This window comes from Octopus sinensis, unplaced genomic scaffold (genome assembly GCF_006345805.1).
Source record: "Octopus sinensis unplaced genomic scaffold, ASM634580v1 Contig12425, whole genome shotgun sequence".
Taxonomy (NCBI): Eukaryota; Metazoa; Mollusca; class Cephalopoda; order Octopoda; family Octopodidae; genus Octopus; species Octopus sinensis.
In genome coordinates, this window is record NW_021832601.1 from 1,188 (window position 1) to 145,366 (window position 144,179).

The 144,179-nt window shown below is 33.6% G+C and overlaps 14 protein-coding genes, 5 long non-coding RNA genes and 1 pseudogene across 19 annotated transcripts in view; 10 read left to right on the forward strand and 10 right to left on the reverse strand.

The window, feature by feature from the left end:
• The first annotated feature begins 6,857 nt into the window (after positions 1-6,857).
• Positions 6,858-12,110, forward strand: LOC115229310 (protocadherin gamma-A1-like). Its single transcript, XM_029799681.1, has 3 exons — positions 6,858-6,926; positions 9,477-10,104; positions 10,861-12,110. The coding sequence occupies exons 1-3, from the start codon at positions 6,858-6,860 to the stop codon at positions 12,108-12,110; spliced, it is 1,947 nt and encodes a 648-aa protein (XP_029655541.1).
• A 7,412-nt stretch (positions 12,111-19,522) lies between these two features.
• Positions 19,523-20,173, forward strand: LOC115229311. Its single transcript, XM_029799682.1, has one exon. It carries the CDS (start codon positions 19,523-19,525, stop codon positions 20,171-20,173), a length of 651 nt encoding a protein of 216 aa, XP_029655542.1.
• A 4,445-nt stretch (positions 20,174-24,618) lies between these two features.
• On the reverse strand, positions 24,619-40,907 carry LOC115229312 (protein FAM214A-like). The gene is made up of 11 exons (XM_029799683.1): positions 40,838-40,907; positions 40,240-40,455; positions 40,162-40,209; positions 40,042-40,131; positions 39,882-40,011; positions 39,665-39,773; positions 39,450-39,611; positions 39,360-39,419; positions 39,147-39,325; positions 37,722-37,731; positions 24,619-24,783 (listed from the first exon to the last, which is right to left on the reverse strand). The coding sequence occupies exons 1-11, from the start codon at positions 40,905-40,907 to the stop codon at positions 24,619-24,621; spliced, it is 1,239 nt and encodes a 412-aa protein (XP_029655543.1).
• A 5,753-nt stretch (positions 40,908-46,660) lies between these two features.
• On the forward strand, positions 46,661-47,832 carry LOC115229313 (lipoyl synthase, mitochondrial-like). Its single transcript, XM_029799684.1, is given in 4 exon segments — positions 46,661-47,008; positions 47,044-47,282; positions 47,318-47,441; positions 47,443-47,832. Coding segments are annotated over 4 exon segments (1,101 nt in total).
• A 3,864-nt stretch (positions 47,833-51,696) lies between these two features.
• On the reverse strand, positions 51,697-52,370 carry LOC115229314. The gene is made up of 2 exons (XM_029799685.1): positions 52,133-52,370; positions 51,697-52,070 (listed from the first exon to the last, which is right to left on the reverse strand). Exons 1-2 carry the CDS (start codon positions 52,368-52,370, stop codon positions 51,727-51,729), a joined length of 582 nt encoding a protein of 193 aa, XP_029655545.1. The 3' UTR covers positions 51,697-51,726.
• Positions 52,371-56,745: 4,375 nt separating this feature from the next.
• On the reverse strand, positions 56,746-58,266 carry LOC115229315 (lon protease homolog, mitochondrial-like). Its single transcript, XM_029799686.1, has 3 exons — positions 57,903-58,266; positions 56,992-57,285; positions 56,746-56,957 (listed from the first exon to the last, which is right to left on the reverse strand). Exons 1-3 carry the CDS (start codon positions 58,264-58,266, stop codon positions 56,746-56,748), a joined length of 870 nt encoding a protein of 289 aa, XP_029655546.1.
• Positions 58,267-63,748: 5,482 nt separating this feature from the next.
• Positions 63,749-63,985, forward strand: LOC115229307. Its single transcript, XR_003883317.1, has 3 exons — positions 63,749-63,790; positions 63,825-63,890; positions 63,923-63,985. It is a non-coding gene; the product is annotated as an uncharacterized LOC115229307 (long non-coding RNA).
• A 5,893-nt stretch (positions 63,986-69,878) lies between these two features.
• On the reverse strand, positions 69,879-74,016 carry LOC115229317 (calmodulin-beta-like). Its single transcript, XM_036499169.1, has 5 exons — positions 73,780-74,016; positions 72,169-72,179; positions 70,389-70,419; positions 70,208-70,351; positions 69,879-70,177 (listed from the first exon to the last, which is right to left on the reverse strand). The coding sequence occupies exons 1-5, from the start codon at positions 73,985-73,987 to the stop codon at positions 69,879-69,881; spliced, it is 693 nt and encodes a 230-aa protein (XP_036355062.1). The 5' UTR covers positions 73,988-74,016.
• Positions 74,017-75,730: 1,714 nt separating this feature from the next.
• On the forward strand, positions 75,731-75,947 carry LOC115229309. The gene is made up of 2 exons (XR_003883318.1): positions 75,731-75,795; positions 75,829-75,947. It is a non-coding gene; the product is annotated as an uncharacterized LOC115229309 (long non-coding RNA).
• A 12,121-nt stretch (positions 75,948-88,068) lies between these two features.
• Positions 88,069-89,104, forward strand: LOC115229306. Its single transcript, XR_003883316.2, has 5 exons — positions 88,069-88,119; positions 88,150-88,256; positions 88,288-88,511; positions 88,544-88,863; positions 88,930-89,104. It is a non-coding gene; the product is annotated as an uncharacterized LOC115229306 (long non-coding RNA).
• Positions 89,105-90,795: 1,691 nt separating this feature from the next.
• LOC118761341 lies at positions 90,796-91,267 on the reverse strand. The gene is made up of 2 exons (XM_036499170.1): positions 91,212-91,267; positions 90,796-91,181 (listed from the first exon to the last, which is right to left on the reverse strand). Exons 1-2 carry the CDS (start codon positions 91,240-91,242, stop codon positions 90,796-90,798), a joined length of 417 nt encoding a protein of 138 aa, XP_036355063.1. The 5' UTR covers positions 91,243-91,267.
• Positions 91,268-96,233: 4,966 nt separating this feature from the next.
• On the forward strand, positions 96,234-96,998 carry LOC115229318 (zinc finger BED domain-containing protein 5-like). Its single transcript, XM_029799688.1, has 2 exons — positions 96,234-96,657; positions 96,751-96,998. The coding sequence occupies exons 1-2, from the start codon at positions 96,234-96,236 to the stop codon at positions 96,996-96,998; spliced, it is 672 nt and encodes a 223-aa protein (XP_029655548.1).
• A 4,941-nt stretch (positions 96,999-101,939) lies between these two features.
• Positions 101,940-102,992, reverse strand: LOC115229319 (general transcription factor II-I repeat domain-containing protein 2-like). The gene has a single exon (XM_029799690.1). It carries the CDS (start codon positions 102,990-102,992, stop codon positions 101,940-101,942), a length of 1,053 nt encoding a protein of 350 aa, XP_029655550.1.
• A 4,163-nt stretch (positions 102,993-107,155) lies between these two features.
• On the reverse strand, positions 107,156-108,978 carry LOC115229320 (annotated as a pseudogene).
• A 10,463-nt stretch (positions 108,979-119,441) lies between these two features.
• LOC115229324 lies at positions 119,442-120,477 on the forward strand. The gene is made up of 5 exons (XR_003883319.2): positions 119,442-119,492; positions 119,523-119,629; positions 119,661-119,884; positions 119,917-120,236; positions 120,303-120,477. It is a non-coding gene; the product is annotated as an uncharacterized LOC115229324 (long non-coding RNA).
• Positions 120,478-122,174: 1,697 nt separating this feature from the next.
• On the reverse strand, positions 122,175-122,646 carry LOC118761342. The gene is made up of 2 exons (XM_036499171.1): positions 122,591-122,646; positions 122,175-122,560 (listed from the first exon to the last, which is right to left on the reverse strand). Exons 1-2 carry the CDS (start codon positions 122,619-122,621, stop codon positions 122,175-122,177), a joined length of 417 nt encoding a protein of 138 aa, XP_036355064.1. The 5' UTR covers positions 122,622-122,646.
• Positions 122,647-127,611: 4,965 nt separating this feature from the next.
• Positions 127,612-128,376, forward strand: LOC115229321 (zinc finger BED domain-containing protein 5-like). The gene is made up of 2 exons (XM_029799692.1): positions 127,612-128,035; positions 128,129-128,376. Exons 1-2 carry the CDS (start codon positions 127,612-127,614, stop codon positions 128,374-128,376), a joined length of 672 nt encoding a protein of 223 aa, XP_029655552.1.
• Positions 128,377-133,317: 4,941 nt separating this feature from the next.
• LOC115229322 (general transcription factor II-I repeat domain-containing protein 2-like) lies at positions 133,318-134,370 on the reverse strand. Its single transcript, XM_029799693.1, has one exon. It carries the CDS (start codon positions 134,368-134,370, stop codon positions 133,318-133,320), a length of 1,053 nt encoding a protein of 350 aa, XP_029655553.1.
• Positions 134,371-141,044: 6,674 nt separating this feature from the next.
• On the forward strand, positions 141,045-142,080 carry LOC115229325. Its single transcript, XR_003883320.2, has 5 exons — positions 141,045-141,095; positions 141,126-141,232; positions 141,264-141,487; positions 141,520-141,839; positions 141,906-142,080. It is a non-coding gene; the product is annotated as an uncharacterized LOC115229325 (long non-coding RNA).
• Positions 142,081-143,777: 1,697 nt separating this feature from the next.
• LOC118761344 overlaps positions 143,778-144,179 on the reverse strand; it is a 472-nt gene continuing 70 nt past the window's right edge. The window contains exon 2 of the mRNA XM_036499172.1: positions 143,778-144,163. Coding sequence (XP_036355065.1) covers positions 143,778-144,163 — 386 coding nt within the window. The remainder of the gene's footprint in view (positions 144,164-144,179) is intronic.

Consider the following 144,179-nt stretch of genomic DNA (forward strand, 5'->3'; position numbering starts at 1 on the left):
GTCTCCTGAGCGTTTCTTGCTAGAAATAGTCAAGTACGCTAGAAGAGCGGCATTATTGTAATTGTAGTTCAGCAAATTCAAAAAAGGCATCGGCTTCAGATCATCCATAAACAATTAATTATTTGTTGAAAAAGTCATTCTGAATGTACATTGCCAAGTTCGGATATTTTGAATTCAATATTTACTCGAAGGTTATATTACAAGAATATTTTTCATTTTATTATTATTTACTCGGACTATCTAAATATGCCAGCTTGATTTTTCGATGGATCTGAAAATGATATCGACATTCGGGCATCCGTGAAGACAAGACAGTTGCGTATTGAAACGCGATTTATAAAAAAATTATTGAAGAAAAATTTATACGAATTAGAAATCTAGCAATCACATAGGTAAACTCAGTTTGAAAGATCAAAAATCCTAAGAATCATACAGAAAAAATATATCTGGCAACTAATGTACATTTTATCTCTCGAAAGTACAGACAGCATTAGAAATACATAAGAATTGACATTCAAGAAACTAAATGAGATTCCAATTGTAAATCTGTTAAAGAAAACTGAAAAGAAACCATTACATTCAATTCTATATCAGTGTCTGGAAAATACTGACGTGAATTGGGTCAAAATTCCAGGGTAACCAATAAACAAAAATAACTCATCTTTAAACAAAAAAATTTTCTGTTTACTTCGAGATCGCAACCTGTTTTTCGAATATGGAGGAAAATAATTCAATTATTGTAACTGAACAAAAAAGAGAGTTTACCACCACAGCTACAAGATGTAGCAGAATGTTTAATAGTTCTTATCTCAGAAGACATAAAGAAATTGTTAAATGCTTACATTTGCATTTGTATAGGAAGTATGAAATTAGGAAGAACAAAAAGCCAAAAATCAACTTAGTTCAATCTGTTCTAGAGAATGAGCTTGTCGAAATAAAGGTCAGTACAGCAATCAGAATGTTGTGAAAATACATAAACATGACCTGTTAGAAAGTGAATCAAATATTACTTGTGGTGGAAGGTAAGAATAATCCCATTCGTATCTAAATAAGAGCTAATTCCTCAAATTACTAAAAAAAGCTATCTAGGCTTCTTTAGAATTGAAAAGGCAACCAAGGCATTTATCCAGCCAGCGTGCTTCAGAAAAAATTGGAGAGCATGAAGTGTAGGAAAAACATTGACTTTTTAATGCGTTCTTATGAAGAGAAAGCTAACATAAATCCAACTCTTGATTGCTCTAGGAGGAGAATGCCGTACACAAAATAGACTTAAACTAATTAATTAATTTAATAGACAAAGATGCCAAAACTGCTGAACCATATTTACAAAGATTATCTAAATAATAGTTTATTTGACTTAAAGATTCATTCTATTTAGTAAATAAGTATTTCTTGTTTGAAAATTTATTAAAAATAAAATTTTAATATCACCTTTTTTGTGGTCGATATATATACAAATTGGTATTAAATTTCTACTAGCTATATATTTTTGATAGAATATACCGAATGTGGCATCTTCTAGTAAGAATAGTCAGTAAATATGGTCCAGCAGTTTTGACACCACTTTTAATACCAATTGCTACCGTCGGATACTATTTAGAGTGGTCAATAAGAGGTTCTACTGAAGAGGAACAGTTAACTGTCAAAGAAGAACGTGAGGAACGTCTAATATCGACTATCACTGCTGAAAGCCCACATATGCCCCGTTCCTTCAATCCTCCAAAGAAATTTTCAAGTCTTAGGATAAATGACCCCTCTTTACTGTACAGTCAAAACCGATCTGAATAAAATTTTATTTTTTTGATTAATATGATTTATTTAATTTTAGAATAACACAGGAAAACTACACATGCAAAATAAGGTTTTTCTGCTACCTCCAAAGTTAGCCAAATAGGATAGGATGACAAAATTTTTGTGTTTTGTAATTGTATAATATCATTTTCAGCATATACTGTATTTTTCACAGCATTGGTTCTACGAAAAGAATTAGGAAAAGAATTTTGGAATACGACTGTTGAGGTAGTTCAAGAGGAATTTTTTAAGAAATCACACAACATGTCAAAAATAGCATCTAATATGCCGCGAATTAAGTTGGCGACCAAGATGACCTACATAGTTCGACACTAATTACTGGGACCATCTTTGCACTATAAAATTTACTGTAAAGAGCTGAAGAGTGTTGTTGATGCACATGCTGTAATGAATTTTTCCGAGTATGGAAGAAAATTGGATTTGTTGCCAAAGGAATTTCATGAAAGATTCAATGATTTCTTGTTTTTTGAACTCGAATTTTCATTATTCACAGCACCTTTTGCCTTCGATGCTAACAATGCAGATAGAAATTTACAAATGGAATTGTTGGCGATCTAATCGGATTCTATACTAAAGATATTTGGAAGTTGGAATACCTGCTTTCTCTACGGATCTTCTTGGAAAGCATAAAAACTTTTGAAATTTTGCTACTAAAATAATTGCTATGTCTGGTTCAATATGTATGCACTATTGTCGCAAAATTTTCCGCTTTGACTCTGATCATTTTCGTAGCACTTTTGATGTAGACTTCTGGTTTGTTGAACTCTCAGACCTGAATCACACCTGGGGCTTTTTCTACTCAAGAACTATCTCTTTATTCCGAAATTTTGCATGTTACGAAAATAAAATTACCGATTGAAAAAAAATAAAAAAAATAAAAAAGTCAACAATTGAAGACGCTAATTTTAAAACTGCAATCAACTGGTCAATATATTATTAATTCACTGTTTAAAAGTAAATATAATTCCTTTGCTACCCGTTATTTTTAAAATTCATTAATTTTAGAATATAAGATCACCAATACCTTAGAGCAGAGGTTTCCAAATGGGGAGGCGCGCCTCCCTAGGGAGGCGTTGACTCGTGTCAAGGGAGGCGCGAAAAGTATTTCAGAAACATTTTTTAGAAAATTATATCTATGTAAAAAACGTGACTATATTCCGATAATAAGAGTTATTAATTTAAAAATTATATTGAAGCAAACAAAGACATATTTGCTGAACATTTGGATTGTTTGTTGAAGCATTTTGCTCACTATTTTAAAGATCTCGACTGTAAAATGTTCGAATGGATACAGAATCCATTTATTGATGAAGAAGATAATCAATTTGCATTGACAACTTTTGAAAAAGAAAAATTGATAGAATTGTCATGCGATACATTATTGAAACAAAAATTTGAGAGAGAACCGCTAATTTCTTTTTGGTTGAATGTAAGAACGGAATATGAAATTTTGTCGAATAAAGCAATGAAAGTTTTGTTGCCATTTGCTACTTCATATTTATGCGAAACTGGATTTTCTGCACTAGCTGCAATTAAATCTAAATATCGAACTCGTTTAGTAGTGACTAATGAGCTAAGAGTAGCACTCTCTGCGATGACACCAAGATTTGAAAAACTTTGCGCCAAGATGGAAAAAAAATTATCTCATTAACTTTTTGTTTTAAAAAATTGTTTTTGATAAAATAATAATTGTATTATATTATGGAATATAAAGGGAGGCGCAAGATTGTACTTTTTCTCTAAGGGAGGCGCGTAAAAAAAAGCTTGGAAACCTCTGGTCTAGTCTTTTGGCAAAGGCGTAAAACGCTTTTTTCTAGTTCATAAAAGTTGTCCATATCTATTTCATTTGTTAGCTGTTAGTAAGAAACTGGCGTATCCATCTGCATGCACCCATAGCTTCCGAACTGATTATTTTCACGAGTATGAAATCTTTATCATCCCCATCGTCTTCACAAGAAATATCTCTTGACATTAAACATATTTCATCATCGGACATGATTCCGATACATTCGTCGTCCTCCCAGCCTTACAAAAACAGTTGTAAATTGTTGTTATTTTGACTTCTCTCCAAACCATTTTGAGCATGTGTAGTGCATCCAAGAGAGTGATAGAATTCACAACGGATTTGGTACAGGCATCGTCTGAATCAATTATGGCAGTCACTCGTTGTAAAAATCCCAATCTGTAGTTGTGCTTTAGACTTTTTATAATCCCCATATCACATGGGTGAATGCATGCGGATGTGTTTGGTAAGACAATTGATAAATTTTCACCAGCATCTTTCGGATGCGCAGCACAAATGTCAAGGACCATGGCTATATTTCTTTTTCGTACTTTCATTTTCTTGTTAACACATGATAACCGGTTTTTAAAAATGCGTGATGTCATCCATGCATTCTATAATTCTAGTGAAATTGACGTGATACCTTATTGGCAACGTAGTTAACTGGAAGTGTTTTGATACATTTGAAGCATCTAGGATTCTTTCTTTTCCCAATGACCATCAATGGGTGATTGTCCGAACCCGTCATGTTGCAGGATACCATTACTATCACTCTATCCTTTATTTTTTTACTTCCAACGGTATTTCATTGTTAAATGAGAGTGTCCCGTCGGGTAAACCTCGGAATATGAGTCTTGTTTCATCACAATTATAAATGTTTTCCGGTGTAATTTTTGAGAAGGTGTAAAATCACGACGTAACGAAAATGACATGTGGAGTAGTAATTCAATTTTAAACAAAAATTTTTATAAGAAAAAATAGTAAATGTTCCCAATGAGAGTATGAGATAAACCGATATGTAATTAACCGATATTTTTTGAATGGAAAGCATATAAATTATGATTTTAAACATAAATTTATGCTATTAACCGATTTATGCAATTAACCGATTTCTATTTAAGAAATAAAATAGATAATTTATTTTTTATTAATAAAGGCCTGAAATGAGATCAATTAACAATTAATTTAGATATCTGTTTCGAAGTACATTAAATCCTAAATATAAAAAACTATAAAAATACGATCAAGAAAATAGCAGATAGCATAATCATTTTAAGGTTAGCATCTATATTTTTCAAAACTGGAAATTAAAGTATCAATAACTACATCGAACTCCAAATGAATCCGCACATGTGAAATATTCATTTATAAATCCACTCCATTTTTTGTAAATTTCAGCTACAACTTCTTCGTCACTGTTTTTAATCTTATAAAGAAAATAAACAAAATTTATAAAACTGGGAAAATCAAATCTTTTCTGGAAAATAATTGAATTTGACAAATCGGTCCTGTAATTGTATAAAGTAGGTCTTTTTCACTGTTAAGAACTTCGAAATATGGGCTTAGGCAACTTTTGCTATTCATTGTTTGGAAAAAGAACAAACCCTTGAACGACATATCCTATAATTTCATCACTTCTATTTTTAACGACAATTTCGGCACTACAGCATGGAATTCCACCACAACAAGGAAAGCACATACATTTGAGCTTTCTTTTGAAACTAAATATGAGCTAATAGTAATGGCAAAATAATTCCTCTTCGTTTAAATCATAAAAGTTCATTTTTAGGGAACGTGCACTCCCCAAACACAACCTCATAAAAAGTCCAGATTCTAAAATTAATTTTAAACAGTTTTAACCCTCTTTAACATTAAGAAATGGCTGATTCATAATATTGTAAATAATATATTTATTTTTGGCTTCATAAGAAAACACTTTGAATAAATTTATATATTTCAATATTTACAAATTTCAGTGAGTTTAACTTTCTGTTGGATAATCAGTTGATCAATATCATTTAGATATTTAAGAGCTGATTGGGGTACGATCTCTGAAAAAATTAGATCACTGTGAATATACTATCCATAGTAATTATAGGTCAATCTATATGTTTTATTTATATTTTGAAAATATACAGTTTTAAATAAAAGTTCTAATATTTTTTGAAAAAATGTATCATTCTCCTAACAAAATTAAGGCGACGACATAATAAAAAAGTCAACAATTGAAGACGCTAATTTTAAAACTGCAATCAACTAATCAGTATATTATTAATTCACCGTTTAAAAGTAAACATAATTCCTTTGCCACAACTAGATAACAAGTGTATATCCAGGAAATTGTATTTATGAAAATTTTGTCAAATTTACCATATCTATCTGGTTACGCTCTCTTGGAGCTTTTGCTTTAATGTTTATTAAAGGAATATGTCCTTTTAACTTCGAGCACAGGCCACACATTCAGGCCAAAATATAGATCAATAAGTCAAAAGTGTTGGGTCAAAATGACGCTCGACATTAAATATGTCAATAATTTAATTTTTTCAAAAAGTTGTTTCAGTTTGCAAATATCAACCTTTTAGAGCCAGAATCATTCATTATTATTTTTTTTCACCTTTGAAAGCTTTGGCACAGACTTTTTGGATGCTTAGTGTTTTCTTGCATACATTTTTTTGTCAGCATTATCCGAATACTCTTTTTCGATCGTCCAATTGGAGTTTTTAAATAATCTACAAAGGGATGGCTTCTCATCTTTAACATTGTAGACCTCTGAGAAGGAGCAATCCTGCGCCTCTCGTTGACTAAATATCCACAAATGAGTTTCGGTCCTGCACTATAAATTGTTTTGCTAACCTGGAAGTTGTTTTCATACTTTAGCTTTCATGAGGACTTGATAGTGTCCACTTCAAATTCACTCAACACTTGAATAACATAGACTTAGATTGATTTATTGTCTGCGAGAGCGATGATGATTCTCTAGGCTACTTTCGGAGAAAGTGATCCTTTTCCTGATATCGTAAGTTAAGGTCGTCTTAAGGAATCCGGCGAACCCCGAAGTTTCAAATGCGACAGAGGCAGAGAGCCAATGGACCGCAAGAGTTTGGTATTTGTTGGTTTTCACGTGGTCCGCCTTGTGTTGTAGGTATACGACAGACCAGACTATATTCGAATTTAAGAACATCCGTACAGGTGGCACCCCACAACAGTGATCGGCCTTCGAGACTTAGAAGATTGCCATTCTGTTCGGTCTCTCGCACTCACCATGGTCGAGGTCGGCTGGGTCGAGGATATAGGGGAACTCCGCAAGTTGGACTACGCGGAAAATACGCAGGTATTTCGTTCTCTTTAACTATTCGGCCTGAGCACTGGCTGCAAGTTTTGGGTAGCGTCGTCACCGAAAAAGAGTCGACGCAGGTGGCGTCCAAAACCAGAGACTTGCCTTCCCTGAAAGCAAAGATCGTCATCCCGTCAGGAATCTTACCGTCGCTCCGGAAAAGCCCAACAGGCTCTAGAGTGGAAGGGAAACCAGCCGACATGACAAAGAATAATCCGAAGACGAAATTAAATGATCATCAAAATTCATTCCACATACGTCTTCTTTAAAATCCAATTTTTTCAAATTTTTTTAATTCGAAAGTTATTTCAAGAAAGTAATAGTTACGTCAACTAGAAGTTAACAAAGCCATCCATTCAGAGTGGACCTTGCCGACATTATCGACGTTGCGTTGCCTCTCACGATGGCAACAGAGATCAACTTGAGAAACCACCGGCTCTCACGTGAGTCGTGACTTTTTAATGTGGCTAAGCGTCCAAGCTTCTTTAGAAAGCCTCTCATTGGTTTGATTGGTTTAGAAGCCTCTCATATTTATCCTCGCAGATTGTCCTGTAACGGTCTTTCTGCTCAGGCATTGTCACCCTCGAATGCTCCATCTCTGTGATTTCAGATGATTCTGTTTGGAGTTGGAGAATCATCCTGATCAGCAGTCGGCTGGAGTCCAAAGAGGATAGGTATGCGGGGCAAGATAAATCTTTCGGTGAAGGGATTCCCAGTCCGTCCAGGTTTACGGGTAGGGTCGCTTAGTCCCACCCTTGGTCATCAAATTTCACATCGGTGATGCGTTTTTTGAGTAATTGAATGATATTGTTAATATATCTTGGCCTTGAGAGGAAAATTTATAAATTAGTTTTCTGCCAAAACTTGTTTTGTGAAAAATTAACTGAATAATCGTAAAAATCGCAGAAACAAACTATTCAATATGAATTTTAGCTAAATTATCTAATTAGTAGTCAAAATAGTCCGTAATTTTCATTCTTTGCTTGGAAGAAGAGTTAGTCACAAACTTTCTTTCATTTTTTCTCAAGGTTTTTGTTCAGCTGAGTATCCTTATGGCATGCCAGCTCAACAAGTTGTTTGGGGGGCAGAGGCCTACTCTTTAATGCATGTTTTCATTCCATGTCTTTGTTCAATGACCATACTTTCCGGAGTCCTCTTTAGCACATCCGACTAGACGTATGTCCTCTTTCCTTCTTCAATGGATAACTTTTCCTTGTGACTTTTAAAAAACTTTGAGACAACTCCATTTCATGTCAAGACTATAGCAATAATGTGTGTACAATAAATCTAATCAATTATAGTCAAATCAATTACAAATCGAAATATTTTTTTGTTGATTCGACATGATTTTATTACATTCTGCTCTATTAACAAAGTGTTTATAAAATTGTCAGATAAAATCTGGTATTAAATATGGAGATCTTATTTTTTTAATTATTGATCGTATCATACTTTTGCGGATACTTCTTCGCCCGTTATAGCTTTAGAAAATGAATATATGGTATTTTTTAATTTGGATTTATTAAAGAAATCATGAAATTTTCTATTTAATAGCCAGCATTACCTCTGACTAAGAACGGATCCTTAAAAAATTTAAGTATAGTCATTGAAATAACTTTAAAAGGTCGCTGAATTTTTTAATAATTGTTATTTATGTCAATTAACATAGCTTATATTTTCGATCGAATGTTGGAGTTATCATTTCTATAAGTAGTTATATCATAAATCATTAATTAAATTAAGTCAGTGTGATTTTAGATCGTATCTCCGCTACTTAAACGTGAAATTACTAAATGAGAGTTTTTTGAACAGTCTGAAAATAGGTCAATTATGTCTTTATGACGGCTAACAATACTTGATTAATAAGAAATATAATTAATCTTTGGCTGTCTATAAATTAATGATATATTAAAACAAATTATAATTATAATAAAACTCGAAATATTTATTATTTAAGCAATTTTTTACCATAAATTATATGTTAATTATTTTTCCTGCTGTAAAATTGCAAGAGGTATTAATTATATTTTAACTACAATTTGTTTCTATTTATAATAATTAGGACATTAAGCTGTTGCTATAAAATAAATTTTTACACTATAAATTTATAAATAATTTAATCTCAACCTAATATTTCAAACAACAAAAAAATTTCAAAAGTATATCATAAATATTTTCCCAATATTGCCTTGTTTATCACGACTCGAAATATAATTGGTTGCCGCATCGATTACTTACTTATATATGCTATTTCTTACTAAGATCCGTGATAATATAATTTTAGTAAGAAATGGTTAGATTAATTTTTATTCGCTGAAATTAGTTATTATTGACTCTAGGAATTATTTTTGTTGGTATTCGATTCCAATCTATTTTAATTCAAAATCACTAGACAGCAATTTGATGTCCAAGTAGTACTCAAAATGATTAATCTGTTGCAATTTAAATTATTTTTCTATAATTATTGTTATATCACGTATTTTAGACTGCACTTTTTAGAAAATGATTGTTTTCTTTATTTTGATTATTATATGTCATTCTCCAAAGTCTCGATTTACTATTTATGAAGAAAAACCTCCTGGATCTTATGTTGGACAAATTTCTTTAAATTATCCCGACAATCACCATATTCCTTATCAACGAACAACTTATTCCCTAATGGAAAAAGCAGAATTTTTCCCATTTTCCATAGATATGAACACTGGAAAAATTTATACCAAAACAAAATTTGATTATGAAACTTTTTGTAAATCAGGATCAAACCTATGTGTGATTAAATCATTTGTTTTTGTTGAATCTACGAATGTTTCAAAAATAGTTCCAATTGAATTGATAATCCAAGATGTCAACGAATACTCACCTGATTTTGGAATAAAAGAAGTTGAAAAATCTATTGTAGAATGTTCCCCCATTGGATCTCGTGTCGTTCTCCCTTTAGCAGTCGATTTGGATGGAAGTTCTCAATACTGTATTAATGACTACAAACTTCTCGCAGATGAAAATTTTCCTTTTAAATTAAAAATAACTCGAAGCCAAAGTCAGATTTCAAGAATTTATCTTGAACTGTTCGAGCCTCTGAATTTAAATAAGTTCAATAAATATTTTGGTTATGTCATTGCTCAGGATGGCGGGAACAAAACAGGAAAATTGAAAATTAAGATTTCAATATTTGATTGTGATTCACATAAACCAGTTTTTAGAAACTCACAAAAAAATGTGCATGTTTATGAAAATCTATCCATTGGATCAAAAATATCAGAATTCAACGCCTCAAATTTGTATGAAATAAAAAAAGTACCGATTTTTTATGAACAAAATTTTTTAAAAAACAGTGTTACTGCAAAAGAGCATCTAGGAATTGATGAAAACAGCGGAATTATATATCTTAGAAAATCTTTAGATTTTGAAGAGGTAAAATTCTTCCAATTTTTTATTATTGCTTATCATGCAAACAATAAATTCGTTTATTCTGAGGCTATTCTCAATTTATTCGTTCACAACTGTAATGACAACAGGCCTCAAATCGAAATTCAAGGAAAAATAAATAATGGTCTATTGTCATTAAATGAAAATACTCCAGTTGGAACAATTATTGCAAAAATTACGGTTTCTGATCTTGATGAAGAAGATATTTTTAATCTGACTTGTAATTACAGTGGTCCGGACTTTATTTCACTCAATAAAATCAAAGACCAAATTAATGTGTTTTATTTAAAAACAGAACAAAGAATTGATTACGAAAAACAACATTTTTTATCTTGTGTGATTATATGTTCAGATAACAACATAATTCAGCCATTAGAAACACTCAAAAACGTTTCAATTGCCATAATAGACGAAAATGATAATCCTCCAAAATTTGAAAAACAGTTATATTATTCTGAAATTTTTGAAAATTCACCTCCAAATACTTACATCTTATCCGTCAAAGCAACCGATGAGGATTCTGACCAACACGCTAAAATAACATACAAAATATATAATGAACTGTTTTACATTTCGGAAGCTGGCGATATTTTTACAACCTCCTTTTTGGACCACGAAACGCATCCAGATATTGAGTTGATTGTTTATGCATACGATATGAGTCATGATTTCCTATCTGACTCAGTAATGGTAAAGATAAAGGTTTTAGACGTTAATGATAATAATCCTGTTTTCCCATATACCAAAAATTATTTTCATTTATCGGAAAATATGCCAGATGGTACTTTTGTAGGAAATGTGGTTGCATTTGATGTTGATTCTTCTTGTGATATTTTGAATTATTATATTGAGCCAGCTGATGTTCCATTCAGAATTGATTCTCATAATGGATTTATTTATTCAACTGAAATTTTGGATTCGGAAAAGATTTCAAAATATCAATTTAAAGTTGTCGCAACCGATTGTGGACCAAATATTTTAAGTGCAAGTACCGATGTTGTTATTTTCATTGACGACGTTGAAGACAATCCAACAGTTCTTAAAATTTATGGAAATGGAAACAACATTATACATGAATCATTTATTGCTGATATTTGCACAGATAAAACAACAATTGCGACTGCAATTCTCGAAGACAAAGATTTGTCTCAAAAGTTATATGCTACATACACCCTAAGTACGGATAGTCCCATGTTCACTATAAATAAACACACTGGAAAGATTAGGATTGAAAAAAAATTGAACAAGTACAACAATTCGATTTCTAAAATAACGATCTTTGCACATGACCAGGGAATTTTGTTTGAAAAATCTTTTAAAGTAATGATTAAAATAAATGAAACATGCTATAATATTAACTGTGAGAACGAAACCAATAAAAATTTCATAAAAGCTTATCCGCATTTATATGGATGCCTGGGTGTTATTTTTTGTGGAATCATTGTCATTTTGATAATATACAATAAACGAAGAAACACAATGAAATTACTTCCAAAACATAAACCACACGATAATCGAGAAATTGCATCAGAATTTTCTCCATTTCGCTGGTCTAATCCATCCCCGCTCTCCTACGATTTTTTGAAAGAAAATTCTATAATTCAAGACGAATTAAACAGCAATTATTCATTAGTTGACAACATAAAATTAATTTCCCATGACGATTCGTGCAAATTATGTGATTTGATACGGCTGAATTCAAATTATGTTTTTATCAATTGTCATTGTAATCATGAATCGAACTCTAAGCGTTGATAATCAAAATATATGAAATATGTCTGATCAAATGAAAAAATAATGATAGTTTATTGATTTTCATAATTAATAAAAATTCTGACTATTAGTTGACCAATATTTGCAGGATAGAAACGATGTCACCATTGAAAAAGTAAGGCGATGACCGTTGGTTTATGCACCAGTCTAAAAGTCTGTGCCATCTCATGTGTAATGGCATGGAATGAACTGGTCACCAAATACCAAAAGGGTCATTTGAGATAAATCTTTACAGGCTTATATTTATTTAGCCCCATTCCCCCTGAATTGAGAGAGAATACGGCTCGATGAAAACCGACAGACCTCTTAGGGTTACACCACAAGTCAAGAATAAAGTTAATCTTGTATGATTTTCTTATGGCGGAAAGTTTTTTGGATTCCAGGAGAGATGTGTTACTGTATATAGTCCATCAAGGCAGATTGGACATGTCGGATCGACATCCTTTTTCAGTTTTTTATGGTAGTTGAGAAGTGAAGGATGGTGAAACCTTGCAAGTTCAACCCGATTTCTACGGCTGAGATCCTTTTCAGCTGTGTTTATTTTTGGAGGGGGATTGTTGATGATATTGTTTACAGTTAGTGCGTTCAGGTAGGACTTCGTTAGTAGTTGTTTTATGTCCAATGGTTTTTTGTTATTAAATGAGTTTAGGATACGACAGTAAAGTCCTGGCGTGTTTTCAATGTTCCTACGGGGTTGGTATTGTAGTGAGATTACGACTTGGATGGTTTTTGATCATATTCGCGATTTACTGATGCATATGGTCGGTCGGACTAGACTTCCTAAAACTCGTAATGATTCTGGGTTATATGCAGTCAACTGTTCTAAAGAAAAGTCTGGAGAGTATCTCGTTTTTTGCTCGGCGATCCATTACTTTCCTGACACTTAGACAGCAAAATGCGCTCGACTAAAAGTATATATTAGTTGATCAATAGACTATTAATAAACTCCAAGTGAGAATTAATTAAATTATTTATTTTATTTAGCGTCACTTTATAATAATTAAAAAAAATTAAGATCCGAAAGACAATAAAAATAGATACCAAATTCCCACGGTTGTTTATAGAAAGACTTAAAAACGACAGAAAAAACTAACGGATAAATGTTAACATTGCTCTTTTATATGGGATCCAAGCCCGGGTCTCTACGAAGATACACGATCATCTCTACACCTGCTGTTTGTTCTAAAGGGTTACACATGAAATCTTTCACGCTAATTTTGAGCTGGTTGGATAATGCTTTGAGTAGGATAAATTATCTGTAAAAAAAATTTATTAAAATCAAACAAAAATAAACTGACAATTAATTAAAAATAACCTGCTAATGGAATTAAGTCGATTTATCCTATTTTTATCAATTTTTTGATTGAATAAATTTTACCAAAAGTCGGTAAAACAGACATCACCAATTTTTTAATCATTAGCGTATTTTATTGAATTCTACATTTTTTAGGTTTTTTGCAATTAAAAACAAGTACATTTTTAAAATCAATTAATTCTATTATGAGGGAAAAGGGCACCTGCGGTTGCATGATGGAGTGTGGATTGCCGCGAACTACAGCTATTCCGATTTGCTGGAAAAATCATGACACTTCCGAGGCTCCCAACGTCGCATAGTAGCTTTTCCTCAGACTTCTTTGATGAAAGATTTGTTAGAGAATAAGTTACCCCAGATGTTTCCACAGCGATGGGGATAAAACGATACTGTTGTCCAAGATTAGCATATTAGGCAATCAAGCAAACAGCCGAAGATGCGATGTGGAATACACGATGTTTGTTTTTTAGGTGTCAACATACGTTGAATCCCAAACCAGAGATGAGATTTCCCGCAGGAGTAAGGAAAGGTGGTCATCCCATCGGGTCTGTTCCCATTTCCACGGAGCATTATCTTGTGTAAGAGACCCACTGGCTCTAGCACTGAGGAGAAGCCTCAAGATAACATTGTTGAGAGCGGAGTCTCGAGGAACTCGCCCAGCACTTCGTTTGCAAGAGAGTGGGTGGACATCTTTGACGTCAACCGTTTTTCCACATCTGCAACAATGTTGTTCGCAGATGTCAAGTCCGAGTTTCAGTTCGGTACAGATGCGCATGCAGTCATCCTTTAATAATGCTTTGAGGTCAGCAATTGACATGGTACAGCTCCATAGCATAAACAGGCGAGGCGATGTTGGTCGACTCATTGCAAAGTTGTCTGAGGTGGATTTTCAACGTAAATTGTCCAAGCTCCGTAGATATGATGTTTGGAGTGGGAATTTTAATCCTGATTACTTCCACAGCATACATCCATCTTCAAAAAGCTTGTCCAAAGAAGATTCTGGGATTTATGTGGAATCTCTAAAGATACCCATTGGCAGGATGGGTGAGAGGACAGAAAGGTCGGGAAGGCAAAGTCCAGAGAAAATCTCAGGCCAGCTCCGCCATAATTAAGCGGTAGTTTACATTAAGTCTACCAATCACAATCTCAACGTATTATCGATAGAATGCAATGTTTCATCTTGTATATAGCAGAACAAGCATCTCAGTAAGTATAATAATTTGATGACGTGGATGCAATTTTTGAGGAAGAAAAGACCGTGTAAAAGTCAAGTAGAGAGAGGCGTTCAGAAAACGTGACATTTCGGCACACTTAGCTCGAAGGCAGTTTTGCAATTCGAACTCCCCGAAAGGACACCCGATTAAATAAACATCATTGAGGTGTGTTTGTTTTGTGCCTGCCAAGATTTCCGAAATATTCTCTATTACTAAGCCAAAGTCGAGACTAAGATATTTATGATCTCAGTTTTTTTGGTGTTGACTATCAGCTCCATTTTTGCCTGAGCAGGAACTTTAAATAACTTATCCAAGGCGACATCAACAAAGCCCCTAATAGTGGCATCGTCGAGGTACCAGAGATTGAAAGGTGTCTTAATAATACGAGCCAGCTTGTCGATCGACATATCAAATAGTAAAAGTCCAAGAGGGTCCACTTGTTGGACTCCAGTCCGGAAACGGACAATGTGTTTGTCAAAGAGAAGCGAACTTTCAGACCCGTAAGCAAGATGAGCCAGTCTCATGATCTCAGGCGTACGCCGTGAGACGATTCCAACAAACAGCCCCTCCTCAGACTGTTCAACGCGTTTAAGATATCTAACTTCACGGAGAAGGTATTTGGGGAATGCCTTGTGTCAGGTGAAAAAAAGTCCCTGTCGCGTGGACAGCGGCTTCACATCCTTTGGAAACAGCAACTCCCAGTTGAGCTGAAGATAATTTAGCAGCAACACGGGGACAGACTCTTCTGGCTGCAATTTTGCATGCGAGCCTATCAAAAACCTCATCATCAAGGATATTCTTGATATGTTAGATTTTTAGATGAAAGGTTCTTGGAAGACCTAACCATTTTTTAGCTTGTACTCTATTATTTGCTAATTTGAATACTTTAAAATCTGTTAGGATTTTTTACAATTCATCTGTATTTTGCTAGTTTGAAGTTAGTGCGTAAACACATAATACCATTTTATTATTAAAATTTAGAAATTCGCTCCAAAATCTAAAATTTGATAAAAACAGTAATCTGGGTTTTGTAACCATCGACTAATGACATTGAAGAATTCAATAATTTGTCAATAAATCAACTGCTAGTTTTTTTCAATTTAAAAAAACGTTAGTTTTCTTATTTAATATTGTACTTTATGTAAAGAATATCAAAGCTACTTTAAAAATAAATTATAACTAAAGTACAAAATTTAGTACGAACATTGGAGTATTTAAGTAAATTTTCGATCAAATAATAAATTATGTGTTTATTCGCCATATTCATTTGTGTTTTTGTTTTTAAAAGTTACCAGTCTCCAATATCATCGGATGATGCGGCAAATCAGATAGTCGGAAAATTAATTATTAATTTTATAGGTAGAACATGAAATTATATTTCCTAATTTAAACCCACTTAGTATTTATTAATTTTTCTATTGTTAGAGTCAGAATTTATCTTCAGACAAGGACCTCAAAGTAAGATAGAAAAACACAATTTCTATTTAGACGACCGCTTTTATGAAGATAATTATAGTGAAAATAATCATGTACGGTGATGAAAGTTACATGATTTTTATACTAAATCGATTCATCCTTTATTAATAAAAAAACTAATTAACTATTTTTTTTACAATTAACGCTGAAATTGGCAAATACAGTAGTTATTAACTAACTAAATTCCCGGCCTCGTAAATGGAAACACAGTTTCCACGTACTATAGCCAAGGAAATCCTTTCGAGAAGCCACTTGGACTCGCGTGGGTCTCCCCGTTTATGGGAAATCATGTGGCCAAGCTTTTTCAGAAAGGAAAGAGACTTTTCGCCGATGACGCCGGAAGTCTCGACGGCGATGGGAGTGAACAGATACCGTTCAGAGAGCTCCTTGTCGCGATGTCGTGTCTTATTTTGAAATGGCGATATCGTGTCTGACTTTTCAGAAAACAAAATATAGAAATAGACTACGGGTACAAGATGATATAAGATTAGCTTTGTCAAACATAGATCCTGAAATAAGTAGAATTATTCTGAACAAACAAGAGCAGAAATCTCACTGAATTACTGCTAAATTGTCTGTTATTTTGGTAATTTTCGTGTTATTTTCATACAATAAATAGTCGAACATGTCTAACCTAAAAATTTTATTTTATTTTAGGTGATCCCCGCAAAATTTTATAGAGCAAAAGTGGTCCCCAGTCTAAAAAAGGTTGAGAACCTCTGATATGGATTATATTAATTTTGTTTAATTAAAAAGTATATTATTAGGGCAACCAAAAAATTGCACTTTTTAATAAAAAAAATTGCAAAAATGAATTTTAAAAATTGTAAAAAATTGCAAAAATAATTTTTTTTAATTGTAAACATTACATTATGCAAAAAATTAACGAAATTATTTATTGTAATAGGAAATCAAATATTCCTGAACATTTTCAGGTTTAAAGTTCCTCTCTTTACTAAGAATTTTCGTCAAAAGAGATATTGCCCTTTCGATAGATGCTGAACTTGCGCTACATTTTCTGAGATGTGAATAAACTTCTGGCGATAGATTCTTATTTGAGAATTCAAGAATACTTAGTATTCCTGATTTCTCAAGCTTTTTTGATATATAGGATTTTATGTCGCATGGATCTGATGTAAAGTCTAGGGTGTTTAGATCACCATAAGCTGTTGCAATGGAGTAATCAAGCAATTCAGTATTTGAAATCATTTCAATTAATCCCAAATAATTTGAACTGATTTGGGTTAAGCTTGGAAACAACGTAGGATTATTCACTGATTTTTTTGCCTAAAATAATTAAAAACTAAAACATTTTGTATTAAAACTCCATCTCCTTCAAATTCAGATACGATTTTAATAATTTCTGGAAGATTCTGGGAGTAATATTTTGCTGCTTTTAGCCAGCTTCCCCATCTTGTAACCACAACTTCGGGTGGATTTCCGATTCGTGAAAACATCTCCAAACGTCTCTTGTTTTTGACTGTGGCAGCCTTTATAGACGAAATCAATTCATCAACATCTGCGAAGTATGCCTTAATCTTTAGAGCACAGTTGTGCAATAAATGTGACACGCAAGTCACGTGGAAAAGATTTTGGTATATCAATTTCATTGATGCCCCAGCTAAAATTAAATGTATTTATATATACCACTGGTCATATATCTCGCCCCATCTGTAACGAATAATATAAAATTTTCACGTTCAATAGAAAATTTCTTTATTACTTGTCCACCTCAACACAAATTGTTGAAGTAGTAGGCGGATAATATAGATTGGTACACGATACTAAATGAAGATTTTTTGGAGTGGAGATTTTCCCAATCAAAGTAATTAAAAAACGAGTTCCATTGATTTGGGCTTCATCACAAACAAAAAAAACACATTCCCCACTATTGAATAACTTAAAAAAAACAACAGTAAATGAGTCTGAATGGTATTAATTTATATTTTGATATTTCTTAACATTTAACCTGCAAGATGATTCAGATGGCAAAGGATATGTTTCCTGCTCAAAAAGCCGTATGAGGGAAGGATGTCTGATTTTATAAATTGGTATGTTTGCCTCCAAAAACGCTTGTTTACTTTGATCCCCCAATCCTTCGAGTATCCGTTATCGCCGAAAGAAATGTTTGTGAACTCTGAGATGAATTTGTCCATTCTATAAATTTAAATTCAAAGAAAACTGTGTGCTTTTAAATGTTTTTTTGAAGAACGGTGCGCATCAACAAAAAATTTTGTGTCACACCGTACAACAGTTGAGCAATTGGAGCAAAATAAATTCCCTTCACTGTCAATAACAAACTCGGGGAATTTCTTTGCATAAAATGAAATTTTCTGTGACACTGTCCTTTTACCCATTACAACAAACACTAAAACACGTTTTAATAATCTTTTACTTATAATTATATTATTTTTTAATAAAAAAATTTTTTTTTTAATTTAAAAAATTGCAAAAAATTGTAAAATGACTACAAAAAATTGCAAAAAATTGCAAATTTAAATCGAATAAAAATATAATTAAAATTAATGTCTATTCATTACTTTATTATTTATCGAATTTTAATTAAATTATATTTAATTGCAAAAAATTGCAATTGGTTGCCCTATATATTATCAATTTTTTCAGATAGACTAGCTCGCTCTTCCTTTCGAGGCGCTGGCAGTCACTGGCGATGTTGTAGACACATTTATTTGGTGATAAATCTTTTTTATTCTTTTGTCCGGTTCAAGCGTCCTTTCCCACGGTTCAACTCTGTTTCTATAAAAACCAATCGTGCTCTCAATGGTTTTCTTTACAATAAGTGATTGAATGTATGCATGCGTTCTCTCACTGATGTTAAGCGAACGTCCTGTCCAAATTTTTGATTTAAAAGCCTGATGATATTAATTTTATTATTTAAAATTTTATAATTATATATTTGATTTAATAACGATCAAACTTTTTAATCGTTGTGGTTGTTCTAATAAATTTAATCTAAACATGGGTCTCATTAATAAAATAAAAAATCGAAAACTGTTCAAAGGTGAAGGACACAAACTTTCCGACGATCCAAAAATCCCTACAAGACCTCCCTCTCAAACATCATCTGGAGTTCAGAATTTGGAAAAAAAACATCAAGGAATTGAATTTTACTTTAAGTAATTTACCTTTGATAAAAAATAAGATGTCCTGCTGTTTGTGACGAATCTTATAAATATGAAGAATTAATTGGAAAAATAACTGACTTCGTAACAAAAACATACGAAAACGAACCATTTATACGAAAATTAGTTCAAATAATTCTTCAAAGACGTAACTGTTCATTGCTCCAGACAACCTTTTCAACAATTCTCTCAAATATAATCAAAGATCCTGAAAATGATAAATTCAGAACTCTAAGAGCAAATAACCGTATGGTGGTTCAAGGAATCGGCGATTTTCCTCATGGATTTGAACTTTTGGAACTTGTCGGCTTCGAATTTGATGAAGAAACTTTAATTTACAATCTGCCCCCATCAATTGACATTCAAAAAATCGAAAATCTTCAAACAGCAATGTCGACTAGTTTCGAGCTATATCGACCTTCAATTGATAGGGATTTGAAGGTTTATAGACCAGATTTTCAACTTGTTCAAACAACGGATCAAGCGGAAGTAACAACTTCTGATATCCGAGCAATGTATGCTTCTCGTCAAAAGCAACTAGAACAAATGGATACTTTGGTTTCTTCCAGTTTTTGGAAAAAAGACAAGACATATAAATATAGCAGAGTTCGTTTTATTTTACCAGACGAATGGCGTATTGAGTCCTCTTTTGAGTCTGTTGAAAGCTTAAGAACAGTTGCTAGTGTTTTGAGTGAACATGTGAACGATCAATGTAATGATGAATTTACATTCACGATTGGAAATCGGAGTATTTGTCCCGATATTTTTGATAAATCAATTTTGGAACTTGATTTGGGACAAGCTATTGCAATGAGAGTTCATTTTAGTTTGGATCGTGTGTCCTCGTTGGGGGAAGGTTTCCAATACTTAAAATCTCAGTCTATCGAGAGATTCTCTTAAAAATTCAATTAATTTATTCTTGTTTAACCTCAAATCTTAAAACTTGTTTTAATTGTTAGTAATGCCTGAATCTCTAATTTTTGTTCCTTAATGTCGGGTTTTGCAATGCGATTCATGAATCTCAACTCTTTTGATCATTTTCTTTTAATCAAAGAATTGACAGAATAGCTAGTATTAACATCAGTCTGTGATATCTCGATTTATTAATCATAAATGGTTTATTCCAACAATCTCCTGCATCACCAGCTCTGTTCAATTAATTTAGTCACTATTGTGACCTCCCTATGTCAATGACTGTCAAATCATCTTTTATGCAGATGATATCATTCAGTCGCAAAGAACTACCAGCCTGCAATACAGATAGTAAACAAATGACGCACAAACTTTCCAATTGAATTTCCCAATAATATCTTGACCTATGACGTTTGCCTCGCAGGAAACGGTTCATCTCCTACATGTCTGTAATCACATTTATTTGAACCAAGAACAGCGCCAAAGCCATAAAACAAAATTAGTTCGGTGATTACAACAATCTTACAACTAAACTATCGAGATTAAACTTTTAAATGCCTTTCTTAGTTCATGCACGGAATACAACAACCCTGGTTTAGCACTATATACAAACAATATGTCGAGCCCTCCATTGTTCTGGTTGCGGTGCATGAATATCACATCTGACCACAAAAAATCTAAAAAATCTCGAATCTACAGCGGAAGGCTGCAAAGTCTATCTTCAGTTTCACTGAACAGCTTATAGGGCCAACTGCTTTATAAACGCTTGTAGAGACGACGGGTTCATGTTAAAACATGCTGGCCCAGACTCTTGGATCCTTATCCAATCAGAAGAGCGTCGGATGCCTACCTGAACACAGATAGAAAATGAGTAAATTAATTTGAAATGTTTGGACCACTTACTAATCACTTATACTTATTTTTAAAATAATTTATGATTCTTTAAATAACATTAAAATAATATCTATACATTTTTTATTTATAATCTTGTTATGGTTAAGTTTATTTGTGAAACAGGTGAAGTAATGGTCCATTAAAATAATTAGACGAAATTTGTATTCAAGAGTCTGATATTGATTTTGTTTGGATTTTTCATGAAGATAAATTTTCTTCCGATCTGAAGAACTGTATGTCATATTATTAATTAAATTAGTTTTGGAAAATATTTAAAATAACTAATTTTCACTATTTATTTTTTAAATGATTATTGAAAAACAGATAAAATTGAACACAGATTTGAAACTGATTACTAAAGACTTTCTCTGAGTATTACTAGAACTAAATTTCATCTCACTAGTCTCCAAGTCGAATAAACGATTTCTTTTATTTCTCTAAGTTAGTTACCTACGATTTTGCTAAAATGCAAGAGAGTGGAAGAAACTAGGAGCGTACAGCTAAGGCGGGTTTCCAAAAGTCTCAAAATTAAAGAGGAAGAACGACTGAAACATATTAGAACAGGTAAAAAGGTCTTCAGGGTATTCTCAGGAGTAGTAGTGGCTTTTAAAGAAAGCCGTGATAACCATTACGGGGTTTGGAGGCTTGAATCTAAAGCACTCTGTTTAGAATAAGGACATGTTTATTGACTCTTAAAGCCTGGAAGGATATACATCTTATAAGATTGTTTTCGTTATTAGTTGTGTTATGATATTATATTTTAATAGTATGGAATGAATATGTCCAAGTTGAGTTTTCTTAGTTCAGAAATATGTTGAATTCTTTCCTTTTCAATTAAATTCTTCAACGCGATTTTTCTTGCCTAAAATTAAATTAAAGGTCGATAAACAATGGTTTCAACATTGTTGCAAATCATCACTTCGTTTGAAATTAAAGCTTTTTTTGCTTTCTTTCGAGCATTTTTGGCTTTAATTTGACTATTTTCGTCCCATCTAGCATTGAACAGCTCTAAAACCATACAAAAGTAAAACTGACCAGGTGATTCCATTTGAGTATACTGCTAAGCAATATGTTTTTCTAAAAATTATCTCTAAAATTCGACTAAGTTATTAATTAAGTTATTATTTCTGTCAATTTAAATCGTTGGTAATCTTTTTCTTTTCAAAAGGAGAGGTTGAATAGTTCCCTTCATTTCTTATCTAAATTGCATGTTTAATCATCATATCTCCTTTAACTTTTATTTGAATGTCCTCAGTGCATTTAAGTTCCGCAAGCTGAGGAGTAGCAGAGACGTGCTAATCATCAAATATTTCCACCCAATGTCTACGCTTAATCATCATGTTGGTGAGATTCTTTTTCAGCAAAACTGATTAGATTTAAATCATTGTTGACTTCTCATATAATTCTTAAAACGTTTTGAAACACTTTATCATAACCCCCAAGATAATATTTACTTACAATAGTTCGAGAAGCGAAATCTCATTAGCATGAGATCATATTTATGACATTGATCAACTTGCTTTATACGATCTTATGAAGTAATACCCACTTTAATTAAGGTAATTTCATTTTTAATCTTTTGAAAAAGGTCTAGTTTGTTGAACTGGACCTTCTCCAGGAGACTCATTTCGTCCTAATTTAAAATGCTGTATTTCCAGGAGTTTAATTCTGTGAACTGAATTGAATGCTCTGGACATGTCAATTACGAGTATTTTATTGTAGATATCAAGTGTCAATAATAAACCCTTGTCATTGTTTTTTTTGTTTTTGAGTTTGTGAAGTAATACCCGCAGTCAGATGATTGATGCTGTTAAAGATAATTGATGCGAATTGTACAGAAGACTACTTTTTATTCCATACATTCTTAAAACAATCATACTGGATTTTTAACTTATAAAACTAAATTCAAGACAACTTTATACACACAAATATTTATCATAATAATATTTAATAAGCAATTTACTAGAGGGATCCCCATTACTTTTGAGTATTCTTGTCAAATTATAAGCAGCAGTTGCACTCAAATCAAATGAACTCTATAATTGAAATCCACAATAATACATCCACAACAGGGGACATTTCCAAACACCGTTCATAATAATAGATGGCGACATTATTCAACTTAAGCTGATGCATTGCTCGTCCAATATTATAATAAACCTCTTGACACTCGCCACGTAAACTTTTATACGAATTGAAAAACGCCATCATCTTTATGAATAGTGATATAAAAAAATAACTGTGACATAGAAATGATGTCTATCTTCATTAGATTTGTATGATATTATCCCTAAAAGACAGACTGCCAGCAAAAAATGAATAAGCGGACTTTCTGGAAGTTTTGGAAGTACCTCGATCAAATCAACTAAACATAAATCACTTAATAGTAATACGGTAGGCAAATTTATATTTTCCAGTGGTGATTGCGTAATTCGCTGTCATTATATGAAGCGGGAGGACACGTCGGAAAGACTAAATCTAACAAGTTGGTATAAACCCTATTTCGTTTTCGAAGGCAGAAAAGATCAAAACGACGCAGCATACATTGGAGAGACATACGACTGAAGAAATTCCAAACAAATATATGACTCGGAAACTAGCTTACAGAAATATAAGATACAGAAATTAGAAGTAAACGAAGAAAACTAAATGCTTTGGACCAATCCTCAGTCATTGTGTATGACAATGTCGCCATGTATATTAACTTCTATAAATGCAGGTATTTTCGGGCTTACAAATCGAATAGATGGTTTTTTGTTCATTGTTGGAATAAGTGATCCAAAACAGGCAAATTTCGACAATCTCTGGTAGAACTTGGCATCGTAAAGATATTGTGCCACCTTTAATAAACACACAAAGAAAACCCTCGAAAACAGTTCCCAAACTTCTTTTAAGTGTGAAGGCTTCTTTCTTAACAAAACTTCACTTCCACAAATCTTCCTTGCATCTTCTCCCTTCAGAAGTCGATAACGAGGAAATTTCGGAGTGATTAAACATTCTAAAAATACATAATGTTTAAATATCTGAAAATATGAATAATAAAACAAGGAAAAGATATAAAATCAAATAGAAATGCCAGCTAGGCCTTATCCCACGATAAGCCATGTCAATTAACAATATTAAATAGGTGAAAAACTTACTCTTAATAAAAATAAGATTCTGATATGGCCAAAGATGAGAATAGAGACATTTTCTCAAAGCATGGTAACAGTTCTCATAATCTTGATTATCGCAGTATTCTCTAGCTTGTCTCAACAACATTTCACAAATCTAAATTCATAGATGCAACAACCTCAAATGTCAGTTGTTCTCCAGTATCCCTCAGTGCTAATATAATATTAACAAATATAATACCAAATCTCACCGACTCGATGGCTTTTTCAGAAAAACCCAATCGCTCCTGAACGGCGGATAAAGCCATACTTATTTCAGCTGAAAATTGTTTAAGTTCCAAGGCAGTTTCGAAGGAATAAACAGCTTTTTGAAGTTTATTAAGAGCAGCACATGAAGCACCCAATTTATACCACAAATCAGGCTATTTAATCATTAATTATAAAATATACCGTGTTTGAGTGTTCAGTGACTACATCAAGAACTCGTTCTGCTAGAACATAACTCTCATCATCGAATAATGCTGAAGCCACTAACTCATACAAGTCGTGATATGTCTTTACTTCACATTTTAACAGCTCCTCCACCAATATCTATAAGAAATCAGGTCAATGATACAAACTGTGGAAACAGATGAACAAAATATTCCACATAACCCGACTATAACTTTTGCAATTATATCAATATAAACTGGAGAAGTAGGGAAAATACTAAAATAATTAATTATTTATCAAACAAATAAAACTTGATTACTTTTTTGTCAGCCCACTCAACATGAAGTCCATAGTGGTTAGCTGCTACCTGTTAAAACTAGAAAAGGAACAAAACCTCGATTATAGAGTTATATTTTCTGGTCAAAATTAGCAAATCAAGAAGAGTATTGACATCTTTTGCAGTAACCAAATCAGGCCTGAAACGGAGAGCCATCATAAAAACATCGGCTGCCTTACCACTGATATCCGAAGTATGAAAATACTAACATTTAACACGACCAATATACTTCGGCCAATTCATGGAATAGTTCACTATATTTTTCGTCATCATCTTCAAAACAGTGAAGCAAGGAACGATAACAGTCGATTAAACGACGACGATTGCCAATTTTCTTGAGAAATTCAAATCTCTCCAACTGTAATTCTTTGTTATCCGGACATAAACGAAGGACTGGGTTATAGTAATGAAATTCCAACTATTATTATAGCATCGTGTGAGCTTGTGGTAATCATTAGCAGCCAACTCTGCACACTTAATCCATAAATCCAAGTCATTTTTGGTTATTATAGCCGATAAATAATACCACTGAGTAGAGTAATAAACAAAATGTTTAACTTTTAAAGTGTTTTCTTTATCTGAGGCTCGATGGCTGATTTGTGCCATAATTTTGTATGCCAAACCAGAAGAACAAGGAGCTGTTATAAAGATGATTCAATACCAATTCTAATTGCCTGCATTGCAAATTTTGAAGCTTCGGCATAATCGCACGAATTAAATGACAATTCTGCTCTTTCCATGAGACCACGGGTAAAAGATTCGCTGTCTCTTTTAATCTATTTCGAATAAAAAAATATCCAATAACCCTCCGTGCTCTCTTTCCGAACTCTGAAAATTAAAATTAGTGAGGCTACGTTTAGAGAAGAGGTTTTGATTGGATTCTGACTCGTGTACCAAATCTCCGTATTGATCGAATAATAGCGAATCCTCTGAAAAAATTGATCATTAAAAAAATTTTGACCTTCTATTAAAATATTGAAAATATCATCTGGATGCATATCGAGAAGAGATTCATCGGAGGGTTCACCACAGTCATTCATTTACAACCAAATTATATTTTTTATTAATTAATAAATACTCATTAAAACCAAAATTAACTTTTAATTAAATAAATAAGTATTATTGAATCACCTGGAGATGATCAGAACCAGCACCTATACGCTACGTGTAAATATGAATGGTTGATGATTACTATAAGGAATGCTCGATGGGGACTACTTGGACATATTTTAGAGTTAGAGTAAGGACATTGCAAGTTGATAAAACAGATTTCACGAAGTGTATCTTTAGTTTCTTAGTTTTGAAATTATGTCTTACTCCTTTGAGATAGTGAGGACTTAACCCGGAGAAAAGTAGTATCGACGGCCGCGTGGAAAAGGCTGAAAACGGATTGGGTGGCTAATAGACCGGCAAAGATCGGGCTCCGTTTGCGGCTCTGCAATGCTTTTTTAAACCGGTCTTGTTATAACTTCTGCTGGGTTTTAAAAACTAAAAGCTTTAACTACTTCTACCAAATGCAACTGCGAATAATATGAGGGGTACAATTGCCGACAAGGATCAACAATAAGGATGTGATGGAGGCCCCATGGAGACTGTTCGGACATGTTGACCACTTTTACATGTTCTTAGAAGATAGTGATATACATATTGAAAAGTTCTGCTTATGAAGCAACTGAGGCCTCCTTAGAAGTAATGACATACTTTTTTGACTTAGATAACCTTAGGTTAGTATCCATCATTGTCAGACCAGGCAGTTTATGTGCTCTTACTAGTTTATGTGCTCTGACATATTTATGTGAATCTGCATTTTCGCTATACACTGCGACTAAAACAAAATACGGGAATCGATTAGAGGCGTCGGTTGACACAAGAGTCCAACTCTCAAGTTTAACTCCTGATAAAACGACTTTGTAAATGAGTTGATATTTTTTTGGTAAAAAGTTTTTAACAAATATTTATTTAAAATATTATGTGACATGGGCGGCTGGATACGCATGGGCAACCGGTTACATTTTTTGACCTTGTGATGTCAATTATTAATCATTGAATAACTTCAAAGAATAATGCATTTTAACAAAAAAATTAAAATTAATCATTTTTTTAGTCTTGCCATTGGTACCGTCCATATCTCTCCTTTAGCATATTTTATCTATTAAATAAAAATGATTGATTTACCTCGACTCGATTATTTGATAAAATGTTAATTATTTCAGCCGTCGGATAGAATGGAGACTCGAATTATCCACCGCAACGAAGGTTTGTTCCATAATCTTTTTTAACTCGAACCTATCTATAATTATTTATCTAAACTTTATCTCCGACACTAATTCGTATTACTATTGTGTACATTCATTTTTCTATTCATTGCCTTAACAGTCTATTTTGGGGCACCTAGTGCAGTTTCCCAGATGTTTTCTAATATAACGAAAACACTAATTTTTGTTAATTTAAAACCAAAAGATGTTTATTCTTAATTTCATTTACAATTTAGTCTTTTCTTGTCGAAATAATCCGTTATTTTCGCTCCGATTGGTACTTTTAATAATCGATCTGTCAATTAACGATCCAAAACGACCTTGTCAATGAATTTTTATCATATTATCGGGTTCTCTGAAGCCTCAAACCTTCACATATCAAAATTACATACTCCAAAACAACAGAACACGTTATTATAGTTATTATCAAAAATTATAACTAAAAAATATGATATTAATGCCCCATAACGTTTATCTATAAAGAATAAACACTCCTAATTTCATTGCAAACCCGAGTGCCTAACCAATAAGTTACTGTAGTAGCTGAGTTTCCATTTGAGTCTAAATTTGAACAAATCTCTGAATTTTCAAATTGATTTTTAATATTTTCTAAAACATAATTTTATAATTATAACCTGCAACATTACGACTGAAAACTTTTTTAGATCTACAAGATCTAGCTGAAACCTTTCATTCGGAGAAGAAGCAAAAATATGATGATTCATATCACCAACCTACATTAAAAATTACAAAGAATTAAAACTTTCAATGGACAGGCAAATTTACATACTTCACAATTCCGAATGACTTTTCTGATTACGTCATTTTTAACAATGAAGTATCTTTGTCGACACTCATACTCAATCTTGTTTACTCCTCCGTGTGAATATTCGTGTAGAGATTTAGCTACATGCTCCATTTCAGTTTCATTGTCCAAAGTAATGACGAGCTTTGGATCGTCAGATTTGAGATACAATCTGCGCATTAATCGTAAATATAGAGTACCTTTCATTGATTATTGTAAAATTCTCGATCTTTTTTATAAGTCTATATTTTGCTTGCCTAGAAAAATCTTCTGGGAATTTATTTTCCAAAGCATCTTTTAAAATTCGATACTCTGAAGAATCTTTGACATAACCCCTATATGAAGCCATTACAAGAAACAAATCTAGCACGCTAAAAATTTTCCAATAAGTTTAAATTTACCAACATTTAAAAAAATAACTTTTTTAAATTATTTAAGTACATGAACAAAAACTAATTTAAATCAATACAAGGCATAGTTAAACTTTATAATTGGCCCATAAAAAATATTAGTTGTGATAATCAAAGGATTGAACGGTATCTGTTCACTCCCATCGCCGTCGAGACTTCCGGCGTCATCGGCGAAAAGTCTCTTTCCTTTCTAAAAAAGCTTGGCCGCATGATCTCCCATAAACGGGGAGACCCACGCGAGTCCAAGTGGCTTTTCGAAAGGATTTCCTTGGCCATAGTACGTGGAAACTGTGTTTCCATTTACGATGCCGGGAATTTAGTTAGTTAATAACTATTTGTTAATTACATATAACTTTTACCAAAAAAAAAATCAAAGGATTTAATTTTGACATCTACAAGGTCAAAAAAATGTAACCGGTTGCCCATGCGTAACGCGTTGCCCATGTCACATAGTATTTAGGGGTGCAGAGGATAAAGTTTAGATTTTTAGGGGTGTCGAGAAAGAAAAGGTTTGGGAAACCTTGCAATATAGGTTTGACTGCACTTTAAAATCTGCTAACTGCACTATCAAGTGGTATTTTGAAATCTGCTAATCAGACATGAAAACTGGTCGAATCCGCTGTATAAACTGGATACCCTTTAACCCTACTCGCATATTAATAATTTATTTTAGATGAATGTTTTTTTATTTAAATAGGTACTTTAAAATTTGCTAATTACACTGTCGAGGTGGACTATGATAATAGTCTTAATGTTGATTAATTGTTGGCATTTGTTTTGAAAGTGAAAATCCAAGGATGAATTGAATTTCTTTGCCACCAATAATTGGGTGCACACTATTGGGAGTATTCTTGCTGTCGTTTTTATTAACATGTTGAAAATAATTCTTTAATTTTTTTCCTATAAAGTTTTAATGTATCTCATAATAAGAGTCGTGGACATTCACGTTGTTTATTTTAACCAAAATACAGAAAATATTATCAAAAACCTCATCATCAAGGATATTCTTGATATGTTAGATTTTTAGGTGAAAGGTTCTTGGAAGACCTAACCATTTTTTAGCTTGTACTTTATTATTTGCTAATTTGAATACTTTAAAATCTGTTAGGATTTTTTACAATTCATCTGTACTTTGCTAGTTTGAAGTTAGTGCGTAAACACATCATACCATTTTATTATTAAAATTTAGAAATTCGCTCCAAAATCTAAAATTTGATAAAAACAGTAATCTGGGTTTTGTAACCATCGACTAATGACATTGAAGAATTCAATAATTAGTCAATAAATCAACTGCTAGTTTTTTTCAATTTAAAAAAACGTTAGTTTTTTTATTTAATATTGTACTTTATGTAAAGAATATCAAAGCTACTTTAAAAATAAATTATAACTAAAGTACAAAATTTAGTACGAACATTGGAGTATTTAAGTAAATTTGCGATCAAATAATAAATTATGTGTTTATTTGCCATATTCATTTGTGTTTTTGTTTTTAAAAGCTACCAGTCTCCAATATCATCGGATGATGCGTCAAATCAGATAGTCGGAAAATTAATTATTAATTTTATAGGTAGAACATGAAATTATATTTCCTAATTTAAACCCACTTAGTATTTATTAATTTTTCTATTGTTAGAGTCAGAATTTATCTTCAGACAAGGACCTCAAAGTAAGATAGAGAAACACAATTTCTATTTAGACGACCGCTTTTATGAAGATAATTATAATGAAAATAATCATGTACAATGATGAAAGTTACATGATTTTTATACTAAACCGATTCATCCTTTATTAATAAAAAAACTAATTAACTATTTATTGCCTAACTAAGTATTAAGTCTTCGGAGTGAACAAGTGATGACACTCCATAAATGTTCTTCCCTTCTTATTCCTCTTTCTGCTCAAACAACACAGAGTGAATAGATTTGTTTGAAATTTTTTTAATAGATATTATGTATGGGTCTTTATTAGAGACTTGTTGATTACTCGCAGCTTTCAGAAAATCCGCTATTATCTTTGACCATATGGCGGAGAATCGAGGATGCTCAACTAAGAGCGTAAAGAATAACCGAAAGTTAGGCACATAGTGACAAATGTTTTAGACTGGCTTCTATGGAATATCTGATTAATCTGAATTCCAGAACCGATTAGCCGCTCGGTGCGATCTTGTGTAGACTTATGGGAAGATCACCGTGCGAAAATGAGGTCGCTTGTGAAATGCATCGGGATCACGTGACTAATTTGTTTAGTTTCTATCGTGATCTTGGTGACTAAATAAAATTAATTAGGAGAATTTCTAAAGGTTGATCATGTTTAGATTTTGAAGTATCTCTCTAGATAAAAATTAGATAATTAATTTATTTAACTGTTTATTTCAAATACATATTTATCGTTTTAAGTAGCGAGAACATACAGTGGGGCAAATAAGTCATGGCACACCTATCATTTTTTTTAATTCAATATATTTTTACAAAAATAACTTTTTCGATTTAGTTCATCATGCTACACAATAAAATCTTGCATTCTTTTGAACCCATTTCGTGCTAATTATATTCATGAATTTCAAATAAATATAATTGTTTTTGCTTCATATTTAGAAAAATGTCAAATTTGATGTGTAAAAAAGTGATGACACTATCAAAAAATATGGATTTTTTTGACAATAAGATACAAATGATTATCTTTTGGTGCCTTGTTTTTTCTTTGAAATAATTGATTCTTAGTTCTATTAATATAATTGATTAGTAGATTCCGATTAGTATAAATATACTTTTATTTTTCGCCTTTTATTAAAATTATCTCGTCGATAAGGAAAGAGCATTCTTTGGACCTAAAACAACGAGTTGTAACTGCCCACCAAAACGGTAAAAGTTATGGAGAGATTTCTAAATTGTTGATATTACCAAAAAGTACTGTTCGAAATATTATTACTCGATGGAAGCAACGCGGAACTGTTATTAATAAACCAGGATCGGGTGCTCCAAAAAAGATATCTCTGCGTTTTTCTTCATTAATGAAAAGATTAGTTACTTCAAACCCAAAAATAACTCGAAAAGAATTTGCCGATAATTTAAAAATCACAGGAACGTCAGTGTCCCTTCGTACAATCACTTCTACACTACGCAAAGAAGGTATCAATAAGCGAAGGCCCCGTCGAGTTCCGTTATTAAAGAAAATACACCTTTCAGCGCGAATCCAATATGCAAAAAATCTTTTGAACAAAGAAAATGAATTCATAAACAATATTTTGTGGTCGGACGAATCAAAAATACAACTTTTCGGACTGAACTACACGCTTTCAATTTGGCGCAAATCAAATCAGGCGTATATCCCAAAATGCACCATACCTACCGTAAAGCACGGGGGAGGTAGTATCATGTTGTGGGGCTGTTTTTCATCAACAGGTGTTGGTGAACTATTTGTAATTGATGGAATAATGAATTCTCTTAAATATTGCGAAATTTTGGAAAAATGTCTTTTACCTTCGGTCGCGAACTTAAATTTGACACAACATTGGGCATTCCAGCATGACAACGATCCTAAGCACAAGTCAAAAGTAACCGTTAAATGGTTAGAAAAAAACAAAATAAATGTTTTGGAATGGCCAAGTCAATCGCCAGACCTGAATCCCATCGAAAACTTATGGAAAATATTAAAAATAAAAGTTGGCTTAAGAAAACCAAAAAATATCCAGGAATTAAAAACAATTTGCTACGAAGAATGGAAAAATATTTCTAAAGTAGAATGTCAAAAACTAATTTTTTCTTACAAAAAACGATTGGAAGCAGTTCTGCTAGCAAAAGGGAATGCAACTAAATATTAATTGGATTTCGTGCCATTACTTTTTCCCTCAAAAAATTGATTTTAAAAATAAATCGTTAATTAGTGCACTATTAATAATTCCCTTTAAGATAGTTTTTTTAATAATTTATCTAAAAAGTTCTATATTACTAATTTATTTTTTAAAGTAATGTATTTAATAATTTTTTTGCAAAGAATTGTTAAATTTAGTCAAAATTTGCAAAGGTGCCATGACTTTTTTGCCCCACTGTAGTTATTAACTAACTAAATTCCCGGCCTCGTAAATGGAAACACAGTTTCCACGTACTATAGCCAAGGAAATCCTTTCGAGAAGCCACTTGGACTCGCGTAGGTCTCCCCGTTTATGGGAAATCATGTGGCCAAGCTTTTTCAGAAAGGAAAGAGACTTTTCGCCGATGACGCCGGAAGTCTCGACGGCGATGGGAGTGAACAGATACCGTTCAGAGAGCTCCTTGTACTTTCCAATCTTCTCGGTTTTGCGAGAGACTGAGCCAGCCTCGACAGCTGAGAAGGAAGGTTAAGCTCCGAGAAAGTGTCTGAATACGTCGCATCCCATAACAGAGACTTGCCGAACTCAAATGGGAAAGTAGATAGGCCGTCGGGTCTTTTTCCGTCTCCCCTCGCAAGCCCAACGGGTTCGAGGATTGATGGAATTCCAGCGGCCGTGAGCCCCCTCTGAATAACGTCGTTAAGTGCTGCATGGCGTGGTGCGCGCCCTGCACTGCGACGACAGGAAAGGGGATGTAGACCAAAACGGTCAATGACAGCACCACAACGACATTTGTTAACTATTTATTGCCTAACTAAGTATTAAGTCTTCGGAGTGAACAAGTGATGACACTCCATAAATGTTCTTCCCTTCTTATTCCTCTTTCTGCTCAAACAACACAGAGTGAATATATTTGTTTGAAATTTTTTTAATAGATACAGTAAACTCTCTAGAATCTGCCAATTCTTATATTTGCCAATTCTGAAATTCGCCATTTTTTATCGATTCTTTCTACTTTTCAATGATATTTGCCAATTCTGAAATTTGCCACAATTTTTGAAAATTCTCTTTATTAATTAAAAAAATTTTTTTAATTGAAAAAAATAAAAAGAATTTAAAGCAAGCATGGTCCGCACTGTTCCTGTTGGAAGCTACTCTAGACTTACAATTGCTCAAAAAGTGGAAATATTGCGTTACAAAGAAAGTAATAAGTCTGCTTCATGTCAGACGATTTGCAGCAGATTTTCTACAATCTTTAAAAAGACAATCTCAAGAAGACAGACAATCTTTATTGAAAATAGATTAATTTTGTTATTAATGGATAATTGCCCATCCCATTGACCGCTTCTTTATTTGGAAAATATTAAAATAATGTTTATTCCAAAATACAGTACAGGGCTTATTCAGCCAATGGATCTGGGCATTATAAAAACGTTCAAAGTACATTTTACACGACACAAATTACTTTATTTAACGGATATATTGGAATGTGAGAAATAGTCAGTCTATGAATCGTATAAAAAGTTAACTCTTAGAGATACTGTATTGTTTGTAAAAATGGCATGGGAAGATGTGAAATCTCAAACGATTTCAAACTTTTTCAAACGTCTAAAATGTACAGAATGTGAACCACAACTTCTTAACATAAATATACCAGCTGACATTATAAGCAAAACAGATATTTATGATCCAACAAAAGTCCCGTACGACTCCAGTTTGCTTAGAGATTTCTTAGTGCTTCACGTACAAATTCTCTAAGAATTGTATCAATCGGCTCCACATCTTGAGTTTTAGCCAGTTGTTTCCGCAGACATGAGGGAATCTCTTTAAGAGAGACGGCAGTCCATTAGTCGATTTAGCCAGATCTCTTTTCCTTTGCTCTCCATACTACTGAGTCGATTGAAAATCTTCCAAAATTGAGGATTTTTCTTATTCAATTTTGAGCATTAATTCTTCTAAGCGGAGTTTGAATGTTTTCTTGTGAAATCATTTATTTCTGTTTTCATAAGAACTTTTTCCAGAATAAAAGTGGAGTCCAAGGGGTCAAAACATTGTTTTAACTTTTTTTCAAGGTTCCCCTTCCTTTTTATAAGCTTTCCTAGAGATTCATCCAGTCGGATTAGTTTTTCCGGGACATATCATACCCGATGAAGTGGTCTTTACAAATCGTAGTCTATTTTCGCACGCATAAAGAATGAGGTAGGTGATCGCTGCCGATGTTTACCTCTATCTGTGGTATGTTGGATTGGTAAATGACACCAGCCAAGACGAGGAAAACTACTATCCGGTCTTTTCCGTGATAAGAGAAATAGTTTGTTTCTTGTGAAGTCAAGACACTGAAGCTGCATTTCTCCGATAATCCGAGGAGTATCCGATTGTCCCTAATTGTATTTTTGCATTCATATGAGATCTGTTTTGCGTTAAGGTCACCTATTAGAATTTATCTGTAATGATTTGCGAAGAAGTCTTTTATAAGTTTACAATAATTCTTCATTTCTTTGAAGTAAAGACCTCCCACACGCATTCATCCAAGTGAAGTTACGATTTCCAAAGTCATAAGTTCACCCAAATTTTCTTCTAAGATTTTTATATCCCTCAGTTTATATTATATAGATGTCCCAGTACCAGCCACAGCGTCCGGTCGTCACGGGATGCCGGTTAATCGAAATTCATCGATTCTGTGATGTTGATTTTCCTTAACCATCGTTTTATTTACAATCAATAAATCCATGTTTACAGAGTTAACCAGGTAAGTTAGCTCCGTAGCCCGTTTTCAAATTGACCGAGCGTTAAGCTTAAAAGCGCTCATTTCGTGGAGTTTTGGCGACTGTTCTCCATAACGAGCGTCACCAGTTCAAGTAAATTTTTAAGTTTTCTTAGTCGTCGTTTTCGATTTTAAATGGATCATTTACAATTCCGCCTTTAGCTGTTCAACTGCACTTGTCCTTTCCCTGTCCGGTATGTTAGATAGTTGGTATCCAGAGATTGACTTTAGTGTGTCCGAGGTTCATAGATGTTGCTGCTTCTTTAGGCAGATTTTTAAAATCGGTTGTGTTCACGCCTGTTCTACCTTTAATTTTGGGTTTTGTGTTGATATAGATGGCGTCGTAGTTTTCCACGTGTTTGACCCGGGTTCATAGATGCCGTCTGTCTAAACCTCCTCGGCCACGAGTTTTGCATTTTTGGTAAAGTTCCTTTTTTCGAACTGTTTGCATACTCTCTTTTCCTGTTTCTGTGTTGTAGCTTTTTTCCTTTTTCTTTGATGCAGAAGCCGTGTCAACTTTGTTCTATGATCTGGGGTCTTCAGAGCTATCCTCTTTTGGGGAAGTTCCTTGGCGATTGGGCATCCGTCGTAATTGGCCATGTGCGCGGAGGATTCACAGTTTATGCACCTGGTGAAGTACTTCCAAGACATTAGACATTCCAAACGGATGTGTGGCCCTTCACCGATGAGAAATCTCGCTTTTTCTTTACAAAACCGTGAGATATGTCCAAAGCGCTGGCAGCGGAAACATTGGGTGTCTGGTAACTTGTACCAGCTACATAAAATTTCGTGGAAACCGATTTTCAAGCCCATTCGCACGAGGGGGCTGCTTCCAGTCATAATTAACGTGTCAACTCTGATTTCGACTCTCTGGATCGACATGATTGATACACCGAATGTCCTTTTAATTTCTTGCTTCGTTTTATTTCATACATTCAACATAACTGAAGATGGATACACTTAACCACAGCATCTTACTATATCGCGTGGCTAGGTAGTCGACAGTCTGCTTGTTTTTTTGCAATGAACGCATTGTGATTCCGTTTACAAAGAACAAATTCCTATCCTGCAAAAGACGGTACAATGCTTCGCTCCGTGGACCATTGTTCCCTTTCGATAGCCATTGCGAAGAAGTAGATAGGTCGACATTTGATTCCTTCATACATTTAAACATCACCGAGTGTATTGATTTACAGCTGAGTTGGTTATGCAAAAGTTTTCTTTGAGGGTCCTTGAGTAAATCAATGTTCACATTTTCCCCGCAGACAGCTGCATATTTAAAAGCAAAAAATTCTGCGATTGTGGCTAAGTGCCATTTTCTTGTTTTTATTACTCGCAAAGTACCCGACCGCCTCAGACAAATAATCGACTGTTTTAACAATAATTAGTTAATGTTTGCTTTGAAATAATTGATTATTTTATTTTTATTTGTTGAAAATGATTGAAATTGATTTCAGCAACATGGTCTCACCTTCGGCTCGTTTCATTCTCGGATCGTGACATTATATTCGAGCTTATTTAATATACTAACTTGCTTAGGTTAAATTACATCAAACAATATTTTATCCATTTCTTCATTGTTTACTTTCCAGAATTATTTGTGAAATTTCTACAACAACCTGACAGAAGACTTGCCCTCCTCATAAAAGTTTTAAACAATAGTTCATTTTCCCTTTGAAACGCTTTAATACTTTAAACAAGTTTAAGCTGAGTTTTTCGTAAATTTCAAAGACATTGTTTTAACAGTTTTACCGAAACTAGAATGTCCAGAGTATAATTAATTTCATGATTAATTTATTTCTAAAAAGAATAGGTTTGATTGATTTAATACTAATTAGGATAGCTTTCTTAATATAATTTTGACGTATTTCGCAATATTCATGATTTCAAGATGCCCAAGTGCGAATATCAATTCTAAGGATACTTGACAATTATTGAAACGAAAAATCCAAAAAATACAATTTTATCACTCGTTTTAGAGACGATTGGGCATTTTGATTTATTTTTACAACAAATATTCAATTCTAGTTGTTGATTAGGTTAAACGTTGAAAATCACGGCTTAATATCACCAAGTGTTTATTTCCTAAAATTATCGAAATAATATTTGACTATTTACGGGAAAAATTTCCTGTAATCACAGTAGATTTCTTGCAAACTATTTGAAAATGACTTTAGAAACTATTCATAAGTTATGCATCGTATATGGTCATATTGTTCAGTCGTACGTCATCGAAGTTGTTTCCTAATAAAGACTTAAATTTAAATATTTTTTGAAGTTTTATTTAAAATAATATTAGCAATTGTGGTGGGATTTCTTATTCTTTAAAATTAAAAACTCAGTTAAATTAACCGATAAAATATTAATAATATCAATCTGTTTTTAAAAATGAATGTCTAAATTCCTGAGCTGCAATTAACGAGGTAGCATCGACTTCAAGTGTGGAAAACCGATTCTTTAATGGGAGTTCAGTAATTTTGTCACATTTTGGGCAACGAATTGTCCAAAAATTAGCAGAAAGTTGTCTTAGTAAACAGTATTTGCATATTGTATGGTTGCAAGATTTAAGAATTTTCGGAATTCTCTTGCTCTCGTCGAATAATATTTGACAAGAAAAGCAATGACTTTTTGTTTTCAGTATTTCCTTTTTCTTTGGATTAAATATACTTTCGTATGTAGGAGGGAATTGAGTAGAATTAGAATCCGGGAGATCCATACCTGACCACATCTATAAAAAAAATTTATTAGATTTAGTTTATAGTTACTATAATGAATATTTCTAAAAAATAAATATTTCTAATTAACCAAATTAATTTAAAATATACGTAAAAATTATTTTATAAACTAGAATTTGATGACTCATAAAATAATCCATTTTTTGTTAATTACCATGACAACAAAACTATTTAACCTAAAGACAAATAGACGTTAATTGTATATAACTTTAGCTAGACTATTTAATTTAGATTCTCAGTCCCGATTATTAGAAATCTCTCTTCTTCTTTCAGGAGAAGAGTTTGCAACCAGTTCCATCCACACTCTCCATCTCCCGGTCAGATGGATTTTCTATTTGTCCCATATCTTTCACCGCGTGTCACGGCAGCATGCCACTTCTGCAAGCTGGTAAGCAGCAGAGGTGTATTCTTCGGCAGATACTCTCACTCCGTGTCTGTGTTCAACTACCATGCTTTCTAGAGTCCTTTTTAGAACAACAAATTGAATATAAGTTCTTGTGGCTTTTTCAATCGATTATTTGTCCATATAGTTTTTGAAGTATCTCGAAACAACGCCATCCCACGTCAAGACAACCGGGATAATCTTAGCCTTTGCATCATAAAGTATCGAGAGTTCGTTTGCGAGCTAATCATATTTATGAAATTTCTTGGTTTCAAACTAGTTAATAATATGAAAGACAAAAATAATCTTTATTAGAACGGCGAAAAAAACTCGAAGAATTGTTAAATTGTCTTGGAATCAACTAAAAGTTTAAACTTTTATTTTTTAACTTAAATTCATTTTTTAATTTAAAGGCATTAAAATTTATGTAAACGAGTCAATTTTAACGTCATGCATAAAATTTATTTATTACTCATAATATTTTTTAATAAATACCTTCCTTCAATTTGTTTAATTTCATTTACAATAAGTACCAGTGCAGCAATCTAGAGAGTGGCGAACCAGTGAGTTCAATCGGCACCCGAGAACGTTATTAATTGTTGTCCAAGTCAATAATCCAAATATTTTAGTGTATGGTGAAGGTAGGTATTGCACATTTCAATCGTTTGCAGAATTCACATAATTCTCTTTTAAAAATTGCACTGACTGGATTAAATATGAAAGTCTAAAATATAAGTGTAATGTGATTTAACAATCTTTTAAGTTTTTTACCATTTGTGTATTAAAAAAACAAATTTTGAAAAAAATGAGTGAAAAAAAATTTGAAAAGTTTTATTAAAGTTTTGATTTTTAAGAAGCAGAAGGATCATGTGGGATCTCTAATTCTGTAATCATCTCATAGGCAATTTTATCAGACTTCAATTCTAGCGGTTGAAAGGGGAAAATCACACGAAAATCACTATAGATAAACTTTTGATTTAAAGAATCACTTTTCACACTAATTATAGTTAGTTTAAAAATAAATACTTAAGGTGAAGGCAATATTGAAGATAGCCCAGATGTTGGCTCATATCGACACCTTCCACAGGAATTGGTGCGTATATTAATTTTTGTCGTATATAAGTCGTTTCGTTAGGTGGCATGGAAGTCAAATTATATTCAATCAAAAATATTTTTTTAACTTTTTTATTAGGTTGAAACAAAATCTAAAATAAGAATTACAGGAATCGTCAATCTAACCAATTGCAGCTTCCCCTTAGAAGGAATTCGATATTCGACGTTTTGAAGATCTATAAAACCCTATCAAAATGATTAAAATAACAAATAGACCAAATAAGGACACAATTCGGGAGTATTCAAAGAATTGTCGAAATAAAACGAAAGTAAGGAAAACGTTTCTTTTTTATGATATGATTTTCGATAAGAGTAGAAGTCAATGGTGTAGTCGGCAACGTAGCCAACTGGACGAATTTCACCCACAAGTAAATCATCCTTGAATAAATAAGTCCAGCATGAAAAAGTATTATTTAGTTAATATAATATACCAAATAAGTATTTGGTTTATTTCTGTCCACGTTCAATAGACTACGTGTGAGGTTAGTGCTTGGGGCTATATTTTGGAAATTTGCGTTTGCCCTGAGTCGTTGCAGGTGCCTAAAATATACGATGTTAGTGGCCAAACATTGTAAGAACGCTTGAACTTATTTTGGAAGGGTTAAATTTAAATCTATCAAAATTACGAGTTCTCTATAAAATAAGCACGATAAAAATACATTTTCAGGTTCAGATGGTGCATTCCTGCATGTAATAACAAAGGGTGACTTCGGAACAAAAATACTTGTTTTCAATCTAGGTTCATCGATTTCCATTTTTTGATGGGTTGGCGTTTTTTCTTTTCATTTGTCAATTTAAATAATGAAACCTGATTCAGAATGTGCTTTATCACATAGTTGAATATTTCCTGAAATACTTGAAAATTCTTCTGTGGGATAATTCGTATCTCTAGATATTTCTGCAACAGATTAAAAATGTATACTCTAACCAATTAAAGTAGGCAACTTTTCAGACTGAGATGTAAAGTCCAACAGTTCTAAAGAAACTGTTGATTCTTCGTATTTACCTGCTAATACATAGTGCATTCCTTTTTTAATATCATCAGATTTGCGAATTTGTTCGGATTCTTGTTTCTCATCCTGTATTTCATTTGATTCTTCAAATGGAGAAACACTCGATTCTGAATTTGACCTATCTCTAGATTTTCTTTTAGACGCTGGTGATTCTACAGACTCAGTTGACCTTGATCGTCTCAATGTTTTATCTTCAGCAATATTCGAGTCTGTAAAATACTCCCATGAATGTTACCAGATATACAGAAATTGAGTATATATAATTTAGATTCCTTTTCGAGGGAAGTTGATACACTGGTTGTATAAAAAAATTGGTCTTCTGTATTTTTAAAGTTAAAATTAAGAGGAAGCCATTCGACGCTCAAAAATAGACCCTCCATGTCACGTCTCCAAGAACATGACGGAAACTGAAGATTTTTAGGCTTGTTTATGAAATTTAAAGTTTTTGTAGTATTAATCGAAATGGACACTTTTGGCAAAAGACGATTTGTTCGAATAAATTTTGACACTTCCCCATCATCCAAATAGCTGTGAAAGAATTTATTCATTCTCTCCCATTTGTTTTGACTATAAAATAATTTTTTCGTTTACAGTTGGAAATCTGTGATTTGATTAAACGTCCATCTTTCAATAAGAAATGTTTCTTTGTCATAATTTTCATCTTGAGGGTCTTCTTTATAAGCATTTACTTTGCATTCGAAATATATGTCGATATAAATTGTGGGAATAATGTTTTGTGGAAAAAATATCATTTCTCCAATAAAATCATTTCTCTGACATTCCTGTCAAATCATAAACTATAAATTATACAATATCTAAATCGATTTCAGCGAATGTGTAAAAAGCAGGAAGTTTGCAATTTAAAGGACTTGTTCTTTTCAAATAAATTCTATCGAAGATATTTGCAAAGGATATGCATAAAGAATGGATTCTTGACTTATATTTGACTGTATCCAAGATCTGAGATTTACTAGGTTTCATGTCAATTATGAAACTAAATTCGTTATTTATTGTGATTAGCTTAACGGGTTTATGTAATAGGTGTAATAGACTAAATCTTAATAATAAAATGGTATGGTGTGTGTCTGTCTGTCTGTCTGTCTGTCTGTCTGTCTGTCTGTGTGTGCACACCAACTTCAAATTGGCAATACGATGTCCTCGACTTACATGATGAGGTCCTTAAAACCTTCCCCCCCAAAAAAAATTAAAAAAAAATTTTCTGCATTTTGGTTAAAATGAACAACTACAATGTCCTAGACTTACATGATGAAGTCCTTAAAACCTTCCCCCCAAAAAAATTAAAAAAATTTTCTGCATTTTGGTTAAAATGAACAACTACAATGTCCTCGACTTACATGATGAAGTCTTAAAACCTTCCCCCCAAAAAAAATTAAAAAATTTTCTGCATTTTGGTTAAAATGAACAACTACAATGTCCTCGACTTACATGATGAAGTCCTTAAAACCTTCCCCCCAAAAAAAATTAAAAAAAAATTTTCTGCTTTGGTTAAAATGAACAACTACAATGTCCTCGACTTACATGATGAAGTCCTTAAAACCTTCCCCCCAAAAAAAATTAAAAAAAAATTTCTGCATTTTGGTTAAAATGAAAAACTACAATGTCCTCAACTTACATGATGAAGTCCTTAAAACCTTCCCTCCAAAAAAAATTAAAAAAAAATTTCTGCATTTTGGTTAAAATGAACAACTACAATGTCCTCGACTTACATGATGAAGTCCTTAAAACCTTCCCCCCAAAAAAAATAAAAAAAAAAAAAAAATTTTCTGCATTTTGGTTAAAATGAACAACTACAATGTCCTCAACTTACATGATGAAGTCCTTAAAACCTTCCCCCCAAAAAAATTAAAAAAAAATTTCTGCATTTTGGTTAAAATGAACAACTACAATGTCCTCGACTTACATGATGAAGTCCTTAAAACCTTCCCCCCAAAAAAAATTAAAAAAAAATTTTCTGCATTTTGGTTAAAATGAACAACTACAATGTCCTCAACTTACATGATGAAGTCCTTAAAACCTTCCCCCCAAAAAAAATTAAAAAAAAATTTTCTGCATTTTGGTTAAAATGAACAACTACAAGTCCTCGACTTACATGATGAAGTCCTTAAAACCTTTCCCCCAAAAAATCAAAAAATTATTTTCTGCATTTTGATTAAAATGAACAACTCGAATGTCCTCGACATTCATGATGAGGTCCATTAACCTTCAAGGCAAAAATCTCACGTATTAAGAATCTTGATGAAAACGACAGCGAGAATATTAACAATGATGAACTCCCAATTATTCGCGATAAAGAAATTCAATTCATCCTATGTTTTTCTCTTTAAAATTAAATGCATATATCATTATCGACCATGAATCAAAATTAAAGCTATTATCATATTTGACTTTGACAGAATGTGCAATCACAGATTGCACGACTTTGAATAGAGTGTGCAATTAACAGATTTTGAAAAACCACTTTGATAGTTGAAACCACATTAGCACAATCATTAACACAATTTACCACCAATTGACGCACGACCTTGAATAGAGTGTGCAATTAACAGATTTTGAAAAACACTTTGATAGTTGAAACCACATTAGCACAAACATTAACACAATTTACCACCAATGACAGCGCAATCAGAAGAATTTGCGTAAAAATATTAACTATTTACTTGAGTTTTTCGTAAAGATAGAATTTATTTTCGGTATGCCTTTTTTCCTAAACTTTTTTATTATTCAAAAATAATTTTTTAAATAGATAACCGAAGGAGGAAAACGAAGCTGAAGAAAAAACGGTCAGCTTAATAAGGTAATTAATTAAATCTTTTTGTGGTGTGTCGTTTTTTGTGTGTCGCTTTCTTGCCTGCCGCATTTCCGCCTGCCGCATCTCCCCTGCCCCATTTCCGCCAGTAAAAAAAAAAAAGAAAAAAAAAGGAAATTACAAAGGAAAAATGAAAAAATTAAATATAAAAAAAAAAAACCACAAAAAATGAAAAAAAAGTGTGTGCAATGACAATAAACAAGGCCCAGGGACAGTCATTAAAGGTAGTTGGGTTATTTTAGAGAGTGAGTGCTTTTTACATGGACAGCTGTATGTGGGATGCTCGAGGGTAGGCAGAAGAGAAAATTTATTCATATATGCCAAGGAAGGACGGACGACAAACATCGTTTATCAACAGGCGATAGAATAGGGTTACATTAAACCAGGTAGTTTTATACATCTACATAAACTTATAGTGTTTGATGAAACAGGCCCTCCGCAGGAGCTAGGTCGCGGTGAGCGAAGCGAGCTGCCGAGCTAGTTACTAATAAAATAATTTTGTATCTAAATCTGCTTATTTTTTCTATATAAAAATGGAATTAAATTTATTGAAAAACTGCAAAAAAAGGAAAACTGAAAGCGGGCTATTCCTATAGATATTCAAAAAAAACTTTAGTCCTGTCAACAAAAAATTCTTTTAATTATGCCTGTCAAAGTTAATCTCACAATAGCATTCCCCAAGGTCCATGAGTTACAAAACGTGGGTCTGAAATCATTACTAGATATTTTAAACTCCCACCGACCACCGCCACTAAAGCTCAAAAATTGTTACTAGTAGATCCAGGCGATCTAATAGCCTTCGAAAAATCGCAATTTTATGAAAAACGTTGAGGTGTCTAACAGACAAAATTGTCCATAGTGCGGCACAAGCAACGAGAGGATTATGACTTTCTTATTGTCGTGGATGTGCTAATAATGATAATTCGATAAAATTTTGTTGATGCCTCGCTATCTTTCAAAACTGTTTAAGAGTATGATGATATAGTTAAAATATTCGAAGAGCTGGGATCACTTGAATATCTGAACAAAAAATACAAATTAACTCAAAAGTCGAAGAATTTTACTTTCATTACGAGACGGCTATATCTTAAATACTCGTGTGGATACCACAAAATTGTCATTTCTGCAGACAATCATGAGGACATACAATTACTGACTACAAAAATTCACCAACTGATTCATTGCGGACACACAACACGTTAACTTAGTTATAACCATGAAATAAATCAAAAAAATAAATAAGTAATTGGAAGTCAGTTAGAATTAATTTGAAGTAAATTGGGTTTTCTTCAGTTAAATTTGTAATAAGTACATTTAGAATTGTTTTTATGTATTATAAAATTATTTAATCTTAATATATTGATTGATTTAAAAATTTCTATTAGGCGGATAACCGTTGGAGGTATATACTCCAAGAGGTTGAAAGACTATTCGAAGATTTTCAAAAATTTTCTAGAAGAAAATAAAAATCCAATTCTTGCTAGAGACCTAAATGCGAAGCATTCTGCATATAGCGGCGTAAAATCAAATCAGAATGGAAATTGTTTATCTGAGATTAAAAAATCTTTAAATTTTAACGTCTGAAGAGCATAACCACTTTCAGCAGAAAAGTGGTGATCGATTAGGATTGTTTACTGTTCCAAATGCCATAAGTGGTTTGTGTGACCGGCCTTATGTTGAAAATGTTGTGGGGGTGACCATCTTTCTAACTCGACAATAAAATTTCTATCATTCTGACACAGCCCCCGTCAAGGAATCCCTGCAAAACACAAATACGTTTACCTCGGCGAATTATATCAAAAGCTCTCGAAAGAAATGAATTAAAATTACGAAAATAAAGACCTTCCAGGTAGATAAAAAACAGGATCTGTGATAATGAATTGCCTGTCGATTGCCAATGTGTGCTTTGAATTTTCGAAAGTACTCCGAGCCAACCCACACTTCCAATTCCGTGTTTGTGTGAAGGACACGTATCATTCTCAAGCTGCCCTCGTCCAACAATGTTCCTAATAGCTAAATAAGATTTCCTCTGCGAACAGTTTCAAACGCTCTAAATAGATCTATTCCCAGTATGGAAACTCCCTTTCTGTACTTCTGTATCATGAGACACACCCATCTGTGTTTTTAGAAAGACAAGAATGTGTCTGCGATAGAGATATTCTGTGAAGAACAATCAACAAAAGTAGTTTTATGTCTGAAATTTTCTACCGCTCCAACCTGCTTCTCTAGATTCTATATAGGAATTAAGACTCCTTGTCCAAGTAAAACGTCTATGTGCGTCGTAGATATCCCGTTTAGTATGTCGCATAACTGATAAGTGAGTGAGCTTGGCGACTATTTTAAAAGTTCTCCATTAATGCCATCAATACCCGGACTTCTACCATTATTCAATTTCCGGTAATTAAAACAATTAGACATCTAGGATCCCCAACAAACTGAGGTATGTGCTCATTGTCATTTATAAAGAGGAATTCAAACTATACAGCAATTTTTTCTGCCATTTTTTATCAAACATTCTTTTTCCATAGTCATCATGTAAAATTAACTCTTTGGGTCTGTCCATTCTGTTTAGCAATCGAATAGATCGGAATATTTCTGGATTATAATTGAGCTGTTCGACTTCTTCAACGTACTGATCAAGCAATCTTCGATGAAGCAGGCGTGCTCTACTCTTTATATCCCGTAGAATGGTGTTCCTCTTATATTTTAGTTTTATGTTTATATCTATACGTTTTCTATTCTCTATACAAAGTCTAAGATTTTTAAAGTATAGAGATCATCAGGTAGATATTCTATTTTGACACAAATGTGTCGACTTTCTTACTAAATTTATTCCGCGTAGCATTGTTTGCGTGTAAGTTTTCTACTGCCAGTCTTCCAGAGAAGTGTTTTTTGTTTTTTTAATCACATTCTGACTCTAATAAAGTTTAAATCAAGAGACAACAGTTTTGTGGTATCTCGATAGAAGTGTGCCACAGTAAGACCGTGAGTCCATCAGGATTCATTTAAGATTACTTCTACAGAGGATTTAATCAATTTGATTGTAAGTAGATACAACATCCCCATTCTGGTTCTGTCTTTGTCTCACCAGATTGTTACTAGAAAATGCAGACAATCTAGAAAGCTTTCAAGAAATTGCAATCTTAAGAAAAGCGTGAAGGTGTCTAACAGACAAAATCGGCCAGGTTGTGGCAAAAGCGATGAGAGAATTATGACTTTCTTATTGTCGCGGATGTGGTAATAATAAATAACAAATTAAGATTTCTAGATAAAGGCAAACTATTGAAGATAGACGTAAAGATTCTTTGAGGGCGTCTATATTTTAAACAGAAAGACTAAATGAGGCGATGGGAGACGAAGTTGGCGGATAAAGGTTTTTTAGGATACACTTTCTGCAGGTTGAGTCTTGTTATGCTTCAGTTTATCTTTGTTGGTTTAAATAAAAATATTTTATTTAAAATAAATAAATTAAATTTAATTATTACACTCTCGGTGTGTGAGATTTTCAATTTTAATTTGTATCTTATTAAATTAACGAGCTTCTTTTATTTTATTAAAATTCTGTTTCAAATTTCAGTTTATTAGAAATGAAACATTTCCGGTACATTTCAGTACTAAAAATTTCATCAACCTTGTCTTTAAAAAGTGTACCTCAAGGACCAGATTTATCGTTTTTTCTTAAGACTGCTAAAGAAGAACATAAATTCGCAAAAATTGAAACCAGAACAGGACATCGGTTTAAATATGATCCCTATTTTACTAGACTACGTCTTCCTTCTTGGCTGCAAACTAAAATTCCTACTGGTAAAGATTACTCAAAGATGAAAATGTCTTTAAAATCAGAAAAACTCAGTACAGTTTGCCAGGAAGCCCGTTGTCCAAATATAGAAGACTGTTGGGGCTCAAAAAGTGGAATCTCCACAGCCACAATTATGGTATTTTGTATATTTTTATTCACTCTTTCACAAAGATAATGGGTTCGGAATGCACACGTGCCTGTCGTTTCTGTTCAATAAAAACAAACCGAAATCCTCCTCCACTAGACGAATTGGAACCAATAAAAACAGCCAAATCAATTATGAGTTGGGGTGTCGATTATGTTGTAATTACGTCCGTTGACCGAGATGGTATATTACACTTATGTTATATAGACCTTCATGATTATGGAAGTTCTCACTTTGTAAAAACGATCAAAGAGATTAAAAGATTGTTTGAACTTTTGAATGTTTTAAATTCACTAGAAGTGACAATAAAGTGTTTGTCGAATGTCTTGTCCCAGATTTTGGTGGAAATTACGATTGTATCAATCAAGTTGCAAATTCTGGTCTCGAGGTTTTTGCCCACAATATCGAAACCGTCCCTGAATTACAACAGTCTGATTTACTTTTCCATTTCTAGCTCAGTGCGAGATCCACGTGCTAACTTTTCTCAATCTTTAGCCGTTCTAAAACTTGCAAAACAATTTCGTCCGTCATTAATTACTAAGACTTCAATAATGCTCGGACTGGGGGAGAGTGATCAACAGGTTATGAATACTTTGGAAGGTAAATATATTTTTGGCAACAAAATAGAACTAAGACTAGCTTCTGTTGACTGTCTCACTTTTGGACAATACATGCAGCCTACGAAAAGACATTTAAAAGTGAAAGAATACGTGACTCCAGAAAAATTCAACTATTGGAAAGAGATTGGCGATAAATTTGGGTTTTTATATACAGCAAGTGGGCCGCTTGTTCGATCATCTTACAAAGCTGGTTGATTTAGAATTATAATATAGAACAGGTGAATATTACATTAAAAATATATTAAAAAATTCTATATAAAAACTTTTTAAATAAAATCACAACTTTTTGGAAACGTAGATCTTATATTTTTTACAAGATCATTTATACTTTAAAAATGCTAAAATAAAAAAAATATTTGTTTGAGATCCCAGAATGACACGTTATAACTAAAGAAATCCAACTAATATAATATTTACGGACACAGTTTCTTTTATTTCAAATTTCTTTCTAGTTACAAGGGTTTATTCTTCTAGTTTATAATTGAAGAGCGTTTATAATTTTTTAGTAACAAAATCTCCCAATTAATAAAAATATCAAAATTTTCCATTAAAACAGAATTCCGCCATAATAATTTCAATATTTCCATCTATAGATGCAATCAAATAATTGTTAGAAGAACTATCCACCCCACACACAACACTTTCCGAATTTTGGGAAACGTATGAGCTTAAAATGCCAGCCTTATTAATATGCCGACATTTCCCATACTGTAAAAAATTTAAAAATATGCCAAACATTATAAACAACCGAAGACCTATCAAAGTAGGTAAAAAGTGACTGCGTCCCACAAAGTGAAAACATTTGAGGCGAAGGTAAAATTTGAGGAAAAGTTTTCGGAATCAAATCTCCAAAAAGCACTTCTGTTGCCAACTCTCCTAGATCGATAATATCAACCACACTATTTTGGTCAATAACGTGGAGCTATAAATAATAAAACATAAATCCACACCATTCCATCATGACTGGTACAATATAAGACGTTCTTTTCGGGAGAAGTAATTGTCAATATTGGTGTTGAAGAGAGTCGTGTTTGTGAATGCTGCTGTTTCTTATTATCTCTGATATCTTAGCATTATTGCTAAATATATAGACCATAAGAATGTAAAACTCCATCGGAGGAACCCACATAAAGAACAAACGGAGATTCTGGCTCGAATAAGAGGGCAACTGGTCCTTCGTAATCTAAATAAAATGATCTCTATAACTTGATTAAAAATAAAAACTGTTGATTTAAACACATTTGTGTCATAAATGAAAATCTTATCACGTCCAACTATTTTGCTGTGCACTGCAAACTGTGCCCCATCTGAATCTCCCACAACGTTAAGGACGCTAAGGTATTAAATGAGTCCCTCCCCACAAACCTGCACGGCTGTTTGTCAACCCGCACATTTTTTGTATATTCTTTACACCCGACATCAAACAGTCGTAATTGTCCTTCAAGAGAGCCAATTGCTACCTATCCAAGCTACCTTCCATAATGAATACAAGAGACTCAGTAGTTCCAATCCACTCCACGGATGTTATAACAGATTTTGACGTCAGTGTTTGAATTGTTTGGTTGCTGTCAAAATTTGGGTGCCATATTCTTAACAGTAATAAAAAGATAATAACCGGGCTATCCCTTCATCGTCAAAACTCGCCACCAAAGTTCCGTTTCGGTTAAACTTTGCTTGTATTACTCGAGAATTATGTCCAGTATAATTAATCTTTAAATTAAAAAAACGCTATTTAGAATACTTTTTTAAGTATCCTTGATTCGTTTTGAATTTGATGCTCATTTAGTTCATCTGATAGAGGAGTATTCTATTTAAGAATAATTAAATAAACTAAAACCTCGACTTGGTCGTCTTCAACATAATTAAAATAATTTTCGACCATCAAATCGTCTTCTTCATCGTTAGATACATTTAGAACCTAATCTCGTGTATTATAAAAATTTACATACAGAATTTGTATTTAACGTCTGCTCTGGGACCGAAGTGACTCCAAGGCGAGATTCGTTTACTAATCTGACAAGAGATGGAGGTGATAGGTTCTTGAAGACGAAAACAAGGAAATTATAAAGGGACAGGGTTGTCGCTTCCTGCCACTGACGGGTAAAATAAGTGGAAAATATTTTAACATTTTCTGGATTTTTGGTGTACGGAAGGACTAAAAATATACAGGATCACATAAACCAAGCCAATTTACCCAATCTGGGTTATCAGAAATGATTTGTTGATTTTTTTCAAAAAATTCCCCAATTTTTGTTAATTGTCTGGCAGAAGAAGCTCTGATGAGATATAGTCGGAGAATTGACGTATGGAGATGTTTAATGGTCTTTTCGTGGAGTTCCATAAATTGGCAGAAAAAATGACTTTGAAGGAAATCCCAGTAAGACTCGAGGGCTTTCAAATCAAAGTTCGCAATTAAATTCAGAAAATGATCGAGGATCAGCTTAGGCTGAAAATAAAACTATTTAAATTTAACGTGCATCTGTTTTTTAGGACTGCTAAGTTCATTTGCCAACATTTTTGACGTTAATATAAATCCTCTATAAACTAAATATTCGTTGACCATGTTGTCTAGTTCAGATATTAGATTGGGAGGTATTCCTGTATTTTTCATTTCACAACAATGAACTAAATAAAGTCATAAACAGCTAACAAAAATAAATGTTAATGTTATTATACATTCACATAGTAATATTTATGAATATTAATTTAATTAATTTTTATAAAATATAATAAAATCAGTATTTTACAAAATCCTCACCTAATTTTATTTGTAAGAACTAGTTTGTCGAACCTCATCAACTTTGTTTCTTTCCTTTGTTTTGAACATCCTGAGTTGTTTGAATTTTCGTAGGTATAAGGTTTAACGTTATGCAAGCACAGTGCCGGAAGGTTTCTACAGCATATCGTGGAGATGGGAAACGCCATGACAGATGACCATCTTTCTTTTCAAGTGGGGTATGGACGTAATCGGCACAGAAATCTACGCGCCTACTTTTCTAAACAGCTTAGCATTACTCCAGGATACTTCTCTTCCAGGACAGAAGTTTCGATGATTAAAAAATATAATTATTTCCGGCATATTTTCTTTTTTGCTCCCCCTACCTTTAAGACCAGTTGTGTCAAGTACGTTATTTTAGAGATCTGGACAAGGATTTTCTCCAAGACCTTTGACCGCCGCGAAAAAACCTGGCTTTTTAAACGAATTTATTTTGCCAACATCAAAGGCAATTGCAAAAAATCTTTTGTCAAAACAATTTAGCTCATTTTTAAAAATATAGCCTTCAAAGTTGTCAAGATTTTCTTTATTTCGACAGGACTAATTATTAATTTCTATAACCAGTGTAACCAATCTATCTTCCATTAATCTCAATTAATCTATCTCTCGAATTTGAGCTACCCGGTCTATACTAGTTTTACAATAACAGGTTATATATGTCAGAATCAAATTGTTTCAGTGAATTCTAGTCTAAAAATGATAAAAATTAACATTGTCGGCAGTTCTGAATTCGATTTAAATTGCTCGAAATTTCCAGAATGTGATTTTATGGTTAAGTCAGCAAAATCTAGGGAAAATATATTGATTAAATAAATAGTCAGAAAAATCATATATTCTGAAACTTGGCTGACACTATAACATGTTATATTAATTTAAGAATTTTATAAATTTAAGAATCATGTTAAAGAACTTAATTTAACCAAATTTAAGGAATTTAATAGAATTTTTTCTCGCCGTACAGCTGGGTGATCGAGAGCCTGTTCATGGACTTATCATATGAGGACATCTGATGGAACGGATCTCCGGATGAGATGTTAAGCTTCCTAGCGTTTGATCAGCCGCACTACAATAAAACGAAACTTTAAAAGAAGAGTAACTAATGGTCGTCCTACCTTGGAATTAATTAAAAATAATTAACTCTCTTGCTTTCTCTTCTTTTACAAAATTTTGTGGCTAGCAAAGTGCAACCTTAGGCACTTACGTGCTTATAACAAAGCGGAAGTGCTATTTACATTACATTATCTCCAATTCATACACCACAGAATAAATTAAGCAACCGAACATATAAAGAAACAAAGACTAAGAATAAGGTATCATTTCTTCATATTATTTAATAAAAATTTCGACTTTTCAGATATTTCTTTATTCAATGTATTTATGACCTCAAGCTTTTTTTTGAATTCACGAACTAAATTTCTTATATAATCAGCAGTATCTTTCAGAATCTTATCCTTACTACGTTTATTTTCATTCAAAGTTGGGACAATATCTGAAAGTTTTTGAAAACAGACGCCCATATTTATTCTCCTTTCTTTCTCTTTCACATTTTGTTTTTTTCGAAAATTTGAAAATTTGCTAAATGTAGAACGTACACTTCGATTTAATTCTTTGTTTATTTCAGTGTTATCCTGCATGTTTGGTGACAATGCTACATTATCTAAATATTATATAATACAAATTATATTAAAATTTAACGGTTGAATAAAATTAATTGAATACCGCTATTCAGATCAACGGGGTGTGCAGAAACGTTTTCTTCAAGAACATGATTACTAATAGAAGCTTCTTGTTGGGTATTCTCAAAATTAGGAATTAAATAGGAATTATCAAATATATCTTCAAAATCTTGTATAGAATATTCAGGCCACTCATAGTCGTATTTGTTATAATCTATACTATTTATATGTGAGTTATCCCGATCAGATTCCGAGTTATCAAAGATATTGTGCTCCGACATTCAAAACGAACCTTACTTACAAATAAAAACTGCCCCAAGCGTACATTATTTCTTTTAAATAAAGTTACGTTTCTAATTTCTTTAGTTTATTCATTTCAAAAGAAACAAATTATCAGTTTCTCTTCGCTGAATATATTTATTTATACAAGTGAGAGATGATTACATAATCGAATTATGAAATATTCACAAATTATACCTGAATACGTCTCTTTCACTTTAAAAATAAATTATTTTCCAGACAGAATATATAACCCGAGGCTTTAAAGAGTATATAACCACAGCAGAATTTATATGTAGGAATTGATCGGATTTGTTGTCCTCGATTAAAAATTAAATGTTTAAAATCGCCTAAAATTAATATTTGAACACTATTTAGGTTAATACTTGAATCATATTAAAGTTGATATCTGGTAGGATTATCAAAATAATTAGAGGAATAAACATGTATTCCGAAAATTATAATTCAAGAATCACTAGAGTCGAAAATGACATCAACATTTCAAGATTTATTTTTCAAAAAATTCATTCGAATCATTTCATAAATTCGGTAAGTCATTCAAAATCGTTTTACTTCGTAACGGAAAAATACAAGAACTTTAAGATCTCAAGTGCGATAAACGTCTAGGTCTCTCGTCAAGAAAATTGGCTTCCCTGTCTCAAAGAGAAAACCGATTTGTGAGAAACATGTGGGTTTTTCAAAGATCTCTTTGGCAATTTACATTGTTTTTCCTAGACCTTTAATTCGATATATTATAATTAATGTGACCGGTTGAATACGAGCCCAGGTTGAATACGAGCCGTTAAAAAAATCGTCAATATTTTTTTAATGAAAAAATTAATCAATTAATTAATTTATACCTTTATAATGATTTGTAATTTTAATAATTCTAAATTTTTCACAAATTTTTGTTTTCTTAACGGTTTACGTCAGATAGAATAGTAATAGATTGTGGAAAATCCCAGAAAAAACTCAATGTGCTCCGAGCTATTGCGGGGACTTCATTTGGGCAGGATAAGGAAAGTCTAACAACTGTATACAAGCAGTTTATTAGAACAACTATGAACTACGCCATCCCTGCTTGGGGTTCCTGCTTATCTAATACAAACCTTGAAAAACTTCAGAGAACTCAAAACTCAGCATTACGAATTATTACCGGCTGTCTAAAAACGACACCTACCGACCACCTACATTGGGAATCGAAAATCCTTCCAATCAGTGACCATTTTGAAATGCTCGGGCTGCAATTCCTTGACAAATGCCGAACCCTAAATCACCCTGGCTACTTCCTCTGGCACTCCACTAACAACAGGAGAATAGTTCCGACCCTCGCGGACAAAGTCCGCAAGCTTATACGATCCCCTCCGGACATTAACCAGAAGGGGATTCACGACCTGGTGGCTACGAGGGCAATCAGATGTCTTGGAATAAACAAGCTTCTGGGACGCCTTCCGCCGCCAATTAATAAGATCGAATCCTCCCTCTCAAGAGAAGCCCGAGTGAACTTGGCTCGTCTCCGCTGTGGCCACCATACTGGCCTACACGATTATCGCATAAAAATCGGTCTTGGTGAAATAACCCCTTCCTATTCCCTCAACGACCTTTTCTCCTGTCCAGGCCCGCCTTCTACTTCCTCGGAACACCGGATCACGATCGGGGATCTTTGGGAGCGTCCGACATTGGCCCTAACGTTCTTGTTAGCCACCGGCTTCCTTCAATTGAAGGGGCCGGGGGTAAATAAATAAATAAATAGATTTTTCCTCACGTTAGTTTTTTTTTGTTATGAGGGTTGTCCGTTTCAATCTGTTACAAAAGCAAGAAATTATAACCTATCTGAAATATCAAATTATACCATCCAATTTGCTAAAGGAGATGCGAAATTTTATAAGAACTGCATCCTTATTCAGATTAACAGAATGATATTTCCTTTTTTAACATCGGCGATCGAGTTGTCAGGAGGGTGTATCTTGACAATAATAAAAAAACACGGAAAAGTGCCTTAAATGAGCACATTGATACATTCACATATTATGTTAGAGGAGTATCTGCAACAGGAATTGTTGATCTCGAGGCAGAAGATGGTACTGTGATACAAGAAAATAGCAGAGACTTAGCGAGGCTAGAATAGCTTAATCAAAATTTAATTCAATAAAATTTATATTTTCAAAAATAAAAATGATGTAGGGAATAATTTGACTAGTTTAAAGCAAACTTGTACACTAGTTTATGTACTAAGATTTTCTTACAAATTAATTTAAATAAGATTATTTAAGTGATAACAGGAACAAAGATCTTGTTAAATTATTTCCGAATATGATGAAGAAAAGTTGTTCAGCAATTTTTTTCTGTTTAATCAAAATTCAATCAATTCTTTTGTCAGATGGCTCGGATCGCTGATCTGTGTACATGAACGACACTCGCAAGACCCAATGGCTGTTTCAGCGTCTCTCATTGGGGGCTGCGTGGCCTCTTTCCTTCTCCTTTTTATACATACTTTCCGCTTATCAATGAAATGTATATTATCAAAAATTAAAATGATGTAAATTATAATTTGCTAATATTGTGAATAATTTGACTAATTTAAAGCAAACTTGGTTTAGATATAAAACTTCATTTTTTAAAAGATTAAAGGTTCAATCATTAGTACGCCCCGTTTGCTGTTTTGTCAATTGGCTTTTTTTATCGGTATATTGACTATCGATTTTTTTAACGGCTCGTATTCAACCGTATCTCATTTTCGACCGGTCACAATTAATAATTTAAGCACACAAATCAATGAAATAAGATTTTCAATATCTAGATATTTCTAAGTTTGATTAACCTTTATTAAATAGCAACGAAGAAAATATTGCATATCAGATTTTAAATCTAAACCTATGCATCCGAGCAAGTTATTATTGTGAAATTAAGAATTTATAAATAATTGAATTTGTTTAGAATTCAACATTTTTATTTATTTTAACAAATTCCAAGACGTCAGAGATACAGAGGCCTTCCACTCCTAATCTGCTCCAAAAAATCGGATCACGGATGGAAAAGTTACTGGCGACTCATCTGAGCATTGATATCTGACCAACAGGTTTCCCAGGCTATTCGCCAATAACCAAACTAATTAAATAACCCTTTTATTATATAGATTAGAATCCAATAGGAATTAAATTTTTAAATACAAAGCAACAAACAGAAAAATAAGTAGATGAGTAAAAGGAAGTAAGTTGATAAAGCTAGTAAGAATTTAATATTAAAGGATTATTTACTATACAGCATTTTTACAAAATCTAAAAATAACCAAAATAATAAACCATCAACATTTAAACGTCCATCCTTATTAATATCGTTTTCAGTAATCAACACGTCTATTTCCTCGTCAGTAATATCTATCCCAATATCGTTTAGTAAATCTTTCAGTTCAACTTTATTGATGAATCCGTTTCCATTTGTGTCGAATTGAGAGAAAGCGTTTTGAATTGAAAACTGTTTACTCGTAAATATAAAAAAACTGAATAGAGTAAATAAACGCATTATTTTTTGATCAGCAATATACTTAAATACTCGAATGTTTGTACTAAACTATGTCCTTATGTTTTCATAGTTTTTCTTAAAGTAAGTTTGACCTCTAATTTATTTGGTCTATTTCTTTTAAAAAATAAATTAACACTCCTTATCTCATCAAACGTGGCAAACATGTGAAATAACTCTCTAATCACGCACATCCCAAAGCCCGGAAAACAAATAAGTGATTTTTCTTCTTGCGTCCGGTCAAAAGTACCAAAAAACTTATGATAATGTTAATTTTCCATGCTCTACAATTTCCGTATTTTCCAACATGGCTTTAGATCTGGCCGTCTTAAAGACAAATTTTGGATCTGTCTTTCAAAAAATTACTTTCTTGATGCTCATTGATATGTGAAAAGTCTTTGACCCAACCATGATTAGTATTTGTGCACTAATGATTGTACTGTAAAAATGAAACAAAATTATCAAGGAATAGAAAAATATTAGGCAAATTTAATCTATGAATTACTAGATTGGAAAATGATGTCATAAATCTGAGAGTAATCATTCACGAAATGTATTCGAATGTCAGACTTAATAGAGTCGGGAAGTTGTTCAAAATCGCTTTGATTCCCCAAAGGCAAAATGATTTCATTTATTCCAATACGACGTGCCTACCAAATAAAACATAATTTTTAACCGCCAAAACTTTCTCTTTAATACCACCAACCGGTAAGACACACCCGGTCAGCGACAGCTCGCCAGTCATGGCCACAGATTGCTTAACAGGCTTTCCCATAGCAGCTGATAACATTGCAGTAGCAAGTGTACACCCAGCTGAAGGACCATCCTTAGGAGTAGCACCCTTAAAAATTAAAGCACTTAAATAACCTCTGGAACATGTAAGTGTATTCTTCCCTTATTTAATACCAAAAAATCATTATCAGGATATTTTCTCTTCAAGAACGACTGTGATACTGTCAAAGCAATTTCTGAACTCTCTTTCATAACATCTCCCAAATTGCCGGTGAGTAGCAACTGACCTGAGCCTCCTTCTGGTCGTGGTCGGCATTCGACATACAAAACAGCTCCGCCTATTTATATTAAGCTTAGCATAAGCAAATCAACCAACTGCGGTCCATGCTAATCCAGTTGTAACTCCAACTGGGGTCTTTTTCCCATAAAAAGTATTTTCTGGATATTTAACTGGACCGATCAAGTCAGCAAGTCGCTCGGGAGTTAAATTCTTTTCATTAACAGGATTCAGAATAGAATTCAAGGCAGCTTTACGATAAATCCGTTCAATGAGATGATTCAGGTTCCGTACCCCACTTTCTCGAGTATAAAACCTAATGAGAGTCTGTAACACAGATTTCTCAATAGTTAATTGGTCCAACACAAGTCCAGTATTCTCGCTAATCACTGGAATTAAATGATTCTGAAAATTATAAGATATTAAAAACGAGAGCAATATTTATTTTTTCATCATCAGTGTAACCACTGAGAGAAATAAGATCCATTCTATCACGGAGTGGAGGAGGGATTGTTGATATGTCATTAGCAGTACAAATAAAGAGCAGCTTCAAATGTCAGCAAAATAAAAAACTTTACTCAAATCAATTGGTACATCCATGTAGTGGTCCATGAATGAGTTGTTTTGCTGAGGATCCAAGACCTCGAGTAAGGCTGAAGCGGGATCCCCCTGATACCCTTTCCCAACTTTGTCAATCTAATTACTTGAGAATATAACATTTCACCTCGTCGATCAAAACCACCGGATTTTGCGAATTTGCTTTTTTAAGACACTGAACTAGCTTTCCAGGCATAGCACCAACATATGTTCTACGATGTCCCTTTATTTCTGCGACATCAGTCAATCCCCCCACGGAAAAGCGGTAATACTACACGTGTCTATAATCACGAAAAACCTCTCGATTTAAAGCACGGGCAATAGACCAACCAATACTTGTTTTACCAACTCCCGGAGGTCCATGAAAACAGAGGATTTTACCATGAGTCGATTTTTTTAGAATACTCACAGCTATAAACTCCTAAACAATTACTGGAAGGTTGAACTACCAAAATACGATCTTTGGCCTCAGTCATTCCATAATGATCGTGATCAAGGATCTCTCGGGCTTTGACCAAGTCCAGAGAATCCTCCGTGTACCTTCCCCACGGAATTGACGTCAACCAATCCAAGTAATTTCGAGTCACAGAAAATTCAGCAGAAGAACTCTCCAAGTTCGACAACTTTGCAAGTTCTTGTTCAATAACTTCCATTATTGTGACAGGCACTGTCAAGCTTGCTAGCCTTTGACGGAATTTCTCTGAAACACTGTCTTTGTCGTCTTTGAGAATTCCCAATTCTCGTTTAATAGCTTTGAGTTGTTCGTTAAGCATGTAAGTCCTGTTCTGTTCCTTAACTTTCTCCTCCACCTCGTTCCTTATTTTCTGCTGGAGTTGTGCGACTGCCAACTCATTCTTTAAAAGTTCGAGCGTTAATCTCAAACGTTTGGGAATCTACAGAAATCTTCAGTTTGTCACTTACATTTGTTTCCTCGAGAACTTTTTGTAGTTCAGGGCTTTCGGCATTAACCAGCGCTGCACCAATATCGCTCACGTACATGGGGTCCTGCAAGGAACGCTCCATTTTGAAACCTCCTTGCAATAATTGAGACACTGCCTCTCTGAAATAATTAAATTTGGACGACCTAACCGGTAGATTGGGTTAAGCTGTGATATTTCACGCACAGTCTGGACTATCTCTTCCATCATTGCTTTTATTTCGATTGTTTTTTCAAAATCTTCGTGTAGTAGGTTTTCAGTTTTTAGCATCAAAATGTCCTTTTGGTTGTCCTCGGATTTTAGAGGGTCTTGATTCGTAGATTTTTTGATACGCTTAGTAATCTTTGGTTTCTCTCCATTAATGATAGAAGATGCGTCTTCAGGAAGAACTTGCAAAAGTTTGATTCTATAAAAAATATTAAATTTATATTATTTTATATGTAAGGATATAATTTAATCTGTAATAAATATTTAAATTATACCGTCGGTGTGACACTACGAATATTCTTAAGGAAGATCCCACTTCGTGACATTCAACAATATTACAAAAGGACCCCACGGAGTAAATATCTTCTAAGGTAACCTGCTTTCCGGAGAAACTTATATATTTAACATTAATATCAACTCATCTTCTTTGAACATGAAGACACCGACATAAGGTAGGTTTAGGCTGATTTTCCTCCGTATGAGATCAATTAATTTCTTATCTGAAATCTGATTGTTAAAATCTCAAAAATACGTCAATTATTCGAACAAAGCCGGGAAACATTGGACTTTTTCGAACAGTCACTAAAGGGACGATTGGAAAATCTTCAGGTATTTTTGTCGAGGTTAGTCCACCGTTAGGAGATTTTGAGTCGTCGCTGGAATTTTTTTTACTCTTGTTGGCAGTATTTCCATCAGAACTTAGGAAATGTTGCGATGGTCGGATAAGTGATTGACGAATTGGTAAAAGTGCTGGGCGAGTATATCGAGTCAGTAAATTCCTCTTTGTGGTCACAATCCGACATAAAGCTGAAAAACGTTTAAACATTTGTTATTCTGTCCCACGTTCCACGATAAGTTTAGCACTTTTAAAATTATTAAATTTAAAATATTGCTTTTTGTGATATTAAATAAAATAATATTGTAGAAAATAGCGTTAACTTTATTCCAACAATTTCAGGCATGTCTCTAATTAAGCGGTTCTCAACTGTAGTCTCCAGAAAATTTTTAGTGGTCCCCCAGAATTTTCAAAACCTAAAAATATATTAAAGTTAAAACTGATTGTGTAATTAAGTATAAACCCAAAACATTGAAATTCACCTAATTCGACTAGCCTTAACCACAATTGTTAAACTTCTCAGTCCTAAATTTCAAATCGATCGATTACGCAATAAAACACTTCAACAATTGCATAATCGCTGCAGACCGAAAATACATTCCTAAAGGATTCATCCTCGGGCAAAACCACTTTTCACAAAGGAGATCATTGACCTCATAAAAGAGAGACGGGCAATAAAGAGGAATGGCGTCCGGGACTCCAACTCGGGTTCCATATTATCAAGTATTAACGGGATAATCACTGACCACATTCTACAAAACAAAAGAGCCAGGTGGAAAGAGTTTGTATCTAGACTGGATCATCGTACCAACCCAACTGAATTTTGAAACGCATTGAAATCTATTTCTTCCGGACAGATCTTACACACTTCCATTCACGAATCTGGGATAAATAACGCCTCCGCTCGAAGTCATTTCGAGAACAAGCGGACAGCTCATCTGTCAGATCAACATGGACAGATCAAATCGTGTATATATATTAAATCCCCCTCCGTCACCAAACGTCTCTCCGATCAAGATAGACTGGTTGGACATACGTGCCCTAATCTTGGACGCTTAGAATTTGCCGGCAAAAGACCTAGACGGAATATGGATTCATCATCTAAAAAACCTTGGGCCGAATGGACTTCGAGTCATCACGGACATCTTTCAAACTTCATTGAACGTTGGATATGTCCTCATGTTATGGGAACAATCAACTATAATCCCAACACTCAAGCCGAAAAAGGATCCTCGGGACCCAGGTTCTTTCCGGCCCATCTCTCTGCTTTGTGTCGCTTCGAAAGTTTTGGAGAGATTCATTTTGAAACACATATATCCGCACATCAACCTGTCTAGATCCTAACATGGTTTCCACCCATCTTACTTCACCTCTACGCACCTAACAAAACTAACGGACTTCATTGCGGATAGTTTTAACAACAAAAAGCCACCACTTCGCACAATTCTGGTTTCGATCTACATCGCAAAAGCCTTCGACAAGACTTCCCGTCATTTTCTTTCAAATAAGATTACAGCGACGAGCATTCCTCCAATAATTCAAAAATGGCTCAAGTCGTTCATATCCGGCAGACTGGGTCGCACTTTGTTCATGTCGAGGACGTCGCACGCGCGATACTTACCGAATGGAGTTCCGCAAGGATCGGCCCTCTCCCCGGCCTTGTTTAACTTCCACCTGAGCAGTTTACCTGAGCTGGAAGAAACTTTGATCCTGTTTTATGCTGATGATTTGATCTTGGCGGCTCGGGACAAGAACATTTCAACTGCTTCCACACGCCTACAAACTCATCTGAATTTATTGGAGTCTTGGGTTGTAACAAACCACCTCTCACCCTCTCTCTCCAAGTCCAGTGTTACGTTGTTCACCAGTGACCGTCGCCAGCTAGATCAGCATTCAGAGCTGAAAATCTTTGGAGAACGCCTCCCCATCTCAAAAACTCCGAAAATCCTGACATTTCTTCCTAATCGTCGAACCTGGCTATTGGTCTTCTCCTCCGGACCATCTATGCCTATTGCTTCGAGAAGCTTTCTCCGGACCGGGCCTTCAGTGGGCATTATGGACTTATGGAAGCGCCCAGCACTCGCTGCTGAGCGCCTGAGGACAGCCGGCCTTCTTCAAGCTAGAGAGGTCGGGGTAACTAAATAACAATTGCTAAAGTGTGATTGATCTTGTTGTGCCATTTTATCCAGTCCAAACAATTGTTTTTTTTCTCAATTATCCATGGCCGTTTGTTCTGTATGTAAAATATTCAGTCCGCATTTTTTCATCTCTCCCGTGTGGGGTTTTCTAAGGTTTGCTCTTTTTTAATTCATAACTGGAAGTGCCAAGGATGTCTTGTGCCTTCCATTAACCTTTGTTCAGTCGCTGCGATTACTTCTTCCTAGTGCTTATTAGAAGTGATTATGGAAGACTTCTCGAGGTTAAAATCTGAATTTGCGAAAATTAGGCTTTCGTTAAATGGCGATAAATGTGAAGTAGTAGGACTTTCGGGGCCACTAACAATTCAGAGTAATGCTTTTAGGTCTTTACGGAGAAGATTGACGACCAGATTTTGTGATTTTTGGTTTTCCTATTTGTGACAGCAAAAAAGATTTTGGATCTGTGCATTCGAATCCGTCATTTTGAGTCTCATTTGGGGTTATTCTTACTCAAAAACTTTCTTTACATCCTTCGGCTGACCTATTTGCTCTGCACATCTTTTTATTGTTTACATCAAAAACTTCTGGCTTTGGATGACGGTGTTGTTTTGTCTTTACACTTCCTTTTGAACATCATATTTACTAAGGTTTGATATTCTCGTGCTGCGCTCCCACTTTGCCTTGGGGTATTGGGGTTCTTTCTTGTGCAGATCTTGCCTTGCTATCTCTTCTCATCCGCTTCTGGAAATTTCTTTTGCTCTGTTTTTATAAATTTACCCGAACTCGGCGAGTTTATTGAATACCTTGTTGCTGTTCACGCCTGGAGATAGCTCGGACTTGACCTTCCAGAAAATCCTTCCATGCAAATCGTTGTTCACATGAATATTTTAAAGTTGAAAGAACGAAGTTCAATTTCAGAATCGTCATGTGATATCTTAAAGCAATTAATTAAACTCTTTCTCGCCTCAGAACCTGCTGATGTCCGCATCCGCCCCTGGATCTATTGTCACGACCGCGGAATGCAAAAAGATGCGGAAGTACTCCTCACTTACGGAGAAGTTCCAATTCCTTCCATTCGCGGTTGGGACTTACGGTTCTTTGGGCGGTAAGGTAATCAGCTTCGTTCAGGAGATCGGCTCCCGCATATCTGCTATCACAGGCGACGCCCGCGAATCAAGATGGTTTTTCGAGCGGATATCCCTTGCGATAGTACGCTCCAATCCTTTCTCGATCGCGTTGGCTACCCGTCCATGAAGCTTTCAACACTTTACCGAATTCTTTTTTCGTAATAAACTAATCACCCCATTAATTAAACCGATCAATCAAAGTAAATGCAGGATAAGCATCCAATTGAACGAGTCAACTGACATTTCTAATGTCTGTCAGCAGGTGTCCTATGTTTGCCTTTTTGATCATGTAAATATTTTCGATGAATTTGTATTTTGTTTGGAGATGGATCGACACATTCGTAGAGAGGACATCTTTAATATTTTTGACAATTTTATGAAGACGAATAAAATGATGCGCCTGCGATGATTGGTCATCAATCTGGATTTGTTACTCGTATTAAGAATTTACTTTCTGATATTGTTGCAAGAGATTGTGTATTGAACAAATATGCACTTTGTTCAAAAACTATGTGTTCGCCGTTAAGAGAAACACTATTGTAAAAGTAATTAACTATATTCGATCTCGCGTACTTAATCATCGAATCTTCCGAACTTTTTATGAAGAATTGGAAACTAATTATTTTATACAACTTTATCATTCTGAAATCAGATGGATTTCAAAGGGAAAATTCTTTCTAGAATCTGTGAACTTTCTCCTGAAGATGTTTAACGCGCCCTGAAGAGGCCAAAAATTGTGTGCTAATAGCAAAAAAAATGTTTATTTTATTTAAGGTGGTCCCTACAAAATTTTTGAATGCAAAAGTGGTCCCCAGTCTAAAAAAGGTTGAGAACAGCTACTGTAATTCATATCCAGCTTTACGAGTCAACACAAAATTGAATCTGATGGTTCAAGTCTGAAAATTAAAGGAATTGTAAATTTGCTATCTGAATTGTTCTTTGTATAGTCTGGCTTAAATTGAGATGTTAGCGGTACTAGCCTGTTTTGTGACTAAGAGAAAACTTTCTCTCTGATTTGGTCATTGAAACTATAGAAAAGGCATTTGAGTTTTCCTAGTTATTTGACTGTCAAGTATTTGAAAGAGTAATTTTTAGATAAGATAATTTTCAAAACAGAAAAAACCTTGCCGCTTATTAAAAAATCATCTAGTTTTAAAATCGCGTTTAATCAAATTTGTTGATAATTTTAATAAATATATTATTGTTTAATTTGTTTTATAAATTAAAAAAGGTTTTTAACTATATTCTTGTGGAACCTAATGTCTAAATCGGTTTTTATGGCTAATGACAAACTTTATAATATAGCTTATTACCACAACCAGTAGAATATCTTACAATCACCTCATGAAATTAAGCAGTAAGCTTTTTGTGGTAAACATTTGCTTTCTACTTATAAATCTTAGCATCGGGATACACCAGAAAATAACTCCAAAACCCACTTTGCATTTACACCTGCTAATGTAAAAGTACTATTAAAATTCTAATTGATGCAGTTAGCTGAGGCCCTTATGAAGAATTATCCTAAAGGGTTTGAAAGAGGTGCTTTGATACCTCTACTAGATTTGGCACAACGACAGAACGGTTAATTGAATATTTTATTTAAATATCATTAACATAAATATCATTTATTATCAGGCGGATGGCTCCCATTGGCAGCAATGAACAAAGTAGCAAAACTTCTAAATATTGCACCCATGCGTGTTTATGAGGTCGCTACGTTCTATACAATGTTCAACCGGTTACTTGCTATTTTATATTCTTATTTAGAGAGCCGACTGGGAAGTACAGAATACAAGTCTGCACTACCACACCGTGTATGTTGGCAAATTCTGGAAATATCGTGGACTGTATTACAAGAAAGTTGGGGATATCCGTCGGTGAGACCACAGAGGATAAAATGTTTACGGTCACCGAGGTCGAATGCCTTGGAGCTTGTGTGAACGGTCCCATGATTCAAATCAACGACGACTACTATGTTTAGGGTTGTTTTTATTTTCCAGGAGGATTTGAATGTCAGCGACATGGAAATGATCATTGATGAGTTGAGGGCAGGTCGTAAGGTACACCCTGGACCAATGTAATTTTCGGAAATTTCTTTATTTTAGGAGTGGACAGGGTTGGCGATGTTCGTGTGAGCCAAAGGGTGGACTCACATCACTTACAAGTGAACCTAATTCTCCTGGATTTGGGCTGCAGCCTGCTCTAAAATAATATTGACTATTTATTATTCAATATTAACTCTTGTTATTCGCAGTAGTTTATTAGGCTTTGTAGCTATCAAAAAGACGTCTCCGAAGTAAATTTTTCTTCAAAACTGACAGAAATTGGTATTCCGTCTTTCTTATTTAAAATAATCTTTTTGTGTTAAAACTTGAAAGATTACTAACAAAACATTATTTTTGATAAATAAACGTAATATATCTTTAAGAAAAATTGATTATTTTAAAGTATGGAAGGGAAAAACAATTAGGATTCGCCAGTGGCTGCACCGCGGATAGCAAACTAGTTGTCTCGCAAGATTGTTATAGATTTTCTCTGATACAGGTAGGTGGTTTCTCGATATTCAATGGTCTTCTTTATTATCGACAGAAATCGCGATCGAAATTTATATTGTGTAACCCAAAGGAGCTTTTCGTGGATGACCGAAAGTCACTTTGCTCACGGTTCTAAATGAAGATCTATCTGGAATAAATAAAAAAAACTCAAAAATGGCGAAGACCTGTGCTCTTTAAGAGTAATTGTTAAAAACAGCAAAGCCTTGAAGAGGTTACGTAGAAAACACGAAAAACTTAATTAATTTACGATTTTCCGGGGGTACTTAATAATAATCCATAATTTAGGTTAAATGTTCACATTTCATTTAGTTCTCGATTATGATTATGGCCTTGATTTTTAAATTTTCATTAATTTAAATGACTCCAAACTCTGAAACTAAAAAAATAATTATTGAATCAATGTGAATTAACTAACAGACTATCTTTTTTATGAAGATACTCAACGGTTATTCATCTGATTTCTACTCTCCTCTCAACAACCGAACTCGCCATTTCGCGAACGTAAATGAAGATCTATCGCGCTTTTCCGATTGATATGCGACACAAATTATTTCTTCAATTGGAGTTCTGATTGCAGGTTTCTACTTGTCGAGAATACTTTCATTGGTTTTCTTTAGTACTGACAATTAAATATGCCCTAATTTGTACATCAATCGATAATTGTCGCCTCAGTACCGGCCGAATACCCAGACATTCCGCCTTGAATACTCCTGTAGCCGGTTGGGTTAGACCGTGGTGACAGAAAACGTCCCGATAAGTCCACGCTATTCCCGTTCAAGGGGAGACTCGCTCTCGTTTAGGACGTCACCTGTGTCGACTCGTTTTCCTCGTCATCTCTCATCGACTCTCCCTCCCAACTTGGCTCAGCCTCCGCACATGCCGAAACGAAAAAAATCGCAAAGTACGCCTCATTGGAGAACACCTGCCTTTTCGTCCCCCTGGGTTTCGAGACGAGTGGGATAATCGGCCCAAAAGCCCTGGAGTTCCGTTCGGAGATTGGTTTGATGATCTCAAAAAAGAGTCACGAGAGTCTTGAGTCTAGCTGGCTTTTTAAGCGCATTTCGCTCGCAATATTGCGCGTAAACTGCCTGTCTATTCGCTCGTCCTCTCAATCAAAGAATTAACGACTGTTTATTAGAAAAATACTGACTATTGTTTTTGACCAATAAAATTTCACGATAACAAGTCATACTTGTGTAGCCTTTCCACTTTAGTTTGCGTGAGTGCTTCCTTGTGACGTGATTTTAACTTTGATAATCACGATCTCATTTTTCACTCTGCCGTTACGAAAATATTTATTTTATTGTGTTGCAATTCAGTCATCTAAAAACATCATTGTGTCTTCTTTTGACATTCTGTTACATCGTGTGGGCAAATTATTAACTGATTTCTTGGCCTTGTTGCAATGAAGGTGACACGTTTATTCTTTTGCATCAAAAAATGAATTTCTATCCTGAAGCAAACAATACACGGCTTCAGATCATTAGCTGTTATTTCCTTTTTTACGACAATAAGAAAATTCAAAAATATCAACATTTTCATATTTGTAACTGTTAAAAAGGAGAGAATGGAGCGATTTTGTGCGATTGATTCAAAAGGAAACTTTTCCTGCGGTTTTCTTGGATATCAACTTGAGCTGGATTAAATTTATACTTTAAAATAGGAATTCAGTGATCATGGTCATGTGTTCAAGACCAGAAAGATTCCATTCTTTCTGATAAAAATATCAGATTTTCTTTCTAAAAATCATTAATAAATTGAAACAACACATTTTCGCTGTTTATGAAAATTGAAGTAAGACCCCATTCCCTTCTTGTCCGTGTTCATGATTAAGAACCATTCTCCAAGTTTATCCGGTGCAATCTCCAATAGTCTGAGTAGGGCGGATTTGTCAGTGGACACAAAGTCGACGTCGTCAGCGTAAATCACTTCAGTTATTGACTTGTCATATAGACCTCTCAGCTCTCGTAAAGCAGCCTCAAGGTAGATCACAAATAACAGAGGCGAGAAATGACTGGGCGGAGATTTTCTACTGGACCAAGAGGTTTGTTCGGCTTTTGAATAGGGATGAGAACTCCAGAGCCCAGCGGGAGTGAGTCATTTGTAGCAAACATATCGTTGAGGATGTTCGTGATGTTGCATAGAAGAGATTCGGGCCCGTATTTCAGCAGCTCCGCATTAATGTTGTCCGGTCCCGCAGCTCGGTTATTCTTGAGCCTGCTAACAGGCTTTGTAACTTCCCTCAAGGAGATTGTATTTTTCAGTCGTCGTGTTGGGCCAGAGAAAGGCGAGATTTGTTCGGTGTTAGCGTTAAATCGTTGTTCAAAATAGTCCGCAATGACTCCCACCTGTTCTCCCGGGTCAGATATTTGAACCCCATTACTGGTTTGGAGTCGAAGTTTGGGGCAGTTTTTTTTCCTCTTAAGCAACCGTAAAGCCATAAACGTGCGTGCATTATCTTTGAGGGTTTCCAGTTCTCCAAGACGGGACTGACGTGGTCGATGTATCACGCTCGGATACCCAAACTATGGAAAAATGAAGACTTTCGAAGAAGTTGCTCTAAAATCTGTCATGAAAGATTGGCTACGATATTGCCCCGGGAACCCATCACTACGCTCTAGAATCTACAACGCTTTTGTCAAACCGGTACTATTGTACAACTCATCTACATGGGGCATCTCTGACACCGAACTAAAGAATCTTGACTTGTTTCACAGAAAACAGCTTCGCGTCCTAAATGGTCTGCATTGGCCTAAGAAAATTAACAACTCATCGCTCTACAAACTCAGTAACTCGGTGCCAGTCAGCCAGGACATCATAGATACATCACAGATGGCCGCTGGAGGCTCTTCGGACACGTCCTGAGAATGGACCCGTCCTCACCTGCTTACCAAGCCATGGAAGAGTACTTTCTCTCGGATAGCCCAAAGTTTCGCGGACGTCCCCGCACAACACTGCCGGTTGCGCTGGAACACGATCTGAAACACGTGGGCAAAACTTTGAAAAAATGCGAGGACTTGGACGAACTGCGATGGCTTGCACAAAACCGCAGAGGATGGCAAACGATGGTTAAGAAGATTGTATCGTGTGTGGCACGTGTGGGAATATAACTCTTTCCTTTCCTTGTTTATGTTCCTACGGGAAGTGCTAATAATAATAATACCCCATTCCCAATTTAGTTCGACTAAGATGCAGTCGTTCCTAGTTAGTCGGTTTCAGATAAATTTTATATTCTGATATACACGTAGAATTTCGGATTAATATTTTCAAACTCCTTTGGCTCAATATTAGCCAATTTAATAACTCACATTCGTTCATGCGATAACAGATATTCACAGAATTGAGTGTTGTATGTACCAAGCTCACAATCTTCTTCCTCAAACTCTCTGCGATAATCTTCAAAACGTCATATTTCATTACATATCCATCTAAAAATTTTACGCTGTTTATGAATTCTGGATTGGTAGCCGACTTTTCATGGCTTCTCTTGAAAACAAAAACACCAAAATATTTATTCTATTCCATCATGTTAATCATTTTATCTTCTTTTTCCAAAAGTATTTTCAGATCATGGATAAAAAAACAAGTGGTTGGTTAAATTCGTTTCCTTTGATTGGTTGTTTTGACAAAAACAATTTTGGAAATTTGTTAAAAAAATTTACTTAACGAACTATAACTCTATCTGCTAATTAACATAACTCTATCTGCTAATTAAACTCTTCACAAAGTTTGTTACTTAGGTTAAAAGGCCTGAAAAAGGTAACACGTGAAACAGAAAATCATGATCAATTGAATCATATGCTTTTTTAACGTAACAAATATATTTTTTATTATTGCTATTTATACGCTGATTGATCAGAGCTTGCTTTTTTGTACCTTGACACTTTCTCTTCACTCCTATTTGATTGTCAGAAATAAACAAGAATGATTTTAAATGTCACAGGCCGGAAGCATTACACTTATGTGCTTAGAAAAAAAATTGTTTGAAATAATCAGTAAGTTTTGAATTAATTTTTTGGAAAAAAACTGTTAACTATTTTTTTGTCAGCTTTGCTAATATTCCATTCCGTGATTAGAAATCAATGTTATAAATGTTTTCGATAATTAAAAAATAAATATTTGATTCCAAATTAAAAATCACATTTTCTTGCTCTCAAACTTATCTTAGCGAAACAGAAAATAATCTTTCAAGTTTTTGAAGAGCTCAAAGAAAGGGTGACGAATGCATAACGTAAAGCCTTATTATCTGCAATTAAATCATCAAAGTTTATAAATGATTTAAAAAAATAATCACAATTTAAAATATCTAATTTTATTTTTTAATTTTTCAAGTTTAATTAAGTTTTTTAGCCAATTCTGAACAACGGATTATTCTACTACATTAAGCAAAACGTTTGACTTTTAATTTTGACCTCTAAGTTCAAATATGTTTGCGAACAAAAAAATAGTGACGTTATTGCGAGAATTAAAACTATTAACAGCAAATATTAAAAATAATATTTTGAATAGAGTGACGAAAGGAATTGTAAATAACTATTCATTAATAATTTTAGGCTTTTATACATTGCTAGGAAATCTCAAAAAATATAAAAGTTTGTGATTTTATACAATTGAAATTGATGACAGTTGTTATTAGCGCAGCAGGTGGCGATTCCGTGTTAAAAGAATTGATTTTCAATACATTTTTTTAAAATAATGTAATAAAGGCATTAATCAATCCATACTAGGCAACAACCGCAGTATTAAGTAGATAAGTAAAAGAAAGTAAATTGTTAGAACTAATAAGAATTTAATATCAGACGAATTATTTACTTGTCATCATAGTCACAAATTCTAAAAAAAATGACCAAAATATAGAACCTTCGTAATTTACTTGCCCATCCCCGTCAATATCAGCTTCCGCCATCATTTCGGCTAATTCTTCGTCAGTCAATTTCTCTCCTAGATTGGTTAGGACAGTCCGCAGTTCTTGCATGCTGATAAATCCGTTTCCATCCTTGTCAAATACACGGAAAGCCTCTCGAATTTCAACATCGGATGTCCTATCTTCGGTTTTTCGGCTCATCATAGTTAGAAACTCAGGAAAATCGATAGTTCCATTATCTGATATTTATTGTCAGTTTCATATGTTACTATCTGCGTCGACTTCGTTGATCATATCCTGGAGCTCAGCCTCGGTGGGATTTTGTCCTAGTGATCGCATAACAGTTCCAAGTTCTTTGGTAGTTATAGTCCCGTCTCCATCTTTATCAAATAGAGAAAATGCTTCTTTGAATTCTATAAAATGTGTATTTCCTCTAAGATCTGTTTTTACCTGCGATCTGTTCTTCGGTTAGCTCTTTAGTCTATAGATAAATTAAATAATTCCTAAACAGTAACCATAACAATACAAATGTATTTTGGTAATACAAATATAATTTATTAATGTAGGGTTGCCACTGATTAAAAATATATAGAAAACAATTAAAAAATATTCTTTTTCTTAGTGAATCTCAATTTTAACTGTTTCAACAATATTTTATACAACGTTTGAAAATTACTTTTAGGAAAATAAGGCACACTTGTGAATTTATTCATTCTAGATTTTTTACTTGTGGGCAAACTTGTTTGAAAATTGTAATATTTCCAATTTTTATAATAAATCAAAAAGTGTAATATTTTTCTATAACAAGTCTAAACTTGTAGAAAGTGTTAACGTTGAATAAAGAAAATAATGTTTCTTTCTAAAACATTTCGTTTGAACTGACTTTTAATAAATTCTTCCATCTATCTGATAGAATATCGGTTTTTCTTATGGCATTCCATGCAGTCTATTCGATTTTATTGATCAAACTTCTCGACAAGGAATTCGATTCTCTATTTATTTTTATAGCTCCTATAAAGAATTTATTCAAAGTTAAACCAGAATGAGCTATCTTCTAAGTGCTCTATATAATATTTAGAGTCCTGATGAATGAATATCCGAGAATATAACCTTTTCGAATTTTCCACTTCTGCGTAGTTAAGTAGGTTCATTAAAAATAGATCAGAGTTCAATCCTTGGAAATATACGTTATTTATTTATTTTTAGTTAGAGGCATTCTATTTTTTTGCAACATGGGAAAAATTTATCTATAACTTTTGATCGATTAATATCAGAGCAGGAAACAATATTATTTTTTTAATGAATTTCTAGTTTAATATCACGAGCGCTGGACTATAAGAAAATCCTCAGCTCCTACGAACACGGAAGCCCTCATGTTCTTATATGGAACTAGGGCTACACTTTCTGCAAAGACCAGGGCTACACGTCCAATACGGACTTGGCCCAGCTCACTTGAGAAAAATGAGGCAAAGATGAGGACCCTCTTAAAGCGTGTGCTTTATTTGTTTCGCTTCTCCTGTTTCATTTGGCCAATAAATAATAGAAAATAGATTAATAGTCCTGATTATGTTCAAATGAGATGGTTTTATGACTTTAAAATTTGTGGATTACTTAAAATCGTTGAATATAAGTTAGAGAACATGTGCTTCTAGTCACTAACTATCAAGAAAACCACGAAAAGCATGATTGTGTCGTGTTGAGATAAAACAGACTTATTGACAAGACACTCGAACTGTTCCACGCTATCAAAAGTATTAGATAAAACAATGATGAATGTAGCTAGCCATAAAAATAAGTTAAGCTTTGAGGTGATTTTAACAAATTATTTTGAAATAGATTAATTTATGCAGTTAATTATGCTATGAGATATTTTTGAATTGAAGTGAATATATTTCTTCTACAATATTCGCATAACTGTTTATTATAATTTGTATATAAATTTAAAGTGCAAATTAAAGTCCTTCCACCAAAAGCAACTGCGTATATTATGCGGGGTACAATGGCCGACACGGATTAACAATGGAGCACTTTAGCGTAAATGTTCAGCGCGACTTGTGATTTGAAATGTAATGAAGGCCTGATAAAGACTGTTCGGACATGTCCTACGGATAGACCCGAATATATCGCTATCGCTATTTTGAAAGTCATATTTTTTAATTATTAATTAGTGAAAAATGTTAATGTATAACTAATTGTTCAGTCAATTGGGATTTTAGAGCTAAGAGGATACTTTTAGGTGACCTATTTTGAATGATATAAATTTTCAATTGCTTTAAATTTTCACACAGTGATCTGAAAGATACCTCGGTGGCAATTCAGGACTGACGTATTGAGGAAGAAATATGTCCTCTTCGCAATCGAGGTAGGACTAATGCACAATTGTTAAGTCAAGTCATTCCGTATGTTACGATATGGGATGGACTGGTCACCAAATACCATAATGGCTATTAAAAAAGTTGAGTGTAGATAAGTCCCTACATGTATACTGTTCTTAAGAGGACTCTGGCAAGTATCTCGTTTGATGCTCGACAATTTATCCTTTTTTGACATTTAGTCAACAGGAGATGCTGGACTGCACATTCTCGAAGATATACAGAGCCAACAAAGGAAGAAGAAGGAAAGGAAATGTGTGGAATGTCACCCTTTGTTCACTTCAAAGCCTCAGTGCTTATTCAGGCGAATAAATAGTTAATTGGTTCTTTGTTATTAATGCTTGATTAATAGGTGACAAATATATCGATAAAAAATATAGATGTCATGCAACTCTTTTAGAATTCACATGCTAGCATGCCATTCGGTGCATTAAGAGGCTTAATTCAAAACACCTGCCCACTCTCTGAAGAAAATAACCTTAAACAAAGTCGTTGGCTTCATGGCTTGCTTTCACAAAGCATAGTATTTGTTTCTTCTCAACTTTAGTGAAAATATGTTTCAAGAGGTACATAGCATCTTTTGGTTCCATATTCTAGTTTAATAGCCCATTGCTAAAACGTACATTTTAAACTCTAGATTTAATATTTTTTAGAGTGAAGGATGGATAAGATAAGGAGTATCTAATTAACTAAGTAATTTTTTAACCACTCCATACACCTCCTCCCCTTCTTCCTCCTCTTCTCTGGCACTGTAGACCTTCAAGAAGGCGCAGTCCAGCGCCTCTTGATTACTAAACGTCAGGAAAGGACTGGATCGGCGAGCATCAAACGAGACACTCTCCAGAGTCTTCTTAAGAACAGTTGACTGCATATAAGCCTGTAGAGACTTGTCTACACCCAGCTGTCTTAAGTACCGGTTGTGGTATTTTGTGGCCAGTCCATCCTATTCCATCACACACGGGATGACATGGACTTTGCACTGGTGCATCAGTCCTAGCTCATTTGCAAGGAGGTTATACTTCCTCCTTTTCTCCACTTCTATGATGCCCACCTCCACGATAACAATCTCCCCGGTGACCTTATCGTGGACCACAATATCTGGTCTGTTGTGCTGGATACATTTTAAAGTCTAATTAATTCGATTATTGGTTTTACCAGATTAATAAGTCTGCTTAATATTTATTTACTGACGTTGGATTTCTCTAATTGACCTCCCGATCTAAAGAATCTAAATTAATAAAATTCGTCATCAATTGTGAACGCAACTGGAATTGGAGTCCTAATGAAATTTGACCCAGTTATGGCGTCAAGAATGCACTTTCCTATGTGAAACAGGAGTTGATCTAACCACACAACTACAAAGTAATATAAGCCACAAATGATGAAATTAGTGTGAAATTATAATAAATGAAAGTTACTTAGTAGTCATCATATTAACGAATTCTAAAAGGATAAATAAAGGAAATCACCTTCATAATTGACCAGACCGTCCCCATCAGAGTCAGCCTCATCCATCATTTGCCTCAGTTCTTCGTCAGTGCACTTTTCTCCGAGACTGTTGAGAACGTGTTTTAGTTCTTCGATGCTGATAAAACCATCCTTGTTTTTGTCAAAAACTTTAAAGGCTTCTCTTATCTCGTCCTGAGCATTGGTTTCATCGCTTGAACGACTCATCATTGTCAAAAATTCAGTAAAGTCGATCGTTCCATTAGCTGAAAGAATTTATGTATCATTTTTACAGTCTGTGTCGACCTCATTTATCATATCTTGGAGTTCTGAATCAGTAGGGTTCTGCCCAAGAGAGCGCATAACAGTTCCTAATTCCTTGGTTGTTATCGTCCCATCTCCATCTTTGTCGAAAAGTGAAAATGCTTCTCTAAATTCTAACAAGAGATTATAGATAAGATAAATCATACCTGCAATCTGTTCTTCTGTCAACTCGTTCTAGGATAAAATAAAAAAATAAGAGAATACCATAAACTAGTTTAATTAAATTATAAATCATGCTATTATTAACCCATGATTAACCAATTAACAAAAAAAATTTATAAAAAATTAAAGTAAATAATATTTTATTCATATTGTCAGTATAATCAGAAATTCTAAAAGAAATTATTAGCATACGGAAGAATTAGTCTAAAATCTCTAAATTGGCATCCTCTCTATTTGCACGCTAGTTTCAAGAATGTCTCTTCAAGAATATTATTTTAATTTCTAGATAAACGGAAGACACACAGATTTTTAAGCTGGGCTATTTATAGAAAGACCTTGTTTACTTTTCCAGCCTCTTTATTTCAGCTGACTTGTACTAAAGACTTAACCACAATTTCTATTGTCTACGACCTCAGGCCAAATTTTGACTAGCATCATTTCGGATGTCACGGAACCGCAATTTACCCGGAAAACCACTCATGGTTAAACGTAATGGCACCACTATTGGGTGGTCTATTTGATCGGAACTTTGTGCTAATTGACGTATGTCTGCGTCCATCTAGGCCTAAAGTCGTTCTTTATACGAAAAACTACTACAAACCTCTTGGTTTTCTTGGTACAGGGTTATTAATGACATCAATTGAATGGCCTCTCATTCGAGTCTGTTGACGTAGATCGCGATGAAAGTAACCAGCCCAGAATCATAACACATTGGCCCAAAAAATATTTTTTCTGGAATTTTTACTCCCTTTTCTAACTGTCTCTTAATAAAGACTCCGCTTAAAAAAAGTTAACTAAACTAATTTTATTAATTTTACCGTCTTTCTGGCGAATGTTAAGGAATCAAACACTCCTGCCTTTCATTTAGTTCAAAACTAATTTCATGCCAAAATAACAGGCATTTTGATAGTTTATTTTTAATTTAACTCAACTAATATGGCCGATATTTTTCTTATTGAAGGTAGAAATAAATAAGTTTATTCCCGGATGTAATTAAATCTCCACAAGATTGTATGAGGAACAAGTAGCAAATAAATTATAACTTTTCATGCGGATGTGGGAACTAATAAATAGATTAATTGAGATGAGATAAAAACTTAATTATAAATGTAAAATTTTCTAATCGTCAATTTTTACAGAAAAAATTCACGTTGATTTACACAAATTAAAAACTTTTTATTCTTTTTTAAGAAAGAATGTGCGTTTTTATCTGTGTAGAGAAGTAATGTTTAGGAAATTAGGGTGGTAGCATATTTTCTGTTTTCTACAAAATAGCATACAGCATTTAAAAACTGAAAAAATTGATTTATATTTAAATTAGTTATTAATTTATTAGTACTTTTATTATTTTTAAATAATTTATTACCACGTGATAACGTGCTTTTACTGTATCTATTTTTCTGTTACGTTTATATATACAGTTAATGGCGAAATCTAAAAATAGCACAAACCATAATCAAAGTATTATATTTTGCTGATATACTCTAGAACGAAAGGCACATAGAAATGGAATTAAAAGGCCAAAAAAAGTAATGAAGATGACAACAAAGGGGGTATCATTAATTTGATGATATTTATTCCAACAGAGATGTCAGAAACTAGTTAGAAATACCAGATATGCCAAGAAGAACAACCGAAAGGCTACTCCTCTTTCTGCTTAATTACTACTTGTTCATTTTTTCTTAAATAAAGATCATTTTTGTTAGCATATTTTTTTTTATAAATTCTACTTTTGCGGCTAACCAATTTTTCATTGCTGCTATGGCGATATGTTTAATTGAATTGGCATTTGTCACTTTCGCAAAAAGCGCTTTCTTATATTTTTGTTTTTTGTCCGTACTTATGATGAGAGATTCTTCGCTTGGTCGTGGTAGTGAGTCAGACGATGTTCTAGAACAGTGATGTTTTATTAAAAATGGATTTTTAGGTCCGATTGCACTGCATTAGAATTTTTTACAGATTTTAATACGATTGAACTTTCGCAGAGACTCGTGTGCACTCGTATACATGCACGTATTTTAAGATTGATTTTTTAATTTATAGAAAAAAATAGAATGTTATTTAAAATGGAAAAAGGCAACTGTGAACTTGTCCGTAATATTTTACTTAGTCACGGAATTGCCGAGGTAATTACTCTTATATAATCAAATAGACGGATGGGCTCTATTGGAATGTCTATTGGAGTTGTGGTCAACCTGATTCAGACACTTATTTTTCGATGAAGGAGAACACTAAAATTAATCACTTTCCCAGGTAGTATATTTCAGAGTTATTAGAGGTCATATGAGATTACACGCAAAGACAAACTAGCAATAAATATTAATAGGATGCAACTAACAAAGGTATACTAACATAAGATATTTCTAGGGCAAAAAGCAATTCAATTTTTTACCAAAAAGTTATATTTTGCCTTCTGAATTTCGACTTTTACAGGCTGAAATGCTAAAGAAAAAATGTATTTGGATTGTGAAGCCGAACTACTCTTCACGAGGACGGGGGATTTATTTGATAACACATGTTTGATAATTTTAGTACTGTTCTTATAGCCATCTCATATACAGACTCATAGTCAAATGGTTGTTTCAAAATACATTGATAACGTACATCTAATTAACGGTTTTCTCCGAATAAAGTGAATTTATAGACCTAAAATATGATTTGAGAATTTACGTGGCTCTGACTTCAGTTAATCCTCTTGTCATTTATATGTACCAAGAGGGATTGACAAGGTAAGCCACATCTTCTACCATATTTAGGTTTGCTACAGTCCCTTATGAACTCAACCCTAAACAACTATATAACACGTATATGCATCTTACAAATTACAGCATAAACAAGAAAAATTCCGATTTCATCTAGTTAGTTTTATTTAAAATAATTTCAGTAATTTTAATCCATATCGAGAAGATTATGGAAATAAGTGGTCACTAAGTGCTCTCATGAGGTACCTAAAAACTAATAATATTGATACGGAATGTAAGAACCATTTTCTAATCTATAGGCATAATCGCTCAAATAGAAGACATAATCATAAAAACAATTATTTCTTCTGAACCCTACATGGCACTGTCCTGCAAAATTCACAATTTGTCAAATACCAACTGTTTTGGTATACTTAATAAATCTACTAAACAGAATTATTTGGCTTTGATATTTTAATCGACAATGACTTAAAGGCTTGGCTTCTGGAAGTAAATTTATCACCGTCTCTTGCAACGTTGTCTTATAAATTTATATTTTTAAGAGAATCTCCATTAGATTTGAAAATAAAAAGCTCGTTGATTGTTGACATGATGAATCTTGTAGGTTAGATAAATCTAAATCCAGGTATTTTAGGAATCTGCTCGAAAAATCCAGTAACCCAGACAAAATACAAAAATGTGGTTCGATGATTAATAAAACTAATTGTTTAAAGAGAGTTAAATCGGCCAATTTTACAAACAGGAAAAAAAATAACGCAAACCACTTTAGAGTTCTAATAAAGAACGAAACGCGTCAGTCTGGGTGGATTAGGATTTTTCCTAAGGAAAAGTCGTGGGATCAATACAAGTAGAGTGTAAATAACTAAATACAGGATTTTATTCGATCAGACGTCAAAAATGAATAAAAATATGTATAATTTTCTTTATGGGTATTAGTACATAGTAACTTTGCAGAAAATTTAAGAATGATACAATGGCAGAAATACACTCTGTACATGTAAAAAAATTAATAATCATTTGAAATGTAGATTCAGCGTACATTTTCTGCTATGCAAAAAGAATCGAATAAACTAATCTTACCAGAAGCAAAATCAAAAAATTTTACAGATGAGACAAATATATATTGTAAAGAAGACTTAACGACAAACAATAAAATATGGTTTAGCGAAGACGCCGTAAAAATATGCAATTCTATACTCCAGGGGATAATAAAAATAACGTATAGGCGTTTATGAAATTTAAGTCCTCTTCAAGCAAGAATCACTTTCTCTATCTATCTAAAACGACTGAGAGATCGAATTAAAGAGTACTCTGTCAGTCGCGACACAATCAGCAGAATTCAGAACGAAATTGTTTTTATTGTTCCAATTTAACCATAGACAGAGGGCCACAATTAGATTTTTGGAGAGAAACTTTTCAAAGAGGGGGATCCCTGTAGGTATCCCATACAGACGAATGGACATAAAGTCTAGATGTGACGTAATCTTAAATCAATTGGATCGATTCATATTAACATACGACAATGTAATGTAACGCTATATCATAATTGTAGGATACAAAACGAGTTCCCGGGTTCACTCCCAGCCGGCCAAGCAATCAAAATGGAGTAATGGATTATCGTTACATAAAAAGTCTCAAGTATCTTAGGTTTTTTATAAAAACATTAAAAATTGATTAGTGACGAGGACTTGGAGTCTATTCTCATTAAGTACAATGACTTGGATAGTGAAAAATATGTCAATAGTAGAGGAGAAATTGAATTGCAATTTTTTAACAAAACATGTATAAAAAGGTTTTAAATTCAGAATAATATTCAGCGGTATTCAATGCGGAGAATCCCGAGAAAACAGAATTCTAAGAAATTTTTTGCCACCGAAGACGAATTTAATTAATTGTCAGAGAGATCCATCGGCAAAGAAAATTAGAGATCCGAGTAGACATCAATGGAATAAACGAGTCAGCAGTCCAAAATCCAACAGAATATGACTATTTTTCATGTAAAATATAATTAATTCAAGTCATATGTTTGACAGCTGTTGCTTTTAGAAGTATAAATTAGTTAAGCTATTTATGTTTAAATGCAAGAAAACTATGAAAATATATTAAGACGTTTCAGAAATGAGCAAAACAGGGAGTTTGTGAGATTAACAGCTCATCAGTTTATGGAGACCTGGAACCATTACGATCAAAATGGTGCATAATCTAATGTATCATTCAGGAAATAATTATATCGACCAATCAGAAGTCGATAATTTTCTCAAAGATCTCGTTTCTAGTGTTAGTCCGGGCGAAAAAGGACGCGAAGTAAAATATAAAATTTAACATACAAGGCAATGTCACAAATCGCGTTCAAAGAATTGAAAAAGACATTTTTGGAGGCCTACGATGACAACAAAGATGGTAAAATAGAACTAAGAGAAGTAAATCTAACAAGAATAATGTTATACAGATGACAAACATTCTGCCAGCAGACGAACATTTTCTTTTATTTTTTAGAAATGAAATTCAGCTTAATTCTAGTATAGAGTTTATGAAAGTCGATTGTTTAATATTTTATATTTTCTAGGTGTGGCTCGAGTTTGATGAAGATTCCAATGGATTTATCGAAAAACGTGAGCTCAACGTTGATAGTTTCATTTAAAATTAAGAAATTTATCCGATATTTGCTAGAAAAACAAGGATACGAAAATGTTTTGGAATCCCAGATAATCTGCAGTTGTGAAATAATGGAATAGTTGTAATAATTATGATTTAGATGATTATATTTGACACTAATAAGGACGGGAGACTAGATTTACAAGAAGTTGCTAGGTAAAATGAATTTATAAATTTCCAGGTTGCTTCCGGTAAAAGAAAACTTCACGAAGAATAAATGGATAAAAACACATGGAATTCTTACCAAACAAGATATCGAAAAAATTTTCAAGTTTGTAAAAAAAGCAATTTTTAGAAGAATCTCTAAGGAACACACTGATTCAATGAATATTTACGAATTGTCGGAATTTGTTAAGGAATTATATGAAATTTTGAATCAAGTGATTAAAAAATATTTTAAGCAAAAACTATAGACCTATACAAATGAAGATATAAAAGAAATCTGCGACATTCTGTTAAAGATATCTCCTGATCAAAATAGAATTGATAAAAAAACACTTTTATCCATTATTATGTCATATAAATTGTAGTGTAATAATTTCAAAATAAAATTTATTTTAACTATTTATTTTAGATATTAGCTAGATTGTCGAATTGCTCTCTTAAATTAATGTTAATTTTGCAATCAAAAAATATTCGTTAGTTCATAATACTCGTCTTCTTTCCCTAAGAGTTATTTATTCTAATGATAAATCAATTAATTAGTTCTCTAACCAAAATATTTCAATTCCTTTCGACAAGTCTCCTCCAATATTTTTAATAGGTATCAAAACACTTTTAAAAAATAGCGATGTTTAAATTATGATCCTAGTGTTACAGATAAAATCGTCTTTTTGTGTATTTTTTCCATAGTAATAAAAAATCTCTCGACAAATGAATTGTTAAGCTAAGAAAATCTTATTAACTAAAAATACTGTTAGAAACATAACATATAGAAAACGTTTCATTTTATGAATCTTTCGGACCAAGAATCTAGAATGTATCTTTTCCAAAACTATTTTAAAAATGTGTATATGTAGTCATTAATCCTAATATCACATATAAGCACTCAAAATTTCTCCCAAGATCTTGCCATCATGAACTTTTATTTTAAAGCATCATTTTTTGATTTTTTCCCAATTCACAGTTATTCTGTTTTCAGGGAATCCGTCACTGTTGACAGTATAAATCAGAACCTTCGACCATAGATATGTTGGATTGTTATTGAAGTCCATCACAAACATATTAAAAAGATATGGCGGATCCTTCCTGATTCTTCTCATCAGACCAATCAGTTTCAGTATTTTACAAAGGATTTAAAACCTCAATTTCTTAGTTAGTTACTACTGGTCACTCCAAAAATTTTGAGAGATAATGTTGAAGGAGAAAGAAGGTAGCCCTGGGAAAGAAAAAAGATGGTTGAAGTCATATTTAAGTAAGCTAAAGTTGAAAAGGTTCGATGTTCTATTCAGATTTGTTTGAAAGGGTGTAACAAATTTTAGTGGCACGGCGAAAATGAACGTCTAATTTTAATAAATAAAAATCAGATTTATTTAAGTAAAAAAATAATTTAATTTATTATAATAAAATTATTATGCTGTGAAACCTTTATTAAATGACATCTGATGCTCAAGATTATATACGCTCCTCTATAATAAAAGAATTAATAGAAGATATTGTTCTTAGTAACAATTCTGATTCGTCAGACACAACGAAGGCTTTCCTTCTTACTTCTAATTATAAAATAATCGACCAAGCAAGCCAAGATGCTCGTGTGGCTCATCTAATTAACGTATAACTCATTCAAAAATAAATATAGAATAGGGGCATTTCTTCTTTTTCCCTTCATCAACGTTTAAATAATGCCTTAAAGACATGGATTGGTTCAATATTGGGGCAAGAGTGTCGATCGTATCAAGCATTGATGGAAGAATTTTCGTTAAACAGAACAATCGAGTCCCAACATACTAAAAGTGTGGAAAAACTTGATCGAAAGACACGATTTTTAGCCAAAAGTATTTGTCTAATCTGAGACTAATATTCAGATTTGGAGCAAATTGGAAATTCTGTAGTAAACATTGAAGATAATTTAATTTCTAAGCCTCTAATTGAAAATGTGAAATACTCTCACGCGGTTGACTCTAAAATATCTCTTATTGAGTCTAAATTACGGTTTGGTTGTCTTGATATTATCCAGTTTGGAGAAAGCTGAGAAATTGGACGAATTTTACTCGTTTGAGCAAATTCAAATGAGATTGGGAATGAGGTTATTTTTTGCTGGATGTACTGACTAGGGAGGATATTCTCTTCAAGCTTGATGAGGCTGAATATGAGTTGGGCAAGATAAAAAATTCTCTCTCCCCATTTGACGAATTGGGTGATTCCTTCGAGGAGCTTTGCATCAATTACAGTGTTCTCGTTAAACAGAAAGAGTTTATGCAACAACTTTTGGAAGAGTCAGACTATTCTTCTTTTATAGAATAAATTTAAATATTATTATTTTAAAGCTTTTAGGGAGTTAGTTTATTTAAAATTTCTAACAAATTACAATTTTTTTTATTTTACCATATTAAAGGCATTTGAATTGCGCTCTACGATGATACTGTAACTTGATCCCAAAAGAAATGTGTTTATTTGAAATTTTTAATATTTTGTTTTTTACTAAGAATAACCATGCAAGAAAACTGCTTTGGACTATTTTGACTATCCTCAGTAGTTTCGATTTTCAGCAACAAAGTCAGCTGCGACAGAAATTCATTATCTAAAAATCTAATTTTTAAAATTTTTAGGATTCCTAATTCACTTGCTAACAGGTCATATTCATGAATTTTTATTTGTTCATAATTTTTATTTTAGCTTGCAAGATTATTTTTATTTTAGTTTATTAGCCACCTGCATATTTGATTGACATTTTTATCAGTATTTTTCAGACACTGAAATAGAATATAGTGAAAATGTTTTTTAGCATATGTACAAATTAAATCTATTTCAATTCATTAGATGTCAATCTTTTCGCATCTAAATGTACTTTTGAAAGACAAAATCTACAATACTGGCATATGTGTTTTTTGAAAAAATTCTTCGCTCGGGTTAATAATAATACAGAGATATCTAGTTTCGTCGCTCAGTCTCTGCCCCAGAGGCAAATATCATGACCTTGACTCAAGAAATTGTTTCTGAAACAAGCTTAATTTACTCTTTGACAATCAAAACAGCCAAGCTCTCAGTTTGAGGTTTCTTCCGTACATGCGATTTTAATCATCATCCGTGTTTTCTGCCAATAGCTAATTGGACAATTTACGTGGTCAGGCTCCCCCACGACTGCGTCAAAGTCAGTACTTCCATCTGGTAATTTGCCTGCATGTCATGTTCTCTAACATTCTAAAAGCTTTTTTGACGTCGCCTTTTTTTACAGGAAAAGGATATGTTTGCAAGGTATAGCTGCTATAAATCAATGAAGCCTGGTAGTTCTCAGATTTTATCAGCGAGACCAAGAACAACTTACGCTCACTAAGACATCTACTTTCCTTTAAAAAGATCTATATTAACTGTAGAAGTTCAGAGCACCTCTCATGTTTCGAAGATTGTCTCTTTGCCAGAGCTGCAGTGATCTATAAACACCAAGCACGGAAGAGTTACTAGAAGATTTTTTCTCCAACTCTTCTCACTGGTTTTTAATCAATGACATAAATGCAAAGAATACCTTTCATGGCTGTAGATTTACAAATAAGAAAAAAAAATTCTCTAAAATATCGTGAGCAAATCGCCATATCTATTTACGTCCAAGAGCGCTAATCATCATCTCCCTTGTGACTGAGACTTACAAGCACATTCATAACCTCACAAGCTATCGCAAACCTAATGGAAGTTCCAGCGGTCCTTTCTGGAGACGCAGAAAACTAGGGTTTCTGACGTGACTATTTTTGGAAAGTCACGTTCCAGGGGTTTGGAAGATCTTAGAAATTGGAATGATCAAAAAACTCTCAAAACCTATTAACCAATCTAGCAGCTTACGTCCAATCAGCTTGCTGTCCACTATATCGAGACATTTTGGAGAAACTATGAAAAAAGCTTAGAATTATCCGTCAATGAGAAAAAGTGCTTTTGCACCAGAAATAGGGCTTTCACGAAACAACGATGATTGCTTCCTAAGTTAATTTTGAAGGAAATAAGTTCACAGAAATCCCGGTCCTTGTATGTCCGAACGTTTTGAAAGCTTTAACCCTTTGTTATTTAACATGGCTATAAGAAACGTCTAAATCCCCGATGATTCCCGAACTGAAGTTCTGTTTTACGCAGACGATGTGTTGATCCTGAACATCTCAAAAGAACCTCTGATCTCTGAAAAACGCTTATCTATATGAACAAAATCAACTGGCAACAAGCAACTGAGCATTAGTTTGAATTTCTCATCAAGACGCACGTACACCTGCTATTTTTAAAGAGATCTATCGACAGGCTCTATCCCGTACCTGGATCTCTCAATTGATGAGAAACCAAGTTACCTACCCCACATCTACAAGAAGAAAAACTAGGCCACAGCAACCTTTTGTTCCCTAAGGAATCTGCACTTGGATCCGAAGGCCTTACACTAGAGAAAGAGACACAGGAATACATTCAGTCCTACCTGAAATGAACCCGGGTCAGAGGACTATATATACAAAGCAATAAAGAATTTAATTTCCCTCAATTGCTTCCAGGACGTATCTTAGAAGAGATCGGCCGTCATCAACAACTATTTTGCAATTTTATCGTCTAGTTAATCATCTCAACGTTTTCGCTGCTTTATTATTAGCACTTTCTAAGAACCAAAAGTAATTTATTTAATTGATTTTGTTTATGCGTGCCACAGAACGAGTTATTCACTTCTAAACAGAAATAGTTTTCCATTGCTATGTTGACAGGTGGCATCTGGCTTATTTGAAGGAGTGACCAAGTAGATGCCATCTTGATTCAATGATACCCAGGCTCAATGGTCTTGCATTACATATTTTGTATAGATTTTTGTTTGACATTTTATTTGGCCAGTTAATGCCAAGCAACAGTCAGAGCTTTTCTACAGTAAACCAAAACTGACTTAATAGTGTTTTTTAACATTGTTCTAGATTTTTGTAGATATATAAAAAAATAAGATTCATCATCGATCGAATGTAGAAGAGAGGACGGTATCTCACTGGTCCTAAACGACTCGGCCAAAGGCCGGAGGGGTAAGCTTTATTCGTGAATATGTTTTTCAATTGTCTTATTTCCGCAAGTTCTCTAATTAAGACTCTCAGCTCTCGTATTTTTCTAATTGATCTATCTTTTTTAGACCAAATTGAACAGGAGTAAACACAAATATCTAATCTAACTTATAAAAATAAACTTGTTTAGCATACAATTCAAATTTTAAAAAGTTCAAAGAAGTTTCCTAAAATTGATTATGATATTTTCTGACAGCTATTTTCTAGTTTTTGTAGATATCGATTGTCTTAAGAATATGCACGAGAATCAAGAATTTCCTTGAATAATAAACATATGCAAAAATGATGCGGAAAAATCTTAAAATTCATCTAAAATCCATTCATCTAATTCAGCGTTTCCCAACCTTTTTGTGCTCGCGGTATCTAAAACTAGGTTTTTTTTCTCCCGGCACTTAAAAAATCAATATCCATTAGAAATGTTTTTTTAATTAATATATTCAAGCAACTTAACAAAAAATTACCAAAAGTAATTATAATAACTGAGACACTTGTGCTTATTTATATGCACACAAAATTTCCAGACGGGAACGAATTTGCGACAAACATACGCGGAGGTCATCTTCAACTGATAACAATATTCTCAGATATGTCTTGTAGACGGCGACTGATAGTATTGTTCGATAATGGAATCTTATTAATCTGTTTGGTTGCTTCCTCCTCAAGAATTTTACTAACAATAATTTTGCAGGCGGGTAATATCAATTTTTCTCCAATAGTGTGATTCTTACGGTTTAAAATATTATTATACAACTATAAATAATTTTCAATTTTAAATATTAAAGATCTTGCGGCACCTAAAACCAGACCTCGCGGCACCCCGGTTGAGAATCGCTGATCTAATTAGTCAGCTACAAAATTGCTATAGTCTATTCGAGAACGATTTTATTTCTGAAATTACATATACTTGATTATTGACGGCCAATATTAAAATCTGTGAATCAGATTTGTGAAAAGCCTTTTTATTATCATTTCACCCCATGATAACTAATAGACTGAGTGATCACTACAAAAAAAACATTCACAACTAAGTAATCACAGACTTGTATGAGATGATTCGTGTCTTGCGGGAGCGACGGTTCAGTACTGCCCTTATCATAGGGAATCGTAAGGTTCGTCTGTTTGACTGTTTTGAAGTATTCAGAGAAAATTTTCAATAAAGGCTTACAATAGAGTTAGATCTCTGACGAATTTTTTCTGCTTGTCAATATTCAGATCATCTATGGTGGTTGATTAAAAGCAATAGTAGTGAGAAACCTTTTCCGTGCATTCAAATGAATCTTATCAAAATTTTATTCATAGACAAGTCTATAGACGTTTCTATGGAGTTTTTGATTTCAAATGTTATTTCCTTGGGCCTAAATTTTTAAATCATTTAACTTTTTGTGGTTGTGCATGTCTAGGCATTTAGCACCGCATAAAAATATAATTTTATATTATGAATTGTTTAGTTTATACAATTGAAATATAATAATTAAAAACATAATTGAGTAATTAATATCTATCTAGGTATGCCTGTAATATTTTCTGTCATGATTGTTAATAAATACGGATCTCTACTCTATTTTTACGAAAAACCACAAAAAAACGTACTTGACAACATATCTAACGATAAGAGAATTCAAAAAGAAAAAATTCAGGTTTAAACAACATTTATACAAAACAGAATCATGCAATAACAGCGGAGTCTAATGGTCAGATTTCGCAGGCTAAAAATATGAAACTCTCTGACAACGAAAGAATAATAATGGCGAGTACAATGCATTCACTTTTCCACATAAGTTGTCAATTGGCTGGTGAAAACGTGGGAAACGGAATACAAGTCATTGAGTCTCCAAATGTTCGAGTTCACTGCTACCAAACTACTACGAGTCTTAAATTTGTAGTCGTATCTCAGCCAATAACGTTTCGTATACAACAGCTCATGACCAAGTTGTACATGATCTACGTTGATTTTGCCTTAAAGGACCCTTTTTATATTCTTGACATGCCTATTACGTCTCAACTCTTTGAGTCTGCTGTCCACGCTGCACTGGATTTTTATTCATAATGAATTTGTAAAGAAATTAACTTTTTAATTGTTTCAAGATGTAAACTGATCTTTATGTTCTCCATATATTTATAATTTCAAATAAATAACTTTCATTTTGATAAGTTCTACACATTAGTATTTACGCATTTTAGGGTACTTTTTAGATTATAAAACAATGATTATTGCAACTAAAACTATATTCAATAGGAGATGTATTGCTTTTATTGTCATCGTCTTATAGTTGATCTTTTTACTGCCCTACATTGTTTTTCTGAAAATGTTTTAAATGAATACAGTTCAGATTAATACATATTCCGTGATATATATCTTTCTCAAGGTTGAACTTAAAAAAGTTTGTTTTGTTGCTAAAAAAACTTAACAAATAAAACTCGAAATTATCAGTTTATGAACAACTCTTGTAATTTACGTTTAAATTTGACGTGATATTAATTTTTTAGATTTTTAATTAAAGAGCTAAAATTTGTAATAGTTAAAATATCAATTCTGGAACCGACTGGCCTTGTCCTTGAAGATGCAAAACGTCCAGACGGCTGTACACTTTTCGCTTTTGAATCCGGGAAGCAGCTCGTTTGGGACGTCACCTGTGCCGACTCTTTCGCCAAGGGAGCCTTGAATTCCACGGCTTGTCGACCCGGTTCGTCGGCCGAGAAGGCCGAATTCGCGAAACTAACGAAATACGAGGATTTACGCGATCGATTTTGCTTTTGGGCAATTGCCGTCGAGACTTGCTGTGTTTTTGGGGCCAAGACGCTTGCTCATCTTAAGAAACTTGGCCGTCTGTGCACCTATCGCTTCAGAGATCCCAGGGAATTTATATTCCTTATTCAGAGGATCTCGATGGCTGTTTTACGCGGGAATTGTCTTTCAATCCTGCGAGCCAGTACTTAATAGCTAGATTTTTTAATAATTCCATTAATAAAAAAAATTATTGTTAAAATATTTTTATAATAATATTTCATTGAATTGAAACTGTCTAAATAGTTTGGATAATCGTAAAAGTCGTTTAATAATACACTATTATTAATATTTGAAATAATATGTTTGGCGTTGTAAATCATGGAGTATACAATGATGGCCAAAATGTGGTCGTCTACAGCGGACACTTTATGGTAAGCACATTTGTCAACTTCAATTTAAATACAACCAGTAATAGCTGATATTTTTATTTTGAGGTTTATCTTCCTTTCCCTATCATGTGCCCGACGTACCTCTTAACACTCTAATTGACTTTTTGTGGTGTAGTTATCGGTTTGTGTGTATTTTGCTTTCTATTCGAAGAGGCGTCTTGATTTCTTCAAAATGGAGAAATTTTACTGGTTATTCAATTCCAGGATGCCTTAAAATTCGACTTAATAATGCAATTTGGAGAGAATGGTGCCGACAGAGTTATATTTAAATGTTTCTTTATTTCTTTAGATTACTACAATAAAAAGCCGCTGGTATGTAAATTTAATGACAAGTTAAATGACATCCATCATGGAAAAAATGTTAATCTAAAACAATCATCTTAGAGCATTATTTTTGAGCAAAACTTTCTTAATATGAAACCAACTCTGTTTCGCAAAGAATATAACAAACTGAGAAAGTATTTCTGTGAACGAATTAACGTTCAAATTTCATGTAACGAGAGCAATCAATTCGTTAGAATATAAATTCCTTAATTATTTGATAGGACGAGCAATCACAATTGACAGAAACTAAAACACCAACTATCTACGAAGATATTAACCTACCTCTATGTGACGAAATTGACGGGATACAGAAACCAAATTATTTTTTTCCGAGAACATCATTCGACGACACTGATTTTTTTTCAAAACAACCTCATTATTTTGGAAATTACAAGGCTGTCGAGTCTGACACAAAATACAAAAACACGCCGCAAAGAGATTTTACTAATCTTTGGAATCATCCAAATTGTTCATCTTCAAAAATATCACAAAATCAACAAGATTTTTCGAGAAATCATTTTGTGCCAAACTATAGTTACGGGTAAATAAATTAATGCCAATTGGGCGTGCCTAACCACATAAATTATAAATTATAATTAACATTTAGAAATCATGTCATTGGACAACAAGAGTATAATTACCCTGGCTATCCAATGTTGTTTACTAAGGTTTCTTATTTTAGTAATTTTTAGCCATCGGTTTCTTGTTTTTCAGAGGAAGATCAACGAAAAAGGAAAAGACATATTATTCATTTAAAATCTGAAAAACACAGACGTAATGAAATTAAAGTCTATTAATCTGAAAAGATTTTATAGAATTGGATTCATACACTTTACCTGTGTATCAAAGACTCAAAAATAAATTCAAGTACCTGCAAACAGAGCTATGCAAATATACTACGAGAAGGTACAGTCGACTATTTATCTGTTTAGCGTCAGACTTGTTAACCTGTAACCAGAATGAAATTTTAAAAAACGAAGCAAAACTAGAAGTAATTAAATCAGAAATCGAATCAAAAACTGAAAAAACGAGGTAATGATATAAATTTAAATACAAGATATCTGCAAGAATTGATTCCCGATGAATCTATTTCAAATACTGACATTGTGAAAAGAGAATATTCTGAATATTTAAAATATATTTATGACCGTTCATTAATTAATCAAAAATATGCATTATTTGGACTAATTATGGAGAAAATGTTCAAGTCATTCATAGGTCAGAAAATGACTAATAATTCGAAAATAAATGATATAGAATCCTGGTTAAACGATAACGTCTCCCTCCAAATGTCTAGAGAAGGTATTTAATTGTCATATTTGATAGATTCAATGCGCGTATTGCGAACATTTTCCAAAGATACCTCTATAATCAAAGATCCCTCTTTGCTTGGCAGCGAATCTATTCAAATTGTAAAAAATCTTATTGAAAAACACAAGTGATTCAAAATAATCATATATTCTTACTTTATTATTTTAATCACAATGTAAATAAAAATTTATTCATTTTGAGGTTTTAGAAAAATCAAACATGTTTATTAGCCAGGATAATCAATTACATTTTTTTAAACCATAATAGTTATTTGATCTTAGAAAAACGCGCTTGTGTACTTTTGCTGATCTGGAACTACTGGTTTCAAAATAATATTTAATCAGAAGGTTTCCAACCTCGACTGACAGGTCCAAATGGTTCGAGCATTAAAAGAAATCCGGACGCAACTATTGCTCTCTTCACAATTTGTTACGAATTCCTTCAAAAATGTATATATCACTTTTTGATTAAAAAAATTTAGAAATTCATTAAGTGTAATAAAACATTAAATAACCATATAATTGAATAAACCAATACAACTATGCGAAAATTATTATAAGAAACAGAACAAGATCATTTATTATTTATTCCAGCTATCTTGGACTGTGTCTCAAATACCAATAACCTCCACAATTTAATCACAAAAACTTCTGCCTCGTTATCAAAAATCTATTAAATATCTCACAAAAAAAGCACCGTCCAAATATCTTTAACCAAACTTGTCGGAGATGTCTGAGATAAAAGCTTTTCACATATAAAGTCGTTCAAACTTGGTTCTTCCTCTCCGATATACTCAATAATCTTCTTATTTACCCAACTACGAATGCGAGTATCGACAAGATTCTTGGAAAATTAAAACTTTAAAATACCTGATCGACCACTGTCCAGTCAATTTCGACAGAAAACAATGATTCAGAATCAGTAGGTATCTTGTCAATAATTTGCCGAATCATCCTCTTCTTCTCCTCAGCAGAAATGTATTTGAAATGATCAGTCATATCCAATTTTGGTTTCACGACTTCTGGTTTTACTTCGGGGACTTCCTCCTCCTCTTCCTCTTCAAACACTTGGAATGTTGAAAGGACCGGAGTTGTCTTTGCATCCGACGGAACTTCAAAGCACGTGGCAACTGGGGCCGTCGTTGTCGTTTGCGCATCTTAAATCACAAAAAATTAAATCCACTTAGTTTTAGAGCCGTAAAACCAATTTGTTTATCTTCAATAACTTCGGAAACTTCAGTAAATTGGACAATGTCCTCTTCCTCGTTGTTAGTTAGATCAACAGTTTCGCCAGGCTCTTCGTCTTCAGTTGTAGAAATGATTTCCTCTTCCACTTCTTTGTCTGTCAAATGTTTAAAAGCTCTCTTCTCGATCTTAAAATGTAGATCATTGGGGAAAACCTGTACTAAACGTTCTTCGACATGTTTTCCTCCTCGTTCAACCACACTTCTCCTCATATCTTCCACTTCAGCTAATTCCCTTTCTCTATCTCTCTTATCCCACTCAATCTCACGATCACGTGCATGTATTAGTCTTGCCAATTGACTTCCTCTGAAAATAGTCACAATACATATCCAACTTGTAATATTTTCCGTCGTCTCGATCGTCATTGTAAGACATTAGAAAGTCATATTTATGCTTGGTATCTTTCATCTATAAACGGAATGTTACATCTAGAATACATTCGACTTATTCCTCTCTTCTATCCGCTCAGCCTCCTTTTCAAATTCTTTCTTCTTCTTCCGTTCTCTTGATTCCCAATTCCGCAAACACTATCAGGATTGACCGGGTAAATATATACATTAATATACGAGTTTTCCTTTTCCTGGGCTTCCCTGTCCAACCGAGTTTGTTCTTCCTCATCCTCAAGCTCACTGTTCGTAGTAATAAAAACAAAAAACCTTGAATTCCTTGACCTTTTAGACGCAGAACTCAATCCACAGTCATTGTCCTCCTAAATGGAAATATATAACAATTTCTAACGAGATGCTTGTCCAGGGAACACACGTCCTTTGCTTCCCTTGCGTCCTAGTAGTTTACAGTAGTTTGTCTACCTTTCTCATATTTTTAATAGCGATTGGATCTCCTGCAAGTACACCAGCATATTCTACGAGGAGTGCGTCAAACTCTGCCTTCACGGCAGCCATTTCTGCATTCATTGGAGGCTTCGACTCAACTTTGGGAATGGGGACTCCGGGCATTTTGTGCCTCATGTAATCTTCCAAATGATTCCGACTTTTAGAATTCACTTTGACCTTAAATGAGTATATCTAGACTACCAAAAGGGGTTTCCCCGCAATGACATATCCATTAAGAAGTCTGAGAGAACAAAGAGTAGACTCCGGGTGCTTGTAGTCACAAAATGCAAAAGCTATTCAAAAATTTAGCACTAAACTCAATTACCTTGTAATTTACCAGCACTGGTATAAGTTCTCTTCCAATTAAGCACATTCCCACATTTCTAAAAATAAGATGAGTCAGCCAACCTCGGCCAATTGCCTAATAAGAGTATCTGGACAACATTCTGGAATGTTCCCAATAAAGACAGTAGTTGTAGTATACGGAATTTCCTTGAATATGAAATAATGAAAACTACCTTTGGAACGGCGTACTGCATTGGTTGAGACATGACAACGCCGAAATTAGGAGAAGGAGTCATAATTGGAGTTTGAACAACTGAAGGCTGAACTGGAGTAGGTATAAACGGTACTTGCATTGGCTACAATATAAACAATAGATCCCAACGTTTACTGGGGCAGGGACTCCGTAGGGAAGGAAACCTAACAAATTGTTAGCCAACATTAGAAATTATAATCTATAAGTTATCTAAATATGAAAATCTAATGAAACCTGAAGATTAAAAGCTAAAATTCTACAAATTTATAATTCCTGATAGTTTATAATTATTATTAAGAATTACCGGTATTGTATGAAGATGTCATTTGAGGTACACACGGAATACGATTAGGAAACGACATAACAATCACAAGAACAATACACAACACGATATTAATTTAAATTAATATTACTTTACAAAATTAATAATTTATTTATATTTTACTTATACGTATGATAGTAGTATAATAAAATTTTTAGTTACATTTTTGGAATCAAATATTTTTTTTAATAAATTAACAAGCACGTCGCAAATCCAGAGGCCCATAGATGTCAGCCACACAAAAATTCAAAAGCAAGAAAGAGAACAAGCAAGCTAATCATTTTAATCAATTCTGAATTGAGACGTGAATAAGTGTGCAGCTGGTGAAAAATTTAAATTAAAATAAAATTAAAATTAATTCAATTTGATTTAATTTAAATGTTCTAAATTTATATGTTTTAAATTTAAATATACAAAATAAAATTCAGATGGTTAAAATCGAATTATATGGGTTGGTCATTATGTAAATATTTCATTAATTAGATCAGAAGAATGCGGAATTTTATTAGAGTTACAGGGTCAAGTCAAATTTGAGGATAAATGTAATTGTTATTTTTTTCTAGACAAAAATGTAAGTAATTTTTCTTCACTTTTAAAGGGTGTTCCTTACCTTGTAATGGGTCGTAAAATTTTAGTTGGACAAGCCAGTGAAGACGATATTAACATGGCTTTAATTTCTTGTGATTCCGGAAAAACACATTTTGTCGTAAAAAAGAAATTTATATTCAAGGATAAACCAATACAAATACTAAAAAATAAGTGATCTATTAAATTTTGCTCTATTTTGTATTTTTTTTGGTGTAAAATTTCGTAGAAATAGTTTATGTACCTAGGATGTTTTCATTGAGGATCGTGTGATATTAACGGATCAATGATTTAGAAAAATTTTAAACATTATTATGCTTTTCCTACTATTAGGGACATTCTTATTCATTAGACTGTTTGTGATTCGGCGTGAATATGTGACCTAGTTACGCCCCTGGGCTGTCCTTCTGTTTAGTAAATTGCACATCTGCCGAAAATATGGGATAAAGCAGTCTAGGAAGTTAAAGATCCACTGCTTCAGTAGACTGTCTCTAATAAGATGGTCGAAATACGGGTGGACACGACGATAAAGACGGATACTAAAGTCAATAATAATAAACCGGACATTTTTGTCTAAGACATCATTATGCTGATCAAAGTTGGGATTACTTCTCAACAATCTTTGAAGCATGTGGAAGTTGAGAAATTACATAAATACGACCTTTTGGGAAGCGAATTGAGGTTAATTCACAATGCAAATGTGAATTTCGTACCGTTGGTTCTCACATGGGATGGAATAACATCCAAATTTTACAAGCAATACCAAAACTCTCTACAAGTCCATGACTCAACGCGTGCACATGTTCAGACAATCGTGATCAAAAAAACACTGGAGAGCATGCGCCCTGAGTACAAACTCTTACCTACAACGGCAAAACATGCAATCTGTTCGGATAGTCTTCCAGGGCTTTCGAGTGATGTTCTTATTTCCGGACGACAAACATCGATTATCAACAGGTATTAGAATATGACTACATCAAACCAGGTCGTTTTATATATCTTTAAAGAGCAAGCACTCCTCCTCGAAACTCCTACCATTCTCGACGAATTCTATGATGAGAGCCGCACACATTTTTATGGCCTTTGCCACCTCTTGAAGAAACAAAACATCCCCTTTAAGATCGAATCCAAACTCTTTCGCGGTCTTGACTGTTACAAACAAACCGTTTTGAAATCAGATCTGATGTTGTTGGTGCACAAAATACCATTGGTGCGGGAGGACGTTACAATGGGATTACAGTTATGCTCGGCGGCCCAGATTTTCCTAGTATTGAATATTCCACTGGTATCGAACTAATCTTACAAACAATAAATAGGCAAAATGCATTCCTTTTCGTCTGTCTCATTCCTTTTATATAAAAAAAAGTTAAATCTGTATGTATTAAAGCACTGTATGAACTCCGACATGGAAAAAAACAGCTCAACTTACCTCTGCAAAAAATATAAAAAGTCCCTCAAGCTGCTAGTGATCTGGGAACTACTTTTTCTCTCATCCTTGTAGATGAAGAGCATTCAAAAAGACTTGTCCAAGTTAAAAATATGAAAACTCGAGACTCAATTGAAATTCAATTAGAAGAGCTCACTTCTGTCCTCTTAAAAAATAGGAATAACAAATGACCTTTGACTATAGAAGAACCACCTCTCTCACGTACTTAATACAGCGATACAAATAAAAAACGGAACACTCATTTTCTCGATTTTTTTATTAAATGACTAGCTCGGCAGCTCGCTTCGCTCACCGCGACCTAGCTCCTGCGGAGGGCCTGTTTCATCAAACAACTATAAGTTTATGTATATGTATAAAACTACCTGGTTTAATGTAACCCTATTCTATCGCCTGTTGATAAACGATGTTTGTCGTCCGTCCTTCCTTGGCATATATGAATAAATTTTCTCTTCTGCCTACCCTCGAGCATCCCACATACAGCTGTCCATGTGAAAAGCACTCACTCTCTAAAAATAACCCAACTACCTTTAATGACTGTCCCTGGGCCTTGTTTATTGTCATTGCAAAACTCATCCTCAAAGGAAATTGCAGCCTTTTAAATCTAAATGGTAATTCATCAGAAATTATCGGAATTCGTGGAATATAAACATCCTCACCTCTATACTTACCTGTTAATATCGTCGCCTCTATTACGTTAGGCATCAAATTTTTGAGAACTAACCCCGTTCCGTTGCATAATTTAGGTGGCGCAAGATTTCGTAATAAAACCACTGGAACGCCTATCTTTAACTTTAAAAGATGATTCGGCATTCCAGAGGGATCTAAGGAGTTTAAAAATTCAATCCGGTTGAATTTTTAGAAAATAACAAAAAAATAAAGAAAAACAAATAAAAATAAATAATTTAAAAACAAAAAAATAAAAAAAACTTTAAAAATTTGTAAAATAGTATAAACAAAAAAAATCTCTGCCGCCACGGCAACAACCAGTCTAATTTTTTAACAGCCAATTAAGATAATGTTTAAGAGCCTTTATAGTACGGAGATTTAGCTTAGTGACCTTGATTAGACAAACCACTGGCGGAAATGGGGCAGCCGGAGATGCGGCAGGCAGAGTAGCAGCAGCCAAAAAAGCGACACACAAAAAAGATTTAATTAATTACCTTAAGCCAGAGGTTTCCAAATGGGGAGGCGCGCCTCCCTAGGGAGGCGTTGACTCGTGTCAAGGGAGGCGCGAAAAGTATTTCAGAAACATTTTTTAGAAAATTATATCTATGTAAAAAACGTGACTATATTCCGATAATAAGAGTTATTAATTTAAAAATTATATTTTTTCAAAAATTTATTTAATTTATTAGACAATTAAATAATTTTAACACATGAATAAATTCTTGAGTGGTTGCAAAAGAAAATTCACGAATAATAAAGATTTTGACGATGGTTCAAAAAATCAAAATGATTGGAATATAATCAATACCACTCCAAAGACAAGAAAATACTTTCCATCTTACTTATTGTTAGGATTCACACGTATCTTTGTTGATTCTATGGAAAAACCCCTCTGTTTGCTTTGCCTCAAAACACTTGCAGCAGATAGTATGAGGCCATGCAAATTAAGAAGACATTTTGAAACGATGCATTCTGAACATGTCCATAAGTCTGAAGAATTTTTTAAAAGAAAATTAGAAGAGTTTGATAACCAAACGAAATCGTTAAAAAAACTTGTTTCTGTCTCTTCAAATGCTTTACTAGCATCGTACAAAGTTTCTTACAGGATTGCAAAATGCAAGAAACCGCACAATATCGGAGAAACTCTAGTTTTGCCAGCAGCTATCGATATGGTTGAAGCAATGTTTGGCGAATCCTATGCAAAACAATTACAGCAAATACCGCTTGCTGATAACACAGTCGCTAGAAGAATTGATGACATATCTGAAGATCTTTGTGATCAGTTGGTTTCTCGACTACGTAACTGTAAATTTGCTATACAAGTTGATGAGGGAGCTGACATAAATAAAAATGCACATTTAATTGCATATGTCAGATATGCTGAAGAAAGTACAATAATAGAAGATCTATTATTCTGCAAACCATTTCCTGGAAGGAGCACGGCCAATGAAATTTTTAATATAATTGATACTTTTTTTGAAGAAAATAACATAGAATGGATCAATTGTGTTGGACTTTGTACAGACGGAGCACAGTCAATGTCAGGAAATAAATCTGGTCTTCAAGCTCTTGTAAAAAACAGAGCACCAGAAATTATCCGGACGCACTGCATGCTGCACAGATCAGCACTTGTCTCAAAGAATATGAGTCCAGAACTGAACGATATTTTTGCGCAAATTACAAAAGTTATAAACTACATAAAACACAGTCGAAATTTGAACGGAATATGAAATTTTGTCGAATAAAGCAATGAAAGTTTTGTTGCCATTTGCTACTTCATATTTATGCGAAACTGGATTTTCTGCACTAGCTGCAATTAAATCTAAATATCGAACTCGTTTAGTAGTGACTAATGAGCTAAGAGTAGCACTCTCTGCGATGACACCAAGATTTGAAAAACTTTGCGCCAAGATGGAAAAAAAATTATCTCATTAACTTTTTGTTTTAAAAAATTGTTTTTGATAAAATAATAATTGTATTATATTATGGAATATAAAGGGAGGCGCAAGATTGTACTTTTTCTCTAAGGGAGGCGCGTAAAAAAAGCTTGGAAACCTCTGCCTTAAGCTGACCGTTTTTTCTTCAGCTTCGTTTTTCCTCCTTCGGTTATCTATTTAAAAAATTATTTTTCAATAATAAAAAAGTTTAGGAAAAGAGGCATACCGAAAATAAATTCTATCTTTACGAAAAACTTAACTAAATAGTTAATATTTTTACGCAAATTCTTCTGATTGCGCTGTCAATTGGTGGTAAATTGTGTTAATGATTGTGCTAATGTGGTTTTAACTAACAATATAATCCCCGCACTTTTTTCCCTTGGCCTGTCTATAAACCCTTCGAAATCTGAGATTTTTAACATCTCTTATGATCCCAATTATTTTAACACATCTATCTATCCATTATTTAATTCGCTTCTCCCTAATATCAAGGCTGTTACATCCTCTGATCTTATTGTCCTTGGCTCCCCAATCTTTTCCTCGGCTATCCCTTCCTTCCTGGAGCTTAAGCTCACAAAAATACAAGAATCTATAGCCACACTTAAAACAGTCGACGCACATGCTGCCTTCTTCCTGATCAAAAATTTCCTTGCTTTCCCCCGGTTACAATTTTTCTTACAGTCCGCCCCTTGTCACCGCCATCATTGTGCTCTTCAGCACTTCGATCTTTTGCTAAGAAACTCAATTTCGGCTAATACTAATGTCAATTTTGATGATGCCGGGTGGCAACAAGCGATCCTGCCAGTCCGTCACGGCGGACTAGGTCTGCAAGCTCCTTCTGTTTTGGCTCTCCCTTTCTACCTTTCTTCGTCATACCGCTGTAGTCCGCTTGTCCTTAGGATTCTTTCTCCCCATTCCGAATCCGTTCTGGACCAAGAGCTTTCTCATGGTATCGAAGTTTGGTCTTCCCGTGGCTTCGACATTCCTTGCTATCCCTGCTATACAAAGGCGTGGACGGAAACAATGTTTCTTCAGTTATACAATTCGCTATTATCCTCCTGTGATCAACACCGGCGCGCTTGTCTTTTGGCCGCATCCTCCGAATGGAGTGGCGCTTGGCTCAACGCATACCCTTCCGGAAATACGGGAACCCTGCTGGACCCAAAAAGTGTGCAGATTGGCATTTCTCTTAGACTTGGTCTGGACATCTGCTTTCCACACACTTGCCGCTGTGGTTCTGTCGTAGATCGGAAAGGTCTCCATCCACTTTCCTGTCGCAAAAGCCCTGGCCGGATTCCCAGGCATTCTGAATTAAATTCCGTAGTAAAACATGCACTTGAAGCAGCCGGATTTCCCTGTCAGCTGGAGCCTCCTGGCCTTCTAAGGGAGGATGGTAAGAGACCTGACGGGGTCTCACTCTTTCCCTACAAGAACGGGAAAGCAATCGTCTGGGATGCGACATGCTCTGATACTTTCGCATCATCATGTCTTTCCTTGTCGGCGGTCGAGGCTGGCTCAGCAGCCAAGAGGGCGGAGACGAAGAAGGCATCTAAGTACGCCTCCCTGATGGACCGTTTCATCTTCGAACCGGTGTCAGTGGAAACTTCCGGTGTACTTGGCCCGTCTACTCTCCGTTTCCTCTCGAAGATCGGAAGGTCATTGGGAAGGCGAGGAACGACCCCCGTGAACTGATGTGGCTTTTTGAGCGCATCTCTCTCGCAGTTCTAAGGGGGAACTGTTCCTCGATCCTCCTCTCGGCTGCGGTTCCGCCTCTTAATTAGTGATTTCTTTACCTTATAAACTGTCATTTAAATAAAAAAAAAAAAAAAAAAAAAAAAAAAAAAAAAACTATCAAAGTGTTTTTCAAAATCTGTTAATTGCACACTCTATTCAAGGTCGTGCAATCTGTAATTGCACATTCTGTCAAAGTCAAATATGATAATAGCTTTAATTTTGATTCATGGTCGATAATGATATATGCATTTAATTTTAAAGAGAAAATCATAGGATGAATTGAATTTCTTTATCGCGAATAATTGGGAGTTCATCATTGTTAATATTCTCGCTGTCGTTTTCATCAAGGATATTCTTAATACGTTAGATTTTTGCCTCGAAGGTTTTAATGGACCTCATTATGAATGTCGAGGACATTAACGTTGTTCATTTTAATCAAATGCAGAAAATAATTTTTTGATTTTTTGGCGGGAAGGTTTTAAGGACCTGATCATGTAAGTCGAGGACATCGTAGTTGTTCATTTTAACCAAAATGCAGAAAATTTTTTTTTAATTTTTTTTGGGGGGGAAGGTTTTAAGGACTTCATCATGTAAGTCGAGGACATTGTAGTTGTTCATTTTAACCAAAATGCAGAAAATTTTTTTTTAATTTTTTTTGGGGGGGAAGGTTTTAAGGACTTCATCATGTAAGTCGAGGACATTATAGTTGTTCATTTTAACCAAAATGCAGAAAATTTTTTTTTAATTTTTTTTGGGGGGGAAGGTTTTAAGTACCTCATCATGTAAGTCGAGGACATCGTATTGCCAATTTGAAGTTGGTGTGCACACACAGACAGACAGACAGACAGACAGACACACACCATACCATTTTATTATTAAGATTGATTTATTTTAACAAAAATAGAATTTTTAGAAGACAAACATAACTTTAGCCTTTAAAAAAATAAAAACAACTTATATTTCGGACCGTAGTTAAATCCAGTTTTGTCCAAACAAAATAAAAAAGAGAACAAAATAAAATTCTCTATTTTTACAGAGTTTTTTAAACCACTTTTTATTTTATTACACGTGTTGATTCTTGTTACATGGTTTTACAACTTACATTACAAGAAAAAGCAGAAATTATTACGTATTATAAAGTCGGAAAGTCATATCGGGAAATAAGAAATTTGACCGGAAGATCTCTGAGTGCCATCTCGAGAGTCATTCGAAACTTCACCATGAATGATTCCTTCCAGAGAAAAAAAGGCTCAGGACGAAGATTTAAACTTAACTCTGATGATCTCGGAATAATTCAACGTGAACAAAAGTTTGGAAAAGGGAACGTAATGGTTTGGGGCGCATTTACATCGAAATGTTTTTCGGAACTTGTTTGGATAAAGGGAATTATGAATGGGAACTTATATGTAAGTATCTTGGCGGACTATTTGTTGCCTTTTTTGGAGAAAACCGGAATCCGGTCTCCAATTTATCAGCAAGATAATGATCCAAAGCACACATGCAAGGTGGCTAAAGATTTTTTTGATGAACACCGAATTGAGTTATTACAATGGCTTCCTCAAAGTCCCGATTTGAATCCAATCGAGCACGTGTGGGCCTTCATGAAACATAAAATAAAAGGGACTGAATTTAAAAAAAAGAGTGACCTATTTGAGGAATTAAAAAATATTTGGAATGATCTTTCAATAGAATATGCGACATCCCTTGTTGAACAATGCGGAACAGAATTTTAGACGCAATTAATGCTCAGGGGGGTCATACTAAATTTTGAACTACCATTGTTCTCTTTTTTATTTTGTTTGAAAAAAATTTGGTTTAAATACATATTAAAATCTTTGACGTTTGGATTTTTATAAAAGGCAAAAGTTAAGATTATAGCTTGAAATTCGATTTTTTATTAAAATAAATCAATCATTCAATAGAAAAAAATCGAGAAAATGAGTGTTCCGTTTTTTATTTGTATCGCTGTAAATTCAATGTTGGATAGTCTGTTACTATTTCAGGTTGGATTCACTGCCGACGCGATCACGGTGGACTGTCTTTATTGACCCCCAATCATCTCAAATTTTCACGTTGCTGATAATGCTATAATGCAAGGATCGCTAATTTCAAATCGCTCCTTGTTTTTGCAATAAAGATCTTCTTTCCGATCGTCAGCACGAGTTTATTCTGCTTGATTTAGAAATGAGTTTTTCAACTCCGAAACACTTTAAAAAATCATTCATTATTGCCTAAAAGTTTTTTTCAAAAAGTGCCTCGATGTTAAGGTGCCGGACACCATTTAAGAAATGACTCAAGCCGACTGTAGTGATATTATAAAATAGATCGTCCAATTGTCTCTTTTCCGCCTTGATGAAATTGCTAAAAAATGCAAGTTTCCTGTTTTTAAAGTGGAAGGAGACGGGATTGTTAAATGTATTTTTATCAAAGGTAGTGTATTTAAAGCAGGGGTCGGCAGGATTTTTGTCTTCGCGGGCCAAAATTTTATTTTTGTATGCGATCCGGGCCAAACGAGAAAAAATCCTTATCGGTCACAAAAATAAAGCAACGCTTGCACATTGCGATCTTTCTTTATCAAGTTTTTTTTGCAACTTTCTTACGAAATAAAAATTTATCAGTTAAAAATGATTATAAAGAAGTGAATTTATTTTACTCATTAATCTGACTAGTTGCTAAACGTAATATATCGTTAAGATGTGAATCGGTAATCCTCGTTCTCAGACAATTTTTTACATTATTCATTTTAGAGAATAACTGTTCACATAAAAATGTGCTTCCAAATATACAAGCCATTTTCATAGCATTGTCGGTTAATTGCGGATATTTTCTGACACATACAAAATTTTTGTAGAAGCTCAAAATATCCATTTCAGAAAAATATTTTGATTTAAGTGTACTGTCGCATTGAATTTCAAGTAATTCCATTTGATAACACCCTGGTACTGTCTCAGTTTCAACATCAAATGGGATTGAAAAAATGTTGAAAAGATTTGTATGAGCCTAAAAAATTATATATGCGCATTTTACTCTTAAATCCATAAAACGTGATGAAAATTCTGATCTCAATTCCATAACTATGTTTGCATATTCCGGAACATCAGTCGGATTCGTAGAAAGAAAATTCACAAAATGCGTCATGTTTCCTTTTTGTAACTGTAATTCCCACAACTTCAATTTATTTTCAAAAGCAGTAATTTCGGCATACATTTGGTGTATAAATTTATTACTTCCCTGCAGTTTCAAATTTAAGTCATTTAGATGTGAAGTTATGTCTACAAAAAATGCCAATTTGGAAATATTATCAGTATTTCGGAAATATGAAGCATCATAATTCTTTTCTTCAAGAAAAATTATAACATCTTCCCGTATATGAAAAAACCTTTTGAGCATTGATCCTCTACTAAGCCATCTGACATTACAAAAATATAAAAGATCCCCATATTCTGCTTCAGTGTCGATTAAAAATTGCCTGAAATGCCGATGATTCAAGCCGCGGGATAAAATAAAATTTACTGCATTAACAACAGCATCCATTGTCTCACGTAACCTGACTGATTTGGCAACTAACGCCTCTTGATGAACAATACAGTGAATCTTAACCAAATTGTGCTCAATTCCAAATTTTTCCATTTCATTTTGGAGTAATGTAATAGTTCCCTTTTTGTTCCCAACCATAGATGGAGCCCCGTCTGTTGTAACTCCAACTAATTTTGAAAGTGGAAGATTTAATTCTGTTAAAAGTTGCATTAAATGCAAGAAAACGTCGGTTCCTGTCACTGTACCCATAATTGGAATAACTTTGACAAATTCTTCAAAAATTTGGTATGCTTCAGTTATCCCTCGAACAAATATGACAAGTTGAGAAATATCTCTTCTGTCAGTACTAGTATCCAATGCGATAGAAAAATATTTGAAATTCCCAAAAATGTTTTTTAAAGAGTTATTTAAATCGAATGACATTTCTTCTACTCTTCTTGTTACCGTTCTTGGAGATAAACAGATAGATTCAAAAATGTTTCTTTTTGTAGGAAATAGATTTTCAGCTACTGCCATTAAGCATTGTTTTATAAATTCTCCGTCTGAAAATGGTTTCATTCGTTTCGCAATTATCTTTGAAATTTCGTAACTTGTACGTGGATATCATCTTTTTCACAACTCAAATTATTAAAAAATGTTGTTTGCTTTTGGTAATTTTGTTCGAGTCTCTTAATTTCCTTTAAGCGAGATTCTCCTGTAAACTTGCTGAATTTTTCGTAATGTCGAGTTTCATAATGTCGCTTGATGTTATAAAGTTTTTTGACAGCAACTTTTTCGAAACATATTAAGCATATACGTTTTCCATAATCCTCAATAAAGAAATATTCATGAGTCCAATCTGGATTAAACGTACGGGTTTGAAGATCTTTAGTTCTTTTCGAACAATTCGGAATTCAAATTCACCACACAAAATTATTAACACGTTTATAAATTTATTTAATTTTTAATAATAGATAAAATGTATGTATAAATCTATATTACTAAAAGTCTAGTACTTTACTAAATTTGCCCGCGGGCCATGTTAGTTGGAAAAATTTGTCGGCAGGCCAATTTCCCTTAGTATTTGTTCGCGGGCCATTTTTAAATCTTCCTGGTCCTAATTTGGCCCGCGGGCCGCGATTTGCCGACCCCTGATTTAAAGGTATTAACCGCTATAACTTTTTTGTCGGAAAGTTTTGTCTTGAAGGAGACGAGCAAATGGTCTGCAATCCAGCACAATAACTATTAAAAGACATTGAAACTTGTATGAATTCTGAAAGAGACCTTCTCATTTTTGCAGCGGTAGATGAAGCCACAGTCAACCAGGGAATGGAGCAACTCCGTCGCCTTGTTGCTCTGGAATGCAGCCTCATTGACTCCAATCGCTTTGAGTTTTTTTGGGTCGTTGACTTCTCTTTCTTCGAATGGAATGCAGATGAAAACAGTCTTACAAGCGTACACCATCCTTTCACAATCCCCAATCCCAATGATTTCAAACTTCTCGAATCCAGCCCTCTAAAAATACAATTACAAGCCTATCACATCATTATTAGTGGGTGGAAGATTTCAAAGAATTTCAGATTCTCTACCTCATTAAAAAATCTTTAAAGCACTTAAAATCAGTGAAGGGATCTAAAAAGAATGTTTAGTGTTTTTCTCAAAGCCCTTCAATATGGGACACTCTGCATCCTTGAGTCGCAATCAGCTTCGATAGACTCATCATGATTCTGACTAAAACAGCAAAAATATTCGTGATATCATCGTTTTCCCAAAAACGCAATTAATGATTCAGTGCTTTTCCTCTGTTATTCCTGGGAAGCTCCATGAGCTCGAGCTAGAAACTGAGCCCAAAAAATTACTCGGATATAAATCGAGGATATTAAAGTTTAATTTTCAAGAGGATTTGATTAAGAGAAATCAAAAGTATTTAACAAACTTACAAGTCACTTTCGAGTTTTATTTGTTAGGTCTTTTACACTTAGTTATGCTACTGTAACCCAATGAAGAGAGGCTCCGCAGCCCAACAAGAGCCAAAGAAAGAGCAAGAAATCGATATTAATAAAGTCTCTAAAGCTTTCGGTCATTTAATTGGTAATAACCTCGAAACTTTGGGATTTGAGTTAGATATCCAAAAAGTGATTTAAAGAATGAAAGACTTCCTCTGGAAGACTCTCCGAGTGTGTTCAAGCCACCTCAATTGTTCAGGAAGAAGCTTTTCAAAACCCCGCGAGCAAAAACCTAACTCAAGCAAATGAATTACTTTCTACTAATGTTAGTCAAAAAGGAGTTATCAAACTTGAGAAACACAAACTCAATACCGCATTGAAAACGAGGAAAAGGCCTGCAAAATACAAAGTTCCAAGCGATGCAACTCTGCAATAGATTTTCCAAAGTGGTTAGGATAGCAGTTTTTTTCTTTATAAAAACACCTGAAATTTTAGTCTAATCTAAGAAGTCAAAGCAACAGTTGGAGCTTGTACTAACGAGTCTTCTGATAAGTTGATGTTAAAAAGATTAAGATAGCCGATTTTAGTCATAGATAGTGTCTCCATACTATTTAACGATAAGATGGTAACATAGGCTTGGCAATTTTTTTATTACAAAATTAAAAGAGACCACCTGATAAACAACCTGATTACGAAGTCGACAACATAGGAAGTACTTTCTTCCTGTATTGAGAAAGTGACTTCTGCTAGTTCCAATGATCTTTAACAGGAGGAATCTGAAAAGTAAAAACACTTAAGTATCCTTCAATCGAACGATCTTGGCGAAAATGAATTCTAGAAGAACTCCTTTATGTGCTGAAGTAGGAAGATAAGAGAGCTTTGCCATCTGAATTGCGAATTGCTGTATGTTGCTAAGGCTATTTTCTGTGGCAATTAATAAAGACAAGGGGGAGTAAAACGAGTAGCCATTTTATTTGTGTGAAGAAGAATTTCCGTGCTTTACTGTATTATTTCCTGATACAAAAAGCCCAATAATTACGGCAGATGCAGTTCCAATCATAACAGCAGCGGCTGTTTTAATATAGGCACAGCCATCTTTAACTAAAATAGCTTGAAGAATGCGAATTTTGCCCCCGTATATTTTTAGTATCGATTCGGAGAAAGTGAGAATTTTTACTTTCGATCTGAATGATCGATATAGGTTTTTTCATCGCATGGGATTTTTTTAATTGAGGGGCTAATCTCAGAGGTGAAGATTATACGTTCGGATTTGACAAACCAAATTTTGACATCATTTTTAATGTGCATAGGATTTGACATCAGCCATCATTCTGGTGGATAAATATAGGTAAAGAGGATTGCTTCTCCACTTAAAAGACAAGAGAATAATAAAAAGGTGTCTTATAACTTTCCCCAATATACTTAACTATCAGTGATCAGGATGCGTAGAGGCATAAGAGCAATTGCTAAGGCAATCCCTAATCCCCACTCTATCATAGACAGGCTGCAGCATCATTCCAGTATCCAAGTTTTCATAAGTTTTGTTTGTTTCCTACTCACACTCTGATAGTGCATGGTCTGCTGCCTTTAGAGGCAAGGTTGAAGTCGCAAAGATAAAATCCAGTAGAAGCGTCAGAACCTTCTTTGTCAAAATTTCCTAAATTAATTCTTTTAAAGTGATTATGCTGCCCTAAGTTTGGTTTTTTGGTAAAGTCCAGATTGAATTTTTTATATTGAAGTGAATTCAAAAATTGGGAGTTTAACAAAATCATCGGATTAACTTTTGAGCAGCAAATCAGCCCTAGAGCAGCTTATTTTGAATAAATTGTATTATGAAAATGGCTTAAAAGATATGACCAATTTTTGAGTTTATTTCAGTTTATCAGTTGCGTTGTTAGAGATTAAGAATTTCGTTCTACAAAAACTGAAATTTATTTTTTTGAAAATAATTTTACTCTCCAAAAATGACCACAAATCTCGAGCCTAAATTTTTTTGAACACTGACGGAAATTAGTAAATCAGTTTTTTGAAAAATTCGATTTATAAAAGATGAATTACTTAAATCTGATTCCTCTGACATTCTTACTGTGGACAACGTTTCAAAAAGTCATTTTCATCGAGTAGGGGGTACAAAGTTATGCCAACTATCATTAAATTGCCCATAAAATATACCTAAGTCTTATTTTATATATTTTAACCTAGTCGAGGCCGTACAAAAGTCCGGTTGTTTCACCCATGCTGTGCCCGATTATTCTAATTTTATCATGCCTTAATTTATTTCGGAGTTTTTCGACGTCGAAGACTATATTTTGGTAACTATGTTTGCCACAAAATGAATTTTGAGCATCCATGACAGAGACTTGAAATTTTATGTTAGTGAGACTTGTATTCCTATATGTGACAGTTTCTTTACTATTGACTAGCATTTATATTTGGTGCCCTGAAAGCCGTAAAGTATGTAAATTGGGTAAGGGTAGTTAAATTTGTCCATGTTACTTTTTGAACTAAAGAGGTGAGGAACCCGAAATTAAATGATAACAGAAACGAATTACCTAAAATTTCTTCTGGGCGACCCAAAAGATGCTATCAGAGCGATCACATCATTCTTTTGGATTAAGACAACGCTGTAAGGTTTTCTCGCCACCCATCACTCAACTAAATCATGAAGAGAGATGCGGCAGGACTATTGAGAAAATAAATCAAATTTTATATTCGTTAGAATGTTAAAAAATGTTAATTTACTGTTAAAGATGATCATTGAGAATAATTTTGCAGAACTCTTGCTGATGGATCAGTAGCTGAGCACCATTTAGGCATCCATTGATACGGAATGACACTGGAGTTGTCTTTGTAATATTTTTCAAAAATATCTCTATAGTACAACGCTTCTTTGGTCAAAGGAGTGTTAAATGGATATTTTTCAGAAGCTTTAGCCAGCTGATCGTCTGAAATCTAAAATCACTGACAATATTTTAAACCTTATCTTCCAAATATTCTTGAATCATTGAATACCAGGATCGTCTTAAGGAAGAAACACCGTCACTAAATGCTTCTTTTTTCCTCCAAAGAATTTCATCTGGCAAAAGCCCACGGTCACTAAAAGCCTGTCGCAGCAATTTTTTTTCAATGTCATTTTCACTTCCACGTCGGATGGAGGAAGAAAGTGATAGATAATACGCGGTAAATCGATGATCAAGAAAAGGTACCCTTAATTCCAACCTCATCGTCAGATCAAAAAAAGTTACCCAGAGTTTGCAGTGGTCCTATCTGCTCTAAGTCCGTCGTACAAATAAATATCGTTTAACAGTCTTCGGGACTCTTTATCTGCTTCTTCTGCCGATGGGGCATTCTTAAAGTATAAATATCCTTGGCATAGTTCGTCAGAGCCTTCTCCCGACATAATAACGGCACATTTGGAGTTTTCGGATATCCATTTGCTTATTAAATACATTGCTAAAAAACAAAATTAACAAAAAAGTAAAAAACCAGTAGACGCCCTCACCGTAGTTACATCATAACTTTCTATACATTTAATCACCTCATCTAAATGGGATATTCCTTCTTCCTCTGTAAAGAGAATTTCTTTGTGACAACTTCCAATATGATTCGCCATCAACCGTGCTGCCTCGACATCAGGACTTGCCTTCATTCCGATTGTGAAAGTATAGAGTTTTGCAGAACTGTCAACCCGTTTCAGTTCTTCATTCACTAAAGCTGCAATCAGACTCGAATCCAGTCCTCCAGAAAGAAGACATCCAATTTCTCTATCTCCCATCATTCTCTTAGCTACTGCTGACTGAAGTAAATTTCGGATATTTTCCAATATTTCATTTCCTGTATGTTAAATATATCGATAAAACCTAAATTTTCGACTACCTCATCCATTGTCTTATAAAGCGGGAAATCCCCAATACTATGAAATTTGACAGAAGTAACAAATCGTGTTAGTCCTTCCTTATCTATACTATATTCTTGATAAAATCCAGGTTTTAAAGGTTCAAGAATAGCTTTATCTTTTTTGAGTGAAACCAATCCTAGAGATTTAATGACACATATAACCTTTTAATTCTGAACAAACACCTAATTTACTTCCATCATACAAATAAAAAACTGGTCGAACACCAAATGTGTCCCTTCCAATGAATATTTTTCCTTCCAAAGCATCAAAAATACAAAAAACAAATTCCCCATCAAGGCTTTCAACTAATTTTTGTATCCCACCTTTTGCATATAGGTGAATCAAGACTTCAGAATCACATTTAGTTTTGAATTGAAAATCGTATTGAGATTCAAGCTAATAATAACAAATTAAGGTGAAAATACTTTTCTGTAGTTATATATTTCTCCATTGAATATTAAATGATAGTGGGGATATTCATTGAGATTCATTGGCTGCTTCCCGTAGAGAGAATCAACTACTGCCAACCGATGAAAGCACATGTAAGCTTTTTTTTGTCTAGGGACTGTTTCAAAGCATGTCGAGTCTGGTCCTCGGTGGGATATTTTCATTGAAATATCAAAATATGACGACAAATCCCCATCAAAACCAAAAAGAGCCCATATTCCGCACATTTGGTTATCGCTTTCAATATGTCGATTTAGATAAACCTTTTTTATTATTCTATAAATGAAAATAATAAAATTATTTTATTTTTATATATTATATAATTATCGGGTTAATCTTTCCAAATATTTTTTAGGCTTTAAAAAATAATAGTAAATAATTTCACTAACCAAAAACGCAAATCATTATAATTGACCATTAATCAAACCACAATCACTTTTTACTAATTCGATTAAGAGGAATTCACAATCTGACGTTAATTTAGATGAGATTACATACTCCTAGAGAAATTGGGGATTCATTTTGTCACAACTCTTAAATACTCTAAGACTCCCAAATATAGTCAAATTTTCATAATACTCCAACACATTTATGAAAAAGTTATTAAATTTGCAAGATAAATATAAATTTATTTTATGCTTCATTTTTTCATTTTCCATTTATAAAATTTAATTTTTGGAAAATTACAAATAATATTTTAATTGATATTAGTGGTTAAATTTTAAATAAATTCTGGCCTTATTAAATTTTATGATGCAGCTGCCATTTTATGAATACTTTGGTAAAGTATGGATGACCATTGGCCCATTATTGGGATCTATTTCAGTTTTATTAGCAGCATTTGACCATCATAGTATTAAAGTCTGTTTATCTTTTAGTCTTTCAGAAGAGATGTCCGGACCCAAGACGAAAAAAAGCATTTTCTGTTGGAAATTTAATTCACATGATACACAGTATAATTCTTGTTGTCGCTTCTCTTTCATTAAATCATTATTTGGTACTTTTGATAATTAGTTCTTAATAGTCTTCATATTTGTTTACTGCTGGAATTTTTCTGTTTTCTGGATCTTGCTATCTTTATGCAGTCACTGGATACTATAAGATTGGATTTTTGGCTCCTTTTGGGGGAACTATTTTGAGTATTGCTTGGTTCTCTATGGCTTTTCGTTAAAATTGACAAATTTACTTAGCATCTAATATATTCGAATTTCTGGGATTTTTTAATTTTCTCTAATTAATGCTTTCTAAGAGCACTTAGTATGAAAATTTTCATAGGATTAAGATTTTGAAAGCATGATTGATTATAAGATATTTAAATAGGTAACGAGGCTTAATTTTTTAAGAATTTTAAAAATTGAACAGTTTGAATCATATTACGTTAAATATTATTCCATAAATATGAATCGATGCTTCAATTGCTATTATCATGTCGAATAGTGTGTCATGTGATTGAATGATGCTCAACAATCAGAAAATGAAGATATATGAAATTATAGTTAATGGAAAAATCAGAAATTATAGTTAATGGAAAAATCAGAAATTATAGTTAATGGAAAAATCAGAAATTATAGTTAATGGGGGCTTGGATAAACAGACAATTGCTAGTTGACTACAAATAAAATATAACAAGCCATACTTATTTACCCCAAAATAGCGAATTTAACAATCAATTAAGTTTACCTTCTGGCATTCAATACGCAGTGCGGCGTTGTTGAGCTAACCCTAAGGCTTTCGACTACCTTTTTAGCCACTTACCTTAGCTATAGCATCTAACCCTGTTTTTTAATAAATACTAAGTGTAACTTTAATAAATTGTTTGAAATTAGTTGGAGTAGAAACACTTCACAAATATGACACAATTGGTACAATTTTCAATAAATTATGCTATTATCTAATCTTTTACATTAAACAATAACAGCCTTGTCACGTATTATGTTAAAAAATGATTGTTAGACATTTTAAGTACCAAAACGATATTTTAAATCAGAAGGGCCTTTTATGTATAAGGTAATTTATCAGATTAAAAGTATTGAAATTATTATGTTAGCTAATCACTCATCTTTTTTATAGGGGTCTTGTGAGCTGGAAGAACTGAAGTGTGCCTTCTCTGAGAAACTTTGATGTCAGAAAAAATAAAGAAACGTAGCTATTTTAATTACTTTTTGTATTTTAGAAATAGATTTATCATCTAAACTCTCGCTGGCCTAAAGATCTTTCAAATAGGCAAGGGACTACAGCTATGTCTTTCAGAATTATTAATCTATTAGGCCGCTCATCTTCCTAAATGATACTCCAAAGGTCACGTTTGGGACTAGTCTTCAGTAGTTTTTAGAATCTTACAAGCTGTCAGAATCAAGCTAATGGATTTTCTTGGTTTACCCACAAAAACAACTTCTGCAATTATTGGTAGCACCTTAAATGGAAACTTTGTTAAAAGTATCCTAATGATTCAAACAAAATATAGGCAAATATTTGAAACGCCATCCATGAGAACCGTAACGGGCTTACCATTGAAATAGTCTGTAGAATCTTTTCTTTGAAATAACATTTGTTTGCTATATAATATTACAAATGTTTTAATTTATTTTAAAATTTAAGTAAATTTAGAGTAATAAAATTCCGGAAATTTAAACAAACAAGTTTTTACGTAGTGCATTAGATTTTGCCGTCAATTTTATAAAGTATGTTAATTTAAAGCAATTTTTAATATAGAATAAACTCTAAATGTCAGAAAACCTTCTTTTTTCAATGTGTAATAAAATGGTGGACAATTGTGTGCGAAATAAATACAATAAGAAAAAGAATTATGTAAAATTCAAAGAAATGTTGTTCAGAAAACTTTTAACCTATAAAGCGTAAATTAAAAAATAACTTATTAAAGAACTCAAGTCGATATTGCTTCTATTTTTGACAAAGATATTTTAAACATAATGAGGAGATTAACGCCGTATCTGTCATATGTTGATCAAAGAGTGGTAGAAATAAGCAACATTTTTATAAAAAGTATAAAATTATTTTATTATGTGGTAGCTAACAAGAAAACAGAATGTCTTACCGTTGTCTATTTTTTACTTTTAATAAAACAAGAAAATAAAAAGAATGTGACGGAATGGCCTTTAAGGAAATTTTTTGAGGTTTTAATTTACTTTTAAATCATCAGCCGGACACTAGATCTTATTATTTTCAATCAAATAACGAACTCTCATTCCTTTTTAAACCTCTGATGGAAGATCGGAACCGAAGAGATCAAAGCAAAGATATTGCGATTATTTCAAAACCCGAAACAAAAAAGAATAAAATACTACATTTGTCGTGGGACGCACTGCTTGGGTTAAGAATTTGGTCTTTAAAATAGTGGAGAAAAACTCATTATGGCGAACAGGTTTCGTTTAAGCACAAACTTTAAACCAATTGCTGTGGAAACCATTTCAGCGACTTGTTTAAAGGATGAAGTTCAAGATTGGGGAACATTTGAGCCATCTCCACTGATAAAAACAGTCCAAAATTTTAAAAAGGAATTTGAAATTTTGAAGTTTTATTTGACTATTCGTCACGTGTCATCGACTCGGCCAATTCAAAAAATTATTTTTGAAAAATTTTTTAAGCCATATTCCTGGTTGTGTTTTTGAAAATTATTTTTAAGTTTTCTCCAGGAAGCGTTAGATTCTGTGATGAAAAGTCCCCAATCAGTTTTTAAATTTTTTAGTTTTTTTAGTTCATTGAATTTTTGGAAGAAAAATTTTGCAATTTTGTATTTTTTACTCCCCATTTTACACGATTTATCTCAGTGTTCATGACTACGGTTTATACTCCCATATTAGAGTATATTTGTCAGTTCTGTTTTTATTTGGTAGTTCTATTCTCAGATCCATATCGAGACCAGAAAATACTTCTCTTTTGACTGCCATCAATTTTCAGTTTTATTCACAAAAAGGTTGGCATTTACATGGATAATTATTTGATCGTAATTTTTGGATGTACGCAATCGAGTCAAAGGGATCATTCAAAAAGGAATTTATTTTTCAAAAATATTTAAAGAATATTATTACATGTGTCAAGATTATTTCTTTATTAGATGTTTCCAACGCTGTATATATTTAAAGTTTAATTTAGTTTCAAATGGAATATGAATTTTTTAGCAAAACAATTTTCCCGAGCTTTGAAATTGATTTTTTCGCCAAAGAGGAAGGTTACAGGCTAAGAGACGAAACTAGTCGTTTTTTTGAAAACCTGAACAGTCAATTCGATAATTTACTTAAAAAACGGTTCTCATAATGCTTTATTTTCAGTCAAGCTGATGAAAAGAGAAAGGAAAGGGAAAGAGTATCCGCAATAGTACGAAGAATTAGAGAAGCACGAAGGAGAAGAAAAGAGATGATATGCTCATTGGAAAACTCCAATGAAAGAATTAAAGAACTCAAAGAATCATATCGTCTTGAACTTGTGCAGCAGATTGAGGATAACGTTGTTAGAAGGGTTGAAGAAGAACTCAAATCAAGAATATTCCAGATCAATCAGATTTAATTGAAAGAGAAATAACAGAAGAAATTAAGAGAGAGTTGATTGAACTATACCAAAGAGAGATGGAACAAGTTAATTTGGATATCGAAAAGAGAAACTGGCAAATTAAACGTCGGTCATTAAGTAAAAAACGCGCTGAAGCTCTTCACACTTTCCCTGAGATGAATTTTGAATCATTTAAAGCGGCTGAGAACAATATTTTAACATCCAGCGTTGATTTTAGTCATGAAAATGTCCCTTTTCTCTCTGAACCCCCAGAGGAGTATACTAAATCAGAAATGGTGCTCGGAGCTAACGAAACAGTCGAATGTCACACAACCTTGACTGATAATTCTAAAGAAATAACATGCACTTATTATTTGAAAAATAAAGACGATGATATTATTCATCAGTTCACATTTCATTCGTATGCACACAGATTTCCAAAGTTATATATTTTTTATATAGTTTCAGGAAAGATCCATCAATTGTTAATACAACAGATGAATTTTCGGATGATCCTATTGAACCAGTGAAGAGAATATACTTTATGATGACTGGAAAGTTCAAAATCGAGTAGAAAATTTGGATAAACCTTCTTTTGACTTTAAAAAATTTGCCTCAAGTATTTTTGGTCGTGAGGAAAAATCAAAGTCTCATTATGAGAGGAAACATGGAAAGAATGATGAAAACTTGTATTTTATTGGGAGGGTAAATATCGACAATTGGATGAGTAGTGTTGTCATTCCACAGTATAGTTATTCCTTTAAACATGTAGATTCAAATTTCTGAATCGACTGGCTTTTGATTATGTTTTTAACGTTTGCAGATTTTTTGAGAATTTTGAAGCCATTCGTGTCTCAATGTTATTTGGAAATAGTGATTTTCGCAGGCATTTTTTGAAAAAGATTTATAACTATCTTGTATTTTTCATTTAATTAATTTTAAAGTATTCGGATAAATCAATTTCTTCTAATAATGGAAGTGTGAGTAATTTTTATTAAATCGATTTTTATCTTCTTCTTTTGCCCTTGCTGCCTTGGATTCTCCAATTTATAATAATCTTACATTTGTCGATGATGTTATGTTCAAAAATTATTGTAAATTTTTGTTAATTTGTAAATTTTTATAGCAATTGATTTTTCTAAATTTAATTGGAAAGTTACTTGGCATTAAACATAATCATGACGGCTGGCTGTATAGAAAAGTATTCAGAAACGTTTTTTGTTTTTAACTCGTCTGGAATTATCAATTTTTCAGCTTTATGAAATGAGAAAAACATTAAGAAAAATGTTATCAAATATTTCAGAAGATTCTAATAAATTGGCTTTTCAAATTAAAAAAAAATTTTCTGCATTTTGGTTAAAATGAACAACTACAATGTCCTCGACTTACATGATGAAGTCCTTAAAACCTTTCCCCCAAAAAATCAAAAAATTATTTTCTGCATTTTGATTAAAATGAACAACGCGAATGTCCTCGACATTCATGATGAGGTCCATTAAAACCTTCAAGGCAAAAATCTCACGTATTAAAAATATCCTTGATGAAAACGACAGCGAGAATATTAACAATGATGAACTCCCAATTATTCGCGATAAAGAAATTCAATTCATCCTATGTTTTCTCTTTAAAATTAATTGCATATATCATTATCGACCATGAATCAAAATTAAAGCTATTATCATATTGACTTTGACAGAATGTGCAATCACAGATTGCACGACTTGAATAGAGTGTGCAATTAACAGATTTTGAAAAACCACTTTGGATAGTTGAAACCACATTAGCACAATCATTAACACAATTTACCACCAATTGACGCACGACCTTGAATAGAGTGTGCAATTAACAGATTTTGAAAAACACTTTGATAGTTGAAACCACATTAGCACAATCATTAACACAATTTACCACCAATTGACGCACGACCTGAATAGAGTGTGCAATTAACAGATTTTTAAAAACACTTTGATAGTTGAAACCACATTAGCACAATCATTAACACAATTTACCACCAATTGACAGCGCAATCAGAAGAATTTGCGTAAAAATGTTAGCTATTTAGTTAAGTTTTTTCGTAAAGATAGAATTTATTTGCTGTATGCCTCTTTTCCTAAATTTTTTTATTATTCAAAAATAATTTTTTCAATAGATAACCGAAGGAGGGAAGACGACCTTAAGAAAAGAAGTTTTTCGTAAAGATAGAATTTATTTTCGGTATGCCTCTTTTCCTAAACTTTTTATTATTCAAAAATAATTTTTTAAATAGATAACCGAAGGAGGAAAAACGAAGCTGAAGAAAAAACGGTCTGCTTAATAAGGTAATTAATTAAATCTTTTTGTGTGTCGCTTTTTTGTGTGTCGCTTTCTTGCCTGCCGCATCTCTGCCTGCCGCATTTCCGCCTGCCGCATCTCCCCTGCCCCATTTCCGCCAGTAAAAACACAAAAAAAAAAAAAAGAAAAAAAAGGAAATTACAAAGGAAAAATGAAAAAATTAAATATAAAAAAAAAATAAACCACAAAAAATGAAAAAAAAAGTTTGCAATGACAATAAACAAGGCCCAGGGACAGTCATTAAAGGTAGTTGGGTTATTTTTAGAGAGTGAGTGCTTTTCACATGGACAGCTGTATGTGGGATGCTCGAGGTAGGCAGAAGAGAAAATTTATTCATATATGCCAAGGAAGGACGGACGACAAACATCGTTTATCAACAGGCGATAGAATAGGGTACATAACCAGGTAGTTTTATACATCTACATAAACTTATAGTTGTTTGATGAAACAGGCCCTCCGCAGGAGCTAGTCGCGGTGAGCGAAGCGAGCTGCCGATATAGAAAAAATAAGATTCATCATCGATCGAATGTAGAAGAGAGGACGGTATCTCACTGGTCCTAAACGACTCGGCCAAAGGCCGGAGGGGTAAGCTTTATTCGTGAATATGTTTTTCAATTGTCTTATTTCCGCAAGTTCTCTAATTAAGACTCTCAGCTCTCGTATTTTTCTAATTGATCTATCTTTTTTAGACAAATTGAACAGGAGTAAACACAAATATCTAATCTAACTTATAAAAATAAACTTGTTTAGCATACAATTCAAATTTTAAAAAGTTCAAAGAAGTTTCCTAAAATTGATTATGATATTTTCTGACAGCTATTTTCTAGTTTTTGTAGATATCGATTGTCTTAAGAATATGCACGAGAATCAAGAATTTCCTTGAATAATAAACATATGCAAAAATGATGCGGAAAAATCTTAAAATTCATCTAAAATCCATTCATCTAATTCAGCGTTTCCCAACCTTTTTGTGCTCGCGGTATCTAAAACTAGGTTTTTTTTCTCCTGGCACTTAAAAAATCAATATCCATTAGAAATGTTTTTTTAATTAATATATTCAAGCAACTTAACAAAAAATTACCAAAAGTAATTATAATAACTGAGACACTTGTGCTTATTTATATGCACACAAAATTCCAGACGGGAACGAATTTGCGACAAACATACGCGGAGGTCATCTTCAACTGATAACAATATTCTCAGATGTCTTGTAGACGGCGACTGATAGTATTGTTCGATAATGGAATCTTATTAATCTGTTTGGTTGCTTCCTCCCCAAGAATTTTACTAACAATAATTTTGCAGGCGGGTAATATCAATTTTCTCCAATAGTGTGATTCTTACGGTTTAAAATATTATTATACAACTATAAATAATTTTCAATTTTAATATTAAAGATCTTGCGGCACCTAAAACCAGACCTCGCGGCACCCCGGTTGAGAATCGCTGATCTAATTAGTCAGCTACAAAATTGCTATAGTCTATTCGAGAACGATTTTATTTCTGAAATTACATATACTTGATTATTGACGGCCAATATTAAAATCTGTGTATCAGATTTGTGAAAAGCCTTTTTATTATCATTTCACCCCATGATAACTAATAGACTGAGTGATCACTACAAAAAAAACATTCAACTAAGTAATCACAGACTTGTATGAGATGATTCGTGTCTTGCGGGAGCGACGGTTCAGTACTGCCCTTATCATAGGGAATCGTAAGGTTCGTCTGTTTGACTGTTTTGAAGTATTCAGAGAAAATTTTCAATAAAGGCTTACAATAGAGTTAGATCTCTGACGAATTTTTTCTGCTTGTCAATATTCAGATCATCTATGGTGGTTGATTAAAAGCAATAGTAGTGAGAAACCTTTTCCGTGCATTCAAATGAATCTTATCAAAATTTTATTCATAGACAAGTCTATAGACGTTTCTATGGAGTTTTTGATTTCAAATGTTATTTCCTTGGGCCTAAATTTTTAAATCATTTAACTTTTTGTGGTTGTGCATGTCTAGGCATTTAGCACCGCATAAAAATATATTTTATATTATGAATTGTTTAGTTTATACAATTGAAATATAATAATTAAAAACATAATTGAGTAATTAATATCTATCTAGGTATGCCTGTAATATTTTCTGTCATGATTGTTAATAAATACGGATCTCTACTCTATTTTTACGAAAAACCACAAAAAAACGTACTTGACAACATATCTAACGATAAGAGAATTCAAAAAGAAAAAAATCAGGTTTAAACAACATTTATACAAAACAGAATCATGCAATAACAGCGGAGTCTAATGGTCAGATTTCGCAGGCTAAAAATATGAAACTCTCTGACAACGAAAGAATAATAATGGCAAGTACAATGCATTCACTTTTCCACATAAGTTGTCAATTGGCTGGTGAAAACGTGGGAAACGGAATACAAGTCATTGAGTCTCCAAATGTTCGAGTTCACTGCTACCAAACTACTACGAGTCTTAAATTTGTAGTCGTATCTCAGCCAATAACGTTTCGTATACAACAGCTCATGACCAAGTTGTACATGATCTACGTTGATTTTGCCTTAAAGGACCCTTTTTATATTCTTGACATGCCTATTACGTCTCAACTCTTTGAGTCTGCTGTCCACGCTGCACTGGATTTTTATTCATAATGAATTTGTAAAGAAATTAACTTTTTAATTGTTTCAAGATGTAAACTGATCTTTATGTTCTCCATATATTTATAATTTCAAATAAATAACTTTCATTTTGATAAGTTCTACACATTAGTATTTACGCATTTTAGGGTACTTTTTAGATTATAAAACAATGATTATTGCAACTAAAACTATATTCAATAGGAGATGTATTGCTTTTATTGTCATCGTCTTATAGTTGATCTTTTTACTGCCCTACATTGTTTTTCTGAAAATGTTTTAAATGAATACAGTTCAGATTAATACATATTCCGTGATATATATCTTTCTCAAGGTTGAACTTAAAAAAGTTTGTTTTGTTGCTAAAAAAACTTAACAAATAAAACTCGAAATTATCAGTTTATGAACAACTCTTGTAATTTACGTTTAAATTTGACGTGATATTAATTTTTTAGATTTTTAATTAAAGAGCTAAAATTTGTAATAGTTAAAATATCAATTCTGGAACCGACTGGCCTTTCCTTGAAGATGCCAAACGTCCAGACGGCTGTACACTTTTCGCTTTTGAATCCGGGAAGCAGCTCGTTTGGGACGTCACCTGTGCCGACTCTTTCGCCAAGGAAGCCTTGAATTCCACGGCTTGTCGTCTCGGTTCGTCGGCCAAGAAGGCCGAATTCGCGAAACTAACGAAATACGAGGATTTTTGCGATCGATTTTGCTTTTGGGCAATTGCCGTCGAAATTTCCTGTGTTTTTGGGGCCAAGACGCTTGCTCATTTTAAGAAACTTGGCAGTCTGTGTACCCATCGCTTCAGAGATCCCAGGGAATTTATATTCCTTATTCAGAGGATCTCGATGGCTGTTTTACGCGGGAATTGTCTTTCAATCCTGCGAGCCAGTACTTAATAGCTAGATTTTTTAATAATTCCATTAATAAAAAAAATTATTGTTAAAATATTTTTATAATAATATTTCATTGAATTGAAACTGTCTAAATAGTTTGGATAATCGTAAAAGTCGTTTAATAATACACTATTATTAATATTTGAAATAATATGTTTGGCGTTGTAAATCATGGAGTATACAATGATGGCCAAAATGTGGTCGTCTACAGCGGACACTTTATGGTAAGCACATTTGTCAACTTCAATTTAAATACAACCAGTAATAGCTGATATTTTTATTTTGAGGTTTATCTTCCTTTCCCTATCATGTGCCCGACGTACCTCTTAACACTCTAATTGACTTTTTGTGGTGTAGTTATCGGTTTGTGTGTATTTTGCTTTCTATTCGAAGAGGCGTCTTGATTTCTTCAAAATGGAGAAATTTTACTGGTTATTCAATTCCAGGATGCCTTAAAATTCGACTTAATAATGCAATTTGGAGAGAATGGTGCCGACAGAGTTATATTTAAATGTTTCTTTATTTCTTTAGATTACTACAATAAAAAGCCGCTGGTATGTAAATTTAATGACAAGTTAAATGACATCCATCATGGAAAAAATGTTAATCTAAAACAATCATCTTAGAGCATTATTTTTGAGCAAAACTTTCTTAATATGAAACCAACTCTGTTTCGCAAAGAATATAACAAACTGAGAAAGTATTTCTGTGAACGAATTAACGTTCAAATTTCATGTAACGAGAGCAATCAATTCGTTAGAATATAAATTCCTTAATTATTTGATAGGACGAGCAATCACAATTGACAGAAACTAAAACACCAACTATCTACGAAGATATTAACCTACCTCTATGTGACGAAATTGACGGGATACAGAAACCAAATTATTTTTTTCCGAGAACATCATTCGACGACACTGATTTTTTTTCAAAACAACCTCATTATTTTGGAAATTACAAGGCTGTCGAGTCTGACACAAAATACAAAAACACGCCGCAAAGAGATTTTACTAATCTTTGGAATCATCCAAATTGTTCATCTTCAAAAATATCACAAAATCAACAAGATTTTTCGAGAAATCATTTTGTGCCAAACTATAGTTACGGGTAAATAAATTAATGCCAATTGGGCGTGCCTAACCACATAAATTATAAATTATAATTAACATTTAGAAATCATGTCATTGGACAACAAGAGTATAATTACCCTGGCTATCCAATGTTGTTTACTAAGGTTTCTTATTTTAGTAATTTTTAGCCATCGGTTTCTTGTTTTTCAGAGGAAGATCAACGAAAAAGGAAAAGACATATTATTCATTTAAAATCTGAAAAACACAGACGTAATGAAATTAAAGTCTATTAATCTGAAAAGATTTTATAGAATTGGATTCATACACTTTACCTGTGTATCAAAGACTCAAAAATAAATTCAAGTACCTGCAAACAGAGCTATGCAAATATACTACGAGAAGGTACAGTCGACTATTTATCTGTTTAGCGTCAGACTTGTTAACCTGTAACCAGAATGAAATTTTAAAAAACGAAGCAAAACTAGAAGTAATTAAATCAGAAATCGAATCAAAAACTGAAAAAACGAGGTAATGATATAAATTTAAATACAAGATATCTGCAAGAATTGATTCCCGATGAATCTATTTCAAATACTGACATTGTGAAAAGAGAATATTCTGAATATTTAAAATATATTTATGACCGTTCATTAATTAATCAAAAATATGCATTATTTGGACTAATTATGGAGAAAATGTTCAAGTCATTCATAGGTCAGAAAATGACTAATAATTCGAAAATAAATGATATAGAATCCTGGTTAAACGATAACGTCTCCCTCCAAATGTCTAGAGAAGGTATTTAATTGTCATATTTGATAGATTCAATGCGCGTATTGCGAACATTTTCCAAAGATACCTCTATAATCAAAGATCCCTCTTTGCTTGGCAGCGAATCTATTCAAATTGTAAAAAATCTTATTGAGAAACACAAGTGATTCAAAATAATCATATATTCTTACTTTATTATTTTAATCACAATGTAAATAAAAATTTATTCATTTTGAGGTTTTAGAAAAATCAAACATGTTTATTAGCCAGGATAATCAATTACATTTTTTTAAACCATAATAGTTATTTGATCTTAGAAAAACGCGCTTGTGTACTTTTGCTGATCTGGAACTACTGGTTTCAAAATAATATTTAATCAGAAGGTTTCCAACCTCGACTGACAGGTCCAAATGGTTCGAGCATTAAAAGAAATCCGGACGCAACTATTGCTCTCTTCACAATTTGTTACGAATTCCTTCAAAAATGTATATATCACTTTTTGATTAAAAAAATTTAGAAATTCATTAAGTGTAATAAAACATTAAATAACCATATAATTGAATAAACCAATACAACTATGCGAAAATTATTATAAGAAACAGAACAAGATCATTTATTATTTATTCCAGCTATCTTGGACTGTGTCTCAAATACCAATAACCTCCACAATTTAATCACAAAAACTTCTGCCTCGTTATCAAAAATCTATTAAATATCTCACAAAAAAAGCACCGTCCAAATATCTTTAACCAAACTTGTCGGAGATGTCTGAGATAAAAGCTTTTCACATATAAAGTCGTTCAAACTTGGTTCTTCCTCTCCGATATACTCAATAATCTTCTTATTTACCCAACTACGAATGCGAGTATCGACAAGATTCTTGGAAAATTAAAACTTTAAAATACCTGATCGACCACTGTCCAGTCAATTTCGACAGAAAACAATGATTCAGAATCAGTAGGTATCTTGTCAATAATTTGCCGAATCATCCTCTTCTTCTCCTCAGCAGAAATGTATTTGAAATGATCAGTCATATCCAATTTTGGTTTCACGACTTCTGGTTTTACTTCGGGGACTTCCTCCTCCTCTTCTTCGTCCTCTTCAAACACTTGAAATGTTGAAAGGACCGGAGTTGTCTTTGCATCCGACGGAACTTCAAAGCACGTGGCAACTGGGGCCGTCGTTGTCGTTTGCGCATCTTAAATCACAAAAAATTAAATCCACTTAGTTTTAGAGCCGTAAAACCAATTTGTTTATCTTCAATAACTTCGGAAACTTCAGTAAATTGGACAATGTCCTCTTCCTCGTTGTTAGTTAGATCAACAGTTTCGCCAGGCTCTTCGTCTTCAGTTGTAGAAATGATTTCCTCTTCCACTTCTTTGTCTGTCAAATGTTTAAAAGCTCTCTTCTCGATCTTAAAATGTAGATCATTGGGGAAAACCTGTACTAAACGTTCTTCGACATGTTTTCCTCCTCGTTCAACCACACTTCTCCTCATATCTTCCACTTCAGCTAATTCCCTTTCTCTATCTCTCTTATCCCACTCAATCTCACGATCACGTGCATGTATTAGTCTTGCCAATTGACTTCCTCTGAAAATAGTCACAATACATATCCAACTTGTAATATTTTCCGTCGTCTCGATCGTCATTGTAAGACATTAGAAAGTCATATTTATGCTTGGTATCTTTCATCTATAAACGGAATGTTATGGCTAGAATACATTCGACTTATTCCTCTCTTCTATCCGCTCAGCCTCCTTTTCAAATTCTTTCTTCTTCTTCCGTTCTCTTGATTCCCAATTCCGCAAACACTATCAGGATTGACCGGGTAAATATATACATTAATATACGAGTTTTCCTTTTCCTGGGCTTCCCTGTCCAACCGAGTTTGTTCTTCCTCATCCTCAAGCTCACTGTTCGTAGTAATAAAAACAAAAAACCTTGAATTCCTTGACCTTTTAGACGCAGAACTCAATCCACAGTCATTGTCCTCCTAAATGGAAATATACAACAATTGTTAACGAGATGCTTGTCCAGGGAACACACGTCCTTTGCTTCCCTTGCGTCCTAGTAGTTTACAGTAGTTTGTCTACCTTTCTCATATTTTTAATAGCGATTGGATCTCCTGCAAGTACACCAGCATATTCTACGAGGAGTGCGTCAAACTCTGCCTTCACGGCAGCCATTTCTGCATTCATTGGAGGCTTCGACTCAACTTTGGGAATGGGGACTCCGGGCATTTTGTGCCTCATGTAATCTTCCAAATGATTCCGACTTTTAGAATTCACTTTGACCTTAAATGAGTATATCTAGACTACCAAAAGGGGTTTCCCCGCAATGACATATCCATTAAGAAGTCTGAGAGAACAAAGAGTAGACTCCGGGTGCTTGTAGTCACAAAATGCAAAAGCTATTCAAAAATTTAGCACTAAACTCAATTACCTTGTAATTTACCAGCACTGGTATAAGTTCTCTTCCAATTAAGCACATTCCCACATTTCTAAAAATAAGATGAGTCAGCCAACCTCGGCCAATTGCCTAATAAGAGTATCTGGACAACATTCTGGAATGTTCCCAATAAAGACAGTAGTTGTAGTATACGGAATTTCCTTGAATATGAAATAATGAAAACTACCTTTGGAACGGCGTACTGCATTGGTTGAGACATGACAACGCCGAAATTAGGAGAAGGAGTCATAATTGGAGTTTGAACAACTGAAGGCTGAACTGGAGTAGGTATAAACGGTACTTGCATTGGCTACAATATAAACAATAGATCCCAACGTTTACTGGGGCAGGGACTCCGTAGGGAAGGAAACCTAACAAATTGTTAGCCAACATTAGAAATTATAATCTATAAGTTATCTAAATATGAAAATCTAATGAAACCTGAAGATTAAAAGCTAAAATTCTACAAATTTATAATTCCTGATAGTTTATAATTATTATTAAGAATTACCGGTATTGTATGAAGATGTCATTTGAGGTACACACGGAATACGATTAGGAAACGACATAACAATCACAAGAACAATACACAACACGATATTAATTTAAATTAATATTACTTTACAAAATTAATAATTTATTTATATTTTACTTATACGTATGATAGTAGTATAATAAAATTTTTAGTTACATTTTTGGAATCAAATATTTTTTTTAATAAATTAACAAGCACGTCGCAAATCCAGAGGCCCATAGATGTCAGCCACACAAAAATTCAAAAGCAAGAAAGAGAACAAGCAAGCTAATCATTTTAATCAATTCTGAATTGAGACGTGAATAAGTGTGCAGCTGGTGAAAAATTTAAATTAAAATAAAATTAAAATTAATTCAATTTGATTTAATTTAAATGTTCTAAATTTATATGTTTTAAATTTAAATATACAAAATAAAATTCAGATGGTTAAAATCGAATTATATGGGTTGGTCATTATGTAAATATTTCATTAATTAGATCAGAAGAATGCGGAATTTTATTAGAGTTACAGGGTCAAGTCAAATTTGAGGATAAATGTAATTGTTATTTTTTTCTAGACAAAAATGTAAGTAATTTTTCTTCACTTTTAAAGGGTGTTCCTTACCTTGTAATGGGTCGTAAAATTTTAGTTGGACAAGCCAGTGAAGACGATATTAACATGGCTTTAATTTCTTGTGATTCCGGAAAAACACATTTTGTCGTAAAAAAGAAATTTATATTCAAGGATAAACCAATACAAATACTAAAAAATAAGTGATCTATTAAATTTTGCTCTATTTTGTATTTTTTTTGGTGTAAAATTTCGTAGAAATAGTTTATGTACCTAGGATGTTTTCATTGAGGATCGTGTGATATTAACGGATCAATGATTTAGAAAAATTTTAAACATTATTATGCTTTTCCTACTATTAGGGACATTCTTATTCATTAGACTGTTTGTGATTCGGCGTGAATATGTGACCTAGTTACGCCCCTGGGCTGTCCTTCTGTTTAGTAAATTGCACATCTGCCGAAAATATGGGATAAAGCAGTCTAGGAAGTTAAAGATCCACTGCTTCAGTAGACTGTCTCTAATAAGATGGTCGAAATACGGGTGGACACGACGATAAAGACGGATACTAAAGTCAATAATAATAAACCGGACATTTTTGTCTAAGACATCATTATGCTGATCAAAGTTGGGATTACTTCTCAACAATCTTTGAAGCATGTGGAAGTTGAGAAATTACATAAATACGACCTTTTGGGAAGCGAATTGAGGTTAATTCACAATGCAAATGTGAATTTCGTACCGTTGGTTCTCACATGGGATGGAATAACATCCAAATTTTACAAGCAATACCAAAACTCTCTACAAGTCCATGACTCAACGCGTGCACATGTTCAGACAATCGTGATCAAAAAAACACTGGAGAGCATGCGCCCTGAGTACAAACTCTTACCTACAACGGCAAAACATGCAATCTGTTCGGATAGTCTTCCAGGGCTTTCGAGTGATGTTCTTATTTCCGGACGACAAACATCGATTATCAACAGGTATTAGAATATGACTACATCAAACCAGGTCGTTTTATATATCTTTAAAGAGCAAGCACTCCTCCTCGAAACTCCTACCATTCTCGACGAATTCTATGATGAGAGCCGCACACATTTTTATGGCCTTTGCCACCTCTTGAAGAAACAAAACATCCCCTTTAAGATCGAATCCAAACTCTTTCGCGGTCTTGACTGTTACAAACAAACCGTTTTGAAATCAGATCTGATGTTCTTGGTGCACAAAATACCATTGGTGCGGGAGGACGTTACAATGGGATTACAGTTATGCTCGGCGGCCCAGATTTTCCTAGTATTGAATATTCCACTGGTATCGAACTAATCTTACAAACAATAAATAGGCAAAATGCATTCCTTTTCGTCTGTCTCATTCCTTTTATAAAAAAAAGTTAAATCTGTATGTATTAAAGCACTGTATGAACTCCGACATGGAAAAAAACAGCTCAACTTACCTCTGCAAAAAATATAAAAAGTCCCTCAAGCTGCTAGTGATCTGGGAACTACTTTTTCTCTCATCCTTGTAGATGAAGAGCATTCAAAAAGACTTGTCCAAGTTAAAAATATGAAAACTCGAGACTCAATTGAAATTCAATTAGAAGAGCTCACTTCTGTCCTCTTAAAAAATAGGAATAACAAATGACCTTTGACTATAGAAGAACCACCTCTCTCACGTACTTAATACAGCGATACAAATAAAAAACGGAACACTCATTTTCTCGATTTTTTTTATTAAATGACTAGCTCGGCAGCTCGCTTCGCTCACCGCGACCTAGCTCCTGCGGAGGGCCTGTTTCATCAAACAACTATAAGTTTATGTATATGTATAAAACTACCTGGTTTAATGTAACCCTATTCTATCGCCTGTTGATAAACGATGTTTGTCGTCCGTCCTTCCGTGGCATATATGAATAAATTTTCTCTTCTGCCTACCCTCGAGCATCCCACATACAGCTGTCCATGTGAAAAGCACTCACTCTCTAAAAATAACCCAACTACCTTTAATGACTGTCCCTGGGCCTTGTTTATTGTCATTGCAAAACTCATCCTCAAAGGAAATTGCAGCCTTTTAAATCTAAATGGTAATTCATCAGAAATTATCGGAATTCGTGGAATATAAACATCCTCACCTCTATACTTACCTGTTAATATCGTCGCCTCTATTACGTTAGGCATCAAATTTTTGAGAACTAACCCCGTTCCGTTGCATAATTTAGGTGGCGCAAGATTTCGTAATAAAACCACTGGAACGCCTATCTTTAACTTTAAAAGATGATTCGGCATTCCAGAGGGATCTAAGGAGTTTAAAAATTCAATCCGGTTGAATTTTTAGAAAATAACAAAAAAATAAAGAAAAACAAATAAAAATAAATAATTTAAAAACAAAAAAATAAAAAAAACTTTAAAAATTTGTAAAATAGTATAAACAAAAAAAATCTCTGCCGCCACGGCAACAACCAGTCTAATTTTTTAACAGCCAATTAAGATAATGTTTAAGAGCCTTTATAGTACGGAGATTTAGCTTAGTGACCTTGATTAGACAAACCACTGGCGGAAATGGGGCAGCCGGAGATGCGGCAGGCAGAGTAGCAGCAGCCAAAAAAGCGACACACAAAAAAGATTTAATTAATTACCTTAAGCCAGAGGTTTCCAAATGGGGAGGCGCGCCTCCCTAGGGAGGCGTTGACTCGTGTCAAGGGAGGCGCGAAAAGTATTTCAGAAACATTTTTTAGAAAATTATATCTATGTAAAAAACGTGACTATATTCCGATAATAAGAGTTATTAATTTAAAAATTATATTTTTTCAAAAATTTATTTAATTTATTAGACAATTAAATAATTTTAACACATGAATAAATTCTTGAGTGGTTGCAAAAGAAAATTCACGAATAATAAAGATTTTGACGATGGTTCAAAAAATCAAAATGATTGGAATATAATCAATACCACTCCAAAGACAAGAAAATACTTTCCATCTTACTTATTGTTAGGATTCACACGTATCTTTGTTGATTCTATGGAAAAACCCCTCTGTTTGCTTTGCCTCAAAACACTTGCAGCAGATAGTATGAGGCCATGCAAATTAAGAAGACATTTTGAAACGATGCATTCTGAACATGTCCATAAGTCTGAAGAATTTTTTAAAAGAAAATTAGAAGAGTTTGATAACCAAACGAAATCGTTAAAAAAACTTGTTTCTGTCTCTTCAAATGCTTTACTAGCATCGTACAAAGTTTCTTACAGGATTGCAAAATGCAAGAAACCGCACAATATCGGAGAAACTCTAGTTTTGCCAGCAGCTATCGATATGGTTGAAGCAATGTTTGGCGAATCCTATGCAAAACAATTACAGCAAATACCGCTTGCTGATAACACAGTCGCTAGAAGAATTGATGACATATCTGAAGATCTTTGTGATCAGTTGGTTTCTCGACTACGTAACTGTAAATTTGCTATACAAGTTGATGAGGGAGCTGACATAAATAAAAATGCACATTTAATTGCATATGTCAGATATGCTGAAGAAAGTACAATAATAGAAGATCTATTATTCTGCAAACCATTTCCTGGAAGGAGCACGGCCAATGAAATTTTTAATATAATTGATACTTTTTTTGAAGAAAATAACATAGAATGGATCAATTGTGTTGGACTTTGTACAGACGGAGCACAGTCAATGTCAGGAAATAAATCTGGTCTTCAAGCTCTTGTAAAAAACAGAGCACCAGAAATTATCCGGACGCACTGCATGCTGCACAGATCAGCACTTGTCTCAAAGAATATGAGTCCAGAACTGAACGATATTTTTGCGCAAATTACAAAAGTTATAAACTACATAAAACACAGTCGAAATTTGAACGGAATATGAAATTTTGTCGAATAAAGCAATGAAAGTTTTGTTGCCATTTGCTACTTCATATTTATGCGAAACTGGATTTTCTGCACTAGCTGCAATTAAATCTAAATATCGAACTCGTTTAGTAGTGACTAATGAGCTAAGAGTAGCACTCTCTGCGATGACACCAAGATTTGAAAAACTTTGCGCCAAGATGGAAAAAAAATTATCTCATTAACTTTTTGTTTTAAAAAATTGTTTTTGATAAAATAATAATTGTATTATATTATGGAATATAAAGGGAGGCGCAAGATTGTACTTTTTCTCTAAGGGAGGCGCGTAAAAAAAGCTTGGAAACCTCTGCCTTAAGCTGACCGTTTTTTCTTCAGCTTCGTTTTTCCTCCTTCGGTTATCTATTTAAAAAATTATTTTTCAATAATAAAAAAGTTTAGGAAAAGAGGCATACCGAAAATAAATTCTATCTTTACGAAAAACTTAACTAAATAGTTAATATTTTTACGCAAATTCTTCTGATTGCGCTGTCAATTGGTGGTAAATTGTGTTAATGATTGTGCTAATGTGGTTTTAACTAACAATATAATCCCCGCACTTTTTTCCCTTGGCCTGTCTATAAACCCTTCGAAATCTGAGATTTTTAACATCTCTTATGATCCCAATTATTTTAACACATCTATCTATCCATTATTTAATTCGCTTCTCCCTAATATCAAGGCTGTTACATCCTCTGATCTTATTGTCCTTGGCTCCCCAATCTTTTCCTCGGCTATCCCTTCCTTCCTGGAGCTTAAGCTCACAAAAATACAAGAATCTATAGCCACACTTAAAACAGTCGACGCACATGCTGCCTTCTTCCTGATCAAAAATTTCCTTGCTTTCCCCCGGTTACAATTTTTCTTACAGTCCGCCCCTTGTCACCGCCATCATTGTGCTCTTCAGCACTTCGATCTTTTGCTAAGAAACTCAATTTCGGCTAATACTAATGTCAATTTTGATGATGCCGGGTGGCAACAAGCGATCCTGCCAGTCCGTCACGGCGGACTAGGTCTGCAAGCTCCTTCTGTTTTGGCTCTCCCTTTCTACCTTTCTTCGTCATACCGCTGTAGTCCGCTTGTCCTTAGGATTCTTTCTCCCCATTCCGAATCCGTTCTGGACCAAGAGCTTTCTCATGGTATCGAAGTTTGGTCTTCCCGTGGCTTCGACATTCCTTGCTATCCCTGCTATACAAAGGCGTGGACGGAAACAATGTTTCTTCAGTTATACAATTCGCTATTATCCTCCTGTGATCAACACCGGCGCGCTTGTCTTTTGGCCGCATCCTCCGAATGGAGTGGCGCTTGGCTCAACGCATACCCTTCCGGAAATACGGGAACCCTGCTGGACCCAAAAAGTGTGCAGATTGGCATTTCTCTTAGACTTGGTCTGGACATCTGCTTTCCACACACTTGCCGCTGTGGTTCTGTCGTAGATCGGAAAGGTCTCCATCCACTTTCCTGTCGCAAAAGCCCTGGCCGGATTCCCAGGCATTCTGAATTAAATTCCGTAGTAAAACATGCACTTGAAGCAGCCGGATTTCCCTGTCAGCTGGAGCCTCCTGGCCTTCTAAGGGAGGATGGTAAGAGACCTGACGGGGTCTCACTCTTTCCCTACAAGAACGGGAAAGCAATCGTCTGGGATGCGACATGCTCTGATACTTTCGCATCATCATGTCTTTCCTTGTCGGCGGTCGAGGCTGGCTCAGCAGCCAAGAGGGCGGAGACGAAGAAGGCATCTAAGTACGCCTCCCTGATGGACCGTTTCATCTTCGAACCGGTGTCAGTGGAAACTTCCGGTGTACTTGGCCCGTCTACTCTCCGTTTCCTCTCGAAGATCGGAAGGTCATTGGGAAGGCGAGGAACGACCCCCGTGAACTGATGTGGCTTTTTGAGCGCATCTCTCTCGCAGTTCTAAGGGGGAACTGTTCCTCGATCCTCCTCTCGGCTGCGGTTCCGCCTCTTAATTAGTGATTTCTTTACCTTATAAACTGTCATTTAAATAAAAAAAAAAAAAAAAAAAAAAAAAAAAAAAAAACTATCAAAGTGTTTTTCAAAATCTGTTAATTGCACACTCTATTCAAGGTCGTGCAATCTGTAATTGCACATTCTGTCAAAGTCAAATATGATAATAGCTTTAATTTTGATTCATGGTCGATAATGATATATGCATTTAATTTTAAAGAGAAAATCATAGGATGAATTGAATTTCTTTATCGCGAATAATTGGGAGTTCATCATTGTTAATATTCTCGCTGTCGTTTTCATCAAGGATATTCTTAATACGTTAGATTTTTGCCTCGAAGGTTTTAATGGACCTCATTATGAATGTCGAGGACATTAACGTTGTTCATTTTAATCAAATGCAGAAAATAATTTTTTGATTTTTTGGCGGGAAGGTTTTAAGGACCTGATCATGTAAGTCGAGGACATCGTAGTTGTTCATTTTAACCAAAATGCAGAAAATTTTTTTTTAATTTTTTTTGGGGGGGAAGGTTTTAAGGACTTCATCATGTAAGTCGAGGACATTGTAGTTGTTCATTTTAACCAAAATGCAGAAAATTTTTTTTTAATTTTTTTTGGGGGGGAAGGTTTTAAGGACTTCATCATGTAAGTCGAGGACATTATAGTTGTTCATTTTAACCAAAATGCAGAAAATTTTTTTTTAATTTTTTTTGGGGGGGAAGGTTTTAAGTACCTCATCATGTAAGTCGAGGACATCGTATTGCCAATTTGAAGTTGGTGTGCACACACAGACAGACAGACAGACAGACAGACACACACCATACCATTTTATTATTAAGATTGATTTATTTTAACAAAAATAGAATTTTTAGAAGACAAACATAACTTTAGCCTTTAAAAAAATAAAAACAACTTATATTTCGGACCGTAGTTAAATCCAGTTTTGTCCAAACAAAATAAAAAAGAGAACAAAATAAAATTCTCTATTTTTACAGAGTTTTTTAAACCACTTTTTATTTTATTACACGTGTTGATTCTTGTTACATGGTTTTACAACTTACATTACAAGAAAAAGCAGAAATTATTACGTATTATAAAGTCGGAAAGTCATATCGGGAAATAAGAAATTTGACCGGAAGATCTCTGAGTGCCATCTCGAGAGTCATTCGAAACTTCACCATGAATGATTCCTTCCAGAGAAAAAAAGGCTCAGGACGAAGATTTAAACTTAACTCTGATGATCTCGGAATAATTCAACGTGAACAAAAGTTTGGAAAAGGGAACGTAATGGTTTGGGGCGCATTTACATCGAAATGTTTTTCGGAACTTGTTTGGATAAAGGGAATTATGAATGGGAACTTATATGTAAGTATCTTGGCGGACTATTTGTTGCCTTTTTTGGAGAAAACCGGAATCCGGTCTCCAATTTATCAGCAAGATAATGATCCAAAGCACACATGCAAGGTGGCTAAAGATTTTTTTGATGAACACCGAATTGAGTTATTACAATGGCTTCCTCAAAGTCCCGATTTGAATCCAATCGAGCACGTGTGGGCCTTCATGAAACATAAAATAAAAGGGACTGAATTTAAAAAAAAGAGTGACCTATTTGAGGAATTAAAAAATATTTGGAATGATCTTTCAATAGAATATGCGACATCCCTTGTTGAACAATGCGGAACAGAATTTTAGACGCAATTAATGCTCAGGGGGGTCATACTAAATTTTGAACTACCATTGTTCTCTTTTTTATTTTGTTTGAAAAAAATTTGGTTTAAATACATATTAAAATCTTTGACGTTTGGATTTTTATAAAAGGCAAAAGTTAAGATTATAGCTTGAAATTCGATTTTTTATTAAAATAAATCAATCATTCAATAGAAAAAAATCGAGAAAATGAGTGTTCCGTTTTTTATTTGTATCGCTGTAAATTCAATGTTGGATAGTCTGTTACTATTTCAGGTTGGATTCACTGCCGACGCGATCACGGTGGACTGTCTTTATTGACCCCCAATCATCTCAAATTTTCACGTTGCTGATAATGCTATAATGCAAGGATCGCTAATTTCAAATCGCTCCTTGTTTTTGCAATAAAGATCTTCTTTCCGATCGTCAGCACGAGTTTATTCTGCTTGATTTAGAAATGAGTTTTTCAACTCCGAAACACTTTAAAAAATCATTCATTATTGCCTAAAAGTTTTTTTCAAAAAGTGCCTCGATGTTAAGGTGCCGGACACCATTTAAGAAATGACTCAAGCCGACTGTAGTGATATTATAAAATAGATCGTCCAATTGTCTCTTTTCCGCCTTGATGAAATTGCTAAAAAATGCAAGTTTCCTGTTTTTAAAGTGGAAGGAGACGGGATTGTTAAATGTATTTTTATCAAAGGTAGTGTATTTAAAGCAGGGGTCGGCAGGATTTTTGTCTTCGCGGGCCAAAATTTTATTTTTGTATGCGATCCGGGCCAAACGAGAAAAAATCCTTATCGGTCACAAAAATAAAGCAACGCTTGCACATTGCGATCTTTCTTTATCAAGTTTTTTTTGCAACTTTCTTACGAAATAAAAATTTATCAGTTAAAAATGATTATAAAGAAGTGAATTTATTTTACTCATTAATCTGACTAGTTGCTAAACGTAATATATCGTTAAGATGTGAATCGGTAATCCTCGTTCTCAGACAATTTTTTACATTATTCATTTTAGAGAATAACTGTTCACATAAAAATGTGCTTCCAAATATACAAGCCATTTTCATAGCATTGTCGGTTAATTGCGGATATTTTCTGACACATACAAAATTTTTGTAGAAGCTCAAAATATCCATTTCAGAAAAATATTTTGATTTAAGTGTACTGTCGCATTGAATTTCAAGTAATTCCATTTGATAACACCCTGGTACTGTCTCAGTTTCAACATCAAATGGGATTGAAAAAATGTTGAAAAGATTTGTATGAGCCTAAAAAATTATATATGCGCATTTTACTCTTAAATCCATAAAACGTGATGAAAATTCTGATCTCAATTCCATAACTATGTTTGCATATTCTGGAACATCAGTCGGATTCGTAGAAAGAAAATTCACAAAATGCGTCATGTTTCCTTTTTGTAACTGTAATTCCCACAACTTCAATTTATTTTCAAAAGCAGTAATTTCGGCATACATTTGGTGTATAAATTTATTACTTCCCTGCAGTTTCAAATTTAAGTCATTTAGATGTGAAGTTATGTCTACAAAAAATGCCAATTTGGAAATATTATCAGTATTTCGGAAATATGAAGCATCATAATTCTTTTCTTCAAGAAAAATTATAACATCTTCCCGTATATGAAAAAACCTTTTGAGCATTGATCCTCTACTAAGCCATCTGACATTACAAAAATATAAAAGATCCCCATATTCTGCTTCAGTGTCGATTAAAAATTGCCTGAAATGCCGATGATTCAAGCCGCGGGATAAAATAAAATTTACTGCATTAACAACAGCATCCATTGTCTCACGTAACCTGACTGATTTGGCAACTAACGCCTCTTGATGAACAATACAGTGAATCTTAACCAAATTGTGCTCAATTCCAAATTTTTCCATTTCATTTTGGAGTAATGTAATAGTTCCCTTTTTGTTCCCAACCATAGATGGAGCCCCGTCTGTTGTAACTCCAACTAATTTTGAAAGTGGAAGATTTAATTCTGTTAAAAGTTGCATTAAATGCAAGAAAACGTCGGTTCCTGTCACTGTACCCATAATTGGAATAACTTTGACAAATTCTTCAAAAATTTGGTATGCTTCAGTTATCCCTCGAACAAATATGACAAGTTGAGAAATATCTCTTCTGTCAGTACTAGTATCCAATGCGATAGAAAAATATTTGAAATTCCCAAAAATGTTTTTTAAAGAGTTATTTAAATCGAATGACATTTCTTCTACTCTTCTTGTTACCGTTCTTGGAGATAAACAGATAGATTCAAAAATGTTTCTTTTTGTAGGAAATAGATTTTCAGCTACTGCCATTAAGCATTGTTTTATAAATTCTCCGTCTGAAAATGGTTTCATTCGTTTCGCAATTATCTTTGAAATTTCGTAACTTGTACGTGGATATCATCTTTTTCACAACTCAAATTATTAAAAAATGTTGTTTGCTTTTGGTAATTTTGTTCGAGTCTCTTAATTTCCTTTAAGCGAGATTCTCCTGTAAACTTGCTGAATTTTTCGTAATGTCGAGTTTCATAATGTCGCTTGATGTTATAAAGTTTTTTGACAGCAACTTTTTCGAAACATATTAAGCATATACGTTTTCCATAATCCTCAATAAAGAAATATTCATGAGTCCAATCTGGATTAAACGTACGGGTTTGAAGATCTTTAGTTCTTTTCGAACAATTCGGAATTCAAATTCACCACACAAAATTATTAACACGTTTATAAATTTATTTAATTTTTAATAATAGATAAAATGTATGTATAAATCTATATTACTAAAAGTCTAGTACTTTACTAAATTTGCCCGCGGGCCATGTTAGTTGGAAAAATTTGTCGGCAGGCCAATTTCCCTTAGTATTATAAAATTTGTTCGCGGGCCATTTTTAAATCTTCCGGGTCCTAATTTGGCCCGCGGGCCGCGATTTGCCGACCCCTGATTTAAAGGTATTAACCGCTATAACTTTTTTGTCGGAAAGTTTTGTCTTGAAGGAGACGAGCAAATGGTCTGCAATCCAGCACAATAACTATTAAAAGACATTGAAACTTGTATGAATTCTGAAAGAGACCTTCTCATTTTTGCAGCGGTAGATGAAGCCACAGTCAACCAGGGAATGGAGCAACTCCGTCGCCTTGTTGCTCTGGAATGCAGCCTCATTGACTCCAATCGCTTTGAGTTTTTTTGGGTCGTTGACTTCTCTTTCTTCGAATGGAATGCAGATGAAAACAGTCTTACAAGCGTACACCATCCTTTCACAATCCCCAATCCCAATGATTTCAAACTTCTCGAATCCAGCCCTCTAAAAATACAATTACAAGCCTATCACATCATTATTAGTGGGTGGAAGATTTCAAAGAATTTCAGATTCTCTACCTCATTAAAAAATCTTTAAAGCACTTAAAATCAGTGAAGGGATCTAAAAAGAATGTTTAGTGTTTTTCTCAAAGCCCTTCAATATGGGACACTCTGCATCCTTGAGTCGCAATCAGCTTCGATAGACTCATCATGATTCTGACTAAAACAGCAAAAATATTCGTGATATCATCGTTTTCCCAAAAACGCAATTAATGATTCAGTGCTTTTCCTCTGTTATTCCTGGGAAGCTCCATGAGCTCGAGCTAGAAACTGAGCCCAAAAAATTACTCGGATATAAATCGAGGATATTAAAGTTTAATTTTCAAGAGGATTTGATTAAGAGAAATCAAAAGTATTTAACAAACTTACAAGTCACTTTCGAGTTTTATTTGTTAGGTCTTTTACACTTAGTTATGCTACTGTAACCCAATGAAGAGAGGCTCCGCAGCCCAACAAGAGCCAAAGAAAGAGCAAGAAATCGATATTAATAAAGTCTCTAAAGCTTTCGGTCATTTAATTGGTAATAACCTCGAAACTTTGGGATTTGAGTTAGATATCCAAAAAGTGATTTAAAGAATGAAAGACTTCCTCTGGAAGACTCTCCGAGTGTGTTCAAGCCACCTCAATTGTTCAGGAAGAAGCTTTTCAAAACCCCGCGAGCAAAAACCTAACTCAAGCAAATGAATTACTTTCTACTAATGTTAGTCAAAAAGGAGTTATCAAACTTGAGAAACACAAACTCAATACCGCATTGAAAACGAGGAAAAGGCCTGCAAAATACAAAGTTCCAAGCGATGCAACTCTGCAATAGATTTTCCAAAGTGGTTAGGATAGCAGTTTTTTTCTTTATAAAAACACCTGAAATTTTAGTCTAATCTAAGAAGTCAAAGCAACAGTTGGAGCTTGTACTAACGAGTCTTCTGATAAGTTGATGTTAAAAAGATTAAGATAGCCGATTTTAGTCATAGATAGTGTCTCCATACTATTTAACGATAAGATGGTAACATAGGCTTGGCAATTTTTTTATTACAAAATTAAAAGAGACCACCTGATAAACAACCTGATTACGAAGTCGACAACATAGGAAGTACTTTCTTCCTGTATTGAGAAAGTGACTTCTGCTAGTTGCAATGATCTTTAACAGGAGGAATCTGAAAAGTAAAAACACTTAAGTATCCTTCAATCGAACGATCTTGGCGAAAATGAATTCTAGAAGAACTCCTTTATGTGCTGAAGTAGGAAGATAAGAGAGCTTTGCCATCTGAATTGCGAATTGCTGTATGTTGCTAAGGTTCTTTTCTGTGACAATTAATAAAGACAAGGGGGAGTAAAACGAGTAGCCATTTTATTTGTGTGAAGAAGAATTTCCGTGCTTTACTGTATTATTTCCTGATACAAAAAGCCCAATAATTACGGCAGATGCAGTTCCAATCATAACAGCAGCGGCTGTCTTAATATAGGCATAGCCATCTTTAACTAAAATAGCTTGAAGAATGCGAATTTTGCCCCCTTATATTTTTAGTATCGATTCGGAGAAAGTGAGAATTTTTACTTTCGATCTGAATGATCGATATAGGTTTTTTCATCGCATGGGATTTTTTTAATTGAGGGGCTAATCACAGAGGTAAAGATTTTACGTTCGGTTACCTACCCCACATCTACAAGAAGAAAAACTAGGCCACAGCAACCTTTTGTTCCCTAAGGAATCTGCACTTGGATCCGAAGGCCTTACACTAGAGAAAGAGACACAGGAATACATTCAGTCCTACCTGAAATGAACCCGGGTCAGAGGACTATATATACAAAGCAATAAAGAATTTAATTTCCCTCAATTGCTTCCAGGACGTATCTTAGAAGAGATCGGCCGTCATCAACAACTATTTTGCAATTTTATCGTCTAGTTAATCATCTCAACGTTTTCGCTGCTTTATTATTAGCACTTTCTAAGAACCAAAAGTAATTTATTTAATTGATTTTGTTTATGCGTGCCACAGAACGAGTTATTCACTTCTAAACAGAAATAGTTTTCCATTGCTATGTTGACAGGTGGCATCTGGCTTATTTGAAGGAGTGACCAAGTAGATGCCATCTTGATTCAATGATACCCAGGCTCAATGGTCTTGCATTACATATTTTGTATAGATTTTTGTTTGACATTTTATTTGGCCAGTTAATGCCAAGCAACAGTCAGAGCTTTTCTACAGTAAACCAAAACTGACTTAATAGTGTTTTTTAACATTGTTCTAGATTTTTGTAGATATATAAAAAAATAAGATTCATCATCGATCGAATGTAGAAGAGAGGACGGTATCTCACTGGTCCTAAACGACTCGGCCAAAGGCCGGAGGGGTAAGCTTTATTCGTGAATATGTTTTTCAATTGTCTTATTTCCGCAAGTTCTCTAATTAAGACTCTCAGCTCTCGTATTTTTCTAATTGATCTATCTTTTTTAGACCAAATTGAACAGGAGTAAACACAAATATCTAATCTAACTTATAAAAATAAACTTGTTTAGCATACAATTCAAATTTTAAAAAGTTCAAAGAAGTTTCCTAAAATTGATTATGATATTTTCTGACAGCTATTTTCTAGTTTTTGTAGATATCGATTGTCTTAAGAATATGCACGAGAATCAAGAATTTCCTTGAATAATAAACATATGCAAAAATGATGCGGAAAAATCTTAAAATTCATCTAAAATCCATTCATCTAATTCAGCGTTTCCCAACCTTTTTGTGCTCGCGGTATCTAAAACTAGGTTTTTTTTCTCCCGGCACTTAAAAAATCAATATCCATTAGAAATGTTTTTTTAATTAATATATTCAAGCAACTTAACAAAAAATTACCAAAAGTAATTATAATAACTGAGACACTTGTGCTTATTTATATGCACACAAAATTTCCAGACGGGAACGAATTTGCGACAAACATACGCGGAGGTCATCTTCAACTGATAACAATATTCTCAGATATGTCTTGTAGACGGCGACTGATAGTATTGTTCGATAATGGAATCTTATTAATCTGTTTGGTTGCTTCCTCCTCAAGAATTTTACTAACAATAATTTTGCAGGCGGGTAATATCAATTTTTCTCCAATAGTGTGATTCTTACGGTTTAAAATATTATTATACAACTATAAATAATTTTCAATTTTAAATATTAAAGATCTTGCGGCACCTAAAACCAGACCTCGCGGCACCCCGGTTGAGAATCGCTGATCTAATTAGTCAGCTACAAAATTGCTATAGTCTATTCGAGAACGATTTTATTTCTGAAATTACATATACTTGATTATTGACGGCCAATATTAAAATCTGTGAATCAGATTTGTGAAAAGCCTTTTTATTATCATTTCACCCCATGATAACTAATAGACTGAGTGATCACTACAAAAAAAACATTCACAACTAAGTAATCACAGACTTGTATGAGATGATTCGTGTCTTGCGGGAGCGACGGTTCAGTACTGCCCTTATCATAGGGAATCGTAAGGTTCGTCTGTTTGACTGTTTTGAAGTATTCAGAGAAAATTTTCAATAAAGGCTTACAATAGAGTTAGATCTCTGACGAATTTTTTCTGCTTGTCAATATTCAGATCATCTATGGTGGTTGATTAAAAGCAATAGTAGTGAGAAACCTTTTCCGTGCATTCAAATGAATCTTATCAAAATTTTATTCATAGACAAGTCTATAGACGTTTCTATGGAGTTTTTGATTTCAAATGTTATTTCCTTGGGCCTAAATTTTTAAATCATTTAACTTTTTGTGGTTGTGCATGTCTAGGCATTTAGCACCGCATAAAAATATAATTTTATATTATGAATTGTTTAGTTTATACAATTGAAATATAATAATTAAAAACATAATTGAGTAATTAATATCTATCTAGGTATGCCTGTAATATTTTCTGTCATGATTGTTAATAAATACGGATCTCTACTCTATTTTTACGAAAAACCACAAAAAAACGTACTTGACAACATATCTAACGATAAGAGAATTCAAAAAGAAAAAATTCAGGTTTAAACAACATTTATACAAAACAGAATCATGCAATAACAGCGGAGTCTAATGGTCAGATTTCGCAGGCTAAAAATATGAAACTCTCTGACAACGAAAGAATAATAATGGCGAGTACAATGCATTCACTTTTCCACATAAGTTGTCAATTGGCTGGTGAAAACGTGGGAAACGGAATACAAGTCATTGAGTCTCCAAATGTTCGAGTTCACTGCTACCAAACTACTACGAGTCTTAAATTTGTAGTCGTATCTCAGCCAATAACGTTTCGTATACAACAGCTCATGACCAAGTTGTACATGATCTACGTTGATTTTGCCTTAAAGGACCCTTTTTATATTCTTGACATGCCTATTACGTCTCAACTCTTTGAGTCTGCTGTCCACGCTGCACTGGATTTTTATTCATAATGAATTTGTAAAGAAATTAACTTTTTAATTGTTTCAAGATGTAAACTGATCTTTATGTTCTCCATATATTTATAATTTCAAATAAATAACTTTCATTTTGATAAGTTCTACACATTAGTATTTACGCATTTTAGGGTACTTTTTAGATTATAAAACAATGATTATTGCAACTAAAACTATATTCAATAGGAGATGTATTGCTTTTATTGTCATCGTCTCTATAGTTGATCTTTTTACTGCCCTACATTGTTTTTCTGAAAATGTTTTAAATGAATACAGTTCAGATTAATACATATTCCGTGATATATATCTTTCTCAAGGTTGAACTTAAAAAAGTTTGTTTTGTTGCTAAAAAAACTTAACAAATAAAACTCGAAATTATCAGTTTATGAACAACTCTTGTAATTTACGTTTAAATTTGACGTGATATTAATTTTTTAGATTTTTAATTAAAGAGTTAAAATTTGTAATAGTTAAAATATCAATTCTGGAACCGACTGGCCTTTCCTTTGAAGATGCCAAACGTCCAGACGGCTGTACACTTTTCGCTTTTGAATCCGGGAAGCAGCTCGTTTGGGACGTCACCTGTGCGACTCTTTCGCCAAGGAAGCCTTGAATTCCACGGCTTGTCGTCCCGGTTCGTCGGCCGAGAAGGCCGAATTCGCTAAACTAACGAAATACGAGGATTTTCGCGATTGATTTTGCTTTTGGGCAATTGCCGTCGAAACTTCCTGTGTTTTTGGGGCCAAGACGCTTGCTCATTTTAAGAAACTTGGCAGTCTGTGTACCCATCGCTTCAGAGATCCCAGGGAATTTATATTCCTTATTCAGAGGATCTCGATGGCTGTTTTACGCGGGAATTGTCTTTCAATTCTGCGAGCCAGTACTTAATAGCTAGATTTTTTAATAATTCCATTAATAAAAAAAATTATTGTTAAAATATTTTTATAATAATATTTCATTGAATTGAAACTGTCTAAATAGTTTGGATAACCGTAAAAGTCGTTTAATAATACACTATTATTAATATTTGAAATAATATGTTTGGCGTTGTAAATCATGGAGTATACAATGATGGCCAAAATGTGGTCGTCTACAGCGGACACTTTATGGTAAGCACATTTGTCAACTTCAATTTAAATACAACCAGTAATAGCTGATATTTTTATTTTGAGGTTTATCTTCCTTTCCCTATCATGTGCCCGACGTACCTCTTAACACTCTAATTGACTTTTTGTGGTGTAGTTATCGGTTTGTGTGTATTTTGCTTTCTATTCGAAGAGGCGTCTTGATTTCTTCAAAATGGAGAAATTTTACTGGTTATTCAATTCCAGGATGCCTTAAAATTCGACTTAATAATGCAATTTGGAGAGAATGGTGCCGACAGAGTTATATTTAAATGTTTCTTTATTTCTTTAGATTACTACAATAAAAAGCCGCTGGTATGTAAATTTAATGACAAGTTAAATGACATCCATCATGGAAAAAATGTTAATCTAAAACAATCATCTTAGAGCATTATTTTTGAGCAAAACTTTCTTAATATGAAACCAACTCTGTTTCGCAAAGAATATAACAAACTGAGAAAGTATTTCTGTGAACGAATTAACGTTCAAATTTCATGTAACGAGAGCAATCAATTCGTTAGAATATAAATTCCTTAATTATTTGATAGGACGAGCAATCACAATTGACAGAAACTAAAACACCAACTATCTACGAAGATATTAACCTACCTCTATGTGACGAAATTGACGGGATACAGAAACCAAATTATTTTTTTCCGAGAACATCATTCGACGACACTGATTTTTTTTCAAAACAACCTCATTATTTTGGAAATTACAAGGCTGTCGAGTCTGACACAAAATACAAAAACACGCCGCAAAGAGATTTTACTAATCTTTGGAATCATCCAAATTGTTCATCTTCAAAAATATCACAAAATCAACAAGATTTTTCGAGAAATCATTTTGTGCCAAACTATAGTTACGGGTAAATAAATTAATGCCAATTGGGCGTGCCTAACCACATAAATTATAAATTATAATTAACATTTAGAAATCATGTCATTGGACAACAAGAGTATAATTACCCTGGCTATCCAATGTTGTTTACTAAGGTTTCTTATTTTAGTAATTTTTAGCCATCGGTTTCTTGTTTTTCAGAGGAAGATCAACGAAAAAGGAAAAGACATATTATTCATTTAAAATCTGAAAAACACAGACGTAATGAAATTAAAGTCTATTAATCTGAAAAGATTTTATAGAATTGGATTCATACACTTTACCTGTGTATCAAAGACTCAAAAATAAATTCAAGTACCTGCAAACAGAGCTATGCAAATATACTACGAGAAGGTACAGTCGACTATTTATCTGTTTAGCGTCAGACTTGTTAACCTGTAACCAGAATGAAATTTTAAAAAACGAAGCAAAACTAGAAGTAATTAAATCAGAAATCGAATCAAAAACTGAAAAAACGAGGTAATGATATAAATTTAAATACAAGATATCTGCAAGAATTGATTCCCGATGAATCTATTTCAAATACTGACATTGTGAAAAGAGAATATTCTGAATATTTAAAATATATTTATGACCGTTCATTAATTAATCAAAAATATGCATTATTTGGACTAATTATGGAGAAAATGTTCAAGTCATTCATAGGTCAGAAAATGACTAATAATTCGAAAATAAATGATATAGAATCCTGGTTAAACGATAACGTCTCCCTCCAAATGTCTAGAGAAGGTATTTAATTGTCATATTTGATAGATTCAATGCGCGTATTGCGAACATTTTCCAAAGATACCTCTATAATCAAAGATCCCTCTTTGCTTGGCAGCGAATCTATTCAAATTGTAAAAAATCTTATTGAAAAACACAAGTGATTCAAAATAATCATATATTCTTACTTTATTATTTTAATCACAATGTAAATAAAAATTTATTCATTTTGAGGTTTTAGAAAAATCAAACATGTTTATTAGCCAGGATAATCAATTACATTTTTTTAAACCATAATAGTTATTTGATCTTAGAAAAACGCGCTTGTGTACTTTTGCTGATCTGGAACTACTGGTTTCAAAATAATATTTAATCAGAAGGTTTCCAACCTCGACTGACAGGTCCAAATGGTTCGAGCATTAAAAGAAATCCGGACGCAACTATTGCTCTCTTCACAATTTGTTACGAATTCCTTCAAAAATGTATATATCACTTTTTGATTAAAAAAATTTAGAAATTCATTAAGTGTAATAAAACATTAAATAACCATATAATTGAATAAACCAATACAACTATGCGAAAATTATTATAAGAAACAGAACAAGATCATTTATTATTTATTCCAGCTATCTTGGACTGTGTCTCAAATACCAATAACCTCCACAATTTAATCACAAAAACTTCTGCCTCGTTATCAAAAATCTATTAAATATCTCACAAAAAAAGCACCGTCCAAATATCTTTAACCAAACTTGTCGGAGATGTCTGAGATAAAAGCTTTTCACATATAAAGTCGTTCAAACTTGGTTCTTCCTCTCCGATATACTCAATAATCTTCTTATTTACCCAACTACGAATGCGAGTATCGACAAGATTCTTGGAAAATTAAAACTTTAAAATACCTGATCGACCACTGTCCAGTCAATTTCGACAGAAAACAATGATTCAGAATCAGTAGGTATCTTGTCAATAATTTGCCGAATCATCCTCTTCTTCTCCTCAGCAGAAATGTATTTGAAATGATCAGTCATATCCAATTTTGGTTTCACGACTTCTGGTTTTACTTCGGGGACTTCCTCCTCCTCTTCTTCGTCCTCTTCAAACACTTGAAATGTTGAAAGGACCGGAGTTGTCTTTGCATCCGACGGAACTTCAAAGCACGTGGCAACTGGGGCCGTCGTTGTCGTTTGCGCATCTTAAATCACAAAAAATTAAATCCACTTAGTTTTAGAGCCGTAAAACCAATTTGTTTATCTTCAATAACTTCGGAAACTTCAGTAAATTGGACAATGTCCTCTTCCTCGTTGTTAGTTAGATCAACAGTTTCGCCAGGCTCTTCGTCTTCAGTTGTAGAAATGATTTCCTCTTCCACTTCTTTGTCTGTCAAATGTTTAAAAGCTCTCTTCTCGATCTTAAAATGTAGATCATTGGGGAAAACCTGTACTAAACGTTCTTCGACATGTTTTCCTCCTCGTTCAACCACACTTCTCCTCATATCTTCCACTTCAGCTAATTCCCTTTCTCTATCTCTCTTATCCCACTCAATCTCACGATCACGTGCATGTATTAGTCTTGCCAATTGACTTCCTCTGAAAATAGTCAC

Coding starts and splice junctions, on each gene's coding strand:
- LOC115229310 (XM_029799681.1), top strand. CDS start 6,858: ATGGTCGAGGTCGGCTGGGTCGAGGATATAGGGGAACTCCGCAAGTTG. Junction 6,927..9,476: donor ACTACGCGGAAAATACGCAG/GTATTTCGTTCT, acceptor CATTCTCCAAAG/TCTCGATTTACTATTTATGA. Junction 10,105..10,860: donor TAAGATTTCAATATTTGATT/GTGATTCACATA, acceptor TATCCGTCAAAG/CAACCGATGAGGATTCTGAC.
- LOC115229311 (XM_029799682.1), top strand. CDS start 19,523: ATGGTGGTTCAAGGAATCGGCGATTTTCCTCATGGATTTGAACTTTTG.
- LOC115229312 (XM_029799683.1), bottom strand. CDS start 40,907: ATGAAAATTATGACAAAGAAACATTTCTTATTGAAAGATGGACGTTTA. Junction 40,456..40,837: donor CAAATCACAGATTTCCAACT/GTAAACGAAAAA, acceptor AGTATTTTACAG/ACTCGAATATTGCTGAAGAT. Junction 40,012..40,041: donor TAAAGCACATTCTGAATCAG/GTTTCATTATTT, acceptor ACAAATGAAAAG/AAAAAACGCCAACCCATCAA.
- LOC115229314 (XM_029799685.1), bottom strand. CDS start 52,370: ATGTCGGAGCACAATATCTTTGATAACTCGGAATCTGATCGGGATAAC. Junction 52,071..52,132: donor CCCCGTTGATCTGAATAGCG/GTATTCAATTAA, acceptor TATAATATTTAG/ATAATGTAGCATTGTCACCA.
- LOC115229315 (XM_029799686.1), bottom strand. CDS start 58,266: ATGCTTAACGAACAACTCAAAGCTATTAAACGAGAATTGGGAATTCTC. Junction 57,286..57,902: donor TTGTTTAGGAGTTTATAGCT/GTGAGTATTCTA, acceptor ATTTAATTCCAG/TGATTAGCGAGAATACTGGA. Junction 56,958..56,991: donor ATTAGCATGGACCGCAGTTG/GTTGATTTGCTT, acceptor TAATATAAATAG/GCGGAGCTGTTTTGTATGTC.
- LOC115229317 (XM_036499169.1), bottom strand. CDS start 73,987: ATGATGAGTCGTTCAAGCGATGAAACCAATGCTCAGGACGAGATAAGA. Junction 70,352..70,388: donor AACCGAAGAACAGATCGCAG/GTAAAAACAGAT, acceptor CACATTTTATAG/AATTCAAAGAAGCATTTTCT. Junction 70,178..70,207: donor CAACGAAGTCGACGCAGATA/GTAACATATGAA, acceptor AATAAATATCAG/ATAATGGAACTATCGATTTT.
- LOC118761341 (XM_036499170.1), bottom strand. CDS start 91,242: ATGACGATCGAGACGACGGAAAATATTACAA. Junction 91,182..91,211: donor GACGACGGAAAATATTACAA/GTTGGATATGTA, acceptor CTATTTTCAGAG/GAAGTCAATTGGCAAGACTA.
- LOC115229318 (XM_029799688.1), top strand. CDS start 96,234: ATGCATTCTGAACATGTCCATAAGTCTGAAGAATTTTTTAAAAGAAAA. Junction 96,658..96,750: donor TGTCAGATATGCTGAAGAAA/GTACAATAATAG, acceptor CTTTTTTTGAAG/AAAATAACATAGAATGGATC.
- LOC115229319 (XM_029799690.1), bottom strand. CDS start 102,992: ATGGCAGTAGCTGAAAATCTATTTCCTACAAAAAGAAACATTTTTGAA.
- LOC118761342 (XM_036499171.1), bottom strand. CDS start 122,621: ATGACGATCGAGACGACGGAAAATATTACAA. Junction 122,561..122,590: donor GACGACGGAAAATATTACAA/GTTGGATATGTA, acceptor CTATTTTCAGAG/GAAGTCAATTGGCAAGACTA.
- LOC115229321 (XM_029799692.1), top strand. CDS start 127,612: ATGCATTCTGAACATGTCCATAAGTCTGAAGAATTTTTTAAAAGAAAA. Junction 128,036..128,128: donor TGTCAGATATGCTGAAGAAA/GTACAATAATAG, acceptor CTTTTTTTGAAG/AAAATAACATAGAATGGATC.
- LOC115229322 (XM_029799693.1), bottom strand. CDS start 134,370: ATGGCAGTAGCTGAAAATCTATTTCCTACAAAAAGAAACATTTTTGAA.